The following is a 102,050-nucleotide window of genomic DNA, read 5'->3' as shown; positions in this document are numbered from 1 at the left end:
AGACAGGTACTAAGTTTTGTGTGTGAACACAATTGATAATGGAAAATCCCCTTCAATATAATAGCATAGTGGTAATGTTGGTCTTGCCTTGTTCCTATCGATAACATAGTGGTTACACGAAAGAAAGAAATAAAATAAAAAAATTAAAACATTTGTCCCCTATTAAGAAATACTTCTCGAAATTATTCAACTACTTTTTTCTCTTCCTATCTTCGTAACTAAAAAAAAAATGTTTTTTCAAATGTTTGGATGACTATGAAAATATTGAAACATATGATGTAATAATAAAACGTTGTTGCATTGTAATCAAATGAATTTGTTGAATATGTAGAATATGGTAGGATATATCTTAAAATGTTAGAAGCTTCCAAAAAAAAAAAAAAACTCCTGTAGGATTTTCCGTGTAGCAGTGAGACACACTAACTAACTAACTAACTAACTCCCTAGCCTTCTTAAACCCGAAGGTTCAGCAACACAGGCCTTCTATTTGTCCCTATCTTGAGCAAGTTCTATATACTCTTTTCCATCCCTACCGATTTTTTTTTAGGTCCATCTCAACGTTGTCCCTCCATCTTCGTCTTGGTCTTCAACTTCAATTTCAATATTGAAAACAACGTTAAAACGTTTCGGTAAACGTTCTTATACGTTCTTAAACGTTTCAACGTTTATAGAAGAACGATAAAAACGTACTGTGATATTCATCTTCACGATTAGTCAAACGTATCATTCATTCGCTGTTCATATTTTCCATCCTTAAATTCTAATAATTATTTTATCTAACAACAGATTAAATTAAATACCAAACATTATCGAGAAGCAATTCCTAGAAACATTATCGAGAAGCAATTTCTAGAAACATTATACTAAAATATTAACATTATAATAAGTGTCCTTCTATAGCTATTTCAGTCTTCAAACTGCTTCCAACGGCTTCCGTACGTTGATTCGCGATTAGTCAAACATGTCAAATATAACTGCTATTAGTAAACGTACGAGGAAAAATAAGTTTTTTAGAAATTCTCTTCTCGATAAGAACACTATATTACTACCTTTATTACATTAAATATTAATTAATTAATTAATTCTCTAGCACTCTTGATTCTGAAAATTCGTGGTTACAGTTCAATTTGTACTTATCCTGAGCAAAATTTATATATATTCTATTACAATCTTTACAGATTTTTTTTAGATTCATCTCCATCTTCGTTTTGGTCCTTTACCATCAGTTTTCCCAACAAGATTCCTGTAAAATCTCCTTTCTCATTCGTGCCCACCTAAGTATTTGTGATTTAATCATCAATCTAATAATACTTGGAAACTAACATAAATTATATACTTCTAAATTATGTAACCTTCACCATTCACTTGTTTCTTCATCCCCTTTTAAAATATTTTCCTAAGAATCTTATTTTCAAATACTCTCAATGTCAATGCAAGGGATCAAGTTTTCGCATCCACAGGCACAATTACTGTTATTGGATATTTTAACATTTAGTATCTTAGATATTTAACAAGAAGACAAAAGTTTATGAAGAAAAAAATAACATGCATTTCCTGAATTAAGCCTACTTAAGAGACCTGTAGGAAGACCAAGACGAAGATGGAGGGACAACGTTGAGATGGACCTAAAAAAAAATCGGTAGGGATGGAAAAGAGTATATAGAACTTGCTCAAGATAGGGACAAATAGAAGGCCTGTGTTGCTGAACCTTCGGGTTTAAGAAGGCTAGGGAGTTAGTTAGTTAGTTAGTTAGTGTGTCTCACTGCTACACGGAAAATCCTACAGGAGTTTTTTTTTTTTTTTGGAAGCTTCTAACATTTTAAGATATATCCTACCATATTCTACATATTCAACAAATTCATTTGATTACAATGCAACAACGTTTTATTATTACATCATATGTTTCAATATTTTCATAGTCATCCAAACATTTGAAAAAACATTTTTTTTTAGTTACGAAGATAGGAAGAGAAAAAAGTAGTTGAATAATTTCGAGAAGTATTTCTTAATAGGGGACAAATGTTTTAATTTTTTTATTTTATTTCTTTCTTTCGTGTAACCACTATGTTATCGATAGGAACAAGGCAAGACCAACATTACCACTATGCTATTATATTGAAGGGGATTTTCCATTATCAATTGTGTTCACACACAAAACTTAGTACCTGTCTGCATCCATACCTAGATCAAAAGATTCGAACTTATTTAACTATTTACGCTTGTGCTTGTATTTTGCTCTCTTCGGGTTTAAAAAGCCTAGAGAGTTAGTTAGTTGATTGTTTCCCACTGCACTATTTCAATTTTTGAATAATCACATGTTAGTTATGAATGCATTGTTGACATCCTGTCTGATCATATATGTGTTCGGGTTGAGGCTCCGTATCTACTTGCAACATTTCTTTTCTTCTTTTTCTTGTTATCTGCTTTCTATATTGAACATTAGAAACAACACATTCCCATTAACAGTATTTCATGTTATGCAAAACGTTTAAGTCTATACGCCATCAGAGGTGTGGGATTGCAACAACATTACCACTACGTCATCCGACAAAAAGCCAGAATCGGTATTGTTATATTTTATTGCTCAGGTTATTTCATTTTTTAATATGTATAGCTATAGTGAACATACTAACTTAAGCCCTCAGACTCGTAAACCAACAAAAATACACCTCTGTTAACTGCCTTGTATTTGGGGAGGGGGGGGGGTCAATTGTAGCTGTTTTTGCAATACACTTTGAAGTTTTGTTTTCTAAGTGCCACACATCAATTTCATCATAATTACCATTATTCATCCTCATCGTTGCCATTAGCTAAAATTGCCTCTTCTTTTTTTTACAAAATTTTTCGTACTGATATTGCCTTAGCAGATTAACAGAAATCGTCTGAAGTTTGAACTCGTGACACCTCCCAATACCGTTGCAAGCTTATTTGTGATTGTTCCCCTCAATCATTCAAAGTACCTCACTTTCATATTCAAATACACACAAGTGAAAAAAAAAGTTCATATCACATTAGTTGAGTTGAGTTGGTGTTTTAAGTTCACTTTATGCACAGTAAGGCTAATCGGGAGTGGACCTACAGTTTAAAGTGGGATCCGAACCACTACATGTCTCCACCAGGGATCGCACCCGGGAACCCTTGATTACAAGGCGACGACGCTACCACTGCGCCATCGGAGAGGCCCATATCACATTAGTGATTTTAAATTGTATTCTTGGGGGGCCACTTTCTAACATTGTTGCCTGATATTAAAATAAGCGAAAACACACTGCTATGCTTAATAAAAAGAAACATCTATTCATTACCAGATTGTACAACTGTATAGGTCGAGGTTCATAAGCCTCGTCCATCTCATTCTAGGGACTGCATATTTTGTATACAGTTTATAGTGGAATCACAACACAGGTTGTTAAGAATGTCGTCAGTAAATATGAGAATTCTTGCTGTGAAATTTCTATGCTGTTTAACCTAAAAGAATTCGAATCCTTGAGAGAGCCAAGTACTGAGCTTTAGCATTCCATATTAGCAAAATCTTTATGCGTACGTATTTATAACCTCAATTTACTAATCAGGAAATCCCCCTTAGCCAACCAATTAGCACATTTATATGACCTTCTATAGAGGGAGAGGACATGACATTTCCGAGCCGGTATTATTGATGTGATATTCTTAACAGGTTAATGCATCAATCTTTACGCAAACACTTAGGAATATTTTGGAATGCAAACAATTCTTGTGACAAAACAAATAATTAGAAAATTCTTTTTAACCAAACAATCAACACAAATCTCTCTTTTTTATAGAGAAAAGGGAAGAGCATAACATTCCCGAGACAATATTATTGATATAATATTCTTAACAGATCAAAAACTTAATATTTACACACATACATAAGCGCATCAATCTCTACACAACCACACACACACATATACAAGAATATTTGGAATGGAAAAAATTCTCAGGAAGTTTCCCTTAGCCAAGCAAATCACCAGTTACATGACCCCCCCCCTCTCTCTCTTTCTCTCTTTTATAGAGAAAAAAGAAGATCATGACATATCCAAGCTAGTATTATTGACGTGGCATTCTTAATAGGTCGACGTCACATCTACACACACACACACACACACACACGCACACTCGGGGAATATTTGGAATGCAAAACTATTGATTTTGTCTGAGTAAAAACAACTAGGTTACATGGGAATTCTTGCCAACATTTCTGTGTTGCAGAAGTTTTTTTTTTTGGAAAAATAATTGCAATTAAGAAATTATTAGCCCAGTTCAGTTTTAACATGTTCATATTTGAAAAAAAAAAATGCAAAATACGCCTTGGAGATTTCAACCAATCCACACTTTACTAGATTGGATAAAAACTCTAACTATTGTCATTTGGAACCTTTAATTGCCCCCCCCCCACCCCTTGTTATTTTTGGATCAATTACCTTTTCCAAATTAACAACAGGACTGAGGCGGTTCCTAAATAACAATAGTTAAAGACATATTTTTAGCAAATTACGCCGGCATAAGCTAAGTACGTGTTGCTAGAAGACCTTCGTCGTTGCAAGTCCCCTAACCCATTCACTAAGAAATAAGAAAAAAAAAATATTGACCTACTGAAAAAAATTGACTTGTGTTCACCGAGTTCACAGATGATTACTCATTGATGACTCCGTCGTTGTCGTCTATCAAAAAAAACCTAAGTACCTTAGAAACAGTGAGAGTTATCGAAAAATATCCCCTTGTCGATTTTTTTTGGTAACGTAGAGTAGGCGTAGAGAGGTCGGGTTTAGTGCATCGGTCGAGTCTCGGTGTCCTCTGTCCTCCCATACCAAAATAAACATAGGTCGTCATGGAATCAATTTTTTTTCATCAATCGAAAAATTTTCTAAGTCCACAGCGTTAAAAAAAATCTTAAATTGCAAATATCTCGAAAATGGTAAGAGTTATCGAAAAAATATATCGAAAAACACCCCCATCCCGGTAGCGAAGCTACACCCCCTGTCGATTTTGGAGGTGTAGAATACGTGTACCAAGTTTTGGTGGTCCTGGGGTCAAGGGGTAAGAAGTTAGCCCAACCCCCAAAAACTTTGATCACTCGTAACTTTTGAACGAATAGTCGTAGAGAGGTCGGGTTTAGTGCGTCGGTCGAGTCTCGGTGTCCTTTTTGATCTTCTAACAAAAAAAAACATAGGTTGTCATGGAACCAAATTTGACCCCTCTGTCGAAAAATTTTCCAAGTCCAGCGTTAAATTGCAAATGTCTCGAAAAACAGTGAGAGAGAGAGAGATAGTGCAAAAATCCTCCCCGTTGACCCTTTTGTCGATATTGGTGATGCAGGGTACGTGTACAAAGTTTTTAGAGGTCCTGGGTCAAGGGTGGGCCAATTGCCAAAATATTTTTTTTTCATCGCTCGTAACTTTCGAAAAAATAATCATAGAGAGCTGGGATTTCTTGCGTTAGCATCATCTAGGTGTCCTCTGTCCTCCCATACCAAAATAAACATAGGTCGTCATGGAACAAAAAAAAAAATATTCCGAAAATTTTCTAAGTCCAGCGTTAAAAAAATCTTAAATTGCAAATATCTCGAAAATGGTAAGAGTTATCGAAAAAATATATCGAAAAACACCCCCATACGGCATCGTCAGATGCCCCCTGTCGATTTTGGAGGTGTAGAATACGTATACCAAGTTTTGGTGGTCCTGGGGTCAAGGGGTAAGAAGTTAGCCCACCCTCCTCCAAAACTTTGATCACTCGTAACTTTTGAACAAATAGTCGTAGAAAGGTCAGGTTTAGTGCGTCGGTCGAGTCTCGGTGTCCTCTGTCCTCCCATACCAAAATAAACATAGGTCGTCATGGAACCAATTTTTTTCATCAATCGAAAATTTTCTAAGTCAAGCGTTAAATTGCAAATACCGCTACAATACCATTTTTTTTTACATCATGAGGAGAAAAACATCGTAGCAGAGGGGGCCCAAAACATCGTAGGAGAGAGGTCCCGTTAGGTCGTAGCAGGGGGCCACACACATTGTAGAAGATCACACATGAGTTTTAAAAAACATCGTGGCAGATTACGCTGAGAGCAAGGTCGTAGTAGATTACACTGACGGATCTTACAGTAAGAGGAGAAAGCAGACTTATAGGAAAGTCATTTCAAAAATAGGTCAAAGGGCGAGGTAGCATAAGAGCAAAATTTGCAGGAGGTAAAAAATAGCTTAAAAAGTGATGCCAGAGCTTCTTCTCTCCATTTTTCTCTCATTGTAGGTTAGTTTGGTCCGTAAAAAAAAACGGACTACGCTGAGAGCAAGGTCGTAGTAGATTACACCGAGGGATCTTACAGTAAGAGGAGACAGCAGCCTTATAGGAAAATGTCGTAAGTCATTTCAAAAGTAGGTCAAAGGACGAGTTAGCATAAGAGCAAGATTTGCAGGAGGTAAAAAATAGCTTAAAAAGTGATGCCAGAGCTTTTTCTGTCCACTTTTCTCTCATTGTAGGTTAGTTTAGTCCAGGCATGTCAAACACGCGGCCCGCGGGCCGCATGCGGCCCTCGATATATTTTTGTGCGGCCCCTTTTTTTGTGCGGTTCCTTTGCTATTACCTGTTTTAAATAGTAGAGCCTTCAGATGTAGTTGCTAAAATATCTGTGTTTTTATATAAGACGATGTGAAATTTCACACGTTTTCCTCTTGGACAGGATATACCCGTCGGTAGGTGAAAAAAGGTGGTCGTGTTGCATTATTGGGGTGGTTGACGAATGTAGTGATTACCATTTGTTCAGAGTCCAAGGCTAAGTTGTCTGCCTGCGCAGTTTTCCCTCCGTAATCTAGAATGAGAGGAGGGTTGAAGGGAAAGGGGAACAAGCAGCCTTCGCCCGAAAACCTACTAAAGTAGCTGAAGAAAGCAAAGCTGCGGTAAGCGCAAGCTACGCATTGTCGGAGTTGATAGCTAAACAGTGAAAAACTTTTGCCGAAGGCGAGTTTATTAAACGGTGCTTGATAAAAGCTGCTGAAATAGTTAATCCCGCAAGTGTAAAAGCTTTTCAAGGCATTTCACTATCCCGCAACACGGTTGCTGAAAGAGTAACCAAACTGGCCTGTGATTTGAGTGATCAAAATAAAACAAAAGTGTCAAATTTCATTGCTTATTCCATCGCTTGTGATGAGAGTACAGACATCGGTGGTGTAGCTCACTTAGCTGTGTTTCTTCGTGCTTGTGATGAGGAGCTATTGGACATTTTACTGTTGCATGACACTACTACCGGTGAGGATATATTTATTGCTGTTCGTCAACTTTTGCAGAAGTCTGATTTACCTCTGTCAAAGTTATCCTGTGTAGCTTTGGATGGTGCCCCTTCATTGACGGGGAAAAATCAAACGGTTTTGTGAGTAAACTGCAAAACGAAATTCGTGAAACCTGTGATAAACACATGTTCGATCATGTGCATGGCATCATTCGCCAAGAGGTCTTGTGTTCAAAAGTAATCAACATGGAAAGCGTGATGAAGCCTGTGAAAAAAGCTATCAACTTCATAAGATCTCGTGGCTTAAACCAGCGACAATTTTCTGCTTTCTTAACAGATTTAGAAAGCGAATATTCTGGAGTGCCGTACTACACAGAAGTGCGCTTGGCTGTGGTTCTTGAAAGATTCTGTAACTTGAAAGATGAAATATGCCAATTTTTGGAAATGAAAGAACAAGACACCAGCCTTTTTTCGCAACCAACGTGGTTACAAGATCTTTCCTTTCTTGTTGATATAACGAAACACTTGTGAGATTTAAATTTGAAACTGCAAGGAAAAGATCAATTAATCACCAACATGAATGATCAAGTCAAAACATTCGAGCGTAAGTTATTGCTTTGGAAAAAGCAGTTAAGAAACGAATACTTGACACACTTTCCAACTTGTTCTAAATACAGACCAAGTTCAAAGGACCCTGTTTTGTACAAAAAGTACACCGAAAAAATTCAGGTTTTGATTACTGAATTCGGGAAAAGGTTCCACGATGTTCGTTCTTTCGAAGACAAGATCTCCCTGTTTTCAGCCCTGTTTACGACTGACGTAGAAAAAGTAGCAGCACATTTGCAGATGGAAGTAATTGAATTTCAGTGCGACTCAACTTTGAAACAAAAGTACAGCGAAGTGGACATCCCTGACTTTTACAAGTCAGGGATACCCACTTCGCTGTACTTTTGTTTCAAAGTTGAGTACTTGCCTGCACGTTTTCCAGAAACCCGCAAATTTGCGTGTGAAATAATTTCCATGTTCGGTAGCACTTACCAGTGTGAAAAACTTTTCTCACTCGTGAAAGGAAACAAGTCACCAACGAGATCCAGATTTTCAGACGTTCATCTTAGCTGTGTTCTGAAAGTAGCTGCTTTGAATAAGATGTCTCCTGATATTGATAATTTGGTGGCAGAAAAAATATGCCAGCTGTCAGACAAGAAGCAATGATCAAGTTTCAGTGAATGTTCAATATAATTTATTAAGTGTTATGTTAGTCATTCTTTAAAATAAAGTATTAAAGATAATTTAATTTTTTTCCTTGCGGCCCGCCCTATCTAACACTACTGACTATTTGGCCCAGTTCATATTTTGAGTTTGACATGCCTGGTTTAGTCCGTAAAACGTCGTAAAATAAAAAGTAGGTCAAAGGATGGCTCCAGAACGTTGGGTTCCACCTACTAGCCATCATCATCATCATCATTCTTCATTGGTCAGAGGTGGTGTAAGTGCCGTCCCGTAGGACTCTGCTTTTCTTGGGTGAAGGTGTGCTATGTAGAATTGGAGTAACTGAGAAATTTTGGTGAGTTGGAGTGGATTGTTTTCCGCTGCAACTGCAACAGCGGGGGTTTCTAGTGTGGGGGAAGTGGGTTGCTCCTGTTATCATGGCTGGAGCGAGAGAATTGAGGACTAGTCCTCGCAGAAGGGTAGTGTTTGCCTCCTTGGAGGCTGAGCGTATTGGCAGGTCGTGTTGTTTTTTTGCTCCCTCAGCTTGTGTGGGTACAGAGAAATAATCATGAAATGCAGTTGGAGTTTATACATAGGATTTTACATGAAGACATACAGGGAATATTTGGGTGTACTGCTTACATGGCTTTAACATAAAGGGTGGTTCATACGGAGGGTAGTGTATTGGGTATATTTAGTGGACATATGGGGTTTCATACAAGGTTGACAAGGTTATTTGTAGGGGAGGTCATTTAATGGGAAAGGCTGGATTACATATAGTGTTGATACATACAGGGATGTAATATAGGATAATACAAGGTTAATACATACAGGTTTGTTCATTAATAAGGTTAGATAAGGTTAAAATAATTGGTATACAAGGTATATTCAGGGGTTTTTGGTAAGAGGTAGTACAATAAGGTTCTTATAAGGTTACGTTGTTGGGAAGTAAAATAGTTAAGGCAAGGTTCTACACTTGTGGGGTTTTAGGTTTCGTCTTACAGTTGTTCGTCTTACGGTGGTTCGTCTCTTTGTCTGTTTCTTGGGTCATCAGGTCTGGGGGTTCGGTGTTTCCACCTAAGGATTGGGGTTTGTCCAATGCTGCGTACAGCCGGGTTGTCATGAAAATGTATGTCTGTCCAGAAGGTCTGTGTTTGTCTTACCGCGACTGTCCTCAGCATCTGTAGGTTCAGGTCCTCGTGGATCTGGGTGACTCTGGTGTCTCTGCTGTGCCCGCTAATGGTCCTTGCTGCCCTGTTTTGGATGATCTGGAGCTGTTGGAATGTTGATGCTGCAACCTGGTGCCATGCTGGTATGGCGTAGAGAAGTATGGGTCTTATGCACATCTGGTAGACGTGTAGTCTGGTTTCCAGTGAGAGTGAGTAGGCTCTCAGGACAGCATAGAGTCCTCCCAGCCTGCAGCCTGCTTTTTGCCTCACCTCCTCCACGTGGCGTCTGAAGGTGAGTCCTTTGTCCATGTTCAGCCCCAGATATTTTGTGGTATTTTTGTGGGGGATGTCGTCTTCAAGGAGTTGTAGTCTTCTCCGTCGGTGTACTTTCCTTGCTCCGAAGATTACTGCCTCGCTTTTGGTGGGGTTTGGCAGTATCCTCCATTGTTTAGTCCATGTCTCGTATGTTTGGAGTTGGTTTTGCATCCTGTCATAGCACACTTCTAGGTCGCGGTGTGTAGTGAAGAATGCAGTGTCGTCTGCGAAGATGGCAGGGAAGACCATTCTGTGGATTGGCACATCTGCTGTGAAAACCGCATACAGGAGAGGGGCGAGGACCGAGCCTTGCGGGACTCCAGCATGGATCCTTCTAGGTGTTGCACTGGCTCCTTTGTGACGCAGGATGAAGCTCCGGTCTCGAAGATAGTTATCGATGAGCCGGACGTAGCAGTCCGGGAAGCGGTAGTTGTGTAGCCTGAAGGTCACTCCTTCCTGCCAGACCTTGTCGAAAGCACTTTGGATATCCAGGAAGACGCCCAGTATGTAATGCTTCCTTGTGCGCATGGTAGTCACATGATCCACCACCCTGGTTAACTGCGACGTAGTGGAGTGCCCCGGCCTAAAGCCGAACTGGAAGTGGGGCAGGATGTTCTTCTCCTTGGTGATTTCCTGTAGTCTCAGCTTAATCGCCCTTTCACACACCTTACTCAGATGTGAGAGGAGGCTAATTGGGCGATAGCTGGCTGGATGGCGTGGGTTTTTCCCGGGTTTGGGGATCATTGTGACTCTCGACGTTTTCCATTGGGAAGGAAAGTGTGCCGTTTGCAGGATGGCGTTCGTGATTCTGGTTAGTGCAACTACCGCTTTCCGGGGGGCTCTCTTCAGTGCCATTGGTGGGAGTCCGTCAAGACCTGGTGCGCTTCTTTCTGATATTCTTCGGATGTATCCGGCTATTTCTCTTGGGGTAGTTAGTCTGGGGCGGTCTTCGATATGCATGTTCCTAATGTGATTGACTGTTTCTTGAACCCGTTCATGATGTGGGTCCGGGGGTTGCGGTAGTGGGTTTGGCGTGAAGACTGCTTGCAGGTGACGTGCGAAGATGTTTGCTTGTTTCTGCGGGTCTATTTCCAGTCCTCCTGGTCCCTGTAGCACTGTAGTGAATGAGTCTGGTGGCGGGCGGGTAGCTTGTCGGACTATCTTCCAAAAGTCCCGGTCCTTCTCCTGGACTGCAGAGAAGCGTTTCTCCCACTGGGCCGTAATGTTGAGTTGGAGTCTTCTTTTGATGCGTCTGGTGAGATCGTTGTATAGTTGTTTGCTCCGTGGGTCTCTGGTGGTGTTCCAGTGTTTCCTGGCTCTTTTCTTGGCTGCTAGTAGGAATTGTAGAAAGTCGTCTTGTTCTATTTGTCTATTTCTGTCTCCTTCTTGTCCTGGCTGTCGGGCATTGCGCATTGCGTCCTTCATGAAGGTTGTGAGGTTTGTTACCGCGCGGTCGATCTCCCTTGGAGTTTGTAGTGGCATCCTTGGGTCTACCAGTTGGTTAAGGTGCATTGTATAGGCATCCCAGTTAATGGTTGGCTCCGTTTTGGTCGGTGGTGCGTGAGTTATCACCTGATGTGCCACTTCGAATAGGATCGGAACATGATCGGATTCGAGTGCCACATCGGCGTACGGTGGAACTGTAATTGCGCATCCATTGTAGAGGACCACATCCAGGACATCTGGTTCTCCTCGAGGTGGAAAATGGGTTGGTTCGGTTGGGGCGTCTATTTGTAGTGAGGTGCCTGGTAGTATTCTTGCAAGGTGGTTTCCTGCCACATTGTTGTGTCTGGAGTTCCAGCTTCTATGTTTGGAATTGAGATCCCCCGTGATGACTAGGTGTGGACTGATGGCTTCAAGGGTTTGGATGTCTTGGTACTCCAACCTGTTGCCCGGTGGTTTGTAGCACGAGAAAATCACAAGCGGAGTCCTCGGCGTGAGTATCCGGATTGCGATTGCCTCCATCTGCAGCAGTGGTGGAATTTGCACTTCTTCCGTGGGGATCTTCCTGTTGACCAGTATAGCTACTCCACCTCTTGGCGCGTGTAGTCTATCCAGTCTATACGTTCGAAAGTTCCGTAACTGGAATCGATGTTTGGGCTTGAGAAAGGTCTCTTGAAGGCACATGATGTCAACTTTCTGGGAGTGGATGTAGTTTAGTAATTCGTTTTTCTGCTTCTTGATGTCGTTTGCGTTGAAGGACGCAATGCGCAGGTGTCGGTGTATGTTACATCTAGGGGAAGCAGCCATCGTCGTTCATGTCTGCAATCATGATAGTGACCGCTGCTATTTTGTCGAAGGAGTCCTTCGCTGTTCGGAGGTTTCCTGCCGCCCTCATGAGGTGTGGTAGCATCTTGGTAAAGCTGGCTCCTGATATTGCTGCGATGAATGTTTTTAGTATGTCGTCGTCTTCTCGGGAGGTCAGGTGGCCAGGTGGCCGGATGTCCTGGTGATGAATATCCGTAGGTAATTGCCGGTTTCCTGGTTGTTGGGTGGCCGGGTGGCCAGTTTTTTGGTTGTTCTGGTGGCCATGATGCTGGGTGGCCATATGGCCGGGTGTCCTGTTGTTCCAGTTTCCTTGGGAGTGGGTGGCCAGGTGGCCGGTTGGCCATGGCTTCCTGGTGATTGGTGGCTGCTGCGAGGTGTCGGTTTCGTGGTTGCTGGGTGGTCGGGTGGCCAGGTGGTCGGTTGGCCATGGCTTCATGGTGATGGGTGTCTGCTGCAAGTTGTCTGTTGCGTGGTTGCTGGGTGGCCGGGTGGCCAGGTGGCCAGGTGGTTGGATGGCCCTGTTGTCTTGGTGCTGAGGGTCTGCTGCTGGTGGTCGGGTTCCTAGTTGGTTTATGGCCGGGTGGCCAGTTGTCCGGTTGTCCTGTTGGTCGCTTGGATGGTTGGCCAGGAGTCCTGGTGTCTCGTAGCTCGGCTTGTCAAGGAGATGGGTAGCCACCGAGCTCCGCTGCTTATATCTGATTTCTCGGTGCCGTGATTGATTTACAAACTTTTATCTTTGCACAAATATTACCTCACAATAAAATACAAATCCATAAGGTGTCAATGAGAAACATAATTAATTACATACATAAATTATCACTTTGACCCTTTGTGATTTATAAACATACAATGGAATATTAAACGTTATACGCAGTATCTAATTTGACTAGGGAGTATGGCTTCTTGCAACTCCCCTCTCCGCAACGGCCGCGAGATAAGCCAACAAAAATTACAACTTGAAAAATGTTGAGTAAAATAAAACATACAGGTTTTGTTTTTCGCGGGCATGACTTTATTTTGCGTCCACGTAGCTAAATTCTGAAAGTACTGTCTCGCAGCTAAAGAATCAGGGATTATTATGATATAAATTTAATCACTGTCCTCCAAGGGACACGACAGATATAGAGTGGGAAAGACAGCTTAATCTTTCGTTTTTTTCCCTGTGACAACGTTTCCATAATATCGTGTCTGCTTGGCTCTAACACAATAGTGATAGCTTTCCCGCATTGTCGTCACCTATAACAACTTCCAGCTCAGCTTGCTGGCAGAAAGAAACAAACTCTTGAGACTTATATTAACACCAGGATGTATAGTTATATACGAGGTGTGTTCCACATCACTAGGTAATGAACCATTAATATATAGAAGTATAGATACAAAAAAAATAGTAAGTTTATATATTCTTGTAACGGGGACTCTGCTACACAATACAAGTAACTATAGAGAAAGTGCATGAAACGTTACGAACATGCAACCTTAGTGTTTGTTATGATTGATTGACTTATTTCTTATTTTACATCTTTTTCCTCCACATTTGGCTAATCGCGAAGCAACCACAACGGAGCACCATGAGATGGTATTGGTCATAAACTCTACATTTATTGACAACATAAAATCTGAGTTAATTATAATAATACAAGATCCTTTAAAAATGGAAAATTCTACAAATTAAGGATTCCGTCATCGTGGTAGCACAAAATCCACAAACAAACCAAGATTTACATAAACCAGTTAGATATATGCATATAACCCCCATATTTTATTATTTAATATAAAAATACCAACTAAAAGAGGCAAAGAAGCAAGTAATGTATAAAAAAGCAAATATACCCCTGCTTGTACTGGCTCTGGCTGATACTTTCGACTATAAACTTACTTATTGCAAATATATTGGCATGGCATGGGCGTATATATAGTAAGGGGGGGTTCCACTTTTGGTATGATTAGCGTTACTGTATTTCATAAGTGAAAACCAGGGACACTGTTGATCGGAGGCTTATTAGGGAGCGGGGGGGGGGGGCTGGACCTGACATTGATATATGTACAAATTAATTATTATGTACATTTGTACAGTCCCATTATCATATTCTTTACACTTCTTAATAAAAAAACAACAGAAATCCACTTCGAAGTATATTATTGACCTTTCAATTACTTTTCTGTGCCACAATGAACTAAGCTGATATCTCACAATGTCGAAACTTTATTTTGAAACAGTTGACTAAACAGATAGGCACTCAAGCACTGACTGTTTGCAGTAAGCCGCTTACTATACAATGGAAAAGAATTGCAACTAAAATTCAGTGCTGCTAGCAGATGGCGGCGCCATCGTAAAGTCAAATATCTTTGCAGCATCTTCTTGTAACTCCATAACTCTTTTATTATCGAGACGTAGAGATTCAATGTATAGTTAGATTGCTTTATAAAATGATCATTTTAAAATTACATCCACGCATTTTAATGTAATTAACGTTAAGAAAAGTACAGTCTTAGTCATTTGTTTTTTTCCCACCCTATTCCAGGATATTTGTGCATCCCGAAGAAACTATTATTAACACGAGGATAAATTGTATCATTTAGGGATTGTCCCGGAAAATCCGGGACGTATGACAAACCTAGGTATGATCAAGCTATCAAAATTAAATCTGCCTCCACATGAATGACCACATCATTATTTAACGTTATAATGTTAATCAATACGTCAAAAATGGGGGTAACATACCTGGTGGGTCCTAAGCCTAAAAGGGGCTGAAAAATAGCAAAAATTATTATAAATAAATAAAATAACTATCGCTTTAAATTTGTTGATATTAAGACCGATTGTGTGAGAGATTTTTTGGCGCCCTAGACAGGATTGTGGTTGCCCCCCCCCCTCTCCCTTTCCCGTGCTCTACCAAGAACTGACATTTTATTTGCGTCCTTCCATATTTTCTTCTTATCCAATGGTTTGTGATATTTACATCCTCCAGGTATTGAAATGAGAAATCCACGAAAAGCTCATTAAAAATAATATAGGTAATATTCAATGATTTGTAGTTCTGATTATAGAAATAAGTTTAGCAGATTTAAGGATATTTCAGTTATGTTTTAGTGCCTGAAGATGAACGTATTTAAAAACGTACTACGTATTACCACTACTTTGGTTAAAGAAAATACAAGAAGTGTGTTACAAGTGTACCAAGTGTAAATTTCTTCGTCGCATATTAATAAATATAATTTTCGTCAGTATTATTTATTATTGTTGTTTGTCGTTTAAATATGATAATGTGCTGGCGTGCCCCTGAAAATTTTGTATCGATGCACATTGAGATTTTAATTAAAAGAACGGATGGGATCCTCGCATTCTAATCTCGCCCGGGTTCTCGCGATATGTTGCTACGCCATTGCCTATACATATACTGCCAAAAGGTTAAAGGCTAATAAATGATGGACACGTGGAGAGACATACAAACTCGAACATAGCATATATGTACTGAAGTGGAAGAAATTTCAACATGCCTAACTACATGCCTAGGAAAAAAATATGCCGAAGAACACCTACCTAATTTCAACCGACTATCCGTGGGACAAAAACTATTTCCATTTTTTTCAGGGAAGAAAAGACAATGCTCTAATTTGATTATTAGCTAAGACAACATATTATGAACTAAGTAAAAAATGTGGCATTTACTTGCACTGTTTTTAAATAGATCGCAATATTAGCAGTTTCGAAGCTACCTCAGTGTAGTTAAAAAGCACGAATGTCTCTTTTATAGAGTGTTTAGGTGTAAAAGGGTATCCTCGTTTAAGTATATATCAATGTTAAATGTACAGCTGCTTGTATATAACAACGATCTTACATAAGGTTGCAAAAATGAGACTGTCTACATACAAACTACACAAAAACAACGAAATATTAATTCAAGGCGAAAAATGTGTGCATAAACTGACTTACTGTTGTATCATATATGTAGTCTTAAAGAACAAAAAATGACAAAACTAGTGTAAAGTGGTCAACTCTCAATTTCGACACTGAAGGTACCGTGTTCGAGTCCCGGCCTGGGCTGGGAATAGGGGTTCTTTGTGAGTGTCTTTTCGTCTAATCATCACTTATCATCATCGTCACGATTAGTAAAAAGTGGAAGAAAAGCGAGGTCAAATAACAAAACTACAGGTAATAGTATTTCCAGAAGAAAGTTCAATTTATTTATATTATGTAATCTCTGTTCTTTCAGGGAGAATATCACACCACAGATGGTCCTTTAAATACTGTAATGGAAGAGATACCTTTTTTTCAATTTGATTATGATCCAGGGGAATACTATATACATTTTTACTACTACTATGGTGAAACTGAGGCTGGCTGCCAGTTTATAGACCTAAAACAAACTGAGGTAGATTAAAATGCATGACACAAGCTGCATAGAGAAGATTAAAGCCACGTACAAGATAAATCGAATTCAACATATATTACTATTTACCATTGAATTTTGTAATTGTTGCACTTCTTACACTAGTGGTAATGTATTAAATAGACAGTATGTAGTAAATATAAGAATGAGTTAGTGAAAATATGTTAAAATAATAAAGTTAATTTAAATTTATGTTGTTGTTTCTTTAACGCGTGGAAAACCGAGCATGTACAGTCACCAGGAAAAACATGGAACACCTAGGTCTTGAAATGCTCGCTATCCCGCATGGAGTTATGTGTGTTGCCTAACTCTAAGGCGATGTGAGAACTTCGCTACAAAGTCTACAGAAATGATATTTTATACGGCGTTTTCTTTACACTCAAGGGAGATATCTAATATGCAGTGTGTTTGAAGCCTCTCGTAATACTAACTTTGATCGCTTCAAATTAGAAAGCCGTAGAGTCAAATATACGAGTATTTACACTGGGTTTTCAACATTTCTTCCTATTTCTAATACTTTTAATTGGTAGTGTGTGCCATACAGAAATCTCTGAAAATTATATGTAATTAGGAATTTTTAATAAATATTTGTGGAAGGGAATGCCAATTTCGGGAGAGAAAATGAAATTGCCACAAGGTCGGAATTCGAAGTTTGTGAGTCACTTGGAACACTGTGTTTGCGAATAGCCATATCTTAAATGAAGTGGCCCCATTCGGGTATCTCTTAACTAACATGTCTGTAATTTCGAATTTTCTTTCGATCAAGATGAAACAAGTTGTATTTTCCTACAACAGTGTCCAATTGAAATTGACTCTTTCTTAAAGTATTTCTCTGAGATTTGTAACTTTATCCAAATTTTTGGACATTCAGCCTGTCCCTTACTAGCCGCAGTTCTGAGATAGTTTTTTTTCCCCGTTACCTTACTGTTTCGTGTTTCTGTTCTTCATCACAACGTACGAGTGATTATCATAGGCCGCTACCACGATAAGGACTCCGGGTTTGAATCCCTTGCCAGGATGTTCTTTGTGAGTTTTCCCTGGCCAATTTCATCATATCATCGCTCATCCTCACCGTCGAGATTAGCCACAAAATCACAGAAAAGCGACGCTAAATAACAAAAATGAAATCAAACTAAAATCAAACAACATACGAAGAAATTACACCAACAGTTGTAGCTCTTGTCTAGTCTTACGGCGCGCGGCCTACATGCTGGCAAGAGAAGAGGAGAAGCAACCAATCCAGCGCGATGAGAAACACAGGAATTTGTAGAATGAGGTGCGCGCAGGCCTCCTCCCGCGACGTCGTAACTCTGGGCGCCACCGCTGTTTCTGGTTTGTCTGTGGCGTATTCTTCACTCCCCACTACCCTTGGCCCTCCCGCCGTAAGACTAGATAAAATCTGCAGCACAACTCCAACACAAAAGTGCATACGGGACTTCCAACCTTCAAAATGGTACGAAAACGATTCTGCTACGGTGTAGTGGCATGAAAGAAGCAAGTCATGGGGAGTGATAAATTTTATTGCCGTTAATTTTGTGATTGGAATCATTATATTTATATCATTATATCATTCAGTGTATTATTGCATGCCAGTTGCATTTAAGAAATACTAACAAGGTCACAAGTTCAGAGCTTGTTGAGAAAGTAATTCTACCTCTGGCCGTTCAGAAGTATTGCAGTCATGTTTCAGGCAGAATAAGTTGAGGAGAACTTGTCTTATTTCATCTGCATTACATCTTGCAAGATGGCGGCGTCGGTGAAAGTGTACGCGGTTTGAAATAGTTTTGCGGGGAACACTTGGCATAGTCTGACAACTTTCTATGTATTCAAAGTAAAAAAACAAAAAAAACTTTGAACTATTTTAAAAGTTAATGTGCAAGAAGAGATAAATTCATTGTTGTATATGAAGACCACGCACACTGAATGTCTCGTCTGCTCTTAAACAATAAGGAGCGTGACTTCAACTTACAATTTGTACAATGTAGTCTGCATTAATAAATATTAATTATATAAATATTTCCCATAACCCTTTACATTGTAATGTTTTATTGTAATTTCCCCGTAAATAATTTGATGGAACTCGGAATATTACGAAGCTGCAAATATGAAAATGGACTCGAAAAACAACAAAATGTATTTTAATTACCTGAATTGAATTAAACGTACAACCAAAAAGACGTACAACATTTAAAAGACGCCAGAGTTTCCGGTCTGTTCATGGGTGTTCCTTGTAAGTGTTCCTTCACCAATTTCATATTTTCATCACTCATCCTCATCCTCGCAATTAGACAGAAGTGGCAGAAAACATACGTTAAATAACAAGAATTAAAATCAATGCTAAACGGAAAATCTGAGAATGGGCCTTACGACGTACTTGTACGGTGGAAGATCAATAAGAGAAAGTTCCGATATATATATATATATATATATATATATATATATATATATATATATATATATATACTATTTCTCTTTTTCTTCCAAAATCATCGATCCGTAATGCCCTGTATAACGGTGCATAGTAATACACCATTATAATCTGATTAAATTATAAAAATACAATTAACATTGAAATAATTTATTCACTAAATATATAGTGTTCACCAGAAGTGGAACAAGTTGTTAAACTTCGTTTTGGTAATTTTTTAACACATTATAATTTTTATGTAGGCTAAATTGCAGCACTGCCTTGAAGTTTTAAAATGTATATGAATAAAACGTACATTAATTTGTGCTTACAGTAGTAATATAAAATGCTTACGATCACAAGAAATCATACATAAAACATCTAAATGACAGGATTTATATAGATTTGCAAGACAATTATGCTATCAGGTGATATTCTTGATGATTAGCATTCAGATTTGTCTGAAAAGAGCATGTTTAGATTTTAATTTAATGTTAAATTCATGAAAAGCGCCTTAAAGTCTAAGTTAATCCTAATCTTTAATCCTAGTCTTGAATTACGTAATTCCTAGTAGCATATCTCTATATGAGAAAAATCTAATAGGCATGTAAAAAAACCATTTTCCCTCTATAGGTGAAAATATTATAGCGATCATTTTCAGCATGAAAAATAATTAAAAACCTTGGATTTTGTATCAAAGTATATTTATACTGAACAAATAATGTTTTATAGTAAATATATATACTTTACAGTATATACAAATAAATTTCACCGTATATTCTCGACGTTATTAGCTGTGACAATAGGGAATTAACGATAGGTTTGGCAACACTAGGGGAAATCATGAGAAAGGGAGAATGATGGTAACATGCAATATTTTGAGTAGCCTGAAAACAGTCTTAATTTTGGGCTCAAAGACTAATTATTGAGGACTTCAGTATGGGTAAATTATATACTGTGTAAATTTCGCTAATAGTAAGTCCAAATATTGCTTGAACTTAAATCAATCAATTGTGAGAGAACAGGATGATTTTCTACATATGAAAGATATTGCACCTTTAGCAGATAAGTACTTTTCTACTTCTTATGAGTAAAAGTTGATGATAAGTGATAGCATAAAAATAAAATAATCTCTTTGGACAAAAGTGAGATGATGGATACGGAGGTATGTTTCCCATGTTTTTAGTAGAAGTGATTGAATCAGCTGTGAAGGCTCTTAAAGCATTTGGATGCTGCAAGCGGGCATAGATTGACTTGGTTATTTAACAGGAGTATCACATTATATTTAAATACAAGGACTTTGATTGGAGCATGTAAATGTTATGTGTTAAGGTTGTTAAACCTTTTTTTTTAGCCAATAATTATATATAATTGTACATATGAATTTGTAAAGGTTGAATATAAGTGTAATTTACTGAAACAGTTTATGTTATTTATTGAATTGTTATGTATACATTTTTGAATGATGATGCCTACAAAATTCCCATTCCCTATGAGGGCATAGTGCTCTTACTTGTGCCACATTGATTATTACCAATAATACAAGTTCAATTGTAAAACTGAGGCAAATTAAATGGTACGTATATTTAAAATGGATGAGAATGTTGTAATACCTGGTCTACCCTAAAATATAACAGATCAAACCAAATCAATCTTCTGAATTCATTGTCCGATTACTTGTATTGATTTAGTTTCCTTAACGTCGCATTTCTGTCCCTTTTGGCTAAAAGCAACTGTGGGGATGAATGGTAATAAGATGAACGACGCAACACAGGTCCCACGGAGGATTTTAATGGTCATAGGCCAGGCGCCAGAGCCTCGTTGGCCTGGAAGACTGAAGTTACCGTCCTGTACTACGTTGAAGTGAATTTCTTTTTGGGAGCGTTCTCAAAAGATTACTCCTTACACTCCCATTACTTAAGGTGAAATTGTCATGAGATGAGCTGTCTTCGACGCTGAATACACCACCATATTCGTGTGTAATAACGATTTGTAATGATAAAGGGACTTTATAGACACTCTTTACACGCAATGTCACCCCATTTTATTATTGATTTTCAATACCATTGTTAGATTTGCGTGTGTTCAGACACGATGTATTCTCTTAAACCTTCTGTTGGATACAATATGAATTTCTCAACTTGTTCCTTATATTTATAAACAGAGCTACATCTAGACGTTATAAAATGTAGAGACAACTACGTAGTGCATCGCACATTCTCGATTTCCGCCATAGTTGAGGGGAGGTAATGCCATCAGCGGCACGCTACGACTACTTTTATGCCCCAGGTACAGTGGTGGAAACAATTACTTCCGCGTAAGGTTTTAATAGGGGCAAGTAACGCAGGAGGATAGGCAACACACACTGCACCCTTTGATGATCGGATGATATTTCCTGTCTTAACACTGAGAACGCCTTCCACGCGAAGGTCAGCATGACAGGAAGGCAAAGGGAGTTACGTGACTGTTGGTTACGTGGAGTGTTGTGCTTCTCCACGTCCCCACATTTACAGAAAAAAAGTAGAGCTGCATGCAATATATGAAAAAAGGTTGTGTTGTTTTCAAATAAAAGATAAATTATGATTATCTCAATAGTAAAGGTATCAGACGTGCCAATTTAGTCGGGACAGTCTCTTACTTTGAATTTCTTGAATACCTGTTCGTCATAGGCGTAACTTGCCGCGGGGCAAAAGGAGCATTTGCACCCCCTCCCCTCCTCAAATCAGGTTTGTTGAAGCTGCATAAACAGGACTAAAATTAGAAGCGTCTAAAATGTCTTATATTTGAAAGATGGTTCCAAAATAGATACCAAATTAATACTTTGAAAATGTGTCATTTTTGTTTTTTACGTCACATCTGAGTGTGCCAAATGTCTACTACAAAAGTGTAATTTCGTAACAGAAAAATTAACCCACTCCTTTTACTTCGTAGCCGGCTTCATTTTGAAACTGAAATTAAGAACATTAGTTAACAATGTTATTGGCGACCAATGAAAAAATTGAATTATTGTGTTAGACCCAATTCCTTAATACCTTAGCATAAACTTTATTATAAGTTTAAATTTTGTTGTAAGTCCACTTTATGCACAGATTGGCTTATCTGAGCTGGATACAGTTTAAAGCAGGATCCGAGCAACTATGTGCCTTTACATGGTATCGTGCCCGGAACCCCTTAATTACAAGGCAAGGACGTTACCACTATTTTTTTTTTTAAAAAAAAAAAGGAAAGCCCCCTAAGCGGAAGCTTCCCCCATCACATTCACTCATATCATTTCATTCACATTTCTATTTCAGGACTTTTTCAGGACAGACAATCACAAATACCCATGCCTTACCCGGGACTCGAACCCGGAACCCCTGGCGTTGTAGCGCGCTCTGCTAACCACGGAGGTCGACAATACGCCATGTGGGAGGCGTATACAATATTTTTATTTCGTCCTCTTGAAACGTATATGCAATATAATAGGTTGTTTAACGTTGCTACATCTCTATGGATTATATGGGTTCGATACACGGTGGAGGCACGTAGGCTTTTGGATCCTATTTTAAATTGAAGGTCCAGACCCGATTAGCTAATTTGTGCACAATACAAAAGCTAAAAAAAGAAATTGTCATAATGTTGGAAATTTCATGTTCAACCACATACGAAACAAAAAATAATAATTTATTCCAGGTTGGAATTCACATTTGTAGCATCTAATGAACACAATTATGAATCCCAACATATTTTCTCAGATCCATTTGAATTATACATGCATGATAAAATAACAGAAGTAGAGGAAAAAGAAAACCAAGCGAAACACGGATGCCTTCTCCAGAACTTCAAATCTTGTTACATAATGTTCTGGGTTGGAGTTTCGATCAGGCATGACTTTCTTGCTTTTACCCTTTTATCTGCTTTATTTCATCATTCGTCGTTATGGTTTACCTACAGTTGAAGAATAATGACAAGAATTGTCAATACAAAGCCAATAACAAACAGAACAACTCGAGTAGGGAGGTGTCAAAAATAAACGGGACTCTCGGTTTCTCGAATTGAGAATTTCTCTCTCGTTCTCGGTCTCGACTAGTTAAATATAGAAATCGAAAATGTATGTGAAGATACATATACGTATTTCGTATATTCCAGATTTCTAGTATTGTCTCTTATTTATTTGTGGCGGAGATTAAGGCTCATGCCTTTTCTTACACTCAACCACATACAAAATGTTCATAATATAGAACATATTCATAAATTGATTCATATATAAACATTGAAAATAACGATCACAAGTATACCTTTCATGTCAAACGAACAGCGGTAAAAATATGTAGAATTCAATGAAATACATAAAACATATATATATATAGATGTACACACACACTCATACATAGGTTTATATACATAACAGGCCACTACAAAAAAAAATCACTCCATGAAACTTTCTCTTAATCTTCTTTTGAAGATGCCTATGGAAATTGATTTTCTCATTTCATGTGAAAGTGCATTCCAGTCCCTAACCACTGATACAGTAAAAGAGTTACTAAAAAAATCAGTTTTGTGAGTTTTAATTGTAAGAAGATTGGAACTTTGGGATCTTGTGTGTGATAACTCTGGGTTTCCTAAGGGAAGCAATCTGTCTGTGAGATATAAAGGACTTCCTGTATAAAGTAACTTATATAGCATCACTAGTTTTCTGTACCTCCGTCTTTCTTTCATTTTAATCCAGGCTAATTTATTATAATATTCAGTTAAGTGGTCATACTTCTTAAGGATAAATATATATCTTATGCATGAGTTCTGAATTTTTTTAATTCTCATTGCCAGCATTTCATTACAATCAGCTTATACACTATCGCAATAGTCAAGATGTGAGAGGACCAAAGCCTGTACAAGTCGTTCTTTAATAACAGGCGGAAGAAATTTTTTGATTTGTATAATAGATGTAAGGAGGCATAGGCTTTCTTACATATATTATTAATGTGTTCAGACCAGGTAAGGTTTGTATCTATAATCACCCCTAGATTATTTACAGATTTTGAAAATGGTATGCATAATGCATGCACCGTTTAGTTGTACAGTGTCTCTCAAAAGTTTTAGGACAACGACATTTTAAACTAGGCAACCCAATTTACACAAGGCGTTGGTGGGTTGCATGTAGAGTTAGGCTCAATTTCAGGGTTGCCACATGCACATTAGGTATTTATAAAATACGCGAAAGAAAGATATCCAAATATTATTGCATACAACTAGAAAAAAATCAGTATTACATTTGTTGCAATACTCTCCGAAAGAAACAACGTCGATTTTCTAGTATTTCATTGTTGATGAGTCTACACAAAGGAAAAGTGGAGAGAGGAAACGAAAGGGAACAAAGGAGAGGAGAAAAGAGAATGCAATAGGAGAAGAGGAAAAGTAAAGAAGGGAAGAAAATAGAGGACGGAGGAAGTGGATAGGAGAAGTAATAAGGAGAAAGGAAAAAGATGCGAGGAGAGATGAGGAAAATGGAGCAAAGAGGAGAGAAGAGAGGAAGGAAAGCGAGGTGATGGAAGACGAGGAAAGGAGTTTGGAGAGGAGAGGAGGAGACGAGAAGAGGGGAGTGGAGAGTAGAGTAAAAGAGAGAAAGAGAGAAGAACGAAAAGACGAGGAGAACAGTGCCGTGGAGTCGGAAATATAAGACAGGAGAGGAGATAAGAGGAGTGGAGAAGAGTGGGATGGAGACAAGAGGCGAGAAAAGTAGGGAAGGCGGTATGAGATAAAAATAGAGGAGATGGACGGGGAGAGAAGAAGGAGAAGGAGAAAGTTATGAACAGAAGGGACTGGAGACGAGAGGAGAGAAGGGGTAGTTGCAGAAAATACGTCTCGGCGTCAATAACTGATGCATTGATAAAATTATCGACATGAAACATTCATTAACATTTTATAATGTATTGGAGAATGTATTAGATCGGTGCGAAATTCCTTTTGGCCGAGTTCAAAGCAAGATAAAATTTTCCACGTAGATCTTTGATTTTACCTGCGATTATACCACTAAAAACATGAATGTAATTTTCATATTTATAAGAATTATCCAATTTTTTTCCTCTTCTCGGTTCGTTGAAATTGAGATTTTGTTATTTAACATTTCCCCTCCCCCCATCGTTAATTCCAAACTGAATCATTCCGTTTCATACGGCGTGGACAATGAACGCAATGGGATATGTCTAAAACGTACGAAAAGTTTCTGCCGCCGGAGGGGTTTGAACTTACGACCATCAAATTATCAATCCTTAACGGTAACAACTACCCCACAAGCTTTCGCTCCTGAACAAAGCTAGAAGGAGCTGACCAATGTGAAATGCAGATGCAACCCCCCCTCCTACATGTCATGTGCAAAGAATACTTGTTTGTAACAAAGAAAACGAAGGCAATACGACTAGGCGAAAACATTTAATGGAGAATTGCACATGATGGTAACTTTTCAGTCGATGTTTGTGAAGGTATCTTTGCATTGAACTCGAGTGGAAAAAGGGGTAATATTAGTGTGTCCTGAATTGCCACAAATATAAATGGTTATTTCATTAATATTTGTCAATGTCTTTGAAGCAGAACACAATTATCGTTAGAGTATCATAAGTCAAGATCTGATACGTGCACAATAGATATTTTTGAAATACCCGAAAGAAATAAATCTAAGTACGAGGATTATTGTACAAAACTAGAAAAAAATATCAGTATTACATTTGTTGTAAATGAAAAATACTTTCTAAAAGAAAGAAAATCGATTGCTGATGAGTCTATACAAAGAAAAGAAGAGAGAGGAAACGGAAGGAGACAAAAGAGAGAGAGAGAACAGTTAAAGGGGAAGAGGAAAAGTAAAGGAGGGAAGAAAATAGAGGACAGAAGTGGATAGGAGAAGTATTGAGGAAATGCCTTTTGGCTGAGTACAGAGCAAGTTAGAATCTTCCACGTAAGATCTTTGATTTTATCTGCGATTATATCACTAAAAACATGATGTAATTTTAATATTTATAAGCATTATCCAATTTTTCTCCACTTCTCGGTTCATTGAAATGGAGATTTTGTAATTTAATATTTCTCCTTCCCCCATCGTTAATTCCAAATTGAATAATTCAGTTTCACACGGCGTGAACAATAAACACAGTGGGATATGTCTAAAACTTATCTCGTCGTTAAAGTAATTCCTCATCAGCTCTATTGCTTCGTTTCTTTTTTCTTAAAATCGTGCATTTCGTCTTTCATTTTCTTCATTCGGGGTATGTCTTTGGTATTGATTCTCATCTCGCTTATTTCTCCATATTGGGTTTCCCCCTCTGCCATATTGTCTAAAGTTATTACGACCTCTGTAATTTCTGCATGAGCTTCGATATCTTCTATCTGTCCTTCTCTCTTCTGCCGACTCGTGATTCCTCTCATAGTTATTGTCATTTCCTCCTGAGTTTCTTCTTTCTCTATCTCGTTGTGGGTTATTTATTTTCACATGCCACACACCAAATTTATCTTCGAAGCTTAGGCTCCTGACGACGCTCATCTTCTATATGCTGTCTCTTCCCATAAGGTGTCCCTTCTCTGTCGTTCCTTTCTCTGTTCCACGAGTTCTGTGTTCTACTCAATAGGTCTTCAGTCCTCACGTAATCTATCAAGTTGTCTACTTGTTTTATTTTTACCACTGCAATTGGCCCTTTGTTCGTAAGAGGCAAGGTTTGTATAGCTTGTTTAACCAGCTCTTTCTCGCTACAATTCTCCTTCAGGTTCTTGAAGCTTCTAAGGGTTTCCCAAGTATTCTCTTCTAAACTATCATTTTTAGACCAGTCGACGTATCTTGTCTTCAGGGCTTCCAACTGTCTTTCCTTGATATCTTCGCTACAATAATATTCAAGGAACTTTCGACAAAAATGCTTAAAATTCTTAAACTTGTGTAAGTTGAGTTGATACCACCCTGCCGCCGATTGCTCGAAACACGTTTCGATGAGATTTAAGGTCATGTGTTCAGGGATCCTCATGAGTCGGACGTTTGTAGTGAGTTCCTTCAGGAATTTCTTTGGGCACCTCTCCGATATGTTCCCGTTGAACTTCGGCAGGCACTGCAATTCTTGGGGTCTAGGTATTCTAGTTTTATACTTTTCACTCCCTTGGTATTCCTTATCTAATATATCTAAGAATCTTTCGTTATTGCTTCCGTCTTCACTGCTCTTCCTTATTCTCTTCCTTCCTTGTTTGGGATCATTATATTCCTTCCTTTCTTCTGTTGTAGATTCATTGCTGGAAATCTCAAAATTGATCCCTTTCTTGAAGTCTCATCTTGGTCACTGTTATGAAAACTAAGTCTCGCCACCTTTTCTTGAGTCATTGGCTTTCCTGACTTCTCCTCTATTTTCTCCACTTTCTCTTCTATTTTATTTGTTCTCAAAGCTGTATCGTTCAATTGTTCCTTGCTTTCGTTCGCCACTTTATCTATTTCCTTTTCCCTTTTGTTTAGTTTTGCTGCAATTACATTTAGTTTGGAGACATTTTCGACAATTTCCTTCTCAAGATGGAGTGTTTTCTTGTTGTTTGCTTCTAATTGGTCCTGGACTTCGCAACCCTGTCGTGTGTTTTCCTCTCTAAGTTTCAACACTTCCCTTTCAATTTTATTATTTATATGCCTACATTTATTGGAAATACTCGTATATTTGAAAAATACCCACGAATAGACGTAGCATAATTAAGTGGCGACCAACGTTGCGGCTAGAGAATTGTGTTTTCCATTTATAATGTCAACATCGTTTACCCTATCTTGTTTTCTACTTCATCAATTTTGAAAGTTACTACTTCTACCTGACACTTATTTTCCATGGTTTTCCTTTCCAAACTGATTGTTTTCTTATTGGTTACATCCAATTTTTCATGAACTTCTTCGGGATGTTTTTTACTTTCCTCTATGAGTTTCTCCACTTCGTCTTCAATCATCAGGTTTGTCTCATTAATTTTCTTCTCCAAAAGTTTGTTTTCTTCACAGGCATTAGCTATTCGTATGTACATTTCTTTACTTTCTCTTCTTCCTTCCTCTATCATACCTTTTAGTTTCTTATTACTTCCTTCTAATTATCCTTCTAATCTTCTATTATTCTTCTCGATTTTTTTATTACTCTCATCAAACTTCTCCTTTAATTCTCTGATATTCTCTTTCGCCTTCCTATTACTTTATTCTAACTTACTTCCTCTGCCTTCCTATTATTCTCATTCAACTTCTCTTCTACCTTTCTATTACTTTATTTTTATCCTCCATTCTTAACTTTCTCTCGCTTCGCGGTCTGATTCACAATTCTCTAGCCGCAACGTTGGTCGCCACTTAATTATGCTACGTTTATTCGCAGGTAAGCACCACGTTGTGAGCACCACTTAATTATGACACGTCTATTCGTGGGTATTTTTCAGATATAGGAGTATTTCCGATAAATTTAGGCATATTTTGCAACTCTTGAGGCCTAAGTTTCCAGGACATATACCTTACGCTCTCTCGGTAATATTTTTCTACTGTGTCCAAAAACCTTTCGTTGTTGCTTCCTTCTTCACTGCTCTTCCACTTTCTCTTGCTTCTACAAGTATAATTTCGGTATCTTTTCTTCCTCCGTTGTAGACTCATCGCTGGATCTTATTTCTTTTATTTATTTTTGGAAATAAGTTTCTTCCTCCTCACTTTCTGGATGACTTGTTTTCATTTTGATTTTTTAACGGATATCTTCCCTAGCTTTCTTTCTACATCTTTCATTCTCTTCTCCGTCTTATCTATCCTTCAGACTATTCCATTTAGTTTTATGTCCATTTCCTTTCCGATTTGCTGCATTCATTTTGGTTCGATTTTCCACGATCTCCTTTTCCATACTCATAGTTCTCTTTTTACTTCTTGAAGTTCCTGCGTGCTTATTCGTTTTAAAACTTCCTTTTCGATTATATTATTTATTTCCCAACTGCTATCTTCTATCAAGACCTTTGCTTCCTCTATCTTGCTTTTATTTTCATCTATTCTAGAAGCTGCTACTTCTATCAGATTTATTTTCGATAAGCTATCTTTCCATACTGTCAGTTCTTTGTTTATTATCCTCTCTTAGTTTCGAAACCTCATCTTTGATTCCTCTATTTATATCTAAGCTTTTACTCTGAATTAACAGCGTTGTTTCATCTATTTTCCTTTCCAGTGATCTTCTATTTTCTTCACACACTTAGGTTAATCTTGAGTACATCTCCTGGTTTTCAGACCTCACGGTTTCCAATCTCCTACTATTTTCTTCTAGTTTTTCTTTCATTTCTTTACTGCTTTCTTCTACCTTTCTTTTTATAAATAATAGCCTTTTTTCCTCCTTGTCGTTTCTATTGCTACTCGATAAGTTTTTGGGTGACAAATATAGATATAGCGCCACCAGGGTAACGACCGAAGGGACAACCAAGGATCGCTGTTATACCAGCTTTACCATTGGCCCTGTGCGACAAATGTATATAGCGTAACCGTCGTGCTTTGGGGCCACAAATAGGGATATAGCTCCACCAGGGTAACAAACAAAACTCTAGGAAGAAGCTTGCCACAAGGAAAAGGCTGAGATTTTGAATCGACTGCTTAACTTCTTTAATCTCCTATATGTACAATATACGTGGATTACGTCGATCATTGAGTTTCCTTTATTCCTTTTTCTTTTACATCCTTTATTTACAACCTTTTAATCACTACTCATTCCCTTTTATTTGTCTTATTTGGTTTTGATCACTTTCTAGTTCTTCCTAATTCATTAATAATTTACTTTCCGTTTTTCTGCTTGTGCTGACATCTATCGTCGTTTTCACCAACTATTTCCCCATATGTTTATCGTTGGCTTCGCTCGTTCCGGCACGTAACAGCCTTTGAACATCTGTCAATTCATTTATTGATTGATTTCTTTTGCTTTATTGCATTTGTCTGCCATTTTTGTATATTCTCAGATATGAATATTAAATATGGTAAGATGAAATTGGTGAAAGGCCAATCGCAAACATGAACAGGACACAACACACGCCCCATAGACTATTATATTTTTTAGTATCCGGACGCCAGAACCTCGTTAGTGTTTAAAATGCAACCCTGGGACACAATAACGTACTCATTCGTAGAATAAATGGGTATACCATTCTTTGTTAGAGGAACGCTATCTAAAGTACTACGTATTCTGTGACCTTACTTGCTAGTTACTTCTCAGGAACCGGTCGCCATATAACACCATAAAAACGGCTTCAACTTGTTTTATTGCTTTATGCTTAAAAACTTCGGGTTTGAAGATTGACAGATATTTCCAAGATAACATTCAAAGAATACTGTCATTACGTGCTGATTGTAAAACATGTGTATTTTTTCGTTTCCTCGACAAGAGTAGGAAAGCTGGTCATGCCTGGAATTTTCATGTATTTTTATCCTTTTTTCATCTATTCATTGCAAACTTCGATCATTCCGAATTCTTTCAAAAACTACCCAGTTAATGTCTGACAACAGGCCAAAAAAAAAAAAAACAAGCAGAAACAAGTTTACTTGCATCAGGCTCCGTACTTCGAGTTACTGATATTCCTATCTGCTACACCACTTTCATATCAAAATGCAGGAGTAATTAAATGTATCAACTCCCTTCTGTTGGAGGAGGGGCTATTCTAAATATAGCCTCTGTACAAAACTGCTGCCAACTGAAGAAGTCAGCTCACTTTCCAAAGAACAGTCATCCAGAAGGTACCAGGCGCAAGTAACAGACCAAAAATGAAGATTCATTTCATCTTAACGTTTCTGCAAATAGCATGTGCTTTAGGAGAAGTAAGTTTTTTCTGCTTTTATTACAACTATATAATGCTTTTTTGCTGGGCAGTTTAAGCAGGGATAAAATATAGCACACACTTATTCCCTTACATACATTGGTGTTGCTAGGAGTTGACAGGAAGTATATAACACCAGTTTGCAAATAGATGAAAGTAATTATATATATAGTGTAGGCACATAGTTCAAACTATCATAAAACTATTATTGTGTTTCAACAACCGTAAATTATGCATGGTGTTTCGTAAGTTCGTTTACAACGCTTGGGAGGTTATTGTACGAGTGAAAATAAGTTGGAAAGTTCATGTAACGAAATTCCGGAAACGCCTTTGTTACCGAGTTATTGACGTTTGAAAACGTGGGAAAATGATTTTCCGAAGTGAATAATGGCAAAACGGGTGGAGAGAAGTCGTCGGTGTTGGGCGGTCCACTAATAAATTGGGTACGCTCTTGTCAAAAATCACGCGGCAATGTTGTGCAATGTCGGCGTAAGGGATTCCCCAAAGGACGCGAACCAAGATGTTGACGGGAGTGGGGGTGGGTGTGCGTTCTGCGTGAGCTGGTATCGACGAAAATTGTCATGTGTTTAATGGTACCAAAAAACAAAGAAAATTTCCTGAGCGAAGGGCACCATGACGTAAAAACGAAAAAATGAACTGTCATAGGTTGCATACCCTGAAGGCACACAGTATGATTAATGGAGAATAAAGGGAACCTCATCACAGACGGTTTTCAAAGTATCCACCATGTACTTCCAAGCAGAGGCGACAACGGCGAATCAAGGATTGTCTAGTGCGAGCCAACAACCCCGGCGTTTCTGCTATCGATGCTGCAGCTACATTGATAGGGGCAACGAGGTCCTCGGCTGATACGACAGGTGTTTCGTAAACGAGGCGTTTCATCTCTCCCCAGAGGAAGAAATCCAGGGGCGTAATATCAGGCGATCGAGGTGGCCATGGCACAGGCCCTCCCCTTCCAATGCACTGGTTGTGGAATACGGTATTGAGGAAATGGCGCACATTCCGATCGAAATGTGGGGGTGCACCGTCATGTTGCAACCACAGTCTTTGTCTCAGTGCCAAGGGCACGTCCTCTAGTAGTTCAGGCATAACCTCACTGAGAAATGCTTGATAAGTGGGTCCACATAGGCGAACAGGGAGAATGTACGGTCCAATCAAATGGTCATGCAGTATCCCGCACCACACATTCACTGCAAATCTGAGCTGATGATGTGCCACTAGCAGTGCATGTGGATTTTCATGTTCCCACACATGACTGTTTTTACTATTGAACACACCAGCTTTCTTGAATATAGCCTCATTTGTCCATAGTACCGTATTCTGAAAATTGGGAATAGTTTCAATTTGATGAACAAACCATTGGTAAAAGTCCTCACGTGGGCCAAAGTCCCGAGGTAAAAGGTCTTGCACTTTCTTCAATTTGTACGAGTGCATCCCCTCTTCTGCCAGGACTCGCCACACATTCACATGGGAGGTGTTTCGTTCGTGAGCTAGTGCGCGCGTACTGGTGTCTGGATGATCCGTCACTGCAGTTAGCACATCTTCCACAAACCGTCTCGTTCGCACACTTTGCGGTCGTCCAACTTCTCGACGACTTGGCAACACTAATCCTGTTTCCCGAAGTCGAGTGTCTACAGTTTGAAATAAGGTGTGCGATGGTAACACCCTATTTGGAAAACTTGCCCCATACAGACGCCTTGCAGCATGGCTATTACCTCCAGCCTCCCCATAAATCAGATGCATGTTCGCCAGCTCTTGGGACGTGTATGCAGCCATCCCTTACACCGGGCTACAAGTGTTTATGGCCGTTAACACTAGTACACTTCACAGAACACGATAGTCTGTGGCTAAGAATTAACACGTAACACTGCTAGGTCAAATGTTTGCCCAACACTACTGTCCAAGAACCTCACGTCTTTCCATTCAACCGTGAATGTTTAACAACCTGCTGCTGGCACAGCACCTGAAGCACGAATAGCACAAACACATGCGCTCCTTCATGAGGAAACCTACACTGACACTGTTGGCGCCCCTAGCGAGAAATGTGGTACTTAACGTCAGATCACACGGACACCCGTCTGCCCTTCAGGGTATGCAACCTATGACAGTTCATTTTTTTCGTTTTTATGTCATGGTGCCATTCGCTCAGGAAATTTTCTTTGTTTTTGGAGCCATTCAAAACATGCCAATTTTCGTCGATACCAGCTCACGCAGAACGCACACCCACCCCCACTCCCGTCAACATCTTCGTTCGCGTCCTTTGGGGAATCCCTTGCGCTGACATTGCACAACATTGCCGCGTGAATTTTTGACAAGAGCGTACCCAATTTATTAGTGGACCGCCCAACACCGACGACTTCTCTCCACCCGTTTTGCCATTATTCACTTCGGAAAATCATTTTCCCACGTTTTCAAACGTCAATAACTCGGTAACAAAGGCGTTTCCGGAATTTCGTTACATGAACTTTCCAACTTATTTTCACTCGTACAATAACCTCCCAAGCGTTGTAAACGAACTTACGAAACACCCTGTATATGTAAATCATATCTCTCAGAAGCTAGCAGACTATTAAAAATGAAACACAGATAGAAATTTCCAATAACCTGGTAGACAAGGTTTTTCACAAAAATGCACATTTGATATCTACAACTTTTTATCAAGGTAATGGCGATGAGTGAGAATTGATCTAAACTGTTGACGAAATTTAGTTCTGTGCTGATGTTTTTTCTTGATGTTTAAAAAATAAAGTTTGTGTATAAAAATTAGACTTCGCCAAATTTTAAAGACATTCGCTACTCCCCATCAGCTCTGTTTCAGTCGCTGATTTAAATTAGTCAGCACTTCTGTCTTCATTCTACATATTACATATCGAATCCCGAAAAGAGGTGGCTCGTGGTTGCTTCTTCTATCTCTCCTGTTTCCATGACTAATAGATACAAAGATACTTAGTACCAATACATTGAAATGAGTTGAAATAATTTCGTATAATTTTACTCATAATCAAATTGATGATATTGTTATTAATTACATATTTCCGTGATAGCAAAGCAAGAATATTATCTTTAAATGTTCATGCTTGGAAATGTATTTGCACAAAAGAGCAGCAACAAACTTTCTTGTAACTATGACTTCAAAGCTAACCGTATTTTGTAATATTCCCCTGCATGGGATAAATGTATCACATCATTAACTGCATCTTCACATTTGTTGCACAAGAAGCAGTATTTCCTTATCATGTCTGAAAGAATGCGCTTCGAAGCAATTTTAAATAAAATTATACAATAATACTCATTAATTCAAATATATGAAGGGCTCGGTGCAATAAGAAGCTAACCCTCACTTCTGTCAAAATTGAGATACACCGTGCAGTACGTGCGGCATAAACGTCTGCTGCATTCACCAAGAGGTGGTGCTGGTGCTGTGTCACATTCGCGCGCTATCACATGGTACCCTTCTTCGAAGGGAACGTACGAACGGAAAGTTCAGTGCAACAAGGTGTCAAGCCACAGGAAAATGGTCGGATAACGAGGAAGGTCTGCAGAGCACCTCCTCATATATTTGTGATTCTGATGAGGAAAATGGCCCTCTGTGCGGTGACGACAGCTTTGATGACCCAGACTATGTGTGTGGAGTGTCGAGCAGCGAAAGCACCGACTCTGAGGTAAGAAAGAAGTTTTTATTTTTGGTATTTTTTGAAAATGTTGGTTAACACCTTATTGTCTCAGACTTGGGCACGGTGAAACGGTTGGTAAGTGTGCATCGTGATGTGCATGTTAATGCGCAAATCAGCTCACTATGCATTCGTCAGACTTCTTGCAAGTTGGTACAGTAAAATCATGAACTTATTCTGATGACAACTGCTGCTAACATAATGAATGTAGGTTAGCACCATATTGGTGAAATGATTAATCACGAAGAAATCGACATGACACACGTACATGGTTCCCTAATAATGACAAATTCTGACAACGTATCAACAAGCACATTGCGATAAATCGTATAGAATAGGAAAGGTGGCCTCCCGGATGGTAGCGTCGTCGCCTTGTAATCAAGGGGTCCCGGGTGCAATTCCCAGTGGAGGCACATAGTGGTTCGGATTCCACTTTAAAATGTAGGTCCAGTCCCGATTAGCCTTACTGTGCATAAAGTAGACTTAAAACAACAAATCAATCAGTCAATCAACAGGAAAGGTGTTGTAGAAATAATGTAAAGATAAATAATCAGAATTGTTTTGTCATTTGCAAAGATGATGTGTTTCGTAAATTTCTGTTTGTCGAGTGGATTGGACTGTTATTGCTTAGTGCTAGTTTACATTTTCAAATAAATTTGTTACTCTGATATATTTCAGAATGACCTTCACATCACAAGGACGACATAGCGATCTCCTGTGAAACATCCTCCAGCCAGAAAGAGACTGATTATGCAACACAGAACATATACCTCATGCAAAATATTAGAATTCAGAATACGAAACGTTCCTACACAAAGGGACAATCTTCCAGGCGGTCATTCACATTTTCCTATAATATACAACATACAACAGATGAATGGGCAGATGTGATCAGCAGTGCAAGTAGAAAGAAGCAATTTCATGTAACACGCATGCAGCAAACCGACTTCAAGGATCTCACACCACTTGTGGCATCAATTACCAAGAAAACCACCACAGATGGTAAGGAGCCCCTCAAGTTTAAAGAGGCTGCGGTGTTCATGATGGAATCCGCTACTCGCCATATTCTGCATGAGAGTTATTCATACCAGAAAGAAGAGCCAGTATGGGCTAGGTGCACCCTAAAGAAAATAGGCCGTCCACTGCCAGAGGTACCCCTACGTGATTTGCCATACAAGTACAAGGAACAGATTCCCATAGATGTCCGGAAATATTCAGACATAATGTCCCTGCTGGAATGGATCCCTTCAATATACCATAATTTTTATCTCAGCCTTGTTCCGACAGAAGTAACTGCCGACGAGAGTGCAGAAATTCTGGATGGACGTGATGACTGATACATTAGAAGGGCTTGGATCAGTTGAATTCAGAATAGTTTGTGCGACCTGCATTCATATGCCACTATTTGGTGTCAGTGCTGAGAATATTTCGGCTGACACTGCATGTCAATTAAACTTGTATGTCATTTTTTTCTCCCTACAAAATTAACTTTGATTTTTCATTCTTATGTATATTTTTTTTCACAATATAATGGTCATGCATTCCTGTTTGTTGCTATTCCACAGAACTGACACTGAAGATTGTGATGCAATAAGGATCTAACCAACAATGAGAAACAATGAACTGAAAAAAACAACTAATTAATCAGCTTTGCAATAATTGTACCACATTTGAATGTGTCCATTTAAACTGGAACCTTCAGACATGCTTTTGAAATCAACTATACTACGACAATACAAACAAAATTAAGATTTATGGATTTTTTCAAATTTTCAAATGCTAATATCTCGAAAACAACTTTTTGAGGGTTAGCTCCTTCTTGCACCGAGCCCTTCATACGTTTCTAAATTATTATTTTTTTTACTGAATGTAGTAACAGTAGATACAAAAACACTTCACCAGTAGAATGACATTGTTCGGAGGAAAAAAAACATCTGTGTGGTAACATTTCAAATTCGTTTATGTTTATCGTAATTTTGTATACGAATATAATTTCTATTTCTAATTCCTATTTTAGTTGTAAGTCCAATGTCTAAAAACAAAAATTATAATTTGCTTATTTTGACTGGCACAGCCAATTTGATCAGTGAGTAAATACTGAAATGTAGAAAGTAGAGAGGCAGCACTTCGTTCCTACGCGTCAGCAAAAATTTAATGCGACTGGTGTTATGTTACATCCGGTCGTAGCGGGCCACGAGCGGTTTTATTGTTGAGTCAGCAGAACGTGTCTGATCACGTTGAAGACATCGGAAGCGGTGGGGGGAGGGGGTCAATGGATTTGTCACGTTGTTTCTTGATGTATGCTAACCTAACACGTGCATATGTTTGTGTGTGTGTGTGTGTGTGTGTGTGTGTGTGATGGTGTGTGTGTGTGTGGAGGAAATGCGCGCGCAACCATTGCGTATGATGGAAAGACATAAAGAAATGATTTAAAGATGGCGCCGAAGGTGCTGTACCCCCCGAAAGCTTAGCGGCTAAGGTTATTGCTCTGTAAAACAAGAGGCGTCGAGGGTTCGATTCCTGGTAGTCAATATTGATTGATTGATAGATTGAGTTAGTTTTTTTAAGTCCGTTTTATGCACGGCAAAACTAATCAGGATTGGAGCTACAGTTGAAAAGTGGTGATTCGGACCACTATGTGCCTCCACCGAGTATCGAACCTGGGACCCTTTGATTACAAGGCGACGATGTCAATATTGAATGATCTCGATTAGCCTGTGTGTAAATAAAGGCAACAAAATGGTTGAGTTCGAAAATGGAGTTGGGTTAGTGGTTAATGTTGTCACCTGGCAATGAAGAGGTCGCGGGTTCGATTCTCTAGGTAGTTAAATTAGGCCAATTGTTTAGTCCCGCCATTATAGGTCCCCGATTAGTCCATCTGTGCATAAATAGTGTTTGAATAAAATCAATATGGCGGCCTTGGGTTAGTGGTTATTGTTGTCGCCTGGTAATGAAGAGGTCGCGGGTTCGATTTTCTAGGTAGTTAAATGAGGCCAATTGTTTTGTCCCGCCATTATAGGTCCCGATTAGTCCATCTGTGCATAAATAGTATTTCAATAAAATCAAAATGGCGGCCGCGTTTTGTGTTTAGCGGCGGCGGCGGCGGCGGTGAATAAATTAGAATCTGTTGTTTTGCCGTGTGGGGCCCCAGTAACGATTATCTAAAATGCATAAAGAGTAGGTAAAATAAGCAAGATGGCCGTGACTATTGTTTTGTGATCAAAGAGGAGTCACAGGTTCGATTCAATCAAAGGAGGCAACATTCTATGTTTCAATTCCATGTAAAAGTCTACAGTTATGTTTCGATTAACCTCAATGCATAAAGAGGAATTAAACAAAAACAAGCAAAATGGCGACAGATGTGATAAAAGAAAAATTGAATTAGTTTTTTTATAGTGACAAGAAAAAATAGCGAATCACTGTTAGAAATAGAATGAAAATAAAGATACTTGCCTTTGCGTGTCCAGCGCTGTGCAGAAAAGCTCTCATGCTTTATCTCCGACAAGTCCACAATACACATTTTTTTTTTATTGTATAGTTAATTATTAATGTTGTTATTAACACAGATTCTTACCAGTGTGAAGAAAAGCTCTCATGCTTTATCTCCGACAAGTCCACAATACACACTTTTTCATTATATAGTTAATTATTAATGTTGTTATTAACACCAATTTTTACCAGTGTGAAGAAAAGCTCTCATGCTTTATCTTCGACAAGTCCACAATACACATTTTTTCATTATATAGTTAATTATTAATGTTGTTATTAACGATTGTTACCAGTAAAAATATAAACCATGAGGATTTTTAAAGGGGTGATAAATGAAAAAAAAGAAGCCAAGACATATATTTTATCCCTGTTTATTACCAATATTTACAAAATTCAAAAGAGCCGCACACACACACATACATATGTAAAATGTTTATATTGTGTCACCAGTTTATCAGCATGTTATTTAACAAGTTTTTATTCTTCAAGTTTGTTCACTCACCCACATAAGGAATTGTGTCACTATCATATCCATTTTCTGCTGCAACCACTGAATTAAAATATTTCACTATTTTTTCCACAAGCATGTTCTCGCAAAAAAGAAACACTTCTTTGGAAAGTCTTTTTCCGTCGATGTTTTGTATAGACAAAAGCTCAGGTTTTGTACATCCATGTAGATGGGAAAGCACAAACTTCTCCTTATTACATGCATGGACAGGGGAAATATCTGTGCAACCGAAACATTGTTCGCGAAGGTCGAGAATGCAAGATTCCACACAGTTTCCAAAATATGATTTCAGATATGGCGACACTGTTTCACACATAACTTTCGCATGCTCGATGCACACAAATATCTTCATAAAGTTCCGCCACGAACTTTCTGCGATGAACACTATCTCCAGGGAACCGTAAGCTGGTTTTTTCCTTATAATGATCTGACGACGATTGTACAGTGTGGTTATCAGCAATTCATGTTGCTCACTTAGTGGGTAGGAAACACGAGGCTGCTCACCTGGAATAGCGATGTAATTGTCGATTACTGGGAACAATTCCTGAAGAGCGTGCCACTTCTGCAACTGTAGTTCAACACCGGCCGCCCCGCTTCTGTGTAGCCTGACCACAGGTTGGAAATCCAGATGAGAGGAAAGTCCGATTGAGATAACCTTTGTTTTCGAAGCATTCAAATAGTAGACGTGATCAAATAATATCGACTGGCGTATAAGACTAGTTACTTGTTTTTGTTCTTCAGGTAAATGCTGATCGCTCTCTTTCTGAAGAACCCCCTTGAAATTAGTGTACGGTTGAAATCTTTTTTTCAGCGGCATCGAAATAGAGGATTCCATGACTAAGAACTGCGAGATACTGCATGTCGCAGCGTGCAGATATACATTTGAAGAAATGCGTGGGTGTGTTTTTGAGACGCATGCGCGCGTAGCAAACCAAGCATGTGCTGGACAAAAAAGGTGGAGGGGGCGGGGCGATACAAAGATCAATGGTGAGAGAAAAATCAGCAGAATATCATAAACGTCATATTGAGGAAATATTGGATAACAAATATTAATTAATTTAATTAAAGCATCAACCGCATTGTCGATCTGAAATTAGGTTTATAGACAGGGGGCAAAATGGAAAATATCGACGATGTTCTAGTATTGGATTGTTTCTGTATTTCCATCGGTATAATCCTCCACCACATTTGAAGCATACTGTTTTATCCTCTTTTTGAATGTAAAATAATCCTGCTTCGGACAGAGCTTCTACAAACGGGAATTCTTTTGATTGCCAGTTTCTGAAAGAGGACAATCTAGCATTGAAAGATCCCATCTCTGGATATTGCGTCATTGTTCTGTAAAGACACAAAACAAGATAAAGATTATAAGTAAGCTGTTGTAAACTGTAACGCTACAAAATTATTAATATACTATTAGGACTATATGTAACTTGTATAAAATTTCAAACAGTATTTACTGTCAATATTTTCTAGTATACGTACCGAGTATTATAAATTTAATTTACGAGTCAGCAAATAAGTTGTTATAATATTGTCGTTTTTTATCGGTACTGGGAATAAAATTTGAAATTTATGCATGGGTTTACCAGAGGCTCTATGGAATAAATACAGAAAACAGTAATGCCCACAGTACACAGACCCGTAACTTTGTATCTGATGAGTGTTGTACGTATAGAATTTAGAGTTACTTTCCAAAAATCGCAAATGGTTATGCACATGTGGAGGTTTTCCGTAACTATCAAAAAATTCCCCCGGGAGTTACTGTCTATGTAAATTGCTACCCAGTGCTTCCCGGGGCTATCTTTGGGGTCTGTATTTACAATCAACGCTGCTGGTAGTTCCACATGTACAGGTAATTCATTAGCTGCGAAAACCCCAACATGATGATTGTCAAAGGCTCTATTTGATATTAACCCGTGAAGCAAATTTAAAGTCGACAGCATTGCTGGACACTAAATAGTAATATTGTGCAACTCACCTTTTTATACTTCAAAGTAGACGGTACACGTCACAGTAGATTCCAGAACCAATTTGATCTGGACCACCAAGCTGTTTATCGTTGTTGAAACAATGGAGAGCTATCTAACACAACGCTGATGCTCGGAATATGTAGGCGGGGTTTACAAACGCGCATGCGTACAGTGGTAATGCTACCTGGCATTTTGTTGTGCTGTTGTAAAGTGAATTTTGTACTATAAGAAAATTGTTTGTATGTGTGTGTGTGTGTGTGTGTGTGTGTGTGTGTGTGTGTGTGTGTGTACAGACACACACACATATTTATTTATTGATGAAGTATATATATATATATATATATATATATATAATACAATACAATATAATATATATATATGTAATTTGAAGATACAACATATCAGTAAAATCTAACAACTAGAAAAATATTCATAACATTCGACTTTTATATTATATGTAATTTAAAACATTCTTCACAGTTTGAAAAATGGAGTGCTTGTGGAAACACCCGTTCTCTGCAATATTGGTTGGTCCATCAGGATGCGGAAAAACATATTTTGTGAAGCATTTTCTCCAGTGTTTACCCCAAATGGTAAATGTAAAATTCAACAATATTTTGTTGTGCTACGGGGAATGGCAATCTGCATACAATGATTTCCCTGGTTTTGTACAATTTCGGGAAGGAATGCCTAATATTCACCAATTTGTGCCAAATTCTGGACCTCATCTTATTATTATCGATGATCAGATGAGGGAATGCGATCAAAGAGTCACAGATTTATTCACAAAAGGGTGTCATCATCGTGATATTAGTCTTTTCTTTATCACTCAAAATATATTCCATCAGGGAAAAGGGAATAGAGATATATCTTTAAATAGTCATTATATTGGATGCTTCAAAAATCCAAGAGACAGAGCCCAAATTAATTATTTATCTAGACAAGTATACCCGGAGAATCCAAATTTTATAAAAGATGCATATTACAATGCCACCGCTGAACCCCATAGATATTTGCTGTTTGATCTGAAGCAGAACACTCCGGAAGAAGTACGTTTTCGGTCGCGGATATTTCCCGACGATGATATCAATTATGTATATATTCCTACAAAAAAAGCAAGCATAATCACTAGTCGTTTATTCTGTCATCATGGCTCCAAGAGTGAAACACGCTAAAGTGCTCCAAGTTTTGTCGGATGCTAAACCAGCTCTTCGCACAGCGATATTACAAGCTGCTGATTCTTCCTTAGTTAATTCAATCTGTGAGTGTTGTTACAATGTTCTAAAAGGGAATGTTCCTCTTTCAACACCTCAGAAAACAAGATTGAGCCGGTACAAGAAGGTGATACGTAATCTCTCTGCCAGAGGACACTCTACAAAGCAGAAGAAACAGATACTAGTGCAACACGGAGGATTTCTACCTGCGTTATTAGCCCCTTTAATAGGAGGTGTGTTATCAAGTTTATTTAAGTGAAAAAAAAATCTGAACATGGAGCATGCCAAAAAAAATGGTTATAATACCTCAAGAATTTATGGATAACATAAGACATCCTGTTATGTCTGCACCGTCTACATCCTTATCGCAATTGGATCAGGATATGCAAGTCATTTTGAATCTCAAAGGTCTTTCGGATGATGAAAAATGGAATCGTTACAGCATTGTGCTCCAAAAATTTCTGTCTATTACTCGAAAACAAAGAGAACCTGTGTCGCTACCGATTACAGAATCTACTGAGAAGTTGACTGATATGAAAGAAGAAATTCTAGCTGCTACACCTAGCATGTATCATAGAAAAGCCGAACTGTTGTATGAACGTCTTTTACATAATAGTAATATTGATTGGGATAAATATGGGGCAGTTTTTATTAACAATAATAAAATTGAAGGCTCAAATATTGTCGATCTAGTATCGGATATAATTCGACCACGAAAAACAAGCAATCCTGTTGGGTGGCAACTGTTCAATAGAGCTCTGGCGTTATCTAATATTCGTCAAGAATATATTGGAAACCCCCGGAGACAGGAGTTTATTCAACAGATTGTTTTTGGCAACCCCGGACGCCATATTCCGCTGTCCGGAGCTAACCAAGAAGAGGCACAAGAATTAACAGAAGCAGAAGAAGAAGAAGAAGAAAAGGAACCAATTTCTTTTGTATCATCATTTCCAGGGCACAAACGTAAACGTACTGTTCCAGTTTGGTCAAGATACAAACCATGAGCGAAAAAATATTAGAGAATATCTGGTACAATCCATCTCATCCAGCATCCTATTCTACAGCTTCAACACTATGGAAAGCTGTAAAAAATCCATACCATTGTCAACAATCAAACATTGGTTGACAAAGCAAACTGCATACACTTTGCATAGACCTGTAAAGCGTCGATTTCCGAGAAACTTTTATTTTGTGCATAATATTGATGACCAATGGCAGGCTGACTTGAATGACATGCAGAGTTTGCGGAATCAGAACAAAGGGTACAGATATATACTCACAGTTATCGATATTTTTAGTAGTCATGCTTGGGCTGTCCCTGTAAAAAATAAAACTGGTGTATGTATAAAAAAGCCTTTCCAGCAAATTTTCAAACAAAGCAAAAGAAAACCTTTGAAATTACAAACTGACAAAGGGCGTGAGTTTACCAACAGTATTGTGCAGGAATATCTCAAAAAACAAAATGTAATTTATTTTACAACAAAGAATCCTGATATTAAAGCTAGTATTGTTGAAAGATTCAACAGAACTTTAAAGGAACGCATGTGGAAGTATTTTACTAAGCAAAGAACCAGCTGCTATGTTAATGTACTCCCAAAGCTTTTGAAAGCTTATAATCATAAAATTCACTCGAGTATTAAAATGGCACCAGCAGATGTTACTCCTGAGAAGGTTTTGAAAGTATGGCACAATATGTATGACAAAAAACTCAAATCTGATTCATCTCCACTATTGTCATTGAAGATGCCATTCAAAATAGGAGATACAGTGAGAATAACAAAAAACAAAAAACGCTTTGACAAAGGTTACATGGAAAATTGGACAAGAGAAATATTTGTGGTGGAACGTATTTTGAAAAGAAATCCTCAAGTGTATGAATTAAAAGATCTACAAGGACATAAAATCGATGGAACATTTTATACGGAAGAGTTGCAACTGGTCCGCTTACCGGATATGCATGAAATTGATAAAATCCTTGCGACCAAAGGTAAAGAGCCAGTAAAAAGTTGTTAGTTCATTGGAAAGGTTACTCCAGATTATTTGACAGTTGGATTAGCGCATCGTTTTTGGAGTCAAAAAAAGAGAGAGAGAGGCATAAATTTTTGTAGATATTCTCATCAGTGGTACAAATAACCTTTATAACACATCATGAGAAAAGCAAACGCTTTCTACATTACTTTGCCTAGTAACAGTTCCATGAAATATTTTCCAAGTAATACTCTAACTAATTACACCACAAAGCTTCAGAACCGTGTGGAGTTGGACACCAACAAATGGGAGATGGCATTGGTAGAAGTGCATTATCCTTATTCAATACTAAACATTACAAGATTTAACAACTATATTCAATATAAATCTATGGATGATGTCAAATGGAACGAACTTCGAATATCCGAAGGCTATTACGCATCTATAAACAGCATTGTTGCAGAAATCAATAAATATTCTGAAACATTAAATTTTAGTCTCCGAAATCATCCTGCGTACAAACATGTGACTGTTGATATATCTACCAAGCAGAGAAACATAAATGTACAATTGTCACCTCAACTGGCACGGATATTAGGTTTTAAACCGACCGATGATCTATCAGAAGTAAAAATTGGACGCTCGCCTCCAAATGTTGTGAGAGAGATTCCTTCCAAGATGTATATTTACACAGATATTGTGGAATTACATATGGTGGGGGATGCTATCGCCCCTCTATTACGTATTATAAACATTAATCCTATGGAACATACTTTTGGAAGTGATGGTGTGCAAATTTTCGATTCACCACATTACATCCCAGTGCAGAAACATAATTTCGAACAAATAGAAATTGACTTAAGGGACAGCACTGGTGCACACATCCCATTCTCCTTCGGACTAGTGTGTTTGAAACTTCATTTTAGATGTTGTAGTGAAGAGCTGTGATTATGAATGACCCATATTTTCAATACTACCATCAACAAGCTGGATCTGGTGTGGGTAACATATATTACGGTGCTGCCTATCAAAAAGGACATGGCATTGGAAGTTTTCTTGGAGGACTTTTTCGGTCAGCTTTGCCTCTTATCAAGAAAGGAGCGAAAGCTGTAGGGAAAGAAATGTTAAAAACAGGGGTAAATGTGTTAGGTGATGTTGTAGACAAAACACCCCTAAAACAGTCACTACAATCCAGAATTTCGGATGCCAGATCAAATCTTAAAAGAAAAGCTGAAACAAAGCTAAAGGAAATTATTGGTTCAGGTTATCAGGGGCATAAACATTTCAAAAGGAATCACTCTGCTTCGGGACAGCGAACTGGAAGGACCGCTCAGAGAAAGAAGAAATCCAGTGCCAATACAAGCACCAAGAAAACAACCAAACGCAACCGTAAAAAAATTCAAATAACATCAGATATTTTTGATTAGATATGGCGCTAATTAGGGAGAAATCATGTGAGTGTTTTAAAAGTGAATTGGATATTTTCTCGGTAAAACCTACTCAGACAAGCATCTTAGAACACCACACCATCGGATACAAACCTGTTAGTTCTCTGGCAGATAATGCTCCCACCGAGTTTGTAATACCTGGACATGGTGATGATTATATGGATTTAGCACACACAATGTTGAATATAGATGCCAGAATTGTAAAAGCGAATGGTCAGTTATTGCTACCCACAGATAAAACAATTGGGCCTGTCAATGATTTTCTCAATGCAATGTTCAGCGAAGTACAAATCTACTTAAATAACAAACTCATCTCGTTTCCATGTCACATGTACCCATACAGGTCTTATTTTGAAAAAGCACTGAACTATGACATATCTGCAAAATCATCTCATCTCCAAAGTGCATTGTGGTACAAGGATACAGCAGGCGCTTTTGATAACGTTTCGGAAGACAACAAAGACTTTACAAAACGTAACCAACTAACAAAACAGAGTAAAACATTTGATATGTTTAGTTACTTGCATTCTGATATTTTCAATCAAGAGAAATTTTTGATCAATGGAGTGGAAATGCGAATAAAACTGATTCCTTCGAAAAACACTTTCTGCTTGATGGGAGTAGATGACAGTGAAGGCAAAGTGGAAATTCTGGATGCTACACTATATGTGAGAAAAGTATCGGTCAGTTCATCCATCAAACTTAGTCACAATCGCATATTGCAAAAACATACAGCAAAATACCCTCTAACAAGAGTACAACTTAAAGATGTAACTATTCCAAAAGATATTGTTTCAAAAACAATTGACAATGTGATACTTGGACGTCTTCCGAAACGATTAGTTGTGGGGTTTGTTACCAACGATGCATTCAACGGCACTCTGTCTACAAACCCATTCAATTTTCAACATTTCAATTACAACTTCTTTACTTTATATGTTGATGGAGTCCAAATTCCCGGCAAACCACTTCAACCAGACTTTGAAAACAACAAGTACATAACAGCATATCACACATTATTCTCTGGAACAGGGATACACTATATGGATGAAGGAAACAATATATCGCGTGAGGAATACCCCCAGGGATACGCATTACTTGTTTTCGATATAACACCAGACGCAGCTGCAAGTGCCATATCCCACTGCAGTCTTCAACGGCAAGGGGCTGTTAGCTTGGAAGTCCACTTCAAATCGGCTTGGGAATCTACTGACTTGTTTTATCTACTTTGAATTTGACGCTCTCATGGAAATTAATAATCAAAAAGATATTCATCTGGATTAATTGTATAACAAGGTGAGTTGCACAATATTACTATTTAGTGTCCAGCAATGCTGTCGACTTTAAATTTGCTTCACGGGTTAATATCAAATAGAGCCTTTGACAATCATCATGTTGGGGTTTTCGCAGCTAATGAATTACCTGTACATGTGGAACTACCAGCAGCGTTGATTGTAAATACAGACCCCAAAGATAGCCCCGGGAAGCACTGGGTAGCAATTTACATAGACAGTAACTCCCGGGGGAATTTTTTGATAGTTACGGAAAACCTCCACATGTGCATAACCATTTGCGATTTTTGGAAAGTAACTCTAAATTCTATACGTACAACACTCATCAGATACAAAGTTACGGGTCTGTGTACTGTGGGCATTACTGTTTTCTGTATTTATTCCATAGAGCCTCTGGTAAACCCATGCATAAATTTCAAATTTTATTCCCAGTACCGATAAAAAACGACAATATTATAACAACTTATTTGCTGACTCGTAAATTAAATTTATAATACTCGGTACGTATACTAGAAAATATTGACAGTAAATACTGTTTGAAATTTTATACAAGTTACATATAGTCCTAATAGTATATTAATAATTTTGTAGCGTTACAGTTTACAACAGCTTACTTATAATCTTTATCTTGTTTTGTGTCTTTACAGAACAATGACGCAATATCCAGAGATGGGATCTTTCAATGCTAGATTGTCCTCTTTCAGAAACTGGCAATCAAAAGAATTCCCGTTTGTAGAAGCTCTGTCCGAAGCAGGATTATTTTACATTCAAAAAGAGGATAAAACAGTATGCTTCAAATGTGGTGGAGGATTATACCGATGGAAATACAGAAACAATCCAATACTAGAACATCGTCGATATTTTCCATTTTGCCCCCTGTCTATAAACCTAATTTCAGATCGACAATGCGGTTGATGCTTTAATTAAATTAATTAATATTTGTTATCCAATATTTCCTCAATATGACGTTTATGATATTCTGCTGATTTTTCTCTCACCATTGATCTTTGTAACGCCCCGCCCCCTCCACCTTTTTTGTCCAGCACATGCTTGGTTTGCTACGCGCGCATGCGTCTCAAAAACACACCCACGCATTTCTTCAAATGTATATCTGCACGCTGCGACATGCAGTATCTCGCAGTTCTTAGTCATGGAATCCTCTATTTCGATGCCGCTGAAAAAAAGATTTCAACCGTACACTAATTTCAAGGGGGTTCTTCAGAAAGAGAGCGATCAGCATTTACCTGAAGAACAAAAACAAGTAACTAGTCTTATACGCCAGTCGATATTATTTGATCACGTCTACTATTTGAATGCTTCGAAAACAAAGGTTATCTCAATCGGACTTTCCTCTCATCTGGATTTCCAACCTGTGATCAGGCTACACAGAAGCGGGGCGGCCGGTGTTGAACTACAGTTGCAGAAGTGGCACGCTCTTCAGGAATTGTTCCCAGTAATCGACAATTACATCGCTATTCCAGGTGAGCAGCCTCGTGTTTCCTACCCACTAAGTGAGCAACATGAATTGCTGATAACCACACTGTACAATCGTCGTCAGATCATTATAAGGAAAAAACCAGCTTACGGTTCCCTGGAGATAGTGTTCATCGCAGAAAGTTCGTGGCGGAACTTTATGAAGATATTTGTGTGCATCGAGCATGCGAAAGTTATGTGTGAAACAGTGTCGCCATATCTGAAATCATATTTTGGAAACTGTGTGGAATCTTGCATTCTCGACCTTCGCGAACAATGTTTCGGTTGCACAGATATTTCCCCTGTCCATGCATGTAATAAGGAGAAGTTTGTGCTTTCCCATCTACATGGATGTACAAAACCTGAGCTTTTGTCTATACAAAACATCGACGGAAAAAGACTTTCCAAAGAAGTGTTTCTTTTTTGCGAGAACATGCTTGTGGAAAAAATAGTGAAATATTTTAATTCAGTGGTTGCAGCAGAAAATGGATATGATAGTGACACAATTCCTTATGTGGGTGAGTGAACAAACTTGAAGAATAAAAACTTGTTAAATAACATGCTGATAAACTGGTGACACAATATAAACATTTTACATATGTATGTGTGTGTGTGCGGCTCTTTTGAATTTTGTAAATATTGGTAATAAACAGGGATAAAATATATGTCTTGGCTTTTTTTTTCATTTATCACCCCTTTAAAAATCCTCATGGTTTATATTTTTACTGGTAACAATCGTTAATAACAACATTAATAATTAACTATATAATGAAAAAATGTGTATTGTGGACTTGTCGAAGATAAAGCATGAGAGCTTCTCTTCACACTGGTAAAAATCGGTGTTAATAACAACATTAATAATTAACTATATAATGAAAAAGTGTGTATTGTGGACTTGTCGGAGATAAAGCATGAGAGCTTTTCTTCACACTGGTAAGAATCTGTGTTAATAACAACATTAATAATTAACTATACAATAAAAAAAAATTGTGTATTGTGGACTTGTCGGAGATAAAGCATGAGAGCTTTTCTGCACAGCGCTGGACACGCAAAGGCAAGTATCTTTATTTTCATTCTATTTCTAACAGTGATTCGCTATTTTTTCTTGTCACTATAAAAAAACTAATTCAATTTTTCTTTTATCACATCTGTCGCCATTTTGCTTGTTTTTGTTTAATTCCTCTTTATGCATTGAGGTTAATCGAAACATAACTTTAGACTTTTACATGGAATTGAAACATAGAATGTTGCCTCCTTTGATTGAATCGAACCTGTGACTCCTCTTTGATCACAAAACAATAGTCACGGCCATCTTGCTTATTTTACCTACTCTTTATGCATTTTAGATAATCGTTACTGGGGCCCCACACGGCAAAACAACAGATTCTAATTTATTCACACTTCTTTTTTTTTTATTTTAAAAACAACATCATTATCAGCCAATTTGACATTGTGAATCGAACCCGGGGACCTTTTCATTACAGCATAAACATCCTATTTCCAATTAGTTCATTTTCTCTTTGTGCACAAAAAGCTAATCGGAACTTTTAAACAAATACAATTGAATATCCAATTTTCACCAACATTGGGAATCGAACCCTCAACCACTTGGTTAAAACATCTCGCGGAATAAAAAACACCCCCCGCGCCGCGCCGCCCCGCTCCGCCCCGCTCCGCCCCGCCCCCGCGCCGCCCCGCCCCCGCGCCGCGCCCCGGTCGCCGCCGCCGCCGCCGCTAAACACAAAACGCGGCCGCCATTTTGATTTTATTGAAATACTATTTATGCACAGATGGACTAATCGGGACCTATAATGGCGGGACAAAACAATTGGCCTCATTTAACTACCTAGAAAATCGAACCCGCGACCTCTTCATTACCAGGCGACAACAATAACCACTAACCCAAGGCCGCCATATTGATTTTATTCAAACACTATTTATGCACAGATGGACTAATCGGGGACCTATAATGGCGGGACTAAACAATTGGCCTAATTTAACTACCTAGAGAATCGAACCCGCGACCTCTTCATTGCCAGGTGACAACATTAACCACTAACCCAACTCCATTTTCGAACTCAACCATTTTGTTGCCTTTATTTACACACAGGCTAATCGAGATCATTCAATATTGACATCGTCGCCTTGTAATCAAAGGGTCCCAGGTTCGATACTCGGTGGAGGCACATAGTGGTCCGAATCACCACTTTTCAACTGTAGCTCCAATCCTGATTAGTTTTGCCGTGCATAAAACGGACTTAAAAAAACTAACTCAATCTATCAATCAATCAATATTGACTCTACCAGGAATCGAACCCTCGACGCCTCTTGTTTTACAGAGCAATAACCTTAGCCGCTAAGCTTTCGGGGGGTACAGCACCTTCGGCGCCATCTTTAAATCATTTCTTTATGTCTTTCCATCATACGCAATGGTTGCGCGCGCATTTCCTCCACACACACACACACCATCACACACACACACACACACACACACACAAACATATGCACGTGTTAGGTTAGCATACATCAAGAAACAACGTGACAAATCCATTGACCCCCTCCCCCCACCGCTTCCGATGTCTTCAACGTGATCAGACACGTTCTGCTGACTCAACAATAAAACCGCTCGTGGCCCGCTACGACCGGATGTAACATAACACCATTCGCATCAAATTTTTGCTGACGCGTAGGAACAAAGTGCTGCCTCTCTACTTAGAAAACAACTACAGTAGAGCGTCGATTATCCGAACGTCGGTCAACCGAACGACCGCTTAACCGAACTGTGTACTCGCTCGCACCTGTTACTCTCCCACCTTACCGTCCATCATCCCCCTCACTCCCAAACCAAGTTTCCCACAGTAGTCGCCGCACTGAGCCACCGCTGGCGGAACATTGCTTCTAATGGGGCCTTCATAAGGCGCTGCTGACCGGCCAAGCCGCCAGTCGCTGTGTTTCAACAATCAGCACACTTCTGTCTGTGTATGTATTGTTCATGCAAAATGCGTATGTAATATGTACATATTTTTGTTTAATAAACTGTACCACATACTATATATTCCTACTAAAGTTGCCTTTGTACGTTACTTTGTAATACTGAAAGAGATGCCTGTTTTTATGAATAAATTTACTGTACAGTACTTCTTTTTGGCAAATAAACATGTAAAGTTCGATTATCCGAACAAACCAGTTTTCCGAACACCCATGTCCCCCAATTACTTCGGATAATTGACGCTCTACTGTATCTTCTAAAGGAGAGATAATTACTTGTCATGAATTGAATATAGACAGTAAACTTTTAGTTAAGTTGTTAAGATCTAAGCTGATCTTCTTTCTTGTAATTTCCTTACACCTGTTTTAATCACGTTCCCAAGAAAGTTACAATTCCTAATTTATAATATTTTCCTATTAACGAAAATTCATTACGATTATAAACATCCACATTCCGTATTACAGAAAGTGAGAATCGAGTACTACGAGTTTAGACCTTGTGACGGATACGAAAATAGCAAAATCGTGTTCAAAGAAGCAGAGATTTGGAATGTGGATTTTCAAACTGCAGAGGTAACAGCAACCGTCGTGCTCCAAGTCAATCTCGACGAATCCTTGCGGGTAAGATATTTCAACATACCTTAAAAAGCTCAGGTTTTCATTTATTACCCCTTCCTATCTTTCGTTACAAATTTTGGTACTTGCTATTTCCTTTTTTAATGATTAAAGAAGTTTCATACGATTACTAGGATTATTTTTTTCTTATTCTCTGTCAGAAATTAACATAAAAATTAATTTCTCCCTGTTAATTTTTCAAATAACGAGAATTTCTTGTCATGCATTGGATAGGTAATGAATATAAATTATGGTTGCTTGAACAAAAATTATATTTTTAAAATCTGAATCATCAAAATTAAAATAATTGGGTTAACTATGTAATGTCTCGCAATACTTTAATAGTCATATTTGACTGCGTCCAACTGTATTTATTTCAACAGACATTTTGTTTCTCTTCTTTGTCCCTCTCTATATATGAACAGTACATACACACACATAAATATTTTTAGTGCTTTATTTGTGTGTTCCTTCTAAACTCAGCTTGTTTCTTTCACTTAATTTTATATTTGTTAGTTGATGCTAATAAATCTTATATGTTGCATTTTTGACAAAAAATTCAATCCATTTTGGAATTTCCGACCTTAAAATTTCATTCTCAACGCTTTTTAATTAGATTTCATTGCTTGATTGATTGATTTGGTGTTTTGAGTCCACTTTATGCACAGTAAGGCTAATCGGGTCTGGACCTACAGTTTAAAGTGGGATCCGAACCACTATGTGCTTACACCGGGTATCGAATCCGGGACCCCTTGATTACAAGGCGACGACGCTACCACTACGCCATCAGGGAGGCCCCACATTTTAACTAGAAATATTTTTTCTAGTTGCTACAGCTTTAATTATTTGTCATTTCGTGTCAGTTTTCATACAGGTCGATTTCAATATTTTCATTTTCGATTAATTGTTCCCTATATAGTTCCCTAGCGTAACAAAAACCAAATTCTTTACAGGGAAAAGTTTTATTGCGAAAGTGTCCAATTATGAATGATGTTGATTGTGAAGATTATCCTGTTGCGTGGATAGACGATCTATGTGAGCAGATGGTTGGAGGAGACAACATATGGACAGCCATTCTCATGAACGCTGAGAATCGTAAATTTGAGGGTTGCCCAATACCAAAGGTACGTGTAGACAGGCCTGTATGAAAATAAATAATTAATTGAGATACTAATTACTAGTATCGTTTTAAAATTTCTTTTAAAACAGAAATACTTAGAAATATAGGTTATATTAGAGGATCATAATCGTAAACGTAATAATTGAAGTTCGTTGCCTCATGCAGTATTCAAATGCAATTTGCAATTTTGTTCACTAAAGTGAATTCGAAATTTATTGTTGTTTCTTTTTGCCAATAAATATGTTTGTCATAGTGAGAATTTTTGCTGTAAGCTAAACGTTTCACAAAACCATCTATCTCTTGCCCTGTACATTGTCTGGTTAATTGTTGCAGTCACGTTTGAAGAAAAAATGTACAAAATAGACCTACTTCCTTTTCTGCAAACAGACATACGCCATTTAGACGTTCCAGAAAAAGAAATTATGTGAGTAATAGGTGTAATTACTTACAATTATGTTCTTCGAAAGAAGTTGAGATAAAGTCACTGGATAGCACAAACGCTTTATGACTAATGTGAGCAGCTCTATCAGACGGGGGAGGGAGAACCAGAAGCTTTAAAAATAATCTTTAAAAAAAGTTTACAAAGCAGGAAGGCAAGCTTCCAGATTGTAAAGTATGTAAGTTCCGCCCTGGATCCTTACTTGGTTGATGGGTCTATTGAGCCTCGAATTCACGCTCAGTAATACTTCGGGGCTTGAGTCTCCTCGGCACAAGGTTCGGGTTAATCTGGCTGCTTTAATTGTCGATGATCAAACGTAATTCTGGGTCAAAGGTTCTCAATCTACTTATAGATCTTGACCAAGATTCTACAAGCAGTCGACAAGCCTTCTTCCCACTAGGTTCTGTCGATATCCAGTTAAGTATCCAACTTCATTTTCTCTCTCCAGCCTCTGATCAGAGAACCGAAGATTCTTCCGTGACCACCGAAAAAAAAGGTGTACCCTGACCAGGGATACAAACGTTGACTACTAACAGTCTATCGGCCGATCCCGAATTCCGGCATATCTCAAGACAATCACTACTCTCTCAATTGTATCTCCTGACCAGGAGCATAGAACAGAGAGAGTATACGCCTTCTGACCAGAAGAGCTAAGTAACTGTCCTAAGGTAATTCCAGAATGAACTAATTTATAAGATCGAAGTGGATGTAAAGGCAGAAGTTCGAGCGTTGAAAGAAAAGACGGTTATACGAGTTCCGCATTTACCATAGGTTCGAATACAAAAGGCCACGGGCCACCGAGCTCCGCTGCTTATATCTGATTTCTCGGTGCCGTGATTGATTTACAAACTTTTATCTTTGCACAAATATTACCTCACAATAAAATACAAATCCATAAGGTGTCAATGAGAAACATAATTAATTACATACATAAATTATCACTTTGACCCTTTGTGATTTATAAACATACAATGGAATATTAAACGTTATACACAGTATCTAATTTGACTAGGGAGTATGGCTTCTTGCAACTCCCCTCTCAACTCCAACAAAAATTACAACTTGAAAAATGTTGAGTAAAATAAAACATACAGGTTTTGTTTTGCGCGGGCATGACTTTATTTTGCGTCCACGTAGCTAAATTCTGAAAGTACTGTCTCGCAGCTAAAGAATCAGGGATTATTATGATATAAATTTAATCACTGTCCTCCAAGGGACACGACAGATATAGAGTGGGAAAGACAGCTTAATCTTTCGTTTTTTTCCCTGTGACAACGTTTTCATAATATCGTGTCTGCTTGGCTCTAACACAATAGTGATAGCTTTCCCGCATTGTCGTCACCTATAACAACTTCCAGCTCAGCTTGCTGGCAGAAAGAAACAAACTCTTGAGACTTATATTAACACCAGGATGTATAGTTGTATACGAGGTGTGTGCCACATCACTAGGTAATGAACCATTAATATATAGAACTTAAGACCTTCTGTAAACAAAAGCACGTGTACCCTAACAGTGTTGCAAACTTATGGAAAAAAATAATCCACATAGCCTACAAGGTGTAAAAACATTCCATTTGTCAACAGATGCGGAATAAGCAGCGTATCACTGAGTGATGACCTGTTGAAAGTTATTGAATGTATGTTTAAAAAAAAAGTTTAAAAAAATGTACATCTTGCCTGGTGGCCGATTTTCAGACTCATCACCGAAGTTCCCTGGCTCGAATCCCGGCATGTGTGTTATTTGTAAGTGTCCCTTCATCAATTTCATCTGAGGATCACTCATTCTCATCGTCGGGATTAGCCAAAAGTGGAAGAAAAGCAACGCTAAATTTAAAAAAATCAAATACAAAATGTACATCTTATCCCCCAGAAGTAAGACGGTTCCGTACCAAAGGATTAATTTTCTCTCATATTTTACTAAAAAAAACCTTGCTAGAAGAATGTGACACATGAGATAAATTACGTTTTGAAACCAGGGTTTCTTCATTAAATTTATTTGATTTTGGAAAGTGTTATGATTTATTATTATAGATAATGAAAGTAAGCTAATACATATGATTTGATTGACTAAATTAATAATTATGCAGCAAAGACACCAAGGGAAACTAAAACGGCAACTTAGAGAAGCATAAAAGTGGGGAAAGAAGACTGTAGAATACAGAAATATTTTGAGGCAGTCACATTTTATTGTACGCTACATATAAAATAAAATGCATATTTGGGGGTGAATTTTTAAATATTGTCACATTTTTCTTCTCTCTTGTTGTGAGGTGTTCATTTTAAATCAACCTCCCTCACCCTACGGCCTGCCCTCCTTCACCCGCAAAAGTATTCCGGGGTGTGAGGATGTCACCATCCGAATGGTGAACACCTCTGGATTATAGATCGACTCCTGCGTCCCACCCCCTCCCCCATCCCCGGAGGATCGTCACTGACAATGTGAAATCACACTATCATATGCCGACAATCGACATACCACTTCCGTTTCTGTACTTGACTTAGTGAGAAGTATTGTGGTTGGCAACAGCCTAATAACGAATTTCTTCCGCATCATGTAGTCCGTTCTATGAAAGTACGCTAATGGAAGAAAAACGTGTAAATTATATTGGATTATACATTTTAAAATATATTTTCATTAAAGGTTTCTGTTTATAATAATAATACGTGATTATTGTATAAATTACAATCGATCACGTGAACAGCAAGAAAATAGCGCCAGTTTCGAACATGGCGACTTCCATGCGTGCAGGAAGGTCTCCCGTGTTTTCAGAGTAGTCTTTCGGAAATACAGCCGTTTGAAAAGTGGCAAGAAGCAGGTTGTTCTTAACGTTTATGTGACGTTGTGTCGGTGCTATCCTGAGCAAGCAGTGAAGTTGGTGTCCAAGTGTAATTGCGTGTCTGCGTCTTTGTGTTTTCGGTGTGGTGAAAGAAAGGAAAACGACCGGTGAAGTTGTGAGTCCCGCGAAAAAAACACGTTGTTGCTCGTATAAACAAGTACACCGATTTTGAGATAAGCGCAATACAATGCGAGGTGCTTTCGTATTCTTTCAATCAAAGAGCCGTCCTGTCCACTGTGGGGAAGATGTTGATAGTGATGATTGATGACGATCTCCACAATTTTAACAGTCCACGTTAAATCGCCTCTTGTGCCACGTTGAGTTCCTTTTTGGGAAGCAAATTTGACAGACCGTACTCTGACAGGATGATGTCTAGCGCCGAAAATGCCTCAAGTTCAAAAAGGAAGTACTGAATCAAGGTAAGAAAATACATTACTTGCATGAGACGTGCGTAAATAATGTGCTTATTATCGTCTTCTTGTTTTCTAGTGCACAAGAAACCGAGAGAAAGATATACAATGTTTTTTTATTCCCCGGCTTATCTTTGTTTAACTTCTGCTAAAACTGGAGGTATATTTGTTGCATAAAGGAGAAAACAATACTCCACATGTCAACAATGTTGGGCAATAATTTGGTGGAAATAAAACCAAAAGGCTTGAATTACTGAAACGAATCTCTCTCTCTCTCTTGTATAACTTTGGCGCTGTCATACTGAGAGAGGAGGGGGGAAGGGGGATCTGTTAACCCAGTGTCAGATAAATTGAACTTTTGGCGTAGAAAAATATGTTCATTCTTGAACAAGAACACGTATTTAATCACTTGTAGAAAATGTATTATACTTCAATGTGTAGATTATCAGTTAAAATAAGAATACGTTTTTCCATGTTACGTAAAATTAAAGGTTGCGAGTGAGCAGCATATGATGGCCGCACCATTTAGGAACAGCTGGCGCGGAGTGATACGTTACTCGAAGTGAGACGGTTGTTTACAGAAGGTCGGAAGGTTCGTGATTCTTACTTTAGATACAAAAAAAATAGTAAGTTTATATATTCTTGTAACGGGGACTCTGCTACACAATACAAGTAACTATAGAGAAAGTGCATGAAACGTTACGAACATGCAACCTTAGTGTTTGGTATGATTGATTGACTTATTTCTTATTTTACATCTTTTTCCTACCACATTTGGCTAATCGCGAAGCAACCACAACGGAGCACCATGAGATGGTATTGGTCATAAACTCTACATTTATTGACAACATAAAATCTGAGTTAATTATAATAATACAAGATCCTTTAAAAATGGAAAATTCTACAAATTAAGGATTCCGTCATCGTGGTAGCACAAAATCCACAAACAAACCAAGATTTACATAAACCAGTTAGATATATGCATATAACCCCCATATTTTATTATTTAATATAAAAATACCAACTAAAAGAGGCAAAGAAGCAAGTAATGTATAAAAAAGCAAATATACCCCTGCTTGTACTGGCTCTGGCTGATACTTTTGACTATAAACTTACTTATTGCAAATATATTGGCATGGCATGGGCGTATATATAGTAAGGGGGGGTTCCACTTTTGGTATGATTAGCGTTACTGTATTTCATAAGTGAAAACCAGGGACACTGTTGATCGGAGGCTTATTAGGGAGCGGGGGGGGGGGGGCTGGACCTGACATTGATATATGTACAAATTAATTATTATGTACATTTGTACAGTCCCATTATCATATTCTTTACACTTCTTAATAAAAACAACAGAAATCCACTTCGAAGTATATTATTGACCTTTCAATTACTTTTCTGTGCCACAATGAACTAAGCTGATATCTCACAATGTCGAAACTTTATTTTGAAACAGTTGACTAAACAGATAGGCACTCAAGCACTGACTGTTTACAGTAAGCCGCTTACTATACAATGGAAAAGAATTGCAACTAAAATTCAGTGCTGCTAGCAGATGGCGGCGCCATCGTAAAGTTAAATATCTTTGCAGCATCTTCTTGTAACTCCATAACTCTTTTATTATCGAGACGTAGAGATTCAATGTATAGTTAGATTGCTTTATAAAATGATCATTTTAAAATTACATCCACGCATTTTAATGTAATTAACGTTAAGAAAAGTACAGTCTTAGTCATTTGTTTTTTTCCCACCCTATTCCAGGATATTTGTGCATCCCGAAGAAACTATTATTAACACCAGGATAAATTATATCATTTAGGGATTTTCCCGGTAAATCCGGGACGTATTACAAACCTAGGTATGATCAAGCTATCAAAATTAAATCTGCCTCCACATGAATGACCACATCATTATTTAACGTTATAATGTTAATCAATACGTCAAAAATGGGGGTAACATACCTGGTGGGTCCTAAGTCTAAAAGGGGCTGAAAAATAGCAAAAATTACTATAAATAAATAAAATAACTATCGCTTTAAATTTGTTGATATTAAGACCGATTGTGTGAGAGAGCCAGCCTCGTAGCGAGATTTTTTGGCGCCCTAGACAGGATTGTGGTTTGCCCCCCCCCCTCCCTTTCCCGTGCTCTACCAAGAACTGACATTTTATTTGCGACCTTCCATATTTTCTTCTTATCCAATGGTTTGTGATATTTACATCCTCCAGGTATTGAAATGAGAAATCCACGAAAAGCTCATTAAAAATAATATAGGTAATATTCAATGATTCGTAGTTTGTAGTTCTGATTATAGAAATAAGTTTAGCAGATTTAAGGATATTTCAGTTATGTTTTAGTGCCTGAAGATGAACGTATTTAAAAACGTACTACGTATTACCACTACTTTGGTTAAAGAAAATACAAGAAGTGTGTTACAAGTGTACCAAGTGTAAATTTCTTCGTCGCATATTAATAAATATAATTTTCGTCAGTATTATTTATTATTGTTGTTTGTCGTTTAAATATGATAATGTGCTGGCGTGCCCCTGAAAATTTTGTATCGATGCACATTGAGATTTTAATTAAAAGAACGGATGGAATCCTCGCATTCTAATCTCGCCCGGGTTCTCGCGATATGTTGCTACGCCATTGCCTATACATATACTGCCAAAAGGTTAAAGGCTAATAAATGATGGACACGTGGAGAGACATACAAACTCGAACATAGCATATATGTACTGAAGTGGAAGAAATTTCAACATGCCTAACTACATGCCTAGGAAAAAAATATGCCGAAGAACACCTACCTAATTTCAACCGACTATCCGTGGGAAAAAAAAACTATTTCCATTTTTTTCAGGGAAGAAAAGACAATGCTCTTATTTGATTATTAGCTAAGACAACATATTATGAACTAAGTAAAAAATGTGGCATTTACTTGCACTGTTTTTAAATAGATCGCAATATTAGCAGTTTCGAAGCTACGTCAGTGTAGTTAAAAAGCACGAATGTCTCTTTTATAGAGTGTTTAGGTGTAAAAGGGTATCCTCGTTTAAGTATATATCAATGTTAAATGTACAGCTGCTTGTATATAACAACGATCTTACATAAGGTTGCAAAAATGAGACTGTCTACATACAAACTACACAAAAACAACGAAATATTAATTCAAGGCGAAAAATGTGTGCATAAACAGACTTACTGTTGTATCATATATGTAGTCTTAAAGAACAAAAAATGACAAAACTAGTGTAAAGTGGTCAACTCTCAATTTCGACACTGAAGGTACCGTGTTCGAGTCCCGGCCTGGGCTGGGAATATTGGCTCTTTGTGAGTGTCTTTTCGTCTAATCATCACTTATCCTCATCGTCACGATTAGTAAAAAGTGGAAGAAAAGCGAGGTCAAATAACAAAACTACAGGTAATAGTATTTCCAGAAGAAAGTTCAATTTATTTATATTATGTAATCTCTGTTCTTTCAGGGAGAATATCACACCACAGATGGTCCTTTAAATACTGTAATGGAAAAGATACCTTTTTTTCAATTTGATTATGATCCAGGGGAATACTATATACATTTTTACTACTACTATGGTGAAACTGAGGCTGGCTGACAGTTTATAGACCTAAAACAAACTGAGGTAGATTAAAATGCATGACACAAGCTGCATAGAGAAGATTAGAGCCACGTACATGATAAATCGAATTCAACATATATTACTATTTACCATTGAATTTTGTAATTGTTGCACTTCTTGCACTAGTGGTAATGTATTAAATAGACAGTATGTAGTAAATATAAGAATGAGTTAGTGAAAATATGTTAAAATAATAAAGTTAATTTAAATTTATGTTGTTGTTTCTTTAACGCGTGGAAAACCGAGCATGTACAGTCACCAGCAAAAACATGGAACACCTAGGTCTTGAAATGCTCGCTATCCCACATGGACTTATGTGCGTTGCTTAACTCTAAAGCGATGTGAGAACTTCGCTACAAATTCTACAGCCATGATATTTTATACGGCGTTCTCTTTACACTCAACGGAGAGATCTAATATGCAGTGTGTTTGAAGCCTCGCGTAAGTCTAACTTTGATCGCTTCAAATTAGAAAGCCGTAAAGTCAAATATACGAGTATTTACACTGGGTTTTCAACATTTCTTCCTATTTCTAATACTTTTAATTGGTAGTGTGCCATACAGAAATCTCTGAAAATTATATGTAATTAGGAATTTTTAATAAATATTTGTGGAAGGGAATGCCAATTTCGGGAGAGAAAATGAAATTGCCACAAGGTCGGAATTCGAAGTTTGTGAGTCACTTGGAACACTGTGTTTGCGAATAGCCATATCTTAAATGAAGTGGCCCCATTCGGGTATCTCTTAACTAACATGTCTGTAATTTCGAATTTTCTTTCGATCAAGATGAAACAAGTTGTATTTTCCTACAACAGTGTCCAATTGAAATTGACTCTTTCTTAAAGTATTTCTCTGAGATTTGTAACTTTATCCAAATTTTTGGACATTCAGCCTGTCCCTTACTAGCCGCAGTTCTGAGATAGTTTTTTTCCCGTTACCTTACTGTTTCGTGTTTCTGTTCTTCATCACAACGTACGAGTGATTATCATAGGCCGCTACCACGATAAGGACTCCGGGTTTGAATCCCTTGCCAGGATGTTCTTTGTGAGTTTTCCCTCGCCAATTTCATCATATCATCGCTCATCCTCACCGTCGAGATTAGCCACAAAATCACAGAAAAGCGACGCTAAATAACAAAAATGAAATCAAACTAAAATCAAACAACATACGAAGAAATTACACCAACAGTTGTAGCTCTTGTCTAGTCTTACGGCGCGCGGCCTACATGCTGGCAAGAGAAGAGGAGAAGCAACCAATCCAGCGCGATGAGAAACACAGGAATTTGTAGAATGAGGTGCGCGCAGGCCTCCTCCCGCGACGTCGTAACTCTGGGCGCCACCGCTGTTTCTGGTTTGTTTGTGGCGTATTCTTCACTCCCCACTACCCTTGGCCCTCCCGCCGTAAGACTAGATAAAAGCTGCAGCACAACTCCAACACAAAAGTGCATACGAGACTTCCAACCTTCAAAATGGTACGAAAACGATTCTGCTACGGTGTAGTGGCATGAAAGAAGCAAGTCATGGGGATTGAGAAATTTTATTGCCGTTAATTTTGTAATTGGAATCATTATATTTATATCATTATATTATTCAGTGTATTATTGCATGCCAGTTGCATTTAAGAAATACTAACAAGGTCACAAGTTCAGAGCTTGTTGAGAAAGTAATTCTACCTCTGGCCGTTCAGAAGTATTGCAGTCATGTTTCAGGCAGAATAAGTTGAGGAAAACTCGTCTTATTTCATCTGCATTACATCTTGCAAGATGGCGGCGTCAGTGAAAGTGTACGCGGTTTGAAATAGTTTTGCGGAGAACACTTGGCATAGTCTGACAACTTTCTATGTATTCAAGGTAAAAAAACAAAAAAAAACTTTGAACTATTTTAAAAGTTAATGTGCAAGAAGAGATAAATTCATTGTTGTATATGAAGACCACGCACACTGAATGTCTCGTCTGCTCTTAAACAATAAGGAGCGTGACTTCAACTTACAATTTGTACAATGTAGTCTGCATTAATAAATATTAATTATATAAATATTTCCCATAATCCTTTACATTGTAATGTTTTATTGTAATTTTCCCGTAAATAATTTGATGGAACTCGGAATATTACGAAGCTGCAAATATGAAAATGGACTGGATAAACAACAAAATGTATTTTAATTACCTGAATTGAATTAAACGTACAACCAAAAAGACGTACAACATTTAAAAGACACCAGAGTTTCCGGTCTGTTCATGGGTGTTCCTTGTAAGTGTTCCTTCACCAATTTCATATTTTCATCACTCATCCTCATCCTCGCAATTAGACAGAAGTGGCAGAAAACATACGTTAAATAACAAGAATTAAAGTCAATGCTAAACGGAAAATCTGAGAATGGGCCTTACGACGTACTTGTACGGTGGAAGATCAATAAGAGAAAGTTCCGATATATATATATATATATATATATATATATATATATATATATATATACTATTTCTCTTTTTCTTCCAAAATCATCGATCCGTAATGCCCTGTATAACGGTGCATAGTAATACACCATTATAATCTGATTAAATTATAAAAATACAATTAACATTGAAATAATTTATTCACTAAATATATAGTGTTCACCAGCAGTGGAACAAGTTGTTAAACTTCGTTTTGGTAATTTTTTAACACATTATAATTTTTATGTAGGCTAAATTGCAGCACTGCCTTGAAGTTTTAAAATGTATATGAATAAAACGTACATTAATTTGTGCTTACAGTAGTAATATAAAATGCTTACGATCACAAGAAATCATACATAAAACATCTAAATGACAGGATTTATATAGATTTGCAAGACAATTATGCTATCAGGTGATAATCTTGATGATTAGCATTCAGATTTGTCTGAAAAGAGCATGTTTAGATTTTAATTTAATGTTAAATTCATGAAAAGCGCCTTAAAGTCTAAGTTAATCCTAATCTTTAATCCTAGTCTTGAATTACGTAATTCCTAGTAGCATATCTCTATATGAGAAAAATCTAATAGGCATGTAAAAAAACCATTTTCCCTCTATAGCTGAAAATATTATAGCGAACATTTTCAGCATGAAAAATAATTAAATAACTTGGATTTTGTATCAAAGTATATTTATACTGTACAAATAATGTTTTATAGTAAATATATATACTTTACAGTGTATACAAATAAATTTCACCGTATATTCTCGACGTTATTAGCTGTGACAATAGGGAATTAACGATAGGTTTGGCAACACTAGGGGAAATCATGAGAAAGGGAGAATGATGGCAACATGCAATATTTTGAGTAGCCTGAAAACAGTCTTAATTTTGGTCTCAAAGACTAATTATTGAGGACTTCAGTATGGGTAAATTATATACTGTGTAAATTTCGCTAATAGTAAGTCGAAATATTGCTTGAACTTAAATCAATCAATTGTGAGAGAACAGGATGATTTTCTACATATGAAAGATATTGCACCTTTAGCAGATAAGTACTTTTCTACTTCTTATGAGTAAAAGTTGATGATAAGTGATAGCATATAAATAAAATAATCTCTTTGGACAAAAGTGAGATGATGGATACGGAGGTATGTTTCCCATGTTTTTAGTAGAAGTGATTGAATCAGCTGTGAAGGCTCTTAAAGCATTTGGATGCTGCAAGCGGGCATGGATTGACTTGGTTATTTAACAGGAGCATCACATTATATTTAAATACAAGGACTTTGATTGGAGCATGTAAATGTTATGTGTTAAGGTTGTTAAACCTTTTTTATTAGCCAATAATTATATATAATTGTACATATGAATTTGTAAAGGTTGAATATAAGTGTAATTTACTGAAACAGTTTATGTTATTTATTGAATTGTTATGTATACATTTTTGAATGATGATGCCTACAAAATTCCCATTCCCTATGAGGGCATAGTGCTCTTACTTGTGCCACATTGATTATTACCAATAATACAAGTTCAATTGTAAACCTGAGGCAAATTAAATGGTACGTATATTTAAAATGGATGAGAATGTTGTAATACCTGGTCTACCGTAAAATATAACAGATCAAACCAAATCAATCTTCTAAATTCATTGTCCGATTACTTGTATTGATTTAGTTTACTTAACGTCGCATTTCTGTCCCTTTTGGCTAAAAGCAACTGTGGGGATGAATGGTAATAAGATGAACGACGCAACACAAGTCCCACGGAGGATTTTAATGGTCATAGGCCAGGAGCCAGAGCCTCGTTGGCCTGGAAGACTGAAGTTACCGTCCTGTACTACGTTGAAGTGAATTTCTTTTTGGGAGCGTTCTCAAAAGATTACCCCTTACACTCCCATTACTTAAGGTGAAATTGTCATGAGATGAGCTGTCTTCGACGCTGAATACACCACCATATTCGTGTGTAATAACGATTTGTAATGATAAAGGGACTTTATAGACACTCTTTACACGCAATGTCACCCCATTTTATTATTGATTTTCAATACCATTGTTAGATTTGCGTGTGTTCAGACACGATGTATTCTCTTAAACCTTCTGTTGGATACAATATGAATTTCTCAACTTGTTCCTTATATTTATAAACAGAGCTACATCTAGACGTTATAAAATGTAGAGACAACTACGTAGTGCATCGCACATTCTCGATTTCCGCCATAGTTGAGGGGAGGTAATGCCATCAGCGGCACGCTACGACTACTTTTATGCCCCAGGTACAGTGGTGGAAACAATTACTTCCGCGTAAGGTTTTAATAGGGGCAAGTAACGCAGGAGGATAGGCAACACACACTGCACCCTTTGATGATCGGATGATATTTCCTGTCTTAACACTGAGAACGCCTTCCACGCGAAGGTCAGCATGACAGGAAGGCAAAGGGAGTTACGTGACTGTTGGTTACGTGGAGTGTTGTGCTTCTCCACGTCCCTACATTTACAGAAAAAAAATTAGAGCTGCATGCAATATATGAAAAAAGGTTGTGTTGTTTTCAAATAAAAGATAAATTATGATTATCTCAATAGTAAAGGTATCAGACGTGCCAATTTAGTCGGGACAGTCTCTTACTTTGAATTTCTTGAATACCTGTTCGTCATAGGCGTAACTTGCCGCGGGGCAAAAGGAGCATTTGCACCCCCTCCCCTCCTCAAATCAGGTTTGTTGAAGCTGCATAAACAGGACTAAAATTAGAAGCGTCTAAAATGTCTTATATTTGAAAGATGGTTCCAAAATAGATACCAAATTAATACTTTGAAAATGTGTCATTTTTGTTTTTTACGTCACATCTGAGTGTGCCAAATGTCTACTACAAAAGTGTAATTTCGTAACAGAAAAATTAACCCACTCCTTTTACTTCGTAGCCGGCTTCATTTTGAAACTGAAATTAAGAACATTAGTTAACAATGTTATTGGCGACCAATGAAAAAATTGAATTATTGTGTTAGACCCAATTCCTTAATACCTTAGCATAAACTTTATTATAAGTTTAAATTTTGTTGTAAGTCCACTTTATGCACAGATTGGCTTATCTGAGCTGGATACAGTTTAAAGTAGGATCCGAACAACTATGTGCTTTTACCTGGTATCGTGCCCGGAACCCCTTGATTACAAGGCAAGGACGTTACCACTACGCCATGTGGGAGGCGTACACAATATTTCTATTTCGTCCTCTTGAAACGTATAGGCTTATAATAAGTTATTTAACGTTGCTACATCTCTATGGATTATATTTTACAATTAAACAACAGACACATGTCTTAGCCAGTATGGTTTCCTCTCCGCACTACAAAAACTAGCAGGTTCCCATAGCTTTCCTCTCAATAGCCTTACAATGATTGCATATCATATCACCCAAAATTGATTCATTCGTTTCGAACGCAATCCCCGATGGCGCAGTGGGAAGGTCGTCACCTTGTAATCAAGGTGTCCCAGTTCTGATTAGGCTAACTAGGCATAAAGTGGACTTAAGACACCAAATCAACCAACCAACACAATCCCGTTGTTCTCCATATTATCGAATCCAGAACTCTTTTCGCGAATAACATAAGCAGGAAGACAATGTGAAATTACCGAACAACCTACAAAGGATAGATAGGATTAAGTCGACAATACAGTACGCGTTCTGAAATTAAGAAGAATACGAAAGTTGAAGGACCTCGATACACACCCACTTGCAGAATAGCCCTTACCTAGGAGTGTGTTCTTCATGCAATGACGAGACCAAAACATACGTCTAGTTTGATATTAAAGCTGTGTTCCTCCTTATTTCGTACGTCATTGATAACAGGAAGACGTGGTCTCGTCTGCTAAAACTAGTTTCATAGAGCAGAAGCCTGCTTGCCACCCTTTGGTTCAGTGACCTTCGCCCGTAGTTAGCAAAAGTGAATGACTCACCAGATACCTGTTGCCTGTGAGTCTATAAAAGAATAGATATTTCGTCAGCATCTGTAAGTATTTTTTTTCATCTGCAGTTATATAAGTTAAGGTTCGAATAGTTTCCTAATGGTTACGTTAGTGATAAACCTGAAAATCAGTTCTAGAGAGTGAGCTTTCTATCTGTTTGCACGGGTAGATTTTTATACAGCCTGCATATATCATTTTCTTTCCTGAAACAAGACGCAAAAAAGAGTCGTTTAAGAGTAGTTAACAAAAATAAAGAAGAAATAAAAAACGAAAGTGTAAATGTTGAAATAAATTATGGTAGAGATGAGTGATAACTCGATGACGTAGTGATAATGTTGTCGCCTTGTAATCAAGGGATCCCGGGTTCGATACACGGTGGAGGCACGTAGGCTTTTGGATCCTATTTTAAATTGAAGGTCCAGACCCGATTAGCTAATTTGTGCACAATACAAAAACTAAAAAAAGAAATTGTCATAATGTTAGAAAATGTTATGTTCAACCACATACGAAACAAAAAATAATAATTTATTCCAGGTTGGAATTCACATTTGTAGCATCTAATGAACACAATTATGAATCCCAACATATTTTCTCAGATCCATTTGAATTATACATGCATGATAAAATAACAGAAGTAGAGGAAAAAGGAAACCAAGCGAAACACGGATACCTTCTCCAGAATTTCAAATCTTGTTACATAAGGTTCTGGGTTGGAGTTTCGATCAGGCATGACTTTCTTGCTCTTACCCTTTTATCTGCTTTATTTCATCATTCGTCGTTATGGTTTACCTACAGTTGAAGAATAATGACAAGAATTGTCAATACAAAGCTAATAACAAACAGAATAACTCGAGTAGGGAGGTGTCAAAAATAAACGGGACTCTCGGTTTCTCGAATTGAGAATTTCTCTCTCGTTCTCGGTCTCGACTAGTTAAATATAGAAATCGAAAATGTATGTGAAGATACATATACGTATTTCGTTAATTCCAGATTTCTAGTAGATTTCGGGAGAGATGAAATAAGTACACTTCGATTTATTTATTTATTTGTCTCTTATTTATTTGTGGCGGAGATTAAGGCTCATGCCTTTTCTTACACTCAACCACATACAAAATGTTCATAATATAGAACATATTCATAAATTGATTCATATATAAACATTGAAAATAACGATCACAAGTATACCTTTCATGTCAAACGAACAGCGGTAAAAATATGTAGAATTCAATGAAATACATAAAACATATACATAGGTTTATATACATAACAGGCCACTACAAAAAAAAATCACTCCATGAAACTTTCTCTTAATCTTCTTTTGAAGATGCCTATGGAAATTGATTTTCTCATTTCATGTGAAAGTGCATTCCAGTCCCTAACCACTGATACAGTAAAAGAGTTACTAAAAAAATCAGTTTTGTGAGTTTTAATTGCAACAAGATTGGAACTTCGGGATCTTGTGTGTGATAACTCTGGGTTTCCTAAGGGAAGCAATCTGTCTGTGAGATATAAAGGACTTCCTGTATAAAGTAACTTATATAGCATCACTAGTTTTCTGTACCTCCGTCTTTCTTTCATTTTAATCCAGGCTAATTTATTATAATATTCAGTTAAGTGGTCATACTTCTTAAGGATAAATATATATATCTTATGCATGAGTTCTGATTTTTTTTAATTCTCATTGCCAGCATTTCATTACAATCAGCTTTTACACTATCGCAATAGTCAAGATGTGAGAGGACCAAAGCCTGTACAAGTCGTTCTTTAATAACAGGCGGAAGAAATTTTTTGATTTGTATAATAGATGTAAGGAGGCATAGGCTTTCTTACATATATTATTAATGTGTTCAGACCAGGTAAGGTTTGTATCTATAATCACCCCTAGATTATTTACAGATTTTGAAAATGGTATGCATAATACATGCACCGTTTAGTTGTACAGTTGGCATATTAGCCGAATTTATACGTGCTAAAAGCTGACGTGATCCAATTAATATGCATTTTGATTTATTGGAATTTATATATAACCCATGGCGTGCAGCCCAATTATTAATATTTGACAGTTCCATGTTCATCAGCTCAATTCCACGTGATAAATTCGACAATGAACTTGATATATAACACTGAAAATCATCAGCATACATATGATGTGTAAGATTTCTTATGGTTCTTGCTATATCGTTTACATACATTGAAAATAACAATGGACCCAATACACTACCCTGAGGAACACCAGAGTCTAAAGATTTTCAGTCAGATTTTCCAGACGATGATGCAACGCATTGACTTCTACCAGATAAGTACGATTTAACCCAATCAACTGCACCCACAGAAAAATTAAAGTAGTATCCCAGTTTACTCAAAAGTATATCATGATCCACAGTCTGAAAGGCTTTACTAAAATTCAGTAACGCTAATATAGTTAGCCTATTTGGCGGTTATCCATCGCTTCACGGATATCATCTGTCACATTTACGAGGGCTGTACAAGTACTATGGTTAGTTCTAAAGCTTGATTGGAAAGGATTTAACATATTATTTATCACAAGATGTTTGTTTATTTGGCTATGGACAACATACTCTATGGTTTTCGATAAGGCAGGCAGAATACTAATTGGTCTATAATCCGAAGCATTAACCGGATATGATATTTTAGGAAGTGCTCGCACATATGCTAATTTCCATAATGATGGGAAAATACCAGAGGTGAGCGAAGAGTTGATAATGTCAGTAACATATTCAAGTATGACTGGAATAATTTTTTTAACCATGGTAATAGAAATGTCATCGGTTCCTTGTCTGTTACTTTTTACTTTATTGATTGCAACTTCTACCTCATCCTTCTGGACCACACACAGAGAGAAGTTTGGACCAGAATGTGATACTGGCGAGGAATTTATATATTCAATTGTATTTGTTTTAGTTGCATGTCAAAATATCGGTAATGTACAAAAGTGATCGTTAAGTTGATTTTCAGAAATATCAAGATTCGTGTTAACTGATTGTTTCCGGTTTACTCCGAACACATTCAACCTCTTCCACAATTCTTTGGGATTTAATAGTGAATTCTGTAGACTAAGAGCATACTTTAGCTTAGCCTTCCGAACTTCTTGCCTACAGTGGTTACGCAACCTTCGATAGGCCTCAAATGCTAAATCGGTTGTTTCCGAGGATTTCCGTAGCGCCTTTTTATATTTCACGTGTTGCATATCCCGTAGTGACATAAGCTTTAATGTATGCGATGTCATCCATGGGGATGGGGGATTTTTAACCCTCCTCCTCTTCACGGGTGCAATTTTATCATAACATTCATGTTTATTTTTATAATTTTTGTTACGTAACATCACTTTTCTTCCTTGTTCACTGATCGCGACCATATGGACGAGTGACCATTACATGAAATTGATGTCGAAATACTCAAACATACGTGACAAGGACGGTTCTCAAACCAGGACCTTCGGTGACGAGACCGAATGTCGACCACTTAACGAACTTGTACAGTCACGGACAGTTCTGGGTTGTAACAATCTCATTAACTTTCAATGGATTCGTTACAACCCAGTAGTGTCCGTGACTGTACACCGAACCTGCTTCATGATGTTTGTGTCAGGTAATTCGTAATAACTGTCAATATCGCACATTCATTATCATTTGTTTCATAATTTATTCTATTGTTTGGATTAACCTAAAGTCAAAGAATTAGTTCAAAGGCAAAAATTCACGATTGAATGTCTCTGATGGGACTTCTATGAGGAGATGGAATGTATAATATGCCTGGTCATTCCATTGATTGATCCCAATTGAGTACAAAAATATGGTATAATGCCCACTCCTAGTCGACCTTCATGGCGGAGTGATTAGCACAGCTCTCTACGACGGCAAGGGCCCCTGGTTCGAATCTCGACTTAGGCATGGGTGTTCTTCATGAGTGTCTCTTCGTCAATTTCATCGTATTATCACTCATCTTCATCGCCGATTTAATGCTATACCGTACTAATTCCCGCTCTATCACTGCATCTTACTTCATCTTACAGCATCTCAATTGTTTTCCGATTAAAAAAAGAGGAATGTTGTTTGGTGAGTTTGATTGTGTATTGTTTCGTTGTTTGGATGGTTTAATTAACGTCGCATTAATTAATCGTAGCAGACGGAAACGAGAGTACAAAGGAAGGGAGAAGAACAAGGAAAACACCGCGGTTCTCTTTAAATGTAGCATCCGTAAATGAGACTGAAGTGACTGCAGAATATTATAGGTAAAATTTGTTTCGCTTTTTCCTTTTATTTCTGTTTCAGTTATATTACTTCGCTTTTCTTCTACCACTCGCGTTAATAGTGTCGGTGAGGAAGAATTATAAACTCCTGAAATGAACGATGGGACAAAAAAAATCTATGGCTCTCTCACGGTTCGAACCTGTGACCACAAAATAATGTCTTCCTTAAAATTTACAGCCAAATATTTTTCGTCACGTAATAATTTTCGCTCGTCTCTTTCTCAAGGCGTTCTATTGCCTCCCGATGGTGTAGTCGTATTGAAATCAAAGGCTTCCGATTTCGATACCAGATAGAGGAACATATGGTTCGGATCCCACTTTAATCTGTAGGTCCAGTGTATAAATTAGACTTAAACGCAATTTTTAATTAGCGTGGTCTGTGATGAGAACTCGATGTAAACCATCATTTCAGTGAACCTTCTACATTTCATTTTGGAGGCTTCGTAGAGGTGTCCTTTCAATCGCCATTAGCGACAATCGCCACCAGTCCATTAGCTGCGCGTGACCCTCTGTCCCCTCCCTCCCCTGAGGCAATAACCCAGGAACTTCTCCTCCGGCCGCTAGCAATACTTTCTCTCATTGTTACTCTTGCAGGCCTGCTCTGCCTTGAACAGTCAAGTGAATTTTACTGATTCCCAGTGTGGTATTTGTAGGGAGGGATGGCGGAATTCCCCCTCTCTGGATAACAAAAATTGATTATGAAATTACATACACAATAATTGGCATTAGATATATAGTAGTGGTAATCGCTATTGTCTTGTATTTAAGGATTCCCAGACTAATTAGGCGTAAGTTGGCGGAAACACTTGCCCCTAACAAATTTCCCGAATTAACGAGCTAATGAAACTTGTGTTAAGCTCTTGGAACATGAGAATCAAGGTAATGAGTAATTTTTATGATTTCACAAATGCAACCGTAATTTAGCAAAGCAGTCTTGGGCGCCATTTTTATGGGGTAGAAAACTTTTTTATTCTGCTCCCCCAACCCCCCACGTTATGCCCAAGTTCGATTCAGGTCCCCAAAAGTTAGGTCCCAGGCTGGAATTCTAGGGTGGGAGTTGTCAAAATCTCACTTTAAAAAAATGTAGGTACTGTCCCGATTAGCTGTTCTGGTCATAACGTGGACTTTGCCTTTTTCGTTCTGTCAAGATACAAATTTAAATCGGCATTTTTCAGCAATTATTACAAATATGTTTTGTTCAAAGTTTTTTTTTAACTTGAGTGACATGAAATGAACTGTCGAGTGACTCCCATTTACAATTTAAAATTATCGAGAAACTCCCCCGTAATCTCTCTCCTCTAGCAGCCACAAACGTACATTGACATATTTGAAGCATTTCATCATGCTGTCTCTAGTCAGTACAATTTGCACCAACCCCCCTCTGGAAATTTCTTAAATACCACACTGCTGATTCCTATCACACTTATTAATTTTATTGTACCATACCTCGACAGAGTTGGTGGTTCGATGGTGCCTGTTGTAACAACTCCAAAGCTCGACAGGAGTTTCCTGTGTGACAATTAGACATCCTACCGACCGACGAAGTATTTTATCAGTGAGATAAAATCTCTGTACATGTGCGTTTACAAGTTACAATCATCAATAAAACTTCATTATGGATCCTGAATTGGTTCGTTCACGGCTTAAAGCTGCTCCCATTGCCTGCATACGAATCCGCACCTTAAACTCGCAGGCCTTCGAATATCGTTGACTGCAATTGAAATCAAGCAGACGTAATAAGCTTCACTCAGTTGTATTTGCATCGGTGTTACAGGGTACTTTTAATTACACCACTCGATGTTCGCTAAAGGACGTTATCTTCATTACCTCAATGAAGACTAATTTAGTGCCAATTGTGAGTGAATAACGAGCAGTATGTGCAATAGTTACAGCTTGGCTCTGACACGTGTGTAATCATAAATTGATCTGCCAACTCAAGAAGTCAGCTCACTTTCGAAAGAGAAGACAGGCATCCAGGTAGTACAAGGGGCAAGTAACAAACCAAAAATGAAGATTCACTTCGTCATGGCGTTTCTGCAAATAGCATATGCTTCAGAAGTAAGTTGTTTTTACTTTTATTATAACTATATCAGTGCTCGAAGTGCGGGGGGTGGCATTCCCCCCTGATAATTGACTTTCAATTGCGTCCCGTGACGCTTTGGATTTAGGAGGGATGCTCTATATATAACATTGTTGAAAGATTTTTTTCAAGCAGCTCGTATCAAATTTCTGAGTATCGGAATACTCAACCAATGTAATTAGGATCTGGTATCACTGGGTACAACTGAGTGTAGAACTGTGTGCCTCTTTTCTTTCAACAAATTAGAATTAATATCATAGAAGGGTTGAAGGTCATTCCGACAATAGATCCATCTGTCGTATCATTAACATCCACAACAGCTATATTATGGTTGTACTGAATGGAAATATTTCAGTCGGGAAGTGGGAAAAAAGACATCTCGACTTTCGGGATGGGAAATGTTACCATTTTCAGGATGAGAAATGCTCATGATTTCCCGGCATTGAAAATCTCCAATTCTACACATTTTTTTCTTTGAAGTGTCTCTTCTCGCATTTCTGGAGATCAGAAAAGAAACTTACCTTTCCAAGATATTTCCTACTCTTATAGCGCATAAAAATTCGAGAATGAAGCACGTTAAATATAGAAAATTACATCAGGTATACACTTAGACCAAAAACTCAATATGCTGACCAAGGCAGTAATTTATTTTATTATAAAACATAAACTAAACGTAACGTTTCAACCTCCTAGCAAGGTCTTCTTCAGACTCTGCATCAAGTACAAATGTAACAAGATACAAAAACAGGACGATATATATACACAAACATTACTCCCCTCCAGACTATTAGAAATTTGTTCTGGAACATTCTTGCAGGTGGCTTTCCCTTGTCAACTGTACTTTCACCTAAAAGGCTAAACATATTTACTTCCATATAGAATGTGGTTGGACTATTTATCTCACGCTCTTTTTCCTTCATTCTTCTTCCTTCTTCTCTCCTCTTTCTCTCTTTTTCTTTCCACTCTTTCTAACACCTTCTTCCATTCTTTGTTTAACTTCAGTTCCCCATTCCAGTCCATTGTGTCTTCTTCACCTTTCTTCTCTATTTCCTTGGCCTCCTTCCATTTTCTCACTAGTATTTTTATTCTCTTCTCCCTTCCTATCTGCTTAGCCTCATCCCACTCTGTCATGTCCTGTTTCTCTCGCATTTTTCTCTCTCTTAAGTCGTACATCATCCCTATGTTGTTTCAACCTGACTTTCAGCCTCTTTTTTGTTTCTCCTATGTACACACTCTGGCATTCTTTACATTTCACTTCATAGATAATAACTTCCTCTTCCTCTTCTCTGTTTTCCTCTTTCTTGTTTGCATTCTTCGCTATTCTTAAGATGCTTCTCCCTCTCTTCCTGTACGTTTTAATGCCCGCTTTCCTAAGCACTTTGCATATCTTTTCTGTGGTCTTCCCCATTCTCCTTATTCCAAACCTCCTCTCTTTTTCTTTCTCTGCCAAGAGAGAATGGAATGGGGGACAAAGAATGGAAGAAGGTGTTAGAAAGAGTGGAAAGGACAAGAGAGAAAGAGGAGAGAAGAAGGAAGAAGAATGAAGGAAAAAGAGCGTGAGATAAATAGTCCAACCACATTCTATATGGAAGTAAATATGTTTAGCCTTTTAGGTGAAAGTACAGTTGACAAGGGAAAGCCACCTGCAAGAATGTTCCAGAACAAATTTCTAATAGTCTGGAGGGGAGTAATGTTTGTGTATATATATCGTCCTGTTTTTGTATCTTGTTACATTTGTACTTGGTGCAGAGTCTGAAGAAGACCTTACACTATAACAGTTGGGCTGAAAAGTTCGTAGGCTAACATAGTAAAAAATATTTTTTTGACAAAATTCGATTTTATTATTCAATATAGTTGCCTTCGAGGGCGATACAACGATTATAGCGGTCATACAATTTTTCGATGCCATTTTTATAGTACGATTTCTCTTTTGCCTCAAAATAGGTGCAACGTCCCCCGGTTGGACACCAGTCATCACAAAGTTAGTCCGCTACTCCTTTAGTCGGGAACATGAGAATCTTTGCAAATCATCAGGGCTTGCTGGGCCGAAAAGAAACACAACACAGTATTCAAAGTTAAACGTAGTTTTATAAGCACTTATATTTCCTATCGTATGTGTACTTACAAGCAAGAGACAGATTTGCTTACGTTTCTAGCTGACGAGGAACAATTCTATATCATATTAAATCACATCACAATCACTAAAGACACTTGCATATAGAATTAACGTTGGACAAGACAAACATAAATACACGAAAGTTTCTGTACTTAATTATTATTTCGAGTATAGCCAGAATGAAACGAAAATAGTTACCAATTACATTATTCCGGCATTCTATTAACTGTTACCACGTTCTTGTTGATCCTTCACCTTCACCTGTTTTCCAAACTCAGTCTGTCGTCAGGTGAGAAACATTCAGGTGTGTTCACTTCCTCTGCTGAGATGAGAAAGTGACGTCAACACGAACAGATTATGACGTATTTATAAACATCTACACAAATTCCAAACACAACTGTATCAATCTAACTATAATTATCTGTGACAACTTGAACATTATTTGAAATAACAAAAATTTTAAAAATCTTAACTTCTTATAAATATAAAACCTTAAACTATCAGGTTCGTTACAATTGCCCCTCGTCCGGGGAAAATTTTTGATGAAATTGTAATTTACAAGTTATGAAAAAAATTTCAGTACATAAAGAACATTAAAATATAGAGTTTATCTGACCAATTGAATGACTCAATCTTGGCTTCTCTTCATTTGACAACAGCTCAGAAGGAACGTAGTTTACAGTATCAAAAACAGAATGTAATCGATGGTAGTTAAACAACAAATAAACAGTGAATTCAGGCAATGATTGATTCCATGATGGTTTAATAGAACAGTAAGCTTCCATATATCAAAATCTCCAGAAAGATTTTGTAGAAAACGGTATAGGGTTCGATAAGCAATGAACTGAAACCAGTACTTTCCTATAGCACTTCAAACTCAACACTCTTCTTGCTTCTGTGCTTCTAGAATAATGCCTTTAAATTCCACACCAGCAATACAATAACTCCTGCTTATAGGAATCAATCCAAATATTTACTATATGGACCTTTTCTGAGAGGTCTACGGATTTATACATTCCGATTCTATCCTCATTCTGGACCTTTCGGATGTACCGCACTAATATATATATATATATATATATATATATATATATATATATATATATATATATATATATATATAGTATATCTGGAGAATTCATCCTTCATTTGATCAGGAGTGGTAACAAACAACACATCAACTGCATTTTTCTTAATACTTATTTCTGCCTGGTGCAGTTTTTAGAAAAAGCATACGCCAGAGGAAGTCAGAACCAAAACCTTCTTAAATGAATCCTTTGGTGCTAAAATTCAGACCACCGATTTCCAGTTCTACTTGTCTACCATCTAACACTCTCTTCTTGAGTCTTCCGGAAAATACTCCAGTTTCACATACGGAATTTTGTTTTTCACTTGACTGCCTGAAGATACAATTTCGGTCAGCAAAAAGAATTTACATATAATCCTTGTATTTTACGTCCCGTCGAGTTCACTTGCCTAAACGAAGAGGAGGCACTTAGAAAAGGTCGACGTTTGTTTGACATGATTGGGATCGCTGGTTGTGCAGAAACTCTCTGGTAGTCTCCACTGCTTCTTCCTGCTCAGAGGCAACGTCATGTATTGGGGAGAAAGAACCACAATTGTCACCTCTACGTCGTGGAGAGTACCGTCTGAGCGGACTACGGCTACGTCGTTCTTCGTAACGCCATCTGTCTGGAGAATTCCGCTCTTGCTCTGGACGAGGCCTGTAGAAATTTCTCTGTCTTTGGTTTTGATCTTGGTTGAAACCTCTCCGGCCTAATCCTCTGTTGAATCTTCGAGGTCGTGAGAAATTTCCTCCTCGACTCTCTGAATCCGTCTGGATATTTCGTATCTTAAAACTTTTATTGCCTGCAGCCTCTTTATTCTTAGGGTCTTCTTTATTCTTCCAGGCATCAGGGTCATCATTAATATCGAAGTCCATTAAGAAGTGTGTCAATTCATCCACACTTCGTGGAGCATGCGCCAGACAAAGATTCCGAATGCGATACGGCAACTGTCCAATGATCAAATTAAGTACTTCACTCTCATTAAAATTGTCAGCTAGGTTTCTGTACGCTGCGTAGACACTCCAGGCAAAACTTTCCAAGTTGTCGTGGACCAGGCGAGAATACCTTCGGTTCCTCACAGCCGCTAGTTGTCTTTGTCTTGCCTTTTCTGATGCAAATCATCCTTAAAGCGTGCGCAGAAATCAGCATAATTCACAAAGTTGTCCATATTACCAGCTAACCAATGCTCAGCCTTGCCGGTGAAAACCCGAGGTAATAATTCTAATCTATAGTGCGCAGGCACTTGCATTAAGTCAAAACTGACATTTAATTCACGCAGATATCGTTCGGCAGATTGAGCTTCGATATCGCCTTTAAACTTCGGAATGTTCGCGATATCAGCCATTCTGGGCATCTTAAACTCTGTTCCGCGTCGAGGAGAAAAACCGTCATTACTATCCTTTTCTCTAGGCCTCTTGCATCTATCAGAAGTTGTGGTATTACCGGGGAAGAATGGGTTTAGAAGTACAACAGGAGGTTCATAGGCAGTAGCGTCTGGATTCAGTCCTCGGATTGGATCAGGCACTATATCGGAAGAGGTTTCTGGTCGAATCTGTAAATTATGGATCTTTTCCTGCAGTTCACTGACCCTACTTATAATTGTAACTGTCTGTTCCTGCATTTCTTGGCGAAGAGATACTTGCATCTTTTTAGCCTTCTCATGGAGAAAATTAACCTTTTCTCCAGCTTCCTTTATTTCAACTTTCTGTTCTTGCACTATATTTTCTATGAGTTCTGTTCGTTCACCAAAGGTTTTTAGTGCTACATTAATATACTCTACAGAACTCTTTAATTCTTGAACTCTCTCTGGAGGGTCACATTCAGATTCTCTTCCAGACTGGACAATTTCAGGGCAGGTTTCCATATTCTTCTTCAATTGATCCTGTTCCTTCTCTATCCGTCCTTGCCGAACTGTTAAGAACTCTAGCTGCTCTTCCACAATTTCCTTTACCCTTTCGTCCACCTTTTCAGTGACTTTAATACTAAGTTTTTCTATCTCTCCTCTGATGCTCTCTACCTGTTCAAGTTTATGTTGAGAGAATAGAGCCTGTAACTCTGACCTCAGTTTTATATCTTCCTGTATCCTCCTTTCTTCCTGGTTTTCAATCAATGCACGGAAAATATCTAAGTCTTCTTTTCTCTTTCTCTCTTCCTCCTCTTTCTCTTTCCTTCTCTTTTCTTCTTCCTCTTCTTTTTCCTCTTCTTTTTCCTCCTTTCTCCTTTCGTCTTCCTCCTCTTTCTCTTTCCTTCTCTTTTCTTCTTCCTCTCCTTTTTCCTTCTTTATCCTTTCCTCTTCCTCTTCTTTCTCTTTCCTTCTCTTTCTTCTTCCTCTTCTTTCTCTTTCCTTCTCTTTCCTTCTTCCTCTTCTTTCTCTTTCCTTCTCTTTCCTCCTTCCTCTTCTTTCTCTTTCCTTCTCTTTTCTTCTATAGACTCAACTATGAGCTTAAACTCCATCATTTCCTTCTTTCGAACTTTCTCTATCTGAGCCATCTCTTTCTTACGTTGTTTCTCCTCCTCTATCCTTTCCTCCTGTCTACGCTCCTCATCCTTCTGTCTACGGTCTTCATCCTCCTTTTCTTTCTGGTTTCGCTCTGCTTTAACTTTCATCAACCAATCACGTAGCCAGTGATCTGATAAGGGTTTGGTAGGAACGCTCGGTTCTGGTTCTGTTTCTGGTGCTGACAAGCATGATGTGCATCGCATCTCTTTATTTGATGCCAACGTTACTTCCTGCCCATCACAACTACTATGAAACCTCTGCAAACATTGGCAACACTGGAAGAATTCCCTGTCATTGGTAAGATCATCACAGCATCCAAACATCCATTTCTTCCTCTGCTTCGCAGATTCATTCCTGTCGAGTCTTTCTCCATTCTACAACAAAGTCTATGACTCTTACCAGTTAATACCTTCACTTCACTATCACACTTTTACCTTCGTGAATTCCAAGGACTTTCACTATCACCTTCGTGAATTCTATGGACGAACACTTTCAGTATGCACTAAACCGGGCATCACGTTTTAATTGCTAAAATAATTTGCACTCGAGCTCCCACGATTGTACCAAAATAACTATGCACTCGAGCCCCGCGTTGGTGTGCCAAAATAACTATGCAACGTCCCCCGGTTGGACACCAGTCATCACAAAGTTAGTCCGCTACTCCTTTAGTCGGGAACATGAGAATCTTTGCAAATCATCAGGGCTTGCTGGGCCGAAAAGAAACACAACACAGTATTCAAAGTTAAACGTAGTTTTATAAGCACTTATATTTCCTATCGTATGTGTACTTACAAGCAAGACACAGATTTGCTTACGTTTCTGCCTGACGAGGAACAATTCTATATCATATTAAATCACATCACAATCACTAAAGACACTTGCATATAGAATTAACGTTGGACAAGACAAACATAAATACACGAAAGTTTCTGTACTTAATTATTATTTCGAGTATAGCCAGAATGAAACGAAAATAGTTACCAATTACATTATTCCGGCATTCTATTAACTGTTACCACGTTCTTGTTGATCCTTCACCTTCACCTGTTTTCCAAACTCAGTCTGTCGTCAGCTGAGAAACATCCAGGTGTGTTCACTTCCTCTGCTGAGATGAGAAAGTGACGTCAACACGAACAGATTATGACGTATTTATAAACATCTACACAAATTCCAAACACAACTGTATCAATCTAACTATAATTATCTGTGACAACTTGAACATTATTTGAAATAACAAAAATTTTAAAAATCTTAACTTCTTATAAATATAAAACCTTAAACTATCAGGTTCGTTACATAGGCCTCAGTTTCGGCGATTACCTCTTCATCAGTGCTAAATTTCTTTCCAGCGAGCATTCTTTTAAGGTCTGCAAACAGGAAAAAGTCACTGGGGGCCAGATCTGGAGAATATGGTGGATGGGGAAGCAATTTTATAACGGTTGAATATCGCTAAACATTGCTCCGAATCATCAAAACGTTGTTGCTTTTGATCGATTGTGAGCACGCACAGCACCCATTTTGCACACAGCTTTCGCATGTTCAAATATTCATGCACAATATGTCCAACACGTTCCTTTGATATTTTTAAAGTCTCAGCTATCTCGATCAACTTCACTTTACGATCATTTAAAATTATTTTGTGGACTTTTTTGATGTTTTCGTCGGTAACAGCCTCTTTGGGGCGTCCACTGCGTGCATCGTCTTCGATGCTCATTTCGCCTCGTTTAAATTTAACAAACCACTTCTCAACGGTTGATTTTCCTGGTGCAGAGTCCGAATAATGTTTATCAAGCCAAGCCTTGGCTTCAACAGTATTTTTTTTCGCCAAAAAGCAATGCTTTATTAACACACGAAATTCTTTTTTATCCATTTTTTCACAATAACAAAAGCTGCTTCACTCACAATGGTATATCTCACGAACTAATTATCCGGCAGCTGTGAAATTTATACACGTATCTTTTGAAGGTTAGTACTAAGTAAAAATCACATGGATTTAATTCTAGTAACGCCATCTATGAGTCAGCCTACGAACTTTTCAGCCCAACTGTTAAGTGTTGAAAATTTATTTGAATTATCAGTTTTCATTCCAGAAATGCAAAAATAATCATTTCATGGAGAAATATTGTGTACAGTTTGAAGTTTTTACAAGGTCAGTGAATGGCAAACATTGACCACCTCAATCTCACCCCAACCAAATAACAGCAAAACTAAAAAAAATCATCCCGCACACCCATGCGATATATTATTTATTGATATAAACAGTTCTATTGAAGTAGTTTCTTTATATTTTTTGTAAAATACCGTTTTTTACCACATCTTCCGTTGTTTCTATTACTTTCATTTTACTGGAAGATATGGATTCAAGATGCATTTATTGTGCAGTGTTAACTAGATTTAGGTCTCATAGGTATGTGAATACAGTACTCCATATTTCAGTCTTTCACACTAAAATCTTCATCTAGAGGGGAATGTGATTGTGTGAATAACGTTATTTTTTTTTTTTAAAAAAAAGGCATTTACTGCATTTCAAAAACTTACATATGGATTACTGTATTCTAGAAATAAACTATCTCACCTACATACACAGAAATTAATGTGTTGTAGACTATTGGAAATAATTTTGTGCTCAGTGATACAGTTATATTATTAATGCCTGATAAATATTTAAAATTTTAATTATATTTTGCATGCTCTTAGCTTGTTGGTATTTTCTACACATTCTTTGATGGATTTGCTCATGATGTTGTGCCAGCAGATGGTTGTGTTGTGGATAAGTTCTATTTTTTCAAATCATTTCCAACTGTATATTTAGAATTACTCACATGTTGGTACGACAAGCAATGGTGTTTAAAGGGACCAGGATGATCAAGCTATGATGACCTAAGTTTTCTGGAAATACATAACAGATGCATAGTAAACATAGTAAACCATACGACTATTACACTTGAAATGGATGTCATACCCTACCCATTTACAAAAGCGCTTGACACTGAACTGTGAGCATGCATCCTGCGGATGATACAAAATTCCAAAAATGTGAGAATTTTGAAAGTCGCCCTTCAGTTGTGTGGCAATGGACCTAAATCGCCCCACACAAGATCTGCTACAAGAGCCATGTTTTTCGGCCGTGCACCATGCTTTTTTTATTTTTCCCATAAGGATAGCACGCCTAGAATATAGGCATATAGGCATATCCGAATGTGCTCAACGTTTTTAAAAACTTGTGCTCAAAGGTCATGGAAGAGTCACATAATACATATTCATTGCAGAAACATAAGATTGGTAACTACGATTTAGCGTCGTAAGCATTGTGCCCTGTGCTTTTATAGCCTTCAGCATCGTCTTTGGGTGGCAGAGAGAGCACTACTTGTAGCCAGTGCACCGAACGAATGACAATTGAGTGCACATAATTCACAGCTTGCTGGTGACCGACCTCAGTGCAGTGATGCCAAAAGCAGGGAAATTTCTCTCGGCACAGGGAAATTTGAGGGTGAAAAGGGAAAAGGGAAATTTACTGAAAAATAGCTAAAAAACAGGGAAATTTAAACTCACATTTTCGTTTCATTCTTTTAAAAAGTTCGAAAATATTTTTTTTCAGCATGTACTTTTTCCAAATGAATAGTTAGTAACAGTGACACTTTTCAGTAAGCTTTCTTCCTCCCTGTTATAGATTACCTTGACCGGTCAGTCTTATATTTGTCGCGTTTCCTAGAAAGGCCTCAAGGCACGAGCCGCGCTGCACCTGGAAAGAATTTGGGACGCGATTTTCATTTTTTTCTTGTTCCATCCATCATTTCAGAACGTGTCTTAGTGGCTGGGTGTGTGACTTTGTGTGTCCTGTGTCTTTGCAACGAGAATGGAAGAGGTGACTGATAGGAAGCTACCTGCAACTCCCAAAAAGGTTGGAAAATGTCGTGGGGATTTATCAGCGGATGAAAATATATCTGGGAAACATGTGGAAAAAAATTCGTATTGAGTGGCTGCCCATTACTTCACACTTTTATGATTTTCATAAATATTTAATAATAATAATAATAATAATAATGTTTGTTCCTCAGGTAAAACAGGCGTCAAAAGAAAAATATTAACAGCAGGACCCTAGCTAACTTTGACAATGGGTGGGTTTCAAAGTCCGACAATCATTGCGCTGCAGACGAATTTTTTTTTGGTTTGTGGATTTTTTACATACATTAGTGTTTTATTTTAAAATTCAAATGTTTATTTTAGGATAATTATATTATGAAACTATGATCAGTTTCTAGTATTTTATTCAATGGGGGTTTGAACCCAGTAAATCCCCTTATATACGGTCCTGATTAACAGTTATAGTAATACAAAGATACAGCTTCAGATGTGTTTTGAAAATCGAGGGAAATTTAGGTCGAAAAAGGGAAATTTTACACTGGTAAAAGGGAAATCCTGCATTCGGAGATTGGCAACACTACCTCAGTGTGTTTCAGCGCTCCTTTCAGCGCAGATCCTCGTATTTCCGTGCCCTGTCTCTTTGTGTCTGTATGCCAGCGGCGTATACTGTGCGTCACCTAGGTAATCGGAGATGACCCGGCTATAATTTTTAAAAAAGTTGTTTTTTATTTCTTCGCAATATTCTTCCGAACCAATCTTTGATTCACATATTTCTTTGCTTCCAGCGCGCGAATGTTTTCAACCATTTGCAGCGGAATGTCCGTGAGGCTTTCAGCCACTTTCTCCTGCTGGTGGAATCTGGTGACGTCAGGGTGAGATTCCACCGGCTCCCTTTAAAACCCTTGACGGGAGGGTGGGGAAGGAAACACTGCTTCTCAGGCGCGGTGATTCCGTGGCAAGGGTAACCTCCTTCTGGAGAGAGTCCATCAGACGGTCTCTCCACCCCAGAGCCTTTGCTGTTCCCTCGGCTGGCACCCTCTTCTGCCATTCTTCCCCGATGGCCTTTGTATCGTAGGAGCTGTGTTGTTTACGACAGGGAAATTTCTCAGGAAACAGAATTCTGGGTTCACAAATTAAGTACTGAAAAGGGAAGTAGAGAAAATGCGGGAGAAACAGGTAAATCTGAACAAAATTGCGAACCAATGCTATGTTAATTCTCATTTTACATTTGCTTCTGTCTTCCTGATCTCTGCAATTTCAACAGATATTGTCCAACGAAAAAAAAACACTTTAATATTGAAGATGAAGGTAATTAAATAAATTAAAATTTTAACTAGAAATTCAAGAAATTACACCAACCTCTGTGGCGGAGTGGTTACCACAGCTCCCTACGACGTCAAATAACAATTTAATCAATCGATTAATGAAGTAATTAAACTATTTGTATGATTACTTGTTTTCATTTTTTATTTTAAAATGCGTGATTACATTCTCTTTGTAGCCTTCAAAACCAGTGAGAGTACTTCTTTCACAGAAATGAATATTTTTTAAAAGGGAAAGCTATGAGAAATAAATTATATATATATATACAGTATATATATATTTATTAGGTAATTTAAGTTGCTTTCCCCCCCCTCTTTAGATTAATAATGATCATAATGATAAAAGATGTTTGAATGTAAAATATATAAACAAAAAACGCAATGATTCCAACTTATAGAACCTCGCGCATCGCACGGAATATAAAGCTGGGAAAGGGAATTTTTCAGCATCCATAGGGAATTTAATTTTGTGTCAAGCAGGAAGGAACCAAAATAGAAGATTGGCGCAGGGAATTGAATGCATGTTGTAGGTGGCTTTGTGCTGTTGGTTCTATTAGCGATTCGAGAATTTAATATTTGTTTAGCTGTTAGTGGTTTAGTATTCGTGCTGGTGCTGCCTTTACAGAAGTTAAAGGCAATGGATATAATACAATATTTGCGTGTGAAAATATTTGGAAAGGGATCTTTTCCGGAGAAATTGCAAATAGTTAATGTAGGTAGGCCAGTAGCATCACTTGTACCACAGGTCTTGAACTTAAACTTCCGTGTATAGAAACAAAAATCGTGAATGCACGAGTAACTGGGTACTGGCGTAACTTGAATTTTACACTTCAATTAATATTGAGGGTTTTTATTTCACTACCGCATTCCTTTCATATTCTTTGTTACAGGTTTTTTCTTATAGATTTATTATATTTTCTTGTTTTATTATTTGAAATTCTAAACGTAGATTAACTGCAATCACAACAATTATTCGACAGTGGTAGCAACAATAAGGTAAACGTTTTCACACATACATTCATAAATCCTGTATGAATGTTGATGTAAATTTGCAGGGAGACTTAAGGAGTGGGTGGATGAATCAAGTGTCGGAGATTACCCACTAGTTAAAACCAGCATACGCCACTGCTGTATGATGTGAATATGAAGCGACGTGTGAAAGTGCCGTGGTCGGAGGAGGTAGTTGTCATGTCTTGGAAAATTTTGAGGGGCACAAGTTGCCTTCAAGAGGAGAAGTCCTGCGAAATCTAGTGTTCTTCTTCAAGTGATGTGGGTAGGTAGATGTGGGTAGAATCTGATAGGCTCTTCGTTTGTCACCTCAGAGAAATTGCCAGTACATTGGCAGAATAAATATTAAGCCGGAGGCATATGCTATTAAGGTTTTGAACCACAAATGGCTAAGCCTGCATAAGCAGGAGAAGAGTAGAATCATAACAAGCATTGATGCAATCACGTAGTCTGTTTTCATGATATTATATACGTACAATGACCCTTGGTAATAACATACTGAAATGGTTTGGTATTGTTTTATTTTTATTTACATGAAAGTGGTGGTTTCGTTATTAATAACATAGTTCTATGATAGCAAAGAAAGAATATTTGTTAAATATTCATGCTTGGAAATTATCGTATTTGCACAAAAAGAACAGAAACAAAGTTTCTTGTAACTATGATTTGAAAACTAACCGTACTTTGTAATATTCCCAGCATGTGATGAATTTTTCATCTCAAAAACAGCAGATATACATTTGTAACACAAGAAGTAATATTTTATTATGATGTCAGAAAGCAATTTCATTAAAATGATCGAAAGATACTCATCAATTTAAATATTTGTTTTTAAAAATTGGTTTCATGTTTTACTGAATGTTGTAACAGTGGGTAAAATGTTACTTCAATAAAAGTTATTTTTCGAAGAAGAAACAGCTAACTAACTAACTAACTAACTCTCTAACCTTCTTAAACCCGAAGGTTCATGGCTGCAGCAACACAGGCCTTCCATCTTTCCCTATCTTGAGCAAGATCTATATACTCTTTTCCATCTCTACCGATTTTCTTTAGGTCCATCTCAACATTGTCCCTCCATCTTCGTCTTGGCCTCCCTATAGGTCTCCTACCATCAGGTTTCCCAACAAGAATCCTGTAAACTCCTCTTTCCTCTCCCATTCGTGCCACATGGCCTGCCCACCTAACTCTTCTTGATTTAATTATTCTAATAATATCTGGACATGGATACAAATTATGTAGTTCTAAATTATGTAACCTTCTCCACTCACCTGTCTCCTCATCCCTTTTAGGTCCAAAGATTTTCCTAAGGATCTTATTTTCAAATACTCTCAATTTATTTTCCTCTTTCAATGTAAGGGACCAAGTTTCACACCCATATAATAATACAGGCAAAATTACTGTTTTGTATATTTTAACTTTTAGTTTCTTAGATATTAAACGAGAACACAAAAGTTTATGAAGAGAGAAGTAACATGCATTTCCTGAATTAAGCCTCCTTTTTATTTCCTCTTTAATATAATTTTCATTTGCTAATATTACTCCTAAGTATTTGAATTTGGAAACTGGTTCAAACGAGTTGTTATCAATAATTAGATTTTGATTATTACCTAACACTTGGTTTCGGCCTGTAAGCATATATTTACTTTTCTCTTTGTTAACTTCCAAACCTATCTCTTTAGCAGTTGTGAAAAATATTTTAGCATTATTCTTAATTGTATTTATATCATCCCCTAATAAGTCTACATCATCTGCATATGCTAACAACTGAGTCATACCATTTAATTTTAGTCCTTCGTTAGTTTCTTTTACCTTCCTAACAGCATATTCTAAGGCAAAATTAAAGAGCAATGGAGATAATGCATCTCCTTGTTTTAACTTATTATGAATTGTAAATTTGTCAGACACATTAACACCCACACGAATTTTACTTTCTGTTTCACTGGTGCATACTTTTATCATACTAACAAGCTTCTTAGGTATTCCAAATTCCACTAATATATTATATAATTTATCTCTTTTGACAGAATCATATGTTTTTTTGAAATCAATGAATAGCTGATGGACATTTTGATTATATTCCCACTTTTTCTCAAGTGTCTGTCTGATGTCAAAAATTTGATCTGTAGTTGATTTGTTACGTTTAAATCCACATTGATATTAATCACCTATAATTTCATTAGCATATGGGGTTAGTCTTGTTAAAAGAATGTTAGATAATATTTTATATGTTGTTGAGAGTAGAGAAATTCCACGGTAATTATTGCAGTTCATTTTATCACTTTTTTAAACACAGGAACAATTATGGATTCTTTCCACTGTTGAGGGATTTCTTCTTTATTCCATATTAAACAAATTAATTCATGAATTTGACATATTAACGAATTTCCCCCATATTTAATTAACTCAGCTGGTATTAAATCAATGCCAGGTGCTTTGTTATTCTTTAGCCTTTTAATAGCATCTTTAACTTCAGTCAAGTTAGGTTCTGGAACTAAAGGTTCTGCTGTGTGCACTTCATTTACTTCTGATTTATCTCCTACATGAACATTTAAAAGGTCATTAAAGTAGTTCTTCCATCTATTTAGAATATCACTTGGGTCAGCTAGAAAATCACCGTCTTTATCTTTTATCAAGTTTACTTTAGGTTGTCACCCATTTCTAAATTCATTTACACCTTTATACAAATTTCTGATATTTTTGTTTTTGCTGTTTGTTTCAATTTCATTAATTTTGCTTTTCAAGTAATCTCTTTTTTTACTTCTAAACGTGTTGTTAACTTCTCGCTTTATTCTATTATAATTGTTTAGATTTGTATCATCAGAGTTATTTAACCACCTAAGTCTAGCCTGATTCCTTATTTCTATTAGATTATGACATTCATTATCAAACCATGGCTTACTTTTTATTGGTTTATGGTATCCTATACTTTCTTTAGCTGCTGATTCTATTGCATTACGTATGTGCTCCCAATTCTTATTTACATCTGTTTCATTTATATTTTCATCATCATTTAAATTCTGCAAAACATCAAATCTATTTGACAGTTTAATTTGGTAATCTTTCTTAATTCTTTCATCAGCAAATTTTCCTGTATTAAATTTTAGAACTTTTAGATTTTGTTGCTTATTTTTTATCATTGCGAATCTTTCTCTTAATTTAGCAATTACTAAATAATGGTCACTGGCACAGTCAGAACCTCTATGTGTACGAACGTCAATTATACTAGTATGCCTTCTCTTATCAATGAGAATATGATCTATCTGATTATGAGTTTTACCATCTGGAGAAGACCAGGTATATTTATGGATATCTTTATGTTTAAAAGTGGTACTTTTCACAATTAAATTCTTTGAGGTTGCAAAAGTAATCAATCTTATACCATTATCATTACTTAATTCATGAAGACTTTCTTTACCAATCGTGGGTTTAAATGTCTCTTCTTTGCCAATCTGCGCATTACAGTCACCTAACAGAATTTTCATATTATAAGCTGGGTGATGAAATTTTAAATCGTTCCATATTTTACTATAATGATATATATATATTTATGAGGGAAATTGGATGAACCTCAAAAATCATGAAATGCATCTCTTTATCTCTCTCTCTCTCTCTCTCTCTCTCTCTCTCTCTCGAACAGGTGTACCAGCTTACCAGCGAGGTTAAATCGGCGTTAGCTTTCAACGTTTCGAGTGCATACATTGCTCTCATCGTCAGGGAATGGAAACCAGTGTAAGGTTCCATTTCACCGGGAAGCACCAATCTCAATTGATTGATTGATTGATTGAGTTGGTGTTTTAAGTTCACTTTGTGCAGTAAGGCTAATCGGGACTGGACCTACAGCTTAAAGGCACTATGTGCCTCCACCGGGTATCGAACCCGGGACCCCTTCATAACAAGACGATGACGCTACCACTGCGCCATCGGGAGGGACTAGGAAAGCACCAATCTCAACAGGAACGTGGGACTTCAGCTCAATCACGCCTGGAAAAGAAAAGCTGGAATCCGAGGAATCCGAGTTGTCTTGATTGTACAGGTGTCTTGTGCGGACATTCTTCAGGATCAAGTACCAAGTACCGAGGCAGTCCTGGACTGCGCCGGTTTTCAAAAATATATTATATAAGTATAAGCATTCTGGTATGATATAAGCCCAAATAAGAATACCCTTATCTGTGATATAAGTGTGTAATAATGCATATTTGGAAATGAAATATATAAAAGTTATGTAGAAAGGAAGGTAGCATTAGATTATATTAAAAGTGGGTGATTGTAGTTAAGAGGAGGAGGTATATTGGAATGACTTCAATAAGAAGGAACTATTCTGGAAACCCCGGGAAGGGTAGGTCCTGGAATGCTTTTGGATAGGTATGTGAAGGTGGGTTAAGATGTACGTGGAAGAAAAATAAATTATTGTTAAGAGAGTGTTGAAGTTAATGATTATGTATGTATGTTACGTTGCATAGTAAAAATGTAAAAATTTAAGTTAATGGAGTGTTATGGGTACTTGTCTGGGTTTAAATGCTATGGGTACCGGGTTCGAATCCTTTAAAGATAGTCTTTGTGCGATTCTCCCGGGAGCCTCGGAGGTCTGGTACGTTTCCTCGCTTCTTCCTCCTGTCTTCCGGTCGAAATTGTGTATCTTCCTTTAGAGGGTCGTGGCGGTGGTTCCTCATATTCTACTTCTTGGTGTTCTACTGCTTGCTCTTGACCTTGTTCCTGGGGCCCGGAAATTGGGTTATGGAGTTGTTTGAGCCTCTCCGATTGGCGTGGCTGTGGCTGTGGCTGTGGCTGCGGCTGCGGGATTGGCCTGATTTGAATTGGAACGGGTGGAATTGGAGGATTTGAATTTTATTCATTCTTCCTTAGAAATGGCATCTGCAAGAATGTTGAGGGTAGAGAAATGATTTGATCTAAGGATATTGAATACTTTAAAATTTGGTAGAGTTTGTCTTAGGTGATTTATCGAGGGGTTTCTTGTATGCGCAGTAGAAATTTTTGAGTCATGCCTGGAACCCACTCCTCCGTAAAATTAACACACCCGCCAATGAGAACACCAGGATCCAGAGGGAGCCAATAGGAAGACAGAGTCCAAGCTCCGTTCTTCATATATATAACCTTCCACTGCGCTCCATCTTGTTGGATCATTAAAGGTTTATTATCCATTTGCCTTGACTTATCTCACCCAAAAGATTGTTAGCTGCCGGGGCTTGCCCCGAATTTGATAGCTTCCTGGAGATGAGGCCTTCTCGAAAACGTTTATTATCCATTTTTACATTCCCTGAAGATGAGAGCAATGTATGCACTCGAAACGTTGGAAGTTAACGCCGTTTTAACCTGGTTGGTAACCCGAGAATACCTATTTGAATCACGGTGCCAGGAAAGCTATAATTGCTAAAATTCTTATTATCGACCTCTGTGTACAGTACGCTAACTCAACCAGGCAAAATAATCATCAAGCATGCGGCTGGCGTAACAGAGAAATTCCTTTGAGAGTTTGTCTTCCTAGTACACATGTGCAACCCGGTAGTAGAGAAGGAGAAAAATACTGCAAGCCCGACACAAAATTGTCACTTTCAAGTCGCAATAAAAAAAGGCCCAGTTGGAAAAGGCCATAGTTAGCTTGTAAACACACACTTGGTGTGCAGGGATTGCGACTGAAATTCATTTTAGTTCGAGTTCTGGTTCGGGTCAGACTGAATCACTCCTCGCTTTATCAGTTCTGGTTCGGCGCTGGAGACCGAAATCGGATAGATAATTCGGACTCGAACTGGAATTGATGCTGGCAGTTTCTACTCCGGCCCAGACGAACCGAAACTCGAAGCTCCTCATGCAAAAGCATTCTGGTTCGCACCACTTTAGAAACCAGTTTCTGGGAAAACAGTTCGACATATCGGTTTGAGATAACATTCCACGCCACGGTTTTGGTATGGAATAATGGTTCGAGCGACTGAAATTGGTCAGTCTACTGCAGACAGTGTTGCCAAGTTGGCCCTTTTGGGGCCAGAACTGGCCCTTTTGAGTACGTACTCGGCCCCAAAATTCAGCAAAAGCCCGAAGGGGCTTTTTAGCCCTACAGAGAGAAATCTTGCTACAAATCTAGCCCTTTCAGTAATGAAATGTTTTTTGGCATTTTCAGAAAAATAAACTGCAAAGAAGAATTCACTTAACCGACCCTCCTCTGCACCTGCAAGCTCGTCCTGGGGAGCAGGTAACAAGTGCACATTGTCACTTTATCCCCTTGTTTCTGGTTTTGATATGCTGTGTAGCCCGAGGCGAATTACGGATAGCGTCGATTCCAGAAAATGCGAATCTTTGTTCAGTTGTATTGCATCCGGTCCTTGAAAGTTCACAGAAATGCGGTGCGGAATCGACGAATCGTTCGTAACAGTGAGGCTCGACCAGAGACTAGTTCGTGTGTGCGGCCGTGTGTGTGTGTGTGTGTGCGTGTGTGTGAGCGTGTGCATATGGAGGAATATGCAGAAAATGTGTAATGCTTTTGTGTAATTTACTGCACCACAATTTACGGGGGAAATAAATTATTTAAGGTAAGAAAATTTAATTTAGTTGAGCGTATGCCCCTCATCTTGACAGTTGATTAGTTGTGGTTCTTGAGTTTCAGAAATTTTGCACCAAAACACCCAAGATTTGTAAATCTAGCCCCCTGGATGTGAATTTTAGCTCCATTTTGGGTGCGATTTAGCCCGTTTTTCTCCCGTGCTGTTGGCAACACTGACTGCAGAGAATTGGTTCTACCTTCAGAATACCACAAAGCTGTGAGGCGCGCAGAGGGAAAGTGATTCAATGTGTACAGAGGACAAAAGACCAAGCCGTTTCCTTCGAGACACTCGCTGGTGCCATGCTTGTCATATCTGTTTTTTTATTTATTTATTTTCAATTTTTCAAGACAGAAACTTCATAATCAATATGCTTGTTATATGTGCTGCTTTGAATATAGTTAAAGGGGAGAGTTTAAAGTAATGGGAAATGCAGGGTGCTAATTTTAACCTTTCAGTTTTTGAAAACAGAAATTTGAAGATCGGAATGCTGGTTATTTATGCTACCGTGAATACAGCCAAATAGGAAAGTTTTTAATAAATGGAAATGCTGGGTTGTCATATCTAACCTAATTATTTTAAAACAAGTAAGTTGAAAATCTGTATCCTGGATATTAATGCTGCTGCATATATGACTAAATAGGAATGTTTTACAACACCAAAAATGCAGGGCTGCCAAAATTTTGTTTCAATTTTTGATGGTATAAATTTGAAAAGCGGTATGCTGGTTATAGGCCTATGTCCTACTTTGAATACAGCCGATTTTGAAAATTTTAAATGATATATTCATTTTTTTTTTATTTTCCTATTAACGAAAAGACATTATGATTATAAACATCCCAATTTCCTTTTACAGCAAATGAGAATCGATTACAGTGAGTTTAGACCTTGTGACGGATACGAAAATAGCAGAATTGTGTTCAAAGACGCAGACATTTCGAGGTTGAATAAATCAACTACAGAGATAACATCAACCGCTGTGTTCGGTGTGAATCTTGACGAATCCTTGCGGGTAAGATACTTGCTTATAATTTTCTCCTTGTTACCTCTTACTAAATTTCGTTATAAGTTTAGGTATTTGCTATTGCCTTCTTGTATGACTGTTATGAAATTTTTGTTCATACCCACTGTCAGAAGATAACGTAAAATTTTCAATATTCTTCCTTTGAAATTTAACAGTCTGCCTGTTAATACATAATAAACTGGAATTTCTTGTCATGTATAACGATACATAATGAATATAAATTACAGTTGCGTGCACAAAAAATATTTAAAAAAAACTGTATCATTAAAATTAAAATAATTGGGTTAACTCTGTAATGACAGGCAATACTTTAAAAAGGTCATTGTCATTTCTAACGGTAGTTGAAGAACAGCGAAAATTTATTTAGATTTTTTGCTATGATTTACTTGTTACTTTTCAGTAAAACTTTAATTGTAAATACTTCAAGAAATACAGTGAGTCTCAAGGTCGACTTGGGTACGGAGCGGCAGCTAGCGCGCCGGGAAACGAGAGCGTGTCTGCCGGCAGACTCGTTGCAACAACCACGTAACTGGAAACACTATCTATGTAATGAAATAAGCTCGTACAATTACATGGACAATTACAATTAAAATGGGCACTTACCTTGTTACGAGAGGTGTTGGAAATGTTGTCCTCCTGCATCCACACATTTACGGCATCTTTTTATGAAGTTTTCACTAACACGCATCAGTTCCCCTTCCGAAATTGCTTCAATTTCTCTGATGTTTCTTTCAATTCTTCTAATGCATGGCTTGGTTCAAAAGCTCGCCACGGTGACGTCATGGAAATGTCTGTTTCTTGTGCAAGGCCCCTTCACTTCTTTTCAAGAACAGATCCTTCTTCCCTAAATGTGTTCACAAGTATGGCCTTCTAACTTCCCTTCGTAAATGTTGCTCCTTTCAATTGTACGTATAGCGTGGCATTAGTAGACTGCAGAAAAGCACCAGAAAACAAACTAATCTAAAACACTTGTTAACACCTTAACACTTCACAAATACGTGCAAACTGAACACCAGCTATGTGGACAAAGAAGCACTGACGCGTCCAGTGGCAAGTCAGCGTACAGCTGTGGGTCTAAATGCCGGTAAATGCGCTCTCACTGCCCGACGAGCTGATCGCCGCTCCGCGGGCAAGTCGAACGTGAGACTCACTGTATTTAGTTTCTTCCCTTTGTCCCTCACTACGCATAGACAATACACACGCACACACACACACACAAATGTACGTAGTGCTTCGTTTCTGTGCACCTACTACAGTCAACAATAATGGTTAATAGGATGTTTCTTTCACTTCATTGTATATGTATTTGTTAGTGGATCTTATGTAATGTACATTGTATTTTTCACACAATATCATCCCATTTTGGGAATTTTCAACAACAACAAAATGTTCAACTATTTTTTATTACAAACAATTCAACGAGTCTTCTATTTCCACTGCTTTTATTAGTTAACATTTTGTCATGGTTGTCATACATGTGGATTTCTGTATTTTCAATTTCGATTAATTGCTCTTCTTCCTACCGCAATTAAAACAAAGTTATTTACAGGGAAAAATGATGTCGAAAAAGTGCCGCGGTGGCACCCAAGCTGCTTGTGAAGATTATCCTATTGTGTGGCTAGAAAACCTGTGTGATAAGATGGTTGAAGGTGGCAACATTTGGTCAGCCATTCTCATGAACGCTGAAAAACGTAAATTTCAAGGTTGTCCAATACCAAAGGTATGTGTAGGCAGGCCTGTATGGCAATTATGTGAAATATAATTTTGCATGTAAAATAGTTTTTAAGCAACAATATTCAGTAATATACGTAAATTAAAGGGTCATAATCGTAAATGTAATAACACCATGCAGTTCTTTCCTTACACAATGCTCAAATGCAATTTGTACTCTTATTCACTTGAGTGAAATCGAAATTTATTGTTCCTTTTGTCAATAAAAACTTTTTTCATCGTTAGAACAAACCTTGAGGGCTATACCTTACACAAAACTATGTATTTCTTGCCTTGTACGTACATTGTATGCTTCAATACCACATTTGAATGGAAAATGCACAAAGTACTTACTTGATGACTCTTTGCAGACGTACCAGCAAAACCTTGCGCAACAAATGTACCTAGCTACCAACCATCATGTTTTCCGAAAGGGGTTGAGATAAAGTCACTGGTTAGCACAAACATCTTATGATGCGGGAAAGGGAACCAGATGCGAGATAGATAAACTTTCCAAATAAATGTTTCCGAAAAGAGGATGGAAAACTTCTAGATAGTAAAATAACTACAGAGAAAGTGTATGAAACGTTGCTAACGTGCAACTTAAATGTTTGATATAATAGCATGATTTGTTTTATTTTACTTCGCTTTTCTGCAACTTTTAGCTAATCGCGTAGCAACTAAAACAGGGTGCTAATGTATTTGGCTATAAACTCCATTTGCATTTTTGAGAACATAAAATATGAATTAATTAAAATAATACAAGATGCCTTTAAAAATAGAAAAGTTCTACAAAATAATTGTATCATCATACTGAAACCACAAGCAAAACAAGTAGATGAATATAGACCAGTTACATTATTAATTTATGACTATAAACGCATTGAAATGTATTGGAAAATAAGTCAAAATTAGCTTAATAGTAGGTAATCAACATTAAACAAACATACATTGACAAAAAGCACACTGAAGTAGGAGGGATTCGCCATCTGATATCCTATTATTTGGTGCAGAAAATATAAATACGTGCGGTTTCTTTTTATGTTAAAATGGGTTTTATCTATTATCGACAACTACCTGTATCAAGTATTAAAGACACTTAGATTCTGTGAAACGTTTATTAACATTTTGAAAGGTTTCTATCAACACGCTATATCTCGGTTGCTCATCAACGTATTCCTGAAGTCACCGATAAATATTACAAGATCGGTGTAACAGTAAATATGTTTTTGTTTGTCTCAATCCTGGATCCTCTACTGAAATAGATAAGAAAAACATCTTCAGAGGTGATACATGATATATATGCCTTCCAGGAAAACCAAGTGTTTGCCCTCGCAAGTATTTATCAGCATGTATCATTACAAACATGCAATTGCAAAATATTATAGCGATACACATACGAGCCCAAAATAAATATAGAAAATAAAAAAAAATCTTTGGCACGTGATGCAAAAAATTCCGAAACATAGGGTTACCATGTGTGAAAATAAAATACCACGAATAAATTTTCGCAAGAATGAAAAACAAATGCTTTATTTAAACTGGCAAGAGATAGTAATAGAGTGTGTTTGAGTGTGGTTCTTACACACATGAAACTAAATTCTTCGGTTCAATAGATCCCAATGGATCGAAAATATGGCACATTATTAAATTCAGCAATCGGATGGTTTCTGTGGTGCGAGTAATTTTTCGTATACCACTCTAAAATCTATGACAAACGAAACTATATAGAGATAAAGTCCAAATCTCTATTGTTGGCAATAACATTGATACCATATACCATCGAAGATTCCATTATATCAGTATCTATACAGCTGTGGCATAATTGTTAGCAAAACGCGCCAAGACGCCAAGGCTCTGGATTTGAAATCGCGGCCTGAACACGGGTGTTCTTTCTAAGCGTCTATTCATCAATTTCATCATATCATCACTCATTCTCATCTTCGCAATTAGCCAAAACTGGCAAAAAAGAGAGAAGTAAAATCAATGAAATCCATCAATCAATTTATATAAACATTTTCACCAACAGTTGCAGATACCAACTCATAGTATTGAGAACATTTTCCGAATAACAAATGGCAAACTATTAGGAAAAATTTAACTAACAATAACAATATTCTGGACATCAGTGTGCAGTGTCTGGTGTAAGGTAATTATCCCAACCAATGAACGTTTCTAGATATAATGTCAAAAGATTAATGACTAATAAATGCTACCGAGAGACAGGCACCGACCAACCTAGGAATTCAATATGTGCTGGTAAAGAAAATTTGAACATGCCTAACTATATGCATAGAATAAATATACCGAACAACACCTCGCTAATTTCAACCGACTATCCGTGTGGGACCAGATTTCCATTATTTTCCAGAAAATAAAACAGGGCAGTAATTAGGTTAATAGCTGACACAATTGAACATTACTTGCACTATATTTAAAGATAATGCGAAGGAAAATATCACATTCAGTATGAATAGTTTAGAAACTACCTCAGTGTTGTTGAAAAAGGCTAATATTTGTTTGTACATTGTGTAAGCGCAAAGCGACGTAAAATAACAAAACTATAGGTAATTATACTCAGAAGAAAATTCAATTCATTTATATTTTGCAATCTCTTTTCTTTCAGGGGAAATATCATACTACAAATGGTCTTTTGAATACTATAAACACGAGTCCCTTTTTTCTCATTGAAATTGCTCCAGCGGATTACTATGTACATATGTACTACTACATCGGTGAAAAGCTGGAAGGCTGTCAGTACATAGAATTTACACAAAAAATGGTAACTGCTGGAAAGAAATCCAAAAGCAGAGGATAAAGAACGTGCAAGAAGAACCTAATTTAACATTTACTACAATTTACAAATTGTATTGTTACCTGAAATGTTGTAATTGTTCGGATTTGTATATTGCATTTCTTACACAGTGGTAATGTATTAAATAAACAGTCTAGTAAATATAAGCATGAATTAGTGAAAATACCTGGTATATTTAAATAATAAACTGTGCAAGTCATAGCATGTACATAGATCGAAGCAAGTTTTTTGGTTTCTTGCTCAAAATGTTTAGCAAGGAAAATTGATTTAAGTAGCAGGTAACGCGTGTCATTAAAATTGCACCCGAAGACCACAGAAACGTATGCAGGATATCAAAACAAACATTGGACTCGTGCCATTTTTGTCGTTTGTGCGTCCCTAACGTTCAAAAGGTGTAGCTTTGCCACCTGAATGCTTGCAACCCAACACAAGCATTGCTTCCAGCGAGCCAAACCACTGCAAGTCGTTTTGCAAATTTTGCACGTTTAGTTTTCGGTTGGCGGAAATGGTGTCTCGTATTGCACTATAATGCGGGATACGTAAACACGAGCTTCGAGATCCAATATCTCCCAACTTCTCTCTTCAGCGCTCGCACGCCGGCGTCGCCGAATTTCTAGCTTGATTTAGACACGAACGGGTGCAGTCGTAAAGAGATGATAATTATGTATAAAAATAAAGAAAGGAAGGATAATCATTGAAAATCAGGAAGAGAAAATTTAGTAATATAAAATATGTCATTTCTCCCAGACAGTTAGCAATCAGCCCAGCCAGGAAATATTAATGGAATGGTTATGCCAGTTATTGCCGAGTTGTATTTACTGAAGCGCATAACCAGGAAATGTGCGAGTATGAAGGATGACTCCTGAATAACTGGGGATTGTTATGTGGAAAGGGAGGAGAATAAATGGTTTAGGGGGAAAGAGTGAAAAGGGGGATTCAATCGTGAGTCAATGGTGAAGGTGGAATTGGTGATTATCTCCGCAGTTGCGAGGAGATTCACGTCTATCACTGAGACTGATAAGAATCCTTACTTTCATATCCAAATATGTGTCGGGTCCAAACATGACGATGTAAATAGCATTTGAGTGTGCGAGTCCTTTAAAGTTCCTTTAAGGTTGTGTTTTCACCTGTCGCAGCTGAGGCCATGGTGGCTTGCCATCAGTGGCGCAGGAACGTTTTTCATTTGGGGGGGTACAAAATTCAGCCTCCCATACGTGCCTGCTAGGTACATATATACATTTCGGGGGTCCAAGCAAGTGTCGCAATAATAATTATAATAATAACAATTAAAATAATTATATTTAATCACATTAAAATATTAATTAAATATGTAAATTAATTAATATGGTATTGTTATTATTACATGAACAGGCAAAATATAGGCTAGTAAGAGAATAGAGATATAACAGCACGTATTCATTATCTAGCTTACGTGTAGTTAAGATCGCAAAGATTTGCATAAAAACAACTGCCCTGGCAAGAAATGTAATGTCAAATAGAAAAAGAATTGAATATTTATTGAAAAACAAAAAAAGGAGTTAGATCCAATTAGCGGAAAGTAAAGTTCCTGATTAATATTTTACGGATATTATCATTAGTAGTGTGCAAATATCTTCGGAACCCTCAAAGCCGTATGAACCAAATTCCATGCCTTCCAATAAGTTCAGTGGAAATAACCATCGATTGTACTTATAACAAATGCTAAACAATTATATTTTGATTATTTACCATTACTACTTGCTAAGCCTTTCGGGGAGGGTCCGGACTCCCTGGAACTCCCTAAATACGATCTTGGTACCTGGATATAATGTGAAGCCATAAGAAATATTCTATTTTAGAACAGCATTCACGAATGTCCTGTTGTTTAATGCAAAAATTGCATAAATATTTTTGTTTCTTTTTAGAATTCAGTTTTTTTTTTTCAGATTTTAAAACCAGATAACGATTCTGAAACATAAAACTGTGGACCTCGTTTCGGGCTTATTTGAATTTAACGGAACGGAAAACCAGGAGTTCGAAATGTAAAAATGGCAAACCAAGACACATCTATTCATTTTAATGCAGGATGAGATTAAAGGGGGTGAGGAGGGTTTTGAACCACCCCAAAAAGGAATAATCATATCCCACCCACTGGATATAGAAACCAAATTATTGAATATATCATATTTATAGAGTTTCACTTCAGTTCAGTTCATTCTAATTTTAATGTCCCATAGCTACACATAAAAATATCTTTAAACAATTTATGGCAGATGTCCAACATCCAATGCCGTTTAGAAGCCATGTATTTGGTATTTTCTCAGACATCAATAGGACGTTGTATTAAAAAAAGAAAAAAACGGAGTTGAGATGGTTCCCGATCAACTCGTAAGAAGTCTAACTGAAATATTTGTGAAACATTTGACAAAACATTTATTTGTTACATAATTAGCTGTAGCTAATGACACTCTTCAGGCACTGAAAAACATACACAAAACCGAAATCCTTCAGATCTCAGAGGAAGCAAGGAAAGCCATACACTCAAAAGTTTTTTTTTTCTTTTCAATCGTTGGTGGACAATATGAAGAGCCGGCCAAGGTTTCTTTTCGTATGTAATGGTATTAAATGCAGGTGCATGCGTGTGTTTTTGGGTGGCATGTCAATTTCTCGTTTATGTGAAAAGGAACTTTAATACGTATAAGCAAAAGCATGTGTGCGTCATAGTTAAAAGATTTTCGCATCTACAAAAAAAAAAAAAAAAAAAAAAAAAAAGAACGGCCCCGTGGCGGAGGGGTTAGCATAGTGTGCTATGACGCGAGAGGTCCCAGGTTCGAATCCCGGCCTGGACATGGGTGTTACTTGTGAGTGTCCACCAATTTCATAATATCCTCACTCATCCTCATCTTCGCGATTAGCCAAAAGTGGCAGAAAAGGGAAGTAAAATAAACCAAATAAATCAATGAAATATTCCCATATCACTCAAAGACCTTGTGAATTCAATCAAAAATCTACCAATAGAACCTACAGTGAGTCTCACCAATCTCGTTCATTCATCTGACTAATGTAATTTCCTTACAGTTTGACTTTAGGGTTTAACTTAAAATGTCATTGTGTTTGTGTTGCATTCGATATCAAAATTAGGTTTTAAGCAATTAATGTCCAATTATAAGTATACCTAATACATAGGTAAAAATAAGTCCCTTCCCCTCTGATAAAATCGCAAATTGCACCCTATTTAAATGTCTAGGGAGAATGTCATTTCACCTACACTGTTAGAAGTTACCGTGAAATTTACCGTATCCTACCGTTAAAATTTTACGGACTCGACCGTGGATTCGGAAAATACTTCCATACCGTTTTAGACCAAGCCACGCATGCGCATTTGTGCTCGTCAACTTTCACAGGCCAACATGGCCGAAGCGTATGTTTTTGTTGCTGTGGTGTGCTTGTTTATCGATGGTTGTGCTACGAATGAGTCGAGAATTGTCACAGCCTCAACTCGTCTCCTCTGTGGTGAGGTCCTTCTCGTTCTTGCTTGTGTTTATTTTTGTTTCGGTTTTCACTCTGAAGTTATTAAAACTTATTCTAGATTCATTTCATGCTCAGATAGGCTAAACGGGACTCTATTTAAAATATATATATATATATATATATATATATATATATATCTTCCGAACACCCTCTTACAAAGTTATGAAAAATATGGGTCAGGTACAGGAGTACACTGTAGCCCCCGAGTTGGTCTGTCGTGTCTCGTTCGTGTAAGTATATTTCGTTTCGGAAAATTCCATTTTAAATATTCAAAAGAAAATGGTGTCAGTTATATACTCTTCTGATGAAGATTTGTATCTTATCTTCGAATCGACCTGACCACTTCTTTAGAGAAGTGTACCCCCCCCCCCCCCCTTACTCAAAGGAGCATTCGTCTGCAGCGTGATTTTCTGAGAACAAATCTGATTCCATCGTTCCACACACATTTAAAACAATTTTCATCTCCTTAAAGAGGTTTGTAAGAACATAGGTCAATGAACTAACTACAGTAGTAGCAAGCCCAATGTAGTAGAGTAAGTTTGCAATGGTTAGAATTTCTGTGGTAAGGAAGATAATGCTTATAAGTTATAAACAATATACAATTTCTTTATTGGGTGATTTGGAAATAAGTTATTTTAACAGTAACACCTTGCGTCTGCTGTCAAATTACCAAAGGGGGGGGGGGCACAGGGGGTACAACTCGATTTATGGATTTAGGGGGTACAGTACCCCCTTCAAAAATGTGGGTGGGTACAATGTACCCCTATACCCCCCCGTTCCAGCGCCAGTGCTTACCATTATTTATAATTAGTGTCTAAATAGGATCGAGCTTACTCATCCCAGAAAATCGATCCCCGTACAGAGAGTATGTTACCCAAGGAGTCGAGCCAGTCTTTACAGTGTTCAAGTAACTGAAGGTACGATACGTGGATGTTGGCACCGTTTCTTTTCATTTCATTTCATTTATTTCTTCGGGAAATAGAATGAAACCAAAAGTAAATTATACGAGGGTCGTTCAAGTCAATCGGGGACTTTTTTTTTAAAAAAAAAATAACAAATGTCGAAGTGTGGTAACTGGATTTTTTTCCCACATAACCTCCTGCTACAGTTATACACTTATCCCAGCGTTTAACTAACGCCTGGAATGCTTCGGCATAGAAAGATTTATCATTACGGCGGAACCATTGTAGGACAGCATTCTTCACTTCATCATCAGTGTTGAAATGTTTTCCTCCAAGGAATTCCTTCAGGGGTCCAAACAGATGAAAATCACTTGGCGCTAAGTCAGGACTATAGGGGGGGTGGTAATATCTCACAGCCGATTTCCAGGAATGTTTGGAATGTGCGTTGAGCGGTATGAGGTCGTGCATTGACTTGCAAAAAGAGAACACCCTTTGTGATGAAACCCGGACGTTTCTTCCGTAAACTCTTATGCACATCACGCAAAAAACGGCAGTGACACCATGGGGTAAAAAAATCAACGTGAATAATCCCCTGTTTATCCCAAAAGACACATTCCACGCGCTGAATGTTCCCAGGAATGACTGCCGTGGGCTGTGATCCACCACGACCGGGATCGTCAGTAATAGAGATACGGCCATCTTTGAAGCGCTTACACCATTCAAATGTCTTACTGCGACAGAGTGTCTTATCACCGTACTGAGCCTGAAGTCTTCTATAAATTTCAGCAGGTTTTATGTACTCGTTCACTAAAAACTTCATCATAACACACTGTTCCATGTAGACGTTCACACTGTTGTCCGCCATCTTGAATAACGGTCTATGGAGAAGCGCGGGAAATGAGCGCCGCCTACCAGTAACAGCACACAGTTGCCAGTTCCTACTGCATACAAAACCTCCAGCCTAGGCGTCTTCATAAGATTGAATATTGGAAAAATATGGCTCGGCACATAAGAAATGTTTTAGCCTCGTGTGACACAT

General features: G+C 37.7%; 1 protein-coding gene across 1 annotated transcript; it reads left to right on the top strand.

The window, feature by feature from the left end:
- The first annotated feature begins 30,644 nt into the window (after nt 1–30,644).
- Nucleotides 30,645–96,778, top strand: LOC145991047 (uncharacterized). Its single transcript, XM_083126749.1, has 5 exons — nt 30,645–30,663; nt 72,485–72,600; nt 91,907–92,062; nt 93,624–93,794; nt 96,411–96,778. Exons 2-5 carry the CDS (start codon nt 72,550–72,552, stop codon nt 96,600–96,602), a joined length of 570 nt encoding a protein of 189 aa, XP_082982875.1. The 5' UTR covers nt 30,645–30,663; nt 72,485–72,549; the 3' UTR covers nt 96,603–96,778.
- Nucleotides 96,779–102,050: the final 5,272 nt, after the last annotated feature.

The sequence above is a fragment of the Lepisma saccharinum genome, chromosome 1 (assembly GCF_977018435.1).
Source record: "Lepisma saccharinum chromosome 1, izLepSacc3.1, whole genome shotgun sequence".
Classification (NCBI taxonomy): domain Eukaryota; kingdom Metazoa; phylum Arthropoda; class Insecta; order Zygentoma; family Lepismatidae; genus Lepisma; species Lepisma saccharinum.
Note: the sequence above shows the minus strand (reverse complement) of the source record. Positions and strands in the feature narration are given on the sequence as shown.

Bases quoted from the DNA above. Each gene is read 5' to 3' on its own strand.
- LOC145991047 (XM_083126749.1), top strand. From the start codon at position 72,550: ATGAAGATTCACTTCGTCATGGCGTTTCTGCAAATAGCATATGCTTCA. The intron at 92,063-93,623 runs GTAAGATACTTG...AGTTATTTACAG, and splicing joins ATCTTGACGAATCCTTGCGG to GGAAAAATGATGTCGAAAAA. The intron at 93,795-96,410 runs GTATGTGTAGGC...CTTTTCTTTCAG, and splicing joins AAGGTTGTCCAATACCAAAG to GGGAAATATCATACTACAAA.